Raw genomic sequence first — 139003 nt, 5'->3', positions numbered from 1 at the left:
TTACCTCCCTCAGCCGGAAAGCTTCCGGCTTCATCTTGGGCTGAGACGTGTGAAGCAAATTGGACCAGCCATTTCAGACTCGCGAGCCTCTGAAAAATTAATACGTTTCTGACTTTTGTGAAAAGTGCCTGAAGGTTTTCTGCTCATCACTCAAAACAGGGGCAGCCTTGGAGAGTTGCAGCCTTCACTAAACTTGGTATATGAAGGGGTTTGGTTTGGTTTGGGGATGGTTTGGCAGAGGTCAGTGGGCAAAGTTTTATGAGCCTCACAGGTAGACTTGGAAGGTCTGCTTTCCCATGTGGTGGTCAGAATAATGTCCCCAAGGATGCCGGGCTGGATGAAGCACAAGCTGGAATCAAGATTGCCGGGAGAAATATCAATAATGTCAGATGTACAGATGACACCACCCTTATGGCAGAAAGTGAAGAAGAACTAAAGAGCCTCTTGATGAAAGTGAAAGAGGAGAGTCAAAAAGTTGGGTTAAAGCTCAACATTCAGAAAACTAAGATCATGGCATCTGGTCCCATCACTTCATGACAGATAGATGGGGAAACAATGGAAACAGTGAGAGACTTTAGTTTCTTGAGCTCTAAAATCACTGCAGATGGTGACTGCAGCCATGAAATTAAAAGACACTTGCTCCTTGGAAGAAAAGTTATAACCAATCTAGACAGCATATTAAAAAGCAGAGACATCACTTTACCAACAAAAGCCCATATAGTCAAAGCTAGTTTTTCCAGTAGTCACGTATGGATGTGAGAGTTGGACTATAAAGAAAGCTGAGAGCCGAAGAATTGATGCTTTTGAACTGTGGTGTTGGAGAAGACTCCTGAGAGTCCCTTGGACTGCAAGGAGATCCAACCAGTCCATCCTAAAGGAAATCAGTCCTGAATATTCATTGGAAGGACAGATGCTGAAGCTGGAACTCCAATCCTTTAGCCACCTGATGTGAAGAACTGACTCATTGGAAAAGACCCTGATGCTTGGAAAGATTGAAGACAGGAGGAGAAGGGGACGACAGAGGGTGAGATGGTTGGATGGCATCACCGACTGGATGGACATGAGTTTGGGTGGACTCAGGGAGTTGGTGATGGACAAGGAGGCCTGGCGTGCTGCGGTTTGTGGGGTCTCAAAGAGTCAGACACAAGTGAACCACTGAACTGAACTAAACTGAAGGATGTCCGCATCCTGGTCCCCCGTGTGGTGGACAGAATAATGTCCCCAAGGATGTCCATGTCCTAACCTGAAACTTGTGGATATCTTAACTTACACGGTGAAAGGGACTGTTTTGTGATTAAGTGAAGGATCTTGTGTTTGGGAACTCTCCTGTGTTCTCTGGGTGAGCCCAGGGTCACTGCAAGGGTCCTTGTAAGAGGAAGGCAGGAGTTCAGAGAAAAGACGAAGCAGTGTCCCCTGGAGGCTGGAGAAGAGACCGATTCTGACAGCACATTTTAGACTTTTCTCATGCATGTAAGGCAGAACACGGTGTGTCGCTCCCGCCGCTTAAACTGAGAGACGAGAGAGTGAGAGGGTAAGACAGCAAATGAGGGGCCCTTAGAAAGTGTGAGCGGAAAGGCCAGCCCCAGAAGAAAGACACACCTTCCTAAATGCCGGAGGAAAAGAATTAACAACAGCGTTGTTTTGCTGTTGTTCGGGGGCTAAGTTGTGTCCGACTCTTTGCGACCCCATGCACTGCAGCACACCGGGCTCCCCTGTCCTTCTCCAGCTCCCGGAGCTCACTCAAACCCATGTCCATCGAGTCGGTGATGCCATCCAACCATCTCATCCTCAGTCACCTCATTTATGAACCAACTCTCACGTCCATACACGACTACTGGAAAAACCACAGCTTTGACTAGATGGACCTTTGTTGGTAAAGTTATGTCTCTGATTCTTAATATGCTATCTCAGCTGCTCATAGCTTTTCTTCCAAGGAGCAAGCGTCTTTTAATTTCATGGCTTCAGTCACCATCTGCAGTGATCTTGGAGCCCAAGAAAATAAAGTCTCTCATTTTAGTGAGAGAAACTTTCCTTTGTTTCCCCATCTATTTGCCATGAAGTGATGGGATCGGATGCCATGATCTTAGTTTTCTGAATGTTGAGTTTTAAGCCAGGTTTTTCACTCTCCTCTTTCACTTTCAAGAAGCTCTTTAGTTCCTCTTCACTTTCTGCCATAAGGGTGGCGTCATCTGCATATCTGAGATTATTGATATTTCTCCCGGCAATCTTGATTCCAGCTTGTGCTTCAACCAGTCCTGCATTTTGCATGATGTGCTCTGCATAGAACTGAAATAAGCAGGGTGACAATATACAGCCTTGTTGTACTCCTCTCCCAATTTTGAATCAGTCCGTTGCTCCATGTCTGGTTCTAACTGTTGCTTCTTGACCCGCATACCATGCGAATTCACTATATATGGAAAGAAACAGTGAATAACAGCATAATATGAGCAGTAGTTATAAAGCAAAATGAATTGAAAGCAAAAGTATCAGTTATCTCAGTAAACACGAACGGGCTTCATTTGCCTATTAAAACGGAAAGGCTTTTTTCACAGTGGGTTATCAAGCAATATCCAGCTGCAGGTTTTACATGGGAAACACACCTAAACAAAGAAATTTCAAAGTTTCGAAAAGAAAAGGCAAACGCCTGGCAAACAAAAACCATGTGACCACAGGGATTAAAGTGCTAATCAAAGACAGACTACAATGTAGACCAAAAAAACCCCTTAAATTAGACAAAGAAGGACATTAGCTAACCCTAAAGCAAAACACACAATCAAGATATAACAGCTGTGGATATTCTGTGCCACAGAACTCAGTGCCTACCTGGATATCTTCTGTTTATGGAATTATATCAGTAATAGAAAAAAAACTGGCTGACTTCCCCCATGATCTGTGTATAAGGAAAAGCTATCTAGATGCGATAAAAAGAAAGAGTGACAGATGTGACAACAAAAGAATATTTTTGGCCCAACTGATGCCGCCCTCAAAAGAAATAAACAACTGTCAGCAAAGTCAAAAGACAGACACACACTGAGAAAAACGTTTGCATCACAGATCACAAATGAATGGCTGGCATTCCTACTGCAATACCTTTTGTTAATAAGGGGAAAGACCAGACATCCTATGGAAAATGGGCATAATGTACAAACAGACACACTAGGAAAACAAAAGCAGAAATATAGTCCTTAACACAGGAAAAGATATAGATAGATATAGATGGTGATGGTTGTTTAGTCGCTAAGTCATGTCCGACTCTTGCGACCCCATGGACTGTAGCCCGCCAGGCTCCTCTGTCCATGGGATTCTCCAGGCAAGAATGCTGGAGTGGGTTGCCATTTCCTTCTCCAGTTATAGGTGATAGATGATAGATGGATAGGTAGATAGTGGATGGATGGATAGATAATAGATAGGTGACAGATAATACAATAGATAGATGACAGATAATAGATGAGTAGGTACATGAAAATAAAGGGAAAGTGTTAGTCTCTCAGTCATGTCCGACTCTTTGCGACCCCATGGACTGTAGCCTGCCAGGCTCCTCTGTCCATGGGATTCTCCAGGTAAGAATACTGGAGTGGGTGGCCATTCCCTTCTCCAGCGGGTCCTGACCCAGGGATCAAACCTGGTCTCCTTCATTGCAGACGGATTCTTTAGCGCTTAGTAAAGAATTAGAACCACCTTCCTAGTTAGGTAGATAGATACATAATAGACCTAGATAGGCGATGGACAGAGAGGCGGATAGATGATAGTACCTGTGACGGATGGATGCGTCAGTGGTGGATGATACAAGGTAGGGAGGACAGCAACGAACGCTGATGGATGGCTGGACGGATGGACACACGGACAGATGATGAAACAGCAGAACAGAAAAGAAGGAAACTCACTGGGCATGTATTTCCATTGCCCAGAAGTGTGCGCATGTGTGTACACTTGTGTGTGTGCTCTGTGTTGTCTGTCCAGAGCCATTTACACCAGCCAAGCTCACCCTCTTCGGGACCAATGAGGCTTGAGTCAGAACCCACTTGTGCAACGTTGAGAAACTTGTTCGCCCACGCTAGGTTGTCAGAAACAACCCTGCAGTTTTTTTTAAAAAGTGAAGACCATCAAAAAAATTCCAGCAAAATGCACAAAAGTATTTGTGTTATGATTTCCTCTCTTTTCAACTGTTTCCTTTATATATATTTTATTTTCCTCATGAAAAATTAATTAGAAGCTTTCGCCTCCAGGGCTGTGCTACCGTAAGCTATGGAAAGACAACAAGATGTTACAAAAACTCCACACTCGCCTCCAATATAAAGCATGGAAGTCTAACAGCATCAGAACCTTTTACACGCAGAAAAATGCCAAAATTAACACTCTGAGCTACAGAGGGGTAGACCAAAGGGAAAACGCCTCGGAGCATTTATCTCTTCATCCACAGGAATAATCGCTTGTTGTTCGAGGCGTATGTGTGGTTCGCACGCGTCACACAAGCGCCCACGGACACACACCAGTCACCTGCCTCTCCAAGCTTGTTTGAAGCTCGCGACTCTCGTTGCTCCACAAATAGGGCTGTGGAAACGGGGGACCCGCCGCAGACAGGGCCCCCTCGTGAGTGAGCAGGCTGCTCTGTGGTCACCGCCGGCCCGAGGTGAGGGCAGGTGGGGATTTAGTGACTCCAACTGCTGCAGACCCTCCTGGCCACAGGAGAGGGCAGCTGGTGACTCCTTTCTCTCCATCCACGGGAGCAGGGAGCGTTCTGGGGAGCAGGGGGCATTCCGGGGAGGAGGGGACGTTCCATGGAGAAGGGAGTGTCCTGGAGAGGAGGGGGCATTCCTGGGATCAAGTAGCGTCCCGGGGAGGAGGGGGTGTTCCGGGGAGCAGGGGGCGTCCCGGGGATGAGGGGTTGTTCCATGGAGGAGGGAGCGTCCCGGAGAGGAGGGGGCATTCCAGGGAGGAGGGGGCGTCCCGGGGATGAGGGGACGTTCCATGGAGAAGGGAGTGTCCTGGAGAGGAGGGGGCATTCCTGGGATCAAGTAGCGTCCCGGGGAGGAGGGGGTGTCCTGGGGATGAGGGGTTGTTCCATGGAGGAGGGAGCGTCCCGGAGAGGAGGGGGCGTCCCGGGGAGCAGGGGGTGTCCCGGGGAGGAGGGGGCGTCCTGGGGAGCAGGGGGCGTCCTGGGGAGGAGGGACGTCCCGGGGAGGAGGGGGCGTCCCGGGGAGCAGGGGGCGTCCTGGGGAGGAGGGATGTCCCGGGGAGGAGGGGGTGTCCTGGGGAGGAGGGGCGTCCCGGGGAGCAGGGGCCTCCCGGGGAGCAGGGGCCGTTACGGTGCGGCAGGGCGTCCCCTTCCTGGCCCCTGCTGTCAGCTCCATCTCGGGAACCGGCAGACAGGACAGGCACTGTGGAGGGTGTGCGGGATGGGGGCGTATGGGGGTGTGTGGGTGTGCAGGGTGCAGAAGTGTGTGTACCTGTGTGTAGCCTGTGTGCGGGTGTGTGGATGTTTGTATGTGTGTAGGTGTGGGCTGTGGCCATGTGTGCCTGTGTGTCTAGATATGGATTTGTGTGTGGGTGGGGGTGAGTGTAGGTGCAGGGCTGTCTATGTGTATGTAGAACTGTGGGTATGTGGGTGTGTATATGTGCAGAGGTGAGTGTGTAGGCACAGGTGTGTGTGTACGTGTGAGTGTGAGCAGGTGTGAGCTGTGTACAGTGTGTTTATGTGTGGGTGAGTTACATGTATGGACGTAGAGGTGGGTGTGCATGTGTGTATCCATGTGTCTGTACGCAGATGTGGGTTGGTATTGGTGAATGATGTGCACATGTGTATAGGTGTGTGTGCGTGTTTGTGTAGCTATGTGTGTTTGTGCAGATGTGGGTCAGTATGTCTGGGTGAATGTGCGTGTGTGTACAGATGTGTGAGTGTTTGTGTGACTGTGTGCTTGTGTATGTGTGCCTGGTTGGTAAATCTGGGTGAGTGTGCACATGTGTACAGGCATGTGTGTGTGTGTCTCTGTGTGCGTGGAGATGTGGGTAGGTATGTCTGGGTGAATGTGCACATGTGTATAGGTATTTGTATGAGTGTGTGTGTGCGTGTCTTCATGCAGGTGTGGGTCAGTATGTCTGGGTGAATATGCACGTGTGTACAGGTGTGTGTGTGTGTGTGTGTGTGTGAATGTGAGTGTGTGTGCACACATGTGTGTGCAGATGTGGGTTGGTCCGTCTGGGTGAGTGTGCACAGATATCACCCACCAGACACAAACATCACCTCCAGACACAGACGTCACCTCCAGACACAGATGTCACCCACCAGGTACAGAAATCACCCACCAGGTACAGACGTCCAGACACAGATGTCACCCACCAGGTACAGACATCCAGACACAGATGTCACCCACCAGGTACAGAAATCACCCACCAGATACAGACATCACCGCCAGATACAGATGTCACCACCAGATACAGACGTCACCACCAGATAGTCATCATTCACCAGATACAGGCGTCCAGATACAGACATCACCCACCAGGTATAGATGTCACCACCAGATACAGACGTCATCCACCAGGTACAGATGTCCAGATACAGATGTCACCCCCCAGGTACAGACATCCAGATACAGACATCACTCACCAGACACAGACGTCACCACCAGATAGTCATCATTCACCAGATACAGGCGTCCAGATACAGACATCACCTCCAGATACAGATGTCACCACCAGATACAGTCATCACTCACCAGATACAGACGTCCAGATACAGATACCACCCACCAGGTACAGAAATCACCCACCAGATACAGATGTCACTGCCAGAGACAGATGTCACCACCAGATACATACATCACCACCAGATACAGATGTCACTGCCAGATACAGTCATCACTCACCAGATACAGACATCACCCACCAGACACAGACATCACCACCAGATAGTCATCATTCACCAGATACAGACGTCCAGATACAGACATCACCCACCAGACACAGATGTCACCCACTAGGCACAGGCACCACCCACCTGATATAGGCATCATCAATCAGATACAGGCATCACCCACCAGGTACAGTTATCACCCACCAGGTACAGTCATTGCCCACCAGATACAGGCATCACCCACCAGACACAGATGTCACCCACCAGGCACAGGCACCACCCACCTGATATAGGCATCATCAATCAGATACAGGCATCACCCACCAGGTACAGTTATCACCCACCAGGTACAGTCATTGCCCACCAGATACAGGCATCACCCACCAGACACAGATGTCACCCATCAGGCACAGGCACCACCCACCTGATATAGGCATCATCAATCAGATACAGGCATCACCCACTGGGTACAGTCATCACCCACTGGGTACAGTAATTGCCCACCAGATACAGGCATCACCCACCGGATACAGGCATCTCTCACTGGATACAGGCATCACCCACCAGGTACAGTCATTGTCCACCAGATACAAGCACCACTCACCAGATACAGTCATCATCCACAGGATACAGACATCACCGACTGGGTACAGTCATCACCCACCAGATACAGGCACCACCAATTGGATGCAGGCATCACCCACCAGGCACAGGCAGCTGCCAACTGGTTCAGGCACCCCCTGTCCCCTTTCTTCCCATGGCCAATTCCTGGCTCCCCAAGTGTTTCCATGCTCTGCAGGACTCCCACTTCTCAGTGCAAACAAACAGGCACACCAGCACCCAGGCACTCCTCCAAACCCGTCGTATCTCTGGGATCCTGATGGTAATTGACAGCTGCCCTGCACCCCAGATCCAGGACCGACATTTTTATACCGACAACCCTCCGCCCCAGACCACGCATGCACACGAGCGGGCCAGGCGGGCATCCCCCTCTTTCCCCTGCTCACCTCCCCTCCCCACACTCTCCCCGGCTGGTTCTCTCTCTCTCCTCAACGCCCCCATCTCTGCCATCAGGAACAAATATGATTTCTGATTGAACATCACTTTATTTGCCAGTTCTGTGGTCTTTTCTTATCTTGTTCCACATTGCTCAGGCTTTGTGGTTAAATTATGTATTAAGGTCAATGTCAAAACAGAGACGCTCTGTAACCTACAGGGAGCTGCTTTTATTCGTGATTAGGGTGAAGTGTGGGCTGCCTGTCAGCGAGCGGGGAGGCGCGCCCAGCGTGGGGGCCTCCGCGCGGCGGGGGCTCTACAAAGGCTGCCCGCGTGGCTCCCGGGACGCACCGTCAGAGCTTCCCCCGATCGCCCGCCTCTCTTGAAAGCCCCGCTCGCCGCCGCAGCTTCCATCTGAGAGCTGTCAGCCGCACCTATGGAGCCGTGTCATAAATCAAACGCAAAGTCTGTTCGCTGGGGAGCGCCGCGGATGTCATGTACCCGCTTGTAGGTTGAGATCTTCTGAAGGGAAATGGTGTCAGAATAAGGAAGATGGGGAGGGATGTGGGTTTTCTGGGTTGTTTTTTTTTTTTTTCCCCTTGAAAAAAAAAAACAGACAACACTTGAAAAGACTGACTGTAAACTTTTTTGTAAAAAGTTGCATGGTTCTGAGAGCCGGGTTCAGCCTCGCCGTGAATGAATCAGGGACAGTTCAGTCAGGGGCCCCGGAGGAGGGCAGGAGAGTGTCCGTCGGTTTTCTTCTCTCCCCCCCACCCCCACTCCCCCGAATTTCTTCTTGACAAGCATTTGTCAACAAGCGTTCACATTCGTTCCCGGGCTTGTCTGCTGGAGACAAGTCCTCCTGCCTCCTGGAGACGCCTTCCAAGGCAGGTGGAGTCGGCGAGAGGCTGTGTCTTAGACACTCAGCTTGTGTGCCTGGAGGTAGGGCACCCCCATGGGCACCCTGGGACCCTCGGGCCAGCAGGCCAAGGACTCCCTTCTGCAACGTTCTTCAACGGCCGCCTCTGTTGCAACGATTCCTATGTGCTGCGGAAATCAAGGCATCCGTGAGCCTTGGTCCACCCCGCCGCACCTGCTCTTGAGACGTGAGCTTTCGGAAAAGTGAGAGCAAGGACGTCCCTGGTGGCCCAGTGGTTCACACTCCGCGTTCCCAGTGCAGGAGGCTCGGGTTTGATCCCGGCCATGGACCGAGATCCCACGTGCTGCAACTGAGAGTTCGCGTGCCACAGCTAAAGTCGCATGTGCCGCAGCCAAGACCCGGCGCCGTCAAGTAAATAAAATGAATATTAAGAAAGGAAAAGTGAGACCGTCACAGTGAGCTTCCCTGGTGGCACATCGGGAAAGAATCGGCCTGCAGTGCAGCAGACACAACAGATGCAGGTTCAATCCCTGGGTCGGGAAGATTCCCCTGGAGAAGGAAATGGCAATGCACTGCAGTACTCTTGCCTGGAGAGTCCCATGGACAGAGGAGCCTGGCGGGCTGCAGTCCAGGGGGTCGCGGAGAGTCGGACACGGCTGAGCGATGAACGCACGATGAGACTGGATGCTCCCGCATCCCAGGGCCCGCGGGGGGCGGTGCTGCCTGCGTAGACGTGATCTCATGGGTTTCACGTCCAGCTCTCAAGGTCTCCACTTTGGGACCCCGAGGGCCTCCTGTCATAAGGAAGACGGTCCCCTGTGGAGCAGTGGGCAGTGAGGTGCCTCCCGGGAAGCCTCGGTCTCTTGCCCCCCCCCACTAGGCAAGTCCACAAAAGAAGGTGCATTAACTCCAATCCGTGCAGAACATAGGATTTGAGAATGGACCTGAGCGCTTTAGTGACGCTTTAGACTGACCTCAGGACTTCCCCTGTAACTCAGCGGTAAAGGACCCGCCTATCAACGCAGAATACGGGGGATTTGATCCCTTGGTCGGGAAGATCCCCTGGAGAAGGGAATGGTTACCCACTCCAGTATGCTTTGTATTGGAGTCTAGCCAATTAACAATGTGGTGATGCTGTCAGGGGGACAGCACAGGGACTCAGCCATACACACACGTATCCATTCTGCCCCAGCTCCCCTCCCATCCAGGCTGCCATATGACCGCGAGCAGAGTTCCCTGTGCTGTCCAAGAGGTCCATGTTAAATGCAGCAGTGTGTCCATGTCCATCCCAAACTCCCTGACTATCCCTTCCCCCATCCTTCCCCCTGGGAACCATGAGGTTATTACAGAGTATTGAGCAGAGGTCCCTGTGCTGTCCAGCAGGTCCTTGCTGGTTCTCCATGTTAAATACAGCAGTGTGTCCATGTCCATCCCAGACTCCCTAACTATCCCTTCCCCCATCCTTCCCCTCTGGGAACCATCATTTTCTAAGTCCATGAGTCTGTTTCTGTTTTGTAAGTTGATTTGTATCATATCTTTTTAGATTCCACATATCAGGGATATCACATGATATTTCTCCTTCTCTGTCTGACTTTTACTCAGTATAACACTCTCTAGGTCCACCCATATTGCAGCAAATGGGATTGTTTCATTCTTTTTCATGGCTGAGTAATATTCCAATGTGTGTGCGTGTGTGTGCCACGTCTTCTTCACCCATTCCTCTGTCCATGGACATCTAGGTTGCTTCCACATCTTGGTTGTTGTCAACAGCCCTGCAGTGAACATTGGGGACCATGTGTCCTTTCAGATCACGTTTTTCTTCAGATATGTGCCCAGGATTATCTCTGTGGGAATCATGTGACAGCTCTATGTTTAGCTTCTGAAGGCATCTCTATACTGCTCTCCATAGTGGCCGTACAAGTTACAGTCCCACCAACACTATAGGAGGGGTTCCTTCTCTCCACACCCTCTCCAGCATTTATTGTTTACGGATTGTTTTTGATGATGGCCATTCTGACTGGTGTGAGGTGATATCTCATTGTAGTTTTGATTTGCCTTTCTCTAATAAGTGATGTTTAACATCTTTTCATGTGCCTCTTGGCCATCTGTATGTCTTCTTTGGAGAAATGTCTAGATAGGTCTTCTGCCCAACTTTTGCCCACTCCAGTATTCTTGCCTGGAAATCCCATGGAGAGAGGAGCCTGGCGGGTTACAGTCCATGGGGTCGAAAAGAGTCAGTCACAACTGAGTGACCAAATGTCAGCAGTAGACTGTCCTTGTCTGAATATTGGGGGAGGAGTGATCTTGTCCAATACCCACCACTCTATGCTTTCCAGCAAGAGCGTAATAGATGTAAGACCAGCTTGCACTATTACATAAGGTTCCTGGTTGCTCACTCAGCAAAGAATCTGCCTGCAATGCAGGAGACCCCGGGAAGATCCCCTGGAGGATGGCATGGCAACCCACTCCAGTATTTTTGCCCGGAGAATCCCATGGACAGGGGAGCCTAGCGGGTTACAGTCCATGGGGTCGCAAGAGTCAGACTTGACTTAGAGATTAAACCACCACCAGTAACAGAACACAGTGTATAATGTATTCCATCACATACGTGTGACGTGTGTGTGCACGTCTGTAGATACACATGCAATGGACATACACAGTGAAAAAGTGAAATGAGAAAGGTCTCACAGTTTCATAGAAACCAGAGCCCTGGCGAGATTAGTTCAGGAGACAGGGACCCAGAAGCGGCAGACGGGACCCTCCCGGCTGTTGGAACCAGTGTATGTCTCAACGTGAGCAACATAACGAGAGGTCGTCTGTGCAAACCGCCAGGTTATGCGTTGGGATTTCTGCACCTCTGTGCTCAGTCCTTCTGCAGTGTCTGACTCTTGGCGACCCCACGGACTGTGGCCCGCCAGGCTCCTCTGTCCCTGGGATTCCCCAGGCAGGAATACTGGAGTGGGTTGCCATGCCCTCCTCCAGGGGATCTTCCCAACCCAGAGATCAAACCCATAGCCATGGGATACCACTGGCCCTAAGCCATCTTCTGCACCTGGGCCAGGCTGCCTGGATGGAGGACAAGAAATGAGATTTCGAGCAGCTGAAAAACAAACGTGCCAAGAGTGCATTCCTGGACTCTACCCCATCTCTCTCTCCATTGCAGAACAGAGACAGGGACGCAGAGGAGAAGCCGCGTGGAGACGCAGGCAGAGATGGGAGGGAGGCGCCCACCAGCCCAGGGACGGATGCCCGGAGCCCCCAGAAGCTGGAAGAGGTGGGAAGGGTCCTCCCCTGGAGCCTCTGCAGGGAGCTCAGCCCTGAGTCACCTTGACTCAGACCTGTGGTCCCAGGACTCGGGGAGGATGGGTGCCTGTGGTTTCAAGCCTCAAGCTTTGTGGCCCTTTGTTACAGGAAGTGAAGTGTTAGTCACTCAGTCGTGTCCGACTCTTTGCGATCCCATGGGCTGTGGCCCACCAGGCTCCTCTGTCCATGGGATTCTCCAGGCTAGCATACTGGAGTGGGTGGCTGTTCCCTTCTCCAGGGGATCTTCCCAGCCTGAGGATTGAACCCCTGTCTCTTGCATTGGCAGGCGGATTCTTTATCCTCTGAGTCACCAGGGAATCTTGATTACAAACGACCCACCTTGTGCCCACATCCCATGGACCCCTCTCGGGGGCCTTCACTCTCCAGCTCTCATCAGCCCAGGGACAGGTGCAGACAACTCAGGCCCGCCTGTACCCCAAGGCCTGCAGAAGTAGCCCTTCCAGCCAGCCCCACCCCGCTCAGCTCCGTCACCTGCCTCCCGGACCCTCCCACGTCCCCGCTGCAATGCCTCCCCCAGGGCCCTGCACACAGGCCTCCCGTCTCCAGAGTCTGTGTGTTCTTCCCTGAACATCATCACTGCGTCCACCAGTGTGTGTCTCCAGGGGCGATGACAACCAAGCCCCGGATCCCAGGTCAAGGTCCCAACTGACATCCCTGCAGACTCCTGACCTGTCCTGGGGGGCGATGGGCGCTCAGCCGGTCCGCGCCCTGCGTGGTGGGGCCGGGACCTCAAGCTCCGCGGAGGTCGTGGGCAACCAGGGCGTGGCCACCCTCTGCTCAGGGGCGCTGGCCATGTGTGTATGAAGCCAGCCAGCCGGGCGCCCTTGATCGTGGCTGACGTCCAGCCCTAATTAGCGCTGCACCCTGCTCTCCACATCTCCCCTTGTCAAGCGGCCGCAGCCTGGCCGGCATGCCCGGAGCCCAGACCAGACAGCTCTCGCTGGGGAATACTAATCAGTGGTAATTAGCAGCAGCGAGCCGGGCCGGGTGCTAATGGGCCCCATGCTGGCAGCCACCTGGGACCCTCTGGAGCTGCCCAAGCTCTGAGGCACCGAGCCGGCCCCCGCCAACCAGACACCAGACTCCAGGCCACCACGGCCAACCCACACTGGTCCAGGTGAGAATCCCCAGCCTGGGGAACCCCGGTCCCAACCCTTATGAACACACAGGTGTGCACGCCCGGAGGGCCACTCTGCCCGGCTCCAGGAGGGGTCTGGGCCCAGGAGGCTCCCTCCCACGGGTAACCTGGCCCTCTCTCTCCCCAAGATGCCCTGACCACCTCCCTCTGGACATCACAGCTCAAGCAGGGCGGGAGGTACCATCTCCAGTCTCCCCGGCACCCACGGTCACCTAGGCCACATCCCTGCCAGCCAGTCGGATCCCGTGGCTCCTGCAGCCCGGTTGGACCAAGGGTGTGATCCCCTTGTACTGAAATGGGGCCTGTGCTCTCCCCCCGAGGGGCTGACACTTTCATTTTAACACTTGGGTCCTGAGATAGGGCATGAAGACTCTATGGCCCCACTACAGGCTGAAAGTGTTAAGTGTTCAAAGCTCAGTCACGTCTGACTCTTTGAGATCCTCGTGGACTATATCCCGCCAGACTCCTCTGTGCATGGGATTCTCCAGGCAAGAACACTGGAGTGGGTTGTCATTTCTTCCTCCAGGGGATCTTTCAGACCCAGGGATCGAACCTGCCTTTCTTATCTCTCCTGCTTTAACAGGGAGGTTCTTTACCACTAGCCTCTAACTTTGGCAAATCAAGGAAAATCGGAATTTGGATTCCCACTCAAGGTATGTTTGTGCCGACCTGAGCCCAAAGCAAGATGGCACACCCAGCAGGCATTGGGTTCATTCAGAGCCAATGCAAGTGCCGCAGAGGGCCCTACAAACTCTGAGAACATGCAGGCATGGAAGAAATGATGTTGTATTCATCACACGGGCATAGAATGAGGATCCTGGGGTCTACAAATGAGGTGGGGCAGGGGTGAGGCAGTGGAGCCCCCCCAAAAAATGCCAGCTGCCCAAGATGGCAGCCCAGGCCACAGTGGTGATGTTGTCTGTCATAAACTTTTCCCGAGCAACATTTTCAACAAAATCAACTGTTCCTTCTACTGACTGATGCAAAAACTCTTTTAAAGACAGGGCTTGTCATGACCCCTTGGAGCTAGTAATTTATTTTTCCTGTCACGTTGCTTAAGCACAAATGTAAAAATACTCACATGCGATGTTCTCTTTTTTCTCTAGTTGCGGAGAGCGGAGGCTGCTCTTCATTGCGCAGTACAGGCTTCTCATGACATGGCTTCTCTTACTGTGGAGCGTGGGCTCGAGAGCGTGTGGGCTGCAGTAGTCGTGGCACACAGGCTTAATGGCTCCACGGCATGTGGGATCCTCAAGGACCAGGGATTGAACCTGTGTCCCCTGCATTAGCAGGCGGATTCTTAATCGCCGGACAGCCAGGGAGCCTCGTGTGGAGCATTCTGATGCATCGGTAAATGACCACAGCAAACTGACAGATTGACTCCCGAAAGAGTAGTGAACCCTTGACCTTCAAACCTAATACAGCCGCTTACCGTGACCAGCGACGTTGACTCCACACCAGGTTTGGTGGAGAGAGATTCTTCCAGCTTCCGTATGGAGGCTGTTCTGCTACTCGTGCATCGGAGGTCCTCGCACCGAAAATGCCTCTTGAATCACCCACGTGTCAAGTGTGCACGGGTCAAGATGAGGTTTGCCGGCCCAGGAGAGGGGCGCATCGCATGAGTGAGGTCAAGACCCCCCCTCAATGCCGCGGGGAGTCAGAAGCCCCAGGAAGGCTCGGCTGAGGAGGGGGTGTGTCCTGTGTGGTGACCCGTCATGGGAAAGGCCGTTTACTCTGCCCCAAGTCTGTAGAGTGAGATGTCTGTGTGTGTCTCTGTGTGCGCATGTGTATACTCAGTCATGTCCGACTCTTTGCAACCTGCCCGCCAGGCTCCTCTGTCCATGGGACTCTCCAGGCAAGAATACTGGAGCGGGTTGACATTCCCTCCTCCAGGGGATCTTCCCAACCCAGGGATTGAACCCGCATGTCCTAAAAAAATGTTTAGTGAAAAGCAAAAGTTGGCCACTGGTGTTCTATTTTCTGCCAATGTTTTTATTTGTGAAAAGCCATGAGTGGTAGGCGAATGCATATACATGTGCTTCTAGGAACGTGTGTAGATGCATGGGAACACGTCTGCCCTGCCCTGTCTGAATGGTTTATTCGACAAGAACCGTGCTCAATGTATGGGTTTCCTCAGGACAGCCAGGACAAAATGACCCAGACCAGGAGGCTTAAAACCATAGGCACCCATCCTCCCCGAGTCCTGGAGATCAGACATCTGAGGTCAGGGGTCCCAGGGCTGAGCTCTGTCCAGAGGCTCCAGGGGAGGGTCCTCCCCACCTCTTCCGGCTTCTGGGGGCTCCGGGCGTCCATCCCTGGGCTGGTGGCCGCCTCCCTCCCGTCTCTGCCTCCTTCTCCACGTGGCTTATCCTGTGTCCGTGTCTCTCCTCTTCTGGGTCTTATAAGGACCCTGTCACTGGGTTTAGGGCCACCGCCATCCAGGAGGGCCTCATCTCAGACCCTTCACTCCATCACGTCTGCAGAGACTCTGTTTCCTCCTAAGGTGCCTTTCTGAGGGTCCAGGAGTTATAAGATGGACATAGCTCTTTTCCAAAGTCCCACTGCAGGTTCCAGGCGGGCGTATCTTTCTAGGGGACATGGTTGCACCCACTGCTCTTATCAGCAGCCTCGCTCTTGTAAGAGGGATGTGGGCTGCTACCGGGCGGGGTGAGCCCTTCCATCAGCCCCGGGACAGTCAGACACACATCCACCAGCTCTGCCTGGGGGCCACCACTTGCGTCTCCCTGGCCCCGGTCACCCCTCCCCCCGGCAGTTTTGACTCCACACTCCCCAGTGAAGTGTGCCCCTCTTCGGGCTTCCCAGCTGGCGCTAGCGGTAAAGAGCCCACTTGCCAACATGGGTCTGATCCCTGGGTCGGGAAGATCCCCTGGAGGAGGGCATGGCAGCCCACTCCAGTATCCTTGCCTGGAGAGTCCCATGGACAGAGGAGCCTGGCGGGCTGCGGTCCATGGGGTCGCAGAGAGTCGGACACGACTGAGTGACCTGGCACGCACACAGTCACCAAATCCACACCCCGCTCGCCCCACCCGTCCGCGCCCTCCCAGCGTCAGCTGTCTGGCTCCCTCGTTTGCGCCCCTGGCAGATGGGACAGAGCTGTGGGGACCCTCTGGCCCCCTGCCCGGGGGGCGGCTCCCTCCGAGCACCCCGGACTCCCACGTCATTGCAGACAGGACCCCAGCGCCCGGTCATGAGCAGACGGCTCCCGCGGTCCAGCAGGATGGAGGCGGGAGGGGGGATGTCAGGAAGCACCCCCCCCCCAGCCCCCAACAAAGGCCTCGAGGAAATGTTTCTCCCATCGGGTGTTCGATCACCAAACCCCATCCCCGCTCACAGCCGGAGAGAGTGCTTCTCCTCTTCTCCTCCTTCGGCCCTAATGTATCTATCCTAAGGCCGGGCAATGAGCCGCGATTCCATCACAAAGGGCTCCCAATCAAAGCCTACCTTATCCGGAGGTAATTAATACAAAGCGTGTTGAATTTAAGATGCGAGCCCTGACACTTGGGCAGGGGGTAAGGGACAGGGGTCTCCGGGGCCTGCATTGCACCCGAGACAGACCAATTAACACCCCGCGTCTCCTTTTATGTTAACTCCAATTAAGGCTTCTTAACATTTTTAAAGTTATTTTCCTCCTCACCGTCTCCGCGTGTCAGGCGCTACATCAAAGGCCTGTTGGTGCAACTCCGCAGGTAATGCTGACTGGCAGACGGGGCTGGGCAGGGGGGCCCACTCCCGGGGGCAGAGTGAGGCCGGGCTGAGTTAGTGTCTGGGCGCTCCAGAGGCTCCGTGAAGGGCCGGTCAGGACGCGGGGGCGGGTTACTTCCAACGTCCCTGATTCCCACCAGCAAGGGTCCTGCGGGTGGTGAGACGCCCCACTCCAGCTCGCCCTGCTGCTAAGGTCAGCGAGGAGAACTTTCATTTCATGCACAGTTCTCCCACCTGAGGACGAAGAGCATCTATCATCCAGGAGGACCTGGGGCTGTTGCAACCTGCGTGAGCGTCCAGCATCTGTAGTAACAGATGACGCAAGCTGGGACTTCAGACCACAGACATCCATCCTCCCCCCCCCCGAGTCCTGGGGACCAGACGTCTGAGGTCAGGGGTCCCAGGGCTGAGCTCCCTGCAGAGTCTCCAGGGGAGGGTGCTCCCCGCCTCTTCCGGCTTCTGGGGGCTCCAGGCGTCCGTCCCTGGGCTGGTGGTCGCCTCCCTCCCGTCTCCGCCTCTGTCTCCACATGGCTTCTCCTCTGTGTCCGTGTCTCTCCTCTTCCATGTCTTATGAGGACCCTGTCCCTGGGTTTAGGGCCACCCCCATCCAGGAGGGCCTCATCTCAGACCTTCACTCCATCACCTCTGCAGAGAGCACATTCCATGTAACTGTCAGTTGCTCAATTGTACCTGACTCTTTGTGACCCCACGGAACGTAGCCCAGCAGGCTGCTCTCTCCATGGGATTCTCCAGGCAAGAACACAAGTGGGTTTCCATTGCCTTCCCCAGGTGATCTTCCCAACCCAGGGATCGAACGCTCGTCTCTTACATCTCCTGCGTTGGTAGGTACATTCTTTACTACTAGCACCACCTGGGAGCCGCCCTAACCACGGGACCACCAGGGAATTCCTGCTACTGTGTTTCTCTGAAAGCTACATCAACTCCAGACATTTTAGTACAGCTCTAAAATTGCTTTCCAAACTGTAAAATGCTCTTCACTTTTGCTATCATTTGCACCCCCCACCCCAATAATGAAACATTTCTCTGATCCCAGCCAGGCTTCCCAGGTGCCCTAGTAAAGAATCCACTTGCAATGCAGAAGGTGCAAGAGATGCGGGTTCCATCCCTGGGTTGGAAAGATCCCCTAGAGAAGGGAATGGCAACCCACTCCAGTATTCTTGCCTGGAGAATCCCATGGACAGAGGAGCCTGCTGGGCTACAGTCCATGGAGTCGCAGAGTTGGACTTAGCAACCGATACAAAGATTCTAAAGCAGTGGAAGAAACACTTTCTGCCAACAAAGAAATCTCTATGCGTTTGAAAGCACTACACCCAGAGAAAGGTCTTCTCACATCTTGCCATTTCCCTCTCCACCCAAAACGAGATAACTCTAACATCAACCTGACCTTTTGCATCCACGTAGCGGACCCTCTACCTCCCCTTCACCCCAGGTCCTGAGAAAGTCTCCCCACGGCCCCCAGAGGAGTCCCGCTCAGAAACTTTAGCAAAGATTTCCAGGATCACCTCTGCTCCCTCAGCCTCACGCTTTGTTTTCCTTTAAAAAAAAATCTGAAATCCCACCCTTCATCACGGAGGCATCAGGCTTATTTCAGAAGACAGCATGATCAAAACTGACCTCTGATTTACAGCACGGCACTTTGACCTCAGACCATCAGCCTGGTGCTAGGAAGGTCAGAGGAGACGAGAGAGAGAGAGAGAGAGAGAGAGAGAGAGAGAGAGAGACCACAGAGGGGCCTGGGGGCCTGGGAGGTGGCTCAGTGGTAAAGAGCCCGCTTGCAATGCAGGAAACTGGGTTTGATCCCTGGGTCGGGAAGATCCCCTGCAGGAGCGAATGGCCACCACTCCAGTGTGGTTGCCTGGAGAATCCCAGGGACAGAGGAGCCTGGCGGGCTGCAGTCCACGGGGTCACAGACTCAGACAGGACTGAGCGACTGAGCAGGCGCCACGCAGAGGCTTCTGCCTCCTTCTGCTTTCAGAGTCACACCTGCTTCTGTCTGATGAAGCAAATGCCCCCAAACATGGTGGGCCAGCCAGTTCCCACAGAGCGTCTCCCCAGGACCTCAAGACGACCGCTGGACATGAGCGCAGTCTCTCTGTCCGCCTGTCTTCTCACGTCTGAGAAAATCCAGTCTCCACCCTCGGTTTGATTGGGCGTGAAGGTGGGACGCGGCCCCTGGAGAACATTCTGCATGTTTCCACGTGGGCGGTGGAAAGGGGGACCACGCCGGTATCCCCTGCAATGGCACCCACACTTTCTCCCTCGTGTTGCTTGGGGTCAGCTCGGCCATCGTCACAAAGATTCCCTCTACACTTCCAAGGCTGAAGAGACCCACGGGAACCCGCAGGAGCCGGAGGCTACGGCCCAGCTTACTGGGAGGTGGGGTGGTGGTCTGGGGATGCTGACTGCCCTCCCTTGTTGAGTCCGTTTGAGTTGGAACAGGGAGCAGGCCAGACCAGGTTCAGACCTGCCTTGGAAGCAAGTGACATGGTAGGTGTTCAAGCTCACCCACTGGGGGGTAGACCCTCCCAGCTGTGAGGCTATAGGGGGTCTGGGAAATGAAGCCCGTGTTGACACTCAGGTTCCGAACCACGGCCAGTACCACGGAGGGGAGGGAGCAGGGATTCACGTGGGCAGCTAAGCGCTCCCTGGCCCTGTACCAAGCTCCAACATGAGTTTCTGCTTCCGTTTGACCTCTGCCCTCATTTCCACTGCTCCGCGCCTCAAACTGACACAAAATGATGCTCATGTACAAGGATAATCTTCAAAGTTCTTTCAGAGGAATTGTTTTCAGTAGGAATAAATAAGACTGCAAGAGGATACACAGAATGGGAAAGTTGGGGGGCGGGTCCCTGCACACAGTGGAATATTACACAGCCATGAAAAGGAGTGAAGCTCTGACACAGGCTACGACATGGATGGACCTTGAACACACGATGGTCAGTGAGAGAGGCAGACACAGAAGGACACACAGTGTGTCTGTCCATTTATAGGAAATGTCCAGAACAGGCAAGTCCACAGAGACAGGAAGTGAGTCTGTAGAACCGAGAACGGGAGAAGGGGATGGAGGGTGACGTTTAACAGGGACAGGGCCTCCTCGGGGGAGTGAGAATGTTCTGGACGAGAGAAGCGGTGGTCTCACAGCACTGTGCGTGTACTAAATGCCGGCTGGGGTGGATGTGCGATATGACTGGGAGCTGTCTCCTAAATCAGATTTCCTCGGATCTGCGTGTTGACCCTTGAATCCACAGAGTCAGGCAGAAGTCAGAGAAGCGGCCGAGGGGGTGGGTTTGTTAGGAGAACCCTGCAAACTTGCCTGCATCCTCTCTGGCTTAATTGAGTTGTGATGTCTTACCTTAAAAATGATATATAAATGAACCTATTTAGAAAATTGAAATTGAATCACGGGCACAAAAAGCAAAGCTATGGTTACCAGGGGATATGGTGGGGGAAGGGATCAACTGGCAGTTTCTTGCTTAGTCACTCAGCTGTGTCTGACTATTTGCTACCCCATGGCAGATTCTTTACCAGTGAGCCACCAGGGAAGCCCTAAGCTTTAAAAATGACACATCTGCCAGCGTTCATGTCCTACAAGTGGAATCACACGCTGTGTGTCCTTCTGTGTCTGCTTCTCTCACTATGCATCGTGTGTTCAAGGTCCATCCACACTGCAGGCTGTGTCAGAGCTGCCCTCCTTTTCATGGCTGCATCATATTCTGCCGTGTGGGTGGGCCACATGCTGTTTATCCATCCATCCATCCATCCATCCATCCATCCAACCACCCATCCATCATCCTTCCACCTGCTCATCCATCCATCAACCCTACCATCCATTGATCATCCATCCATGGATCATCCATCTATCCATCCATCCATCCACTCACCCATGCATCCATTCATGATTCAGCCAGCCAGCCAGCCAGCCATCCATCATCCTTCCATCCATCATCCATCCACCCACTCCCCTCCCCCAGCCCCTGGGACCACAAATCCCCTTTTTCTGTCTCTGTGGATTTCCCTGTTCAGGACGTTTCCAGTCAATGGAGTCACATGCTGTGTGTCCTTCTGTGTCTGCTTCTCTCTGAGCATCGTCTGTTCAGCATCCATCCACGTTGCAGCCTGTGTCCGCGCTTCCCTCCGGTAACTGTTCACATGGATGTCAGGAGACCCCTACGCCCCTCAGAACATGAGTCTCCACAGAGGATGACATTAGGGCATTTCACTCACTTGTTGGCTCTTGAAAGATTTCTGCGGAAAAAAAAGTCTTCAAGGAAACCCTGAAAGGCTGACTGCGCAGTTCCCGGTGAACCTGCAGGGAAAGCGGTGTTTCCAGCCGACGCTGAGCTGGACCGTCTTTGTGTGGGGAGGCGCTGGGAGCCCCGCACACCTGCCCGACCCTGTCCAATACCTGCGTGTGGCTGAGTGGACGTGAGGACCACACTGGCCGCCCTGCACGCCCCTGAAAGCAGCTGAAACCTGACTAAATGCCTTCTGGACGGCTCCACACCCAGGTTTGTGATGTTTCCTCTGTTGGGATCACTGGCCGGCCGGGGTGGATGTGCGATATGACTGGGAGCTGTCTCCTGAATCGGATTTCGTCGGATCTGCATGTTGACCCTTGAATCCACAGAGTCAGGCAGAAGTCAGAGAAGGGGCCGAGGGGGTGGGTTTGTTAGGAGAACCCTGCAAACTTGCTTGCATCCTCTCTGGCTTAGTTGAGTTCTGATGTCCCCTGGACCAGGTTAGGATCCAGGGTCAGGTTGGAAGAGGATTCGTGCTAGTTTGTAAGTGCTCATCGCTAAGTCCCCTTCCAACGGTTTGCAACCCTTTGGACGGTACCCGCCAGGCTCCTCTGTCCATGGGATTTTCCAGGCAAGAATACTGGAGTGAGTTGCCATTTCCTTCTCTGGGGGATCTTCCCCACCCAGGGATCGAACCCACATCTCTTGCATTGGCAGGCGGATTCTTTAGCATTGAGCCAGCAGGGAAGCCTAGTTTACAATGAACTTCAAACAAAAAGGAAAGAAAGAAATGCAAGCCACGTTAAACATAGAAAGGTGGGGAAGGCTCCATTTGGCCAGCAGAGAAAAATTTTCAATACTTTGGTAAAGAAGTATGCATTCTAAAACTAGGGAGACGCTTAGGGACGTTTCTGCTTTTCTGTGGGTGACAGCGCCATCGTGTGGCTACACGGGGAATGGGCGCCCAGATCCCGGATTTTCTTATCCAGCCGCTCAGTCTGATTCTCTGCGACCGCATGGACTGCAGCACGCCAGGCTCCCCGTCCATCACCAACTCCCGGGGTTTACTCACACTTGCAGGAGATCCGGGGTCGATCCCTGGGTTGGGAAGATCCCCTGGAGAAGGGAAAGGCTTACCCACTCCAGTATTCTGGCCTCAAGAATTCCATGGCCTGTATAGTCCACGGGGTCGCAGAGTCAGACATGACTGACGACTTTCACTTTCATGTCCAAAGAATCGGTGATGCCATCCAACCATCTCATCCTCTGTCGTGCCCTTCTCCAGCCTTCAATCTTTCCCAGCATCACGGTCTTTTCCAATGAGTCGGTTCTTTGCATCAGATGGTCAAAGTATTTGAGTTTCAGCTTCAGCATCAGTCCTTCCAATGAATCTTCAGGACTGATTTCCTTTAAGATGGACTGGTTGGCTCCCCTTGCAGTCCAAGGGACTCTCAAGAGTTTTCCCGGGTTTAGGCTCTAAACATCTTCTACCCCTCAGGAATACACCGCCTGGACTTTGGCCCACCCTGACTGCCTTCAGCTCTGAGAACTTGCTGAGCTCTTTCCCAGCTTAGACCCCTGGATTGCTGTTCCTCGTGGGTGGCTGGCTCCTCCTGGGTGCTCTCGCTGTCTGTCTACATGTCCTCCCCTCTTCATGGACAGCTCCACGACCAGCCCAAGGACACAGCCCCCACTGTGCCCTTCTCCGCACGCTACAAGGTCACTTCCTCCCAGGAACACCCCACAAGCAGCAGTTATATATGATTTTGTTTGTCTATGCACTTTCAGGGCTTCCCTGGTGGCTCAGACAGTAAAGAACCCACCTGCCAATACAGGAGACCCAGTTTGGATCCCTGGGTCGGGAAGATCCCCTGGAGGAGGAAATGGCAACCCACTCCAGTGTTCTGGCCTGGAGAATCCCACGGACAGACAAGCCTGGCAGGCTACAGTCCAGGGGTCGCAAACAGTCAGACACGAATGAAACGATTTAGCACGCACGCACGCACTTTCAGTCTCCACAGTGGATGGTCAACCGGCATCTCCTAAGCTAAACTCTGCAGGGCGGGGCTGAGAGGTGTAGTGTGGAGGAGAAAAGAATTCTCTGGGCCCGTTCCGAGCGCCAGAGCCGCTTGCAGCCTCTTTGCTTCTGTATCTCCGAGGCCACACATACGATAAATCTCCCGTCGTCACCGTGGCCTGCGGAGCCTGCAGCCGCCTACATCCTGTGGCCCCAGCACTGTCTCAGGTGCCCCCAAACCCTGAGCGTTTTCTGTGGAAAATGAAAGCATTAGTTCTCCAGTTGCGTCCGACCCTTTGTGATCCCCTGGACTGTAGCCCTCCAGGCTCGTCCATGGGATTCTCCAGACAGAAATACTGGAGTGGGTTGCCATGCCCTCCTCCAGGGGATCTTCCCCACCCGGGGGTCAAACCTGCATCTCTTCTGTCTCCTGCATTGCAAACAGGTTCTTGATCACTGAGCCCCCAGGGAAGCCCTTATAGGCTGAATCGTGTCCTTAATAAAGACACTTCCGCATCATGACCCCAAGAGCTACAAACGGGGCTGTTTAGAAACAGGGTCTCTGCAGGTGTGATGGAGTGAAGGGTCTGAGATGAGGTCCCTCCTGGATGGGGTGGCCCTAAACCCAGTGACAGGGTCCTTACAAGACACAAAAGAGGAGCGACACGGACACAGAGGAGAAGCCACGTGGAGACGGAGGCGGAGACGGGAGGGAGGCAGCCACCAGCCCAGGGACGATGCCCGGAGCCCCCAGAAGCCGGAAGAGGTGGGGAGGAGCCTCTCCTGGAGACTCTGCAGGGAGCTCAGCCCTGGGACACCGTGACCTCGGACGTCTGGTCCCCAGGGCTGGAGGAGGACGGATGTCTGTGGTTTGAAGCCCCCAGTCTAGTCCTTCGTGACAGCAGCCGCTGGAAACCCCTGCAAAGCCGTTTTCCTTGGTGAGGCTGGTGGGCGTCGGGGGGATGATAACCCGGCGGAGGCTGGCGCTGTAATGAGGCCGATGGTGCAGCCTTCAGCGTTTTGGTGTCGAAGGCTGGAGAGAGTTCCTTCCGTCCCTGCCTTCCGGGCTCCGCTCCAGAGCCATAAATCAGAGCCGCGCGCAAGGGCCCGTGCGTGGGCACCGTCCTCACCAAGCAGCTCCTCCTGTGGGATCTGGAAACAAGCGGAGCGCCTGCACGGCCAGGAAACGGCTGGATCGGCCGCGGAGGAGCCACACCGAGAAACAGCCTCATCACTTGGGAGAGGAAAAGACCGTTCTCTGAGGTTTTCTTTGTGGCACGGAGACTGCTCATCACACAATTTAACTGGAAAAAATTCTGGCTGTAAAAGCATCTGCTGTTACCCTGGTGAGATCCCAGCTTATAAGACGAGCTGTTGTTGTCGTTCAGTTGCTCAGTCATGTCAGACTCTTTTGCTACCCATGGACTGTAGCCCTCCAGGCTCCTCTGTCCATGGGATTCTCCAGGCAAGAATCCTGGAGTGGGTAGCCGTTCCCTTCTCCAGGGGATCTTCCCGACCCACGGATCGAACCCAGGTCTCTCACATTAGAGGTGGATTCTCTACCAGCTGAGCCACCGGGGAAGCCCTATATATACATATGTATGTTCATATACTGGAGTGAGTTGCTATTCCCTTCTCCAGGGGATCTTCCTGACCCCGGGATCGAGCCCAGGTCTCCTGTATTGCAGGCAGACTCTTTACCGTTTGAGCCACCAGGGAAGCCCTTTCTTTTTTTTTTACTATCTCAATTCCCTTCTTCTTTAGTGTTCTCTGGAATTTTCTGCCGGCAGCCTGTGCGGATTGCTCTTGCCGTCAGGGACAAGCATCTCATGGCATGTAAAAGCCAAGAGAAACTTTCCTTCCGTCTTGGTCTGGAGGATGGTAGGGCTCGCCCCCCACCCAGAGCCTCTGAAGGAAGAAGGGACCCCCTCCGCTTGTCTTCCACAGGCACCAAGCACCGCCCGCCCCCCGGGTAGGGGAGACGATGGGCCCAGCCTGCGGGCCCTCAGCGGACACAAGGACCTGTGTTCTGGTGCCCACACAGCAGACCCAGGAGGGGCGGGGGCCGAGGGCGGAACCCCAGGCCGCCCACCTGCCCGGCCCTGGTGCCCGCGCGCGAGTCCGGGGCAGGGCTCCCGGCCCCCCCCCTGCAGTTTTCTCCCCCGGGCAGGGCCCCCAGCCCAGCCCAGTGGCCGCAGACGCCTTTCCCAGTTCTGGGAAGCCCTGGGCGTCCATCCTGGGTGTGGAGGCCGCCGGGAGGCGGCCGTGGGATTAGCACCGGCAGACGCGGGCGGATGTGCGCCCAGGGTGCTGGACCCTGCGGGGCAGACGACTGTGTCTGTAAACACGGCCTCTGTGCCGGGCCGGCGGCGATGTTTGTCCACCAGCGAGAGCGCTCCGTCCGCCCGGCGCTCCGAGGCCACTAAAGAGAGACCACGGAATCCGGCCGTCGGGACCGCGGCCACCAGCAGCACTGCCCGTGTTTGCTCAGCTCTGCTCCGGGCGCGGGCGTCACGGGGACCAGTTGCGGGCCCCACCTCTGCCTGGTCCTAGGCTGCGGGGCGTCCCTGGTCTCAGAGCGGGGGGCATCCCTGGGGGCCCGTCAGCCACGGGGACCACCAGGAGCCCTAGACCCCCTGCCGGGTGGGCCTGCGGGGGCCTCCTGCGTCTTCATCCTGTGCGTCCCCTCCCTGCCGGCTGTAGGGTGCTCAGATGTGGCAGGAAGTGGTTTTGAAGTTGGCCTTGGAACCCACCCATGGACATAAATCTGAGCAAGCCCCAGGAGATGGTGAAGGACAGGGAGGCCTGGCGTGCTGCAGCCCACGGGGTCGCAGAGAGTCAGACACGACTGATGGACTCAACCACCACAACGCCTTACGGCTTTCCCGATTAAAGCAGCCACTGCACTCTGGGGTCGGATTCACGAAGGTTCCCCTGGAAACGGAGTCTATTCAAGCCTCACTGAACCCACTCTGGGTTGGGAGGCGGCTTCTTCTCCAGGTCTGACCAAGCGCTTTTTGCAGCGGGTGTGGTTGCTCACTCGTGTCCGACTCTTCGCGACCCCATGGCTGTAGCCCGCCAGGCTCCTCTGTCCATGGGACTCACTAAGTGTAAAAAAGACCCAAAACGATCGACATGGAGATCCCGCTTGTGGAGGTCCCTGGAGTTGTCAGGCTCACAAAGGGTAGATGGTGAGTCCAGGGGCTGGGAGTCCGCGTTTCGGGGGCTGGGAGTCCGCGTTTCGGGGGCTCGGAGTCTGGGTCTGGGACCGTGAGGAAGTCCCGGAGACGATGGTGGGGAGGGTCGTACGTCAGTGTGAACGTAATCGATGCTGCTGAGATGTGCGCTTAAAGCAGTGAAAATAGAAAGTGGTACATTCCGTATATTTTACCAACACAGGATAAACAGCGGTGTTAACCAGCCACATGTCAAGACCTGGCCTGCGTCACGAACCTCAGTTCCTTTGTGTAATTACTTTCCGTCAGATGCTTCCGATGCCGCAAAATCTAAGTGCTAGGCGTTCAATTTGCATGAATTAGTGCTACCTGGGGGCTTCCCTGGGGGCTCAGATGGTAAAGAATCCACCAGCAGTGAGGGAGACCTGGGTTCGATCCCTGGGTTGGGAAGATCCCCTGGAGGAGGGCATGGCGACCCACTCCAGTGTTCTTGCCTGGAGAATCCCACAGACGGAGGAGCCTGGTGGGCCACAGTCCAGGGGGTCGCAAAGAGTCAGACACGCCTGAGTGACTCAGCAGTGCTACCTGGGGTGCCCAGATCCTGAACTGCAAAATAGTTAGGGATAATTGCTGTCTTCTTTTCATCTCTATCTCATCTTCCTCTCCCTACGTTTTTTTTCTTCATGTTTTTAACACCGAAAACATTGCGTATTGGGGTAGAGCCGATTAACAATGTTGTGATAGTTTCTGGTGCACAGCAAAGGGACTCAGCCAGACATATACACGTATCCATTCTCCCCCAAACTCCCCTCCCATCCATCTCATCTTAATGAAAGGCCTGTCGTTCTCAGGCTCAAAGTTCACATCCACAGACTCTGGGTCAAATTCAAAGATGTTCGGATGTTTGCTAAGGCTGCCGAGGCTCCGTTAATAAAGCAGGCGGAATGCTTTGCAACATTGGGTTTTTTTTGTTTTTTTTTTTACTTTAATAAGGGAAGTTTAATTTCTTTCAGTTAAATGCTTTTAAAAAGTTCATCTTTTTCACTAATGGGCAAGGTTATAGGAAAATAAGTACCAATGTTATTTCTTGTTGTTGCTTAGTCGCTCAGTCATGTCCGACTCTTTGCGACCCCCTGGACTGTAGCCCCGCCAGGCTCCTCTATCCATGGGATTTCCCAGAGCAAGAATACTGGAGTGGGTTGCCGTTCCCTCCTCCAGGGGATCTTCCTGACCCAGGGATTGAACCTGGGTCTCCTGCATCAAAAGAGTAAACAAAACCTCAAAACTGGCAGGCTTGTACAAAATTAGGCACGCATGTTAAAAAAGAATCACATCCGATCACATCTCGCAACACAGATGGGGAAAACAGAACATGAGACCAGCAAAAATAATTTTCTGTTTGAATGATGTGTCAGTTGATACCCGCGTGCAGCTGCGGTTAATTACCTAACATCTGCTAATGGAAGCTTTAAGAAGCTGTGGGAAACCCCTGAGCAGTTACAATCAGCGCCCAGACAGTTCACCCTTCTCGGGAAGCCGTCTGCGTTTTCTCACTTGGCCCCTCCTCCTCTGGGGTCTTCAGGGCTGCTGGCACTGCGTGTGGGCACACCGCAAAGCCCCCGGAAGGCTATTTTGAGGTGCCGTGTCCCCCATAAGCGCCCGTGCCCGCCGAGATGCCAGCCCCAGCTGTCAGTGTTTACAAGCACCAGCGCTGGCCGCTCTACGCCCAGCTGCAGCCCCTGCTGACCTCCTATTTCTAGCCCGTGTCTCCCGGCAACTGCACAAACACAGCTCCCGCGACAGCTGCGGGCCCGGGGCGTGGCCCCGAGGTCTCAGATGCAGAGATCCTGTTTCCTTACACGCACTCAGAGGGAGAGCTGGGCCCCGAGCGCCCGGGGTGCCCACTCTGGGGTCAGCCCTGCCCCCTGCCCCGTGCCCAGCCCAGGGGCGCCTGGATGTCCCGAGTGAGCCAGGCTCGGAGGACGAGGGAGGCTGTGTTACCCCCTGCCCGGGTGTGGATCTATTTCCTCCATCCCACGGAGGTCTCCGCGGTCCCCGGGGGTGAGGTCAGCGCTGGCCGGCCGCCCCCGGGCTCGGGGCCACAGGATGTGCTGTGTGCGGGGTCGCAGCGGAGGGTTAGGAGCCCGCGCGCCCAGCCGCTCGGCGTCCCTTTAAAAGGCGCGTGACCACATGGATGGGCCGTGACGCCGAGTGAAATAAGTCAGATAGAGGCTGTACATCACCGCTTAGGTGTGGAGTTAAAAAAAATCACAGAAACGAACACACACAGCAAAACAGAAGGAGAGAAAACGAAGCAACTCGACAAACAGGAGACAAACGGGCGGGTCCCAGTGGGGAGAGGAGGCTGCAGAGGGGTCCGCTTAGGGCACAGGGACCGACGGACACACAGGACTGTGTATGAGCCAAACGGGCAGCAGAGGTCGGCTGAACAGCACAGAGAACGGAGGCGATGCTTTACACGTGGGGTGAAAACAGTGAAAGTCGCTCCGCCGTGTCTGACTCTTTGCCACACCATGGACTATACAATCCTTGGAACTCTCCAGGCCAGAACACTGGAGCGAGGAGCCTTTCTCGTCTCCAGGGGACCTTCCCAACCCAGGGATCGAACCCAGGTCTCCCACATGGCAGGTGGATTCTTCACCAGCCTAGCCACCAGGGAAGCCCAAGAACACTGGACTGGGCTGCCACGCCCTCCTCCAGGGGACCTTCCCGACCCAGGGATGGAACAAGAGTCTCTTATGTCTCCTGCACTGGCAGGCAGGTTCTTGACCACTAGGGCCACCTGGGAAGCCCCAATCAACCATACTTCAATTAAAAAGAATCAAAATACACACAAATTAATCAATTTTTTTTTTTTAATGCAGTGTGTCCCGCCATCCACAGAGGCATGAAAACCAGGGATTTTCAGTCCTGCTGGGAGTCCAGGCCCAGTCGCTCTGGCCCCATCCTCCTGGCCACTGTCTTGGCTCTTGGCAACGCCGGGCGGGAGGTTTTCACCAGGTGGGCATCTCGGCTCACAGCTCAGCCCCTATTAATAGCCACCGGCTTTCAGCATGTGCCCTGGCCTCGTGAAAGCAAGAGCTTTGGAATTCCGGGCGGGGCCCTGGGGCTGGCCTCAGAGGCAAGCAGGCCGCCACAGCTGTTCCTGGCCGCTGCGTTTTCCATTTTTACTTCAAATGCACTGGCTGGACGCCTAGAGACCCTGAACCTGTGTGTTCTTTGTAAGCCTTTCTGCTTCTTTCCACACAAACAAAGCCTCTCCACATCTTAGGGAAAACGGCAGCTCATGCTGAACTTGGGGGCTTCCCTGAAGGCTCCGTGGTAAAGAATCCACCTGCAATGCAAGAGATGCAGGTTCGATCCCTGGATTGGGAAGATTCCATAGAGAAGGAAATAGCAACCCACTCCAGTGTTCTTGCCTGAAGAATCCCATGGACGGAGGAGCCGGGAGGGCTGCAGTCCATGGGGTCGCAGAGAGTCGGCCAGGACTGAGTCACTAAACAACAGTACTCAACACAAATGAGTGAGCTCCTGGCTCCTTCTCAGATGGTAAAAGGCAAAACCCCTGGTGCCCCGCTGGCTGGGCCAGACCTGGGCTCGTCCTCCTCTGCACCCCCACCTCCCGGCAGCTGGCAAGTTCCCGGGGCTCCATCTCCAGCTGGACCTTGCCTCCCATACCCCACGGTGTGAGCCTCCGTAGTCTCTGGTCTGGGCCCAGGCTTTGGGTTCTGTGGCCCAACACTCTCCATGATGGTCAGTTCTCAGCTGGGGCCAGAGGCGGGTCCAGACAGCTCAGCTTCAGAATCCTCCCTGAGGGTGAGAGCCAAGTGGGGAAAACCATCCAAGTTGTCCATGGATGGACGATGGGTGGGTGGGTGGATGATGGATGGATGGATGGAGGATGGATGATGGATGGATGGTGGGTGGATGGAGGATGGGTGGATGGATGGTGGATGGATGGATGGATGATGGATGGATGGATGGATAGATGGAGGATGGGTGGATGGATGGTGGGTGGATGATGGATGGATGGTGGGTGGATGATGGATGGATGGATGGATGGTGGATGGATGGATGATGGATGGTGGATGGATGGTGGATAGATGATGGATGCATGGATGATGGATGGATGGTGGATGGATGGATGGATGGATGGATGGATGGATGGTGGATGGATGGATGGATGATGGATGGATAGATAGAGGATGGGTGGATGGATGGTGGATGGATGGATGGTGGATGGATGATGGATGATGGATGGTGGATGGATGGATGGATGATGGATGGATGGATGGATGGTGGATGGATGGATGGTGGATGCATACATGGATGGAGAGATAAAAGACAGAACTATTGAGAGATTACTGACAGGTGGCTAGAAGTCTGGACCCAACAGCCCACAGCCTGGGAGGGTTAGGTTGGTGTCTCCCCTGCCCCCTTTAAAAGTGGTCAACCGCTACATTGTATACCTGGAAAAAGTCACTTCAGTCGCTCAGTTGTGTCCAACTCTTTGCACCCCATGGACTGCAGCACCCCAGGCCTCCCTGTCCATCACCATCTCCCTAAGTTTGCTCAAACTCATGTCCATTGAGTCGGTGATGCCATCCAACCATCTCATCCTCTGGCATCCCCTTCGCCTCCCACCTGCAATCTTTCCCAGCATCAGGGTCTTTTCCAGTGAGTCAGCTCTTCCCATCAGGGGGCCAAACTACTAGAGTTTCAGCTTCAGCATCAGTCCTTCCAATGAATATTCAGGACTGATTTCCTCTAGGAGTGACTGGTTTGATTTCCTTGCAGTCCAAGGGACTGTCAAGAGTCTTGTCCAACACGACAACTCAAAAGCATCAGTTCTTTGGCGCTCAGCTATCTTTATGATCCAACTCTCACATCCATATATGACTACTGGAAAAGCCATGGCCTTGACTAGATGTACCTTTGTCCGTAAAGTGATGTCTCTGCTTTTTAATGTGCTGTCTAGGTTGGTCGTAGCTTTTCTTCCAAGAAACTAGTATACTCCTGTAAATTAACCATACATCAATTTCAAAATGAGAATCAAAATAAACTACACATTAAGTTACACATTTTTTTAAATGCTGCGCCAGGCACATGGGCATGTATATCCAGGCCCGTGGGATCTTGCTGGGGCTCCTGACCCAGCCGGTCAGTCCCCCTCCTCCTGGATTATATACTGACCTGGCTTTCACCCTGGGGCCCCTCACCAAGCCTCTGAAGCCGCCTCGGAGCCCCTGGAATGTTTTTCTTCTAGCAGGTCCAGAGTGAGCAGGTCTGCTGGGAGAGAGGGGGTGGGTGTCAGGATGGAAGGGTCACCCTCCTGGGGACAAGACAGGAAATGTCACGCTGGGCGGTGGTAGTGACGCCCACGGAGACCAGTAAACAGACCCAGCCTGCCCGGAAGGAAGCCACCTCCCAGGCCGAAAGGTCAAGGCCAGCTGTTCCCCCTGACCTCGGCCACGGTGGCAGCTGCTACCTCCACCCCGCCTTCGGGAAGAAGGTCTGGGTGACGGGTGAGACAGACACACCTCCGCCGTGTGGCCACGTCCCGGGCTGTAAGCTGGGTAATCTGCCAGGCTCACAGGGTTTGCAGAGCTGTCCGGACATGGAGACCAGCAGGTCTGTGCTCTCAGGTGAAGTCTGGGCGCCTGTGCTCAGGCAGAGCACAGTTTCTGGGTTCCAGCTAAGAACCCTTGAAGATGCTGGGAGAGCGGGCCAGTTGGAAGGGTTCGCCTGCGATGGTCGTTTCCGTCTGGCCCACCAGGTGGCGCCCACCGCCACCAGCCGCAGCCCGCTGTGAGCCCCTAAGGGCGTTAATTCCCTGCACGAGGGAGGTTTCCCCAATGGCTCAGTGGTAGAGAGTCCGCCTGCAATGCACGAGACACGGGTTCGATGCCTGGCTCGGGAAGATCCCTTGGAGGAGAAAATGGCAACCCACTCCAGTGTTCTGACCTGGAGAATCCCATGGACAGAGGAGGCTGGTGGGCTACAGTCCATGGGGCCGCAGAGGCAGACACGCCTTAGCAGCTGAGCCCGGGTACAGGTTGGGGCCATATATTCATCCCTGGCATATCCCACGTCCCTAAAGCACTAGGACCACAGCTGTTAACAGGACCTTTCACAGGGATGGTTTCTCCGTGGCGGTGGGAATGCAAAATGGTGCAGCTGCTATGGGGGGGAAAAATTACATAGATCTATCACGTGAAAGAGGAGAGTGAAAGAGTTGGCTTAAAGCTCAACATTTAGAAAACTATGATCATGGCACCTGGTCCCACCACTTCATGGCAGATAGATGGGGAAACAGTGGAAACAGTGGCTGACTTTATTTTTCCGGGCTCCAAAATCACTGCAGATGGTGACTGCAGCCATGAAATTAAAAGACGCTTACTCCTTGGAAGGAAAGTTATGACCAACCTAGACAGCATATTAAAAAGCAGAGACATTACTTTGTCAACAAAGGTCCATCTAGTCAAGGCTATGGTTTTTCCAGTGGTCATGTATGGATGTGAGAGTTGGATGGTGAAGAAAGCTGAGCGCCGAAGAATTGATGCTTTTGAACTGTGGTGTTGGAGAAGACTCTTAAGAGTCTCTTGGACTGCAAGGAGATCCATCCAGTCTATCCTAAAGGAGACCAGTCCTGGGTGTTCATTGGAAGGACTGATGTTGAAGCTGAAACTCCAATCCTTTGGCCACCTGATGAGAAGAGCTGACTCATTGGAAAAGACCCTGATGATGGGATGAGATGGCCGGATGGCATCATTGACTCGATGGACATGGGTTTGGGTGGACTCAGGGAGTTGGTGATGGACAGGGAGGCCTGGCGTGCTGTGGTTCATGAGGTTGCAAAGAGTTGGACGCGACTGAGCGACTGAACTGAACTGATTATGTGACCCAGCAGTCTCAATTCTGGATGTTTACCCTGAAGAATGGAAAGGAAGGTCTGAAAGACATGCTTGCACAACCATGCCCACAGTGGCATTATTCAGAGTAGCATCTGAGAAGTAATACAAGTGTCCATGGATGGATGAGTGAGTGGAGGATGGATTGATGGATGGGTGGATGGATGGATGGGTGGATGGGTGGATGGATAGATGATGGGTGGATGGATGGGTGGAGGATGGATGGATGGTTGATAGATGGATGGGTAGCTGGATGGATGGATAAGTGCATGGATGGATGGGTGGGTGGATGGATGGATGGATAAACAGCATGTGGTCTATCGCCACAGTGGAATATTATGCAGCCATGAAAAGGAGTGAAGCTCTGACACAGGCTACAGCATGGATGGACCTTGAACACGGGATTCTCAGTGAGTGAAGCAGACACAGAACGACACACGTCTATGGAAAAGGAAACACCCCAAACACGCAAATCCATGGATACAGAAAGTGAATCCTTGGTGCCAGGGGCTGCTTGGAGGGCCTCAGGGCCATGGCAAAGGGATGTGGACTTTCTTTCTAAGCTGATGAACGTGATCTGAAAGTGACTGAGCTGATGGCTGTTCAATGGTGAACACACTAAAACATCCCTGAAATGAACACTGTATTATTTTGATATTTTTTGTATTGGGGTATAGTGTATTAACAACGCTGTGGTAGTTCCAGGTGGAGAGTGAAGGGACTCAACTGTTCATACACATGTACTCATTCTCTCCCCAAACCCCTCTCCCATCCAGGCTGCCACGTGACATTCAGCAGAGCTCGCTGGTGAATCAGACTCTTTCTGTGGCTAAACTGTCTCATGTGAACCATATCTCAGCGTGCCGTGTGCTCAGTGGCTTTAGTCGTGTCCGCTTCTCTGCGACCCCATGTACTGTAACCCACCATGGTATTTCCCAGGCAAGAACACTGGAGTGGGTAGCCATTCCCTTGTTTATGGGATCTTCCCAACCCAGGGATCAAACCCATGTCTCCCACATTGTAGGCGGATTCTTTACTGCTTGAATCATCAGGGAAGCCTTCGTATCTCAGTAAAGCCCTTTTTTAAACACAATCAATCTGTTTCACCCACCTTACAAATAGCATAAAAGACAAAAAAAAAACATGATTATTGTGATTGACACAGAAAAAGCATTTTTAAAAAAGGCCAACACCTTTCATGATAAAAACTCAATACACAAAGAACAGAAAGATCTCCATCAGCCTGACTGAAGACATCTACAATAAACCCACAGTCAATATCATACTGAATGCTTATGTGAATTTGAGGGGAAACAACTCAATTAGAAAAGAAAATAGAAGCGAGGTGGTCACCCTCCTGCCTGCCTGACATGGCTAAAGGGAGCAAAGACTGTGGACGTCTGAGTTCAAACAAACGCGACGGGAAGGGGAGGGCGTGAGCAGTGGCCGCTGCAGGGCGAGCGGGCCGCTGGCCGGTCAGCGACCTGAACCGGCCCCCTCCCCAGCCCGGCACAGCCCAGAGAAATGAGGAAAGCTGGATGGGTCCTTGAGGGTCCCGGGGCGCCCAGCCTCGGGAGCGTCCTTCCCCCCTGGGAAGAGCAGACACACCGCACCGAGGAGCCCGACGGGCAGGGACACAGATTTGTTGCTGTTGTCGTTCAGTCGCTCAGTCGCGTCCAACTCTACAACCCCACGGACCGCAGCACGCCAGGCCTCCCTGTCCATCACCAACTCCCGGAGCTCACCCAAACCCATGGCCATTGAGTCGGCGATGCCATCCACCCATCTCATCCTCTGTCGTCCCCTTCTCCTCCTGCCTTCAATCTTTCCCAGCATCAGGGTCTGTTCCAATGAGTCGATTCTTCTCATCAGGTAGACAAAGGATTGGAGTTTCAGCTTCAGCATCAGTCCTTCCAGTGAATATTCAGGGTTGATTTCCTTTAGGATGGACTGGTTGGAACTCCAACACGAAGTTAGGTTTTATTTAAAATAGGTATCAAAGCAGATGTACCAGCAGACAGCCAAGCGCTCTTTTGTTCCTTTGCAAAACAGATCACAGTAACACAGCCTCATCGTTGGAGATCAAAGGTACACAAGGATGCGTGAACGTCAGTGAACGGTTTGGGTTTTTTCTTCTTTTTTTTTTTTGGCTGTTCCACACAACATGTGGGATCTTAGTTCCCCAACCAGGGATCAAAACCTGTGCCCCCTGCAGTGAAGTTCAGAGTGCTAACCACTGAATCCCCAGGGACATCCCTCTTCTTATTCTTTGGTAGGATTTTTCACTTTGGAACGGCGATATGTATGATTTTAGTATTTATTTTTAGTTGATTGATGAGTGCAATATTGGTTTGATCTGTCACATGTCAGCAAGAATTTACGGTAGGTGCACATATGTGCCCTCCATCTCGACGCTCACTCCCAGCTCCCGCCCATTCCCACCCCTCTAGGTTGTTACAGAGCCCAGGGTGAGCTCCCCGAGTCACACAGCAAATTCCCACACTGTCTATTTACAAACGTTGGTGCACATGCGTCCGTGCTGCCCTCCATTCATCTCCCCTCTCCCTCTGGCTCCCACCCTAGTCTGAGTCTGTTCTCTGTGTCTGCATCTCCATGGCCGCTCTGCACACAGATACAGCAGTACCGTCCTTGTAGATTCCATACCCATGGGACTGCTCTCAGTCAAGCTGGACTCTTTGCGAGTCCATGGACTGTAGCCCGCCAGGCTCCTCTGTCCATGGGCTTCTCCAGGCAAGAATGCCGAAGTGGGTTGTCATTTCCTCCTCCAGGAGATCTTTCTGGCCCAGGGACGGAACCCAAGTCTCCTGTGTCTCCTGCATTGGCAGGTAGATTCTTTACCACTGAGCCACCCGGGAAGCCCTAGATTACATATATAAGCCTTTAAAGAAAAAACAAAAACAGTTATATTTTGTATAGACTTATTACTTGCTTGAGCAAAAAGCCCTTTTTTTTGGTCTCTAGAAGACAAAACAATTACGCTCCGCAATTTTTGGCTCTGACCATGTGCCGTGCTGTGAAGCACTAAAAGAAAAAAACACAGAACCAGGTGAGAGTTTACACTCCATTTCCCCATAGAAATCTGAGGGAAGGACGCCGGGCTGGCCCCACAAGCCCGTCATCAACAGCAGAGTTGAAGCGCCCCATCTTAGTAGCTGATTAAAAAATTCTTCGTGTATTAAATAAGCCCACATCCTTTTAGGAAGCGATGAAGCAACTGCCGAGGATCTAGGACCCGTTTCCCTCCGGGGAGCGGTCGGCGCCCTGCACCGCGGTCCGGCCTTCCTCTTTCAACTCTGCCGACCCCAGGTTATCGCAGGCTTGACTTAAGCCCATCAGCATTTGCTCTGCATGACGGGCGAGGGGAGGGGAATGGGGTTCTGACGCCGGCAGTGCAGGTGACAGACGTCAGAATTGCGCGTCAGTGCAGGTGACAGACGTCAGAATTGTGCGTTGTCCAAAAAATGGCCTTGCTGGGATGAGCCGCCACGGTTCTGATATAGGGCAGTTTCTCTGTTTCTGACCCAGAAGGAAATAAAAATGAACTTTAATAACAGGGATTCCATAACTGAGCCGGAGCCTCAGGGCCAAGCAGTCTGAGTGCAGGATGCTCACCTTGCTTTTTTATAAAATTAATCACTTTATTTTTTATTTTCTTGGGCTCCACCATCACCCCAGATAGTGACCGCAGCCACGAAGTTCAAAGATGCTTGCTCCTCGGAAGAAAAGCTATAACCAACCTAGACAGCATATTAAAAAGCAGAGACACCACTTTGCTGACAAAAATCTGTCTAGTCAAGGCTATGGTTTTTCCAGTGGTCACGTATGGGTGTGAGAGTTGAACCATAAAGAAAACTGAGTGCCAGAGAACTGATGCTTTTGAACTGTGGTGTTGGAGAAGACTCTTGAGAGTCCCTTGGACTGCAAGGAGACCCAACCAGTCCACCCTAAGGGTATCAGCCCTGAATGTTCACTGGAAGGACTGATGCTGAAGCTCCAATCCTGATGTGAACAGCCAGCTCATTGGAAAAGACCCTGATGCTGGGAAAGATTGTGGGCAGGAGGAGAAGGGGAGGACAGAGGATGAGATGGTTGGATGGCATCACCTACTCAATGGACATGGGTTTGAGCAAGCTCTGGGAGTTGGTGACGGACAGGGAGGCCTGGCGTGCTGCAGTCCACGGGGTCACAAGGACACGACTGAGCGACTGGACGACAGCAACAATTTCATTTTTGACTGTGCGGGGTCTTTGCCGCCCCGAGCAAGCTTTCTCCAGTGGAGAGAGCGGTGGCTTCTCCCGTTGTGGACTGCGGGCTCCAGGCGCGCAAGCTCAGTAGCCGTGGCCCTCGGGCTTGGTTGTCCCACGGCCTGTTGGATCTTCCCAGACCAGAGAGGGAACTGGACCCACCCTGCTTTGCCAGGCGTGTTCTTATCACCGCGTCACCAGGGAAGTCCCGGGGGGACCCTTCTAAGGTTATCGTTCCCTCCGGGCTCCCAAGCCCTGGATGTGGACATGTCGGCCCGTCTTTCATCAGCTCAGCGCAGGAAGCCTGGAGCGTGAGCATGTCAGCCGGGCTAGGGATCCCTCGGCCATCCACCGCTCGACACCACAGAGCCGCCCGGCTCCAGGCTTCCTCCAGCTGCCGTCCCGAAATAGCCCTGCCCAGGCCGCCCGCTATCAGGTGTCAGGCGGGGAGGCGTGTGGACACATGTCCCCTGCACGCTCCCGGGGGATGTTTTTAGACCGTCGGAATCTGGTCCACTTGCGCTGCAGCCAGAAATAAACTCTCCCACTCAGATGGGCGAGGCGTCCGGGAGACGTGGGCCAGGCGACATGCGGTCCCCCCCGCCCTCCGTGCTGTAGAGACGCTGGACACAGTCCGGAGACGGCACCCCGTCCACGCCTGGATCTTCACTGTCCAACCCTCCGCGGGGCCTCACTGGCGTTGTGTGTCTGCGTGTCTGTTATTGCTGTTGTCCGGTCGTCAAGTCGTGTCCAACTTGGTTCAACTTAACATCATCATCATGAAATAAATGGCATTCAGCCTAAGGGAAATGACAAAAATACACAACGGTTCCTTAAAATGAACTTAAGTAATTGTAGCTGTGCTGACGTTCAGTCACTCTGTCGTGTCTGGCTCTCTGCAGCCCCGTGGACTGTAGCCCACCAGGCTCCTCTGTCCGTGGGATTCTCCAGCCAGGAACACTGGAGTGGGCTGCCCTGCCCTCCTCCAGGCTAGCTGTGGTGAGCAGGGGCTCCTCTTGTTGCGGAGAACAGCCTTGAGCAGTTCTGATCACCTGGCCTCAGGAGCCGTGGCCCACAGACAGTTACTGCGTGACTCGGGGGACTGCTCACTGAAGCAGGCTTTCTCATCTCTCCTTGCTGTTCTCCAGAACTCTGCTTTCAGTTGGGTGTATCTTTCCCTTTCTCCCCTGCCTCTCGCTTCTCTTCTTTTCTCAGCTATTCGTAAGACCTCCTCTGACAACCGCTTTGCCCTCTTGCATTTCTTTCTCTTTGGGATGGTTCTCATCACTGCTGCGGCGTGTGGGATCTTCCTGGACCAGGGATCGAACCCATGTCTCCCGCGTCGGCAGGCGGATTCTCACCCCCTGGACCATGAGGGAAGTCCTCCCTGGCTGCCTTCAACGTCCTTTCAGTCGTGTCCGACTCTTTGTGACCCCATGGACTGTAGCCCACCATGTTCCTCTGTCCATGGGATTCTCCCGGCAAGAATACTGGAGCGGGTTGTTATTCCCTCCTCCAGGGGATCTTCCCGAACCAGGAATTCAACTCATGTCTCTTACATCTCCTGCACTAGCAGGTGGGTTCTTTACCACTACGGCCACCTGGGAGGCCCCGGGAAGTCCTCCACCACACTCTTGTTCACGAGCTGAAGGGCCAGCCCAGCCGTTCTCCTGGCTCTCAGCCTCCACATGGGGCTCCATCCTCTGAAGTCTAACAACACAGCCCGCCTTGATCGCACCCTCACTGGCACCATAACCATACGCTATTGACCCGCAGCCCCGGCCAGACAGCAGCTCGGAGCTGCAGAAGGCACTTGGCTGATGCCTCCCTGGGGGCGGTTATCACGTCCAAGGGGCCAGGGCGATGCCTTCCCCTGTGAGAGCTTGGGTGTCTTCCCTGTGCATTCAGACCCTACAGGTGGGGATCTTCAAGGGCTGGTGGGTGCAGCCTGCTGAACACATGAAGCGATGAAGACCCCTGCCTGCATTGGGTGGACCCTAGTTTTTAATGAGAAAACCTAATTGCTAATCAGGGCTTCCCAGATGGCTCAGCAGTAAAGAACCCAGCTGCCAGTGCAGGAGACACAAAAGACTCGAGTTCCATCCCTGGGTCTGGAAGATCCCCTGGAGGACGAAAGGGCAGCCCACTCCACGATTCTTGCCTGGAGGATCCCATGGACAGAGGAGTCCGGTGGACTACGGTCCATGGGGTCACATAACATTGGACACAACTGAGTGACTGAGCACACAGCATCTACGTATTTATCATAAATCTGTCATCTATTTATCATCCATATTTCCATCCAATCTAATCTATCATTTATCTATGTATCTCTAATCTATATATCCACCTACTGTATGTATGTATCTATCATCTACCTATCGGCTCATCTGCCTTATCATCCATCTGTCTGTCTTATCTATCTACTACCTATTTCCCTTTCATCTGGTGTCCGGAAGGAAAGTCAAGCTCAATACGTGAGTGAGTTTTCAAGGAGTCCAGCATCCACCACTCCAGTGCATTTACATAGAAAGAATTTGATTGATTTGGGCAACGTGGTCTGGCTTGGGTTTACAGAGAGTCAAAAACAAAGCCCCAGTGAGTAACCCAATTCCTTTCTGAAACCCGGGCTTCCCTGGTGGCTCAGACGGTAAAGAATCCACCTGCAATGCAGGAAATGTGGGTTCAATCCCTGGGTCGGGATAATCCCTTGGAGAAGGGAATGGCAACCCACTCCAGCACTCTTGCCTGGAGAATCCCATGGACGGAGGAGCCTGGTGGGCTGTAATCCACGGGGTCTCAGAGAGTTGGACACCACCGAGTGACGAACACTTTTTCTGACGCACAGATCTAACTCGGCCCTAGCCCCGGTGGCAGGGCAATTCAGCAGAGAAGTTGAGACACCCAAAAACAACACCCATGTTGACCCCTGGTGTCCCTGACGATGGTGATGGGACGGGGTGGGTGGAGGGGCCCGTCTTCGCCTCCCACTGACAGCGTCCGCTCCGTGTGACCATCAGCAGTGCCACTGGCTCTCCGAGTTCCTGCAAGAAAAAGTTTGTGTCCCACACCAGGACAGCCCTTGGGGAGATGGAGGAAGACACCGCGAAACCATCTAGTCTCCTCCCGAGCCCGGCCCCGCACACCCAACACCAGACTCCACGTGTCAGCGGAACCCGCGTGGGCTCCGCGTCCCCCTGCTCCGGCGAAAGCTCCCCCAGTGCCCGGGGCGCCTCTGTCCTCGGAGAGCCTGACCGCGGCAGCTGCTCGGCACGGCAGCTGCAGTTCCACGCGTGGTTGTCATTTCCTGAAATGTGCTGGGATGTAACCTCTGGGGCACGCACGCGAGTCCTTAAAATAGCCCGACTTATGTGCTGCCAAACGCCAGCCTGTTGCCAGGTGTCCCCTCCCCAAGGCTCCTGGAGGGTGGGGGACACGGCAGCCCAGACGGCGGCCTCCTCAGCCTTGGGGGTGGCGGCCAGAGAAGGACCACGGTGTTCGGGACGCCACGCGTGCTGTTTAGGACAGTCGTCGTGATGTCTGCTCGCAGCCAGGCTCCAGGCTGATGGGCTGTGTGCAGTCCCTGCGGTCCCCCACTGTGTGGGCTCCCCGGGGCAGCAGATGCCTGCTAAGTGGGCACCTTAAAAGCACAGGCATCCGTCCTCCCCCAGCCCTGGAGACCAGACGTCTGAGGTCAAGGGGTCCCAGGGCTGAGCTCCCTGCAGAGGCTCCAGGGGAGGGTCCTGCCCACCTCTTCCGGCTTCTGGGGGCTCCGGGCGGCCGTCCCTGGGCGGGTGGCCTCCCTCCCGTCTCTGCCTGCGTCTCCACGTGGCTTCTCCTCTGTGTCCGTGTCTCTCTTCCTTTGGCCTGTCACGGGGTTTAGGGCCACCCCCATCCAGGAGGACCTCATCTCAGACCTTCACTCCATCACCTCTGCAGAGACCCTGTTCCTTACTAAGGTCCCGTTCTGAGGTTCTGAGAGGACGTGAATGTGGAAGGAAGGGGAGGCAAGGAGGCCACTGAGCGCCATCTGGGCCCCTGGGCCCTGTCGGTCCAGCCCTGTGTCTGGGCTTCCCTGGTGGTCTTGCTCCCCATCGGTCCGCACAAGGACGGCGCCGACCCACTTTTGTGTTAGGGACCCCATGGGCATCACACACGTCTCAGCGAGACTTTGGTGAAAAGCTAGGTCTTACTGCTCTAGACACCTCCCAGGAAGCACGTCCCCTCCCCAAGCCCCCGCCCCCACCCCCCTGCTGTACACCCCAAACCTCTCCCAGTAATGTCTCTGGCATGGCGACCCAGGAAGAAACACACTAAACAGCCGGCTTTCATAGCATAAATAAAAGACACTCCCAACGTGTGTGCTTACCCAGGATAGGTAAACCATAGGGCACAGCCCAGGTCCCTTCCAGGCTGCGAGTCTCATGTTCAAGCACAAATTCTCCACCCCAACACTCTCTTGTGCCCAAGAATCCCTGTCCTGCCTCCCACGTTGGGATGGGCTGGTGTCTTGACCATCCAGGCTCTCCATCCTGTGAAATTCCACCCTTGTCTCTATAAAGTGGGGTTTACCTGGTGGCTCAGATGAAGAATCCGCCCGCACTGCAGAAGACACTGGTTCGAACCCTGGGCTGGGAAGATCCCCTGCAGGAGGAAATGGCAACCCACTCCAGTATTCTGGCCTGGGAAATCCCACGGAAAGAGGAGCCAGGCGGGTGGCAGTCCATGGGGTCGCCAAGAGTGGGACACGCGACTGAGCGACTACACACACACTCTGACGTGTCTGCGGTTCTCCGTTACCTCCAGGGCTCCATCTCTCCCTCGGAGTCCTTAGGAGACACGTCAACATCTTGCATGATCCACAGTGAATTCCGCTCAGTCGTGTCCAACTCTCTGGGACCCCATGGACTGTACCCGGCGGGCTCCTGTGTCCACGGGATTCTCCAGGCGAGAATCCTGGAGTGGGTTGTCATGCCCTCCTCCAGGAGACCGTCCCCACCCAAGGATGGAAGCTGGACCTCCTGCACTGCAGGTGGATTCTTCACCGTCTGAGCTTGCGTAACCCACAGCTCACACTCATCTCCCACAGGGACATCCGTCTCGCCCACGGATGCTGCGGCAGGCGGCCCCTGCATTTCCATACCCTCTTGTACATCGAGTCCTAATCTGTGGGCAAGCGCTTCCACCACCCCGAGACGGAGCTCTCACGGGTCCCATAATAGGAGGGCGCGGGGTCTCGTGCTTTAATGTGCAACTCTGCACTTTCTGGGGATGTTCAATCGACTTCATTATCTCCTGCGCTCGGGCCGTGCGGCCGGCGGTTTCATTACCTGCCCCAGACACATTTCCAGACTCCATCCATCACCCCGACCCGTTCACAGTGCTGAATATTCAGATGAAACCGCAGCTGTTTCCCCATGAATAAGGAATTTGATTCGATTCTATCTCTCTCTCACACACACACACACACACACACACACACACACACACACACACACACACACCGTCTCTTGGGACAGGAAATTGAGTTGAAGGTGGTGGAAGGCAACTCAGAAAATTTTATTATCCAAATACGAAAATCTTTTCCATATCATCAAAAAACCTTGAAATGGCGCCGGGGGCGGGGAGGGAGGGTGAACCGGCAGGGCCTGGCAGGGAGAGAATTCAGTGTACACATGAAAACGGAACAGAAGCATTTGCTGACAGGCTTTTTTGTTGCCAAACAGGTGGCAGTGAGGGTGGTGGAATCCAGAACAAAGGGGCATTTGTCTGGGGCCTCCTTCGATTTGTGAACACACATGGGGAGTGACGGAAGGAGCCGTGTGCCGTCTGAGACCCGCGGCCAGCAGGCCTGTCTTCTTCCTGTCCTCTGGCGGGCCTGCTCAGTCACTCAGTCGTGTCCGACTCTCTGCGACCCCACGGACGGTAGCCCACCAGCCTCCTCCGTCCGTGGGATTCTCCAGGCAAGAATGCTGGAGTGGGTTGCATGCCCTCCTCCAGGGGATCTTCCTGACCCAGGGATCGAACCTGGGTCTCCTACGTCTCCTGCACTGGCAGGCGGGTTCTTTACCACCAGCACCGTGCGGGAAACCCCTTAAGGCTATCAGTCATCCTTAAAGACTCCGCTTAAACAGCACTGCCCCCACGCCCAAGCCTGTCCTCTCTCCCTACGTTTTTTTTATTGTCTTTCCGCCTCATACCATGTAATTGAATGCTGAATTATCTAATTAAATGATTCCCCTCTCCCATGCCATTACACTACCAGATCTCCGAGCTCATGAACTGTCCATGTTCCTGGGCGTGTAGCACACACTCAGATGACTCAATGCTAACCCATTTAGATATGCCATGTCCCAGCATAACAAATAAACTGTCAGTAAATTAAAAGACAAGGGACCAATAGAGGCAGCAAGCTGAGGGCGAGAAGTTACTGCTGATCACAACCGTGGCAGCCCACGGACGGACAACAACACGGGATGGGGCAGAGTCCAAGTTCCTTAACAGGTCAGGGTCCCGAGTCCACGTTTACAGCTGGTATACTGAATGGAGACCACCAGTGGCTGTCGGGAAAGTTTCATTAGAAATAGTACAAAACCAGGAACACACACAACTTCTGCAAAACTTTTTCATGTGATAAAAGGGCAGACTATTTGCACACTCCCCAATCGTTTTTAGAATTTTTTATCTTATATGAAAATTTTACAATTTTCAAATTTTATTTTAGAAATCGTTTTTTATTTTTCTTTAATTTTATGCTAAAATTTGGCTGGAACTGGGGTGAGTTCATGTTATTTTTTTCTATTTCATTCAACATTCTTATTCTTTGAAAGCTTATCAAAATGCACACTAACCAAAAAAGATTTGTTTTCTTTATTTTGGGTTACACCATACTGCTTGTGGAATTTTAGTCCCCCAGCTGGGGATTGAAACCACAGCCTCAGTAGTGAAAGCACCAAGTCCTTACCACTGATTGTTGTCCAGTCACTCAAGTTGTGTCCGAATCTTTTTGACCCCATGGACTGCAGCACACCGGGCTTCCCTGTCCTTCACCATCTCCCAGGGATTGTTCAAACTTATATCCATTCAGTCGGGGATGCCATCCAACCATCTCATCCTCTGCCATCCTCTTCTCCTGCCTTCAATCTTTCCCAGCATCAGGGTGTTTTCCAATGAGTCGGTTCTTCCCAATAGGTGGCCAAGGTACCGGAGTTTCAGCTTCAGCATCAGTCCTTCCAATGAATATTCAGGACTGATTTCCTTTAGGATTGACTGGTTTGATCTCCTTGCAGTCCAAGGGATTCTCAAGAGTCTTCTCCAACACCACAGTTAAAAGCATCAGTTCTTCAGCGTTCAGCCTTCCTTGTGGTCCAAGTTTAGCTTTGACTAGATGGACCTTTGTCGGGAAAGCGATGTCTCTTTTTCAGATGAGATGGCAAGTGCCAATTTGTCATTGGCTTCTAGAATCTTCCTCTTCACCCCTACCCTCTGTCCTGAGACCTCTGGCCACCCCTGGGAGGCAGATGCAGCCAGCAGACCTTACATTCCTATTATCAGCAGAGTCCTGCCCCTGTTTAGGTGTGGCTGTGCCCATCCCAGGCCTCTCCAGCCTCTGCCCCACTGGCCTCGGGCTCACAGCACCTCTCTGTCCCCTGGGGCAGGCTCCTGCCCCACCGCACAGACTGAAGGAGGTTCTGTTTCCCTCCCGGGGTTTGTTGATGTTCTGCTGGCAGACGCACAGGCCTTGCCGACCCTGGGGTATAAAGCCGTCTTGTGGAGGGAATGAAAAATGCCATCCCCCCCAACCCCCCCCCCAACACACAAAAAAAACCACACAGATGAGTGGCAGCTCATTTACAGACCCAGAGTGAAAAGCCCGTTTGTGCTCTGAGAAGATGTCAGTGTGTGATAAATGCAAACAGAAACACGTATTAATATTTGCCTCCCTCCTGAACTGACATGGGCTTCCCTGGTGGCTCAGATGGTAAAGAATCTGCCAGCAAGGCAGGAGACCCGGGTCCAATCCCTGGGTCAGGAAGATCCCCTGGAGAAGGAATGGCAACCCACTCCAGTATTCTTGCCTGGAGAATCCCATGGACAGAGGAGCCTGGGGGGCTAAAGTTCATGGAATTGCAAAGAGTCAGACAGGACTGAGTGACTAACAGTTTCACAGAACTGACAACCTGCACACACAAGCATCAGCTTCCCAAGGCACAGAAATAACCGCACAGAATTCCTGTGTCGTGGCCCTTTAGTGACCCAGAATACTTGCGTTTTTATCTTTAGCCACGAAACGTGGACAAAAGATCGTCTGCCCTATCAGTAAGCAAAGGATGTTGAGGCCGCCAAGCCCTCAGCCACTGCAGCTGCCCCAAGGGTGCACTCTGAGGGGGTTTAGGATGAAGAAAAACAGGATTCTGGTATACCAGATAGTGTGCCCTGTTGTGTCCGACGATTTCTCAACAGCGTCCCCAGAAAATGTGTGGGGTTCAGCCACAGGGAGCACGCTGAGAGCCCAAGGTGGGCTTCGGGCAAGGATGAGGGCTGTGGGTTGGCAACAGCACCAACTTGGATATAAATATTTTCCCTTTCTCAGGACACACAGGCTCACCCTGTCATTAATTCCTATAGAATGGAGTGGAACGGTATTTCCTCAGTTGTGTCCGACACTTTATGACCCCATGGACTGTAGCCGGCCAGGCTCCTCTGTCCATGGAATTCTCCAGGCAAGAATTCTGGAGTGGGTTGCCATTTCCTCCTCCAGGCAATCTTCCTGATCCAGGGATCGAACCCAGACTCTTAGATCTTCCCATACATAGAAAAGCGCTAAATTCATTAACTTGGAATGTCTGGTTTTCTCTACATTACTGTCATTTTTTGATGTTCCAACCTTCTTTTTTGTTGCAAAAAGTCCTATATATCATGGTCTCTCCCTTATGTCTTCTGAAAAGTCCCTCAGAAAGATCTGAGAGGATACTTTCTGAGCTTAGCTCTTGAGCAGGTCCTCAGATTAAAACACAATTCTCAGCTTTAAGATGGTGTATTTTTTCAGTAGACAAACACAAAGTTTGCAGTCATTACAAACACAAATAAAATCACAGTTTAACAAGAGTTATTTAGCTGATGGCTCAGAAGTAAAGAAACCACCTGCAATGCAGGACATGCAGGTTCAATCTCTGGGTTGGGGAAGCTCCCCTGGAGAAGGAAATGACAACCCACTCCAATATTCTTGCCTGGAGAATCCCAGAGACAGAGGAGCCTGGAAGGCTATAGTCCATGGGGTTGCAAACAGTGGGACATGATTGAGCAACTGAAGTACAACAAAGCTATATTTACACTGCTGCTGCTAAGCCGCTTCAGTTGTGTCCGACTCTGTGCGACCCCATAGACGGCAGCCTACCAGGCTCCCCTGTCCCTGGGATTCTCCAGGCAAGAACACTGGAGTGGGTTGCCATTTCCTTCTCCAATGCATGAAAGTGAAAAGTGAAAGTGAAGTCGCTCAGTCGTGTCTGACTCTTAGCAACCCCATGGACTGCAGCCTACCAGGCTCCTCCATCCATGGGATTTTCCAGGCAAGAGGACTGGAGTGGAGTGCCACTGCCTTCTCCTGAGAAGCAAAAAGTGAAAGTGAAGTCCATCAGTGGTGACCAACTCTTTAGGACCCCATGGACTGTAGCCTACCAGGCTCCTCCGTCCAGGGAATTTTTCAGGTAAGAATACTGGAGTGCGTTGCCATTTCCTTCTCCAGGGGATCTTCCTTACCCAAGGATCAAACCCAGATCTCTCGCATTTCAAGCAGATGCTTTACCGTCTGAGCCACCAGGGAAGCCTAACTGAGAAGCAGGAGATTTTAACTCCCAAGAACTTGAAATTACCTCCTAAAAGAGAGCAAAGTCAAGTGAAAACTTTTAAAGAGGGGGAAAAAAAAATCTTCCTCCCTCCCCAAAATACCTATAAAAAAGGCGGTGCTTGTGAGCCGTGTGGATGATTTATCAACACTGTTAAAACTGCTGAAACAAGGTAGTCATGCGGCCAAAGGTCAGGTAAGTATTAATTTCGCTTCCATTAAAACAGATTATTTTTGCAATTACTAAAGTAGTTCATGCTCATCCTGAAAGGCCAGCTTGAAAGCAGTTACACGCCTCCAATGCATCATTAACACTTAACACACTTAACGTAACCTTCCGGTCTGATGAGGTCAGTTCTATCTAAAAAAAATTGCACTGGTCTCCAACCCCGCCTCACACTCCCTCCCGCGGGGCGCATGCCCGCTCCGGCGCTCGGCGGGCACGCACTGCGCATGCTCCCCCGTACCCTTTCTCCTGCAGGCACACGGTCCGGCCTCCGGCTCGCTCCCGGTGGGCACGCACTGCGCATGCTCGACCGACAGCCTCCCCGAACGCCGCCGCTACAGACACGCACTGCGCATGCTCGACCCCCAAGCCAACTACCCGCGCGCGCCCCTCCAGACGAACTCGCACCGCGCACGCGCGCAGCTCCGCGGAGGGCGGGGGTGCGTCTCGCTGGCGCGGGGCCACACCCACAGAAAGCCTAAAAGCTAAAAGGCCTCGAGTCGGGTGCCCGCCACCCCTCGCTCGCGTCCAAACTCCAGCTCCTGAGCGCCCTCCGGAGCGCCCACACGCCCCGCACGGCGTCCGGCCCACCGCGCCCCGCACTGCCTCGGGGCGCTGACGGGCGGCGCCGTGTGATGACGCCACGCGTCGCGCTGACTCACGGCTGAGGCGACCTTCTTTGGGCGCTCGTCTCGGCGCGCCCGTTTTGAAGCTGCCCTGAGTTGGGCGGATCCCGCCGCGGTCGGACTGCCCGCCTCAGCCGGGACCCCGAGTCCGCGCAGCCCCCCGGGGCTGGGCGTCGCCTCACCCCTGACCTCCTGAACCCCGGACCCGCGACCCCCTCCCGGGTCCCTGCCTCCTCACCAGACCCCAGGCCCGCGACCCCCACCGGGCCGGGCGCCGCCTCAGCCTTGACCTGAACCCAGGGCCCGCGACCCCCACCGGGCCGGACCACTTCTTCCCCGAACCCCGGGGCCCGCGACCCCCACCGGGCCGGACCACTTCTTCCCCGAACCCCGGGGCCCGCGAACCCCACCGGGCCGGACCACTTCTTCCCCGAACCCCGGGGCCCGCGGTCCCCGCCGGATCCCTGCCTCCTCACCAGATCCCAGGACCCCCACCGGGCCGAGCGCCGCCTCAGGCCGGACCCCAGGACCCCAGGCCCGCGACCCCCACCGGGCCGGGCCTCCTCTTCCCCGAACCCCGGGCCCGCGTCCCCCGCCGGGCCAGGCTGCCTCCTCACCAGACCCCGGGAGACCCCCGGCCAAGTTCCCGCCTTTTGCCCCGGGGCCCTTGAGCCCCCCTGGCTCGTGCCCTCGGGCTGGTCGTCGGCTCCGTGTGTGGTCCATTCAGGCCAGACGTGGGTCCCGGCTCCAGGCACCTGTGCGGGAGGAAGGAGAGGTGGGGGCGCCCCTCGGGAAGGAGGGCCCGAGTCCCGGAGATGCCGCCTGGCAAGGTCCTGCAGCCGGTCCTGAAGATGAAGGTGGACGAGCTCTTCCTGTGCTGGCTCAGCGAGTCCAGCACGCAGGCGATGCTCCGGGACTGCTTGCTGAGGATCCAGATGCCCACGAGGCCCGAGACGGGCGCGGGAGACGCGGAGCAGCCGGGGCCCTGGCTCGCAGCCGCCGCCACCGACCCCGCCTGGAGGCCGCACGAGTGCGAAGGTCCCGGGGCGCCCGGCCCGACCCCCGCGTCCACCGCGCTTCCAGTGGGAGCCGCCTCCAGTGCCCGGAGTGGGCCGCCGGTTCGAGGGCCTCGACGATCCGGAGGGACGAGAGTAGTAAGTTCCTCTTGCTTCTGCTAACGCCTGCTAAGGTAACTGGGGAGTTCCCACCGACATGGGGCTGGGGGTGGCCCAGGCACGTGGAGGAATGTCTAGTGTGCAAGCGCTTGAGTGTCTAGTCTGCCTCCTGCAGTGACCAGTGATCAGTTCAGTCTTCCAGTCGTGACCGACTCTTTGCTACCCCATGGACTTATGCAGCCAGGCTTCCCTGTCCATCACCAACTCCCCCAGCTTGCTCAAACTCACGTCCATCCAGTCGGTGATGCCATCCAACCATCTCATCTCCTCCCCCCGCCCCCAAAAAAGTCCTGCCCACTGAAAAGTACTGTCTTTAACATCTTTCCAAATTGATCATGTTTTTGGAGTTTGTTTACAGTTGGTTTTAGTTATGCATGCATGGCTGTTTTTTTCCTGCTCTGCTTAGTTTGTGAACCTTGACATTTTACCCCAAATTTGCCCGCTTTTGTCCCTGAGTTTTCTACAATAGGGCTTCCCTGGTGTCTCAGATGGTAAAGAATCTGCCCACAGTGCAGGAGACCTAGGTTCAGTCCCTGGGTGGGGAGGATCCCTGGAGAAGGAAATGGCTACTCACTCCAGTATTCTTGCCTTGAGAATTGTGTGGACAGAGGAGCCTGGCAGGCTACAGTCCATGGGGTTGCAGAGAGTCTGACATAACTGAGGGACTAACAGTTCTTCTACAATAAGGACAGTTGGATAGCAGTGCATTTAAAAGTAAAAAAGTGCTTCTGTGTTGGTTAAATGTAATAAAGCGTCTCCAGGGTTTATGGAAGAAGCATGGTGGGGGAAAACAAAGAAAAAGTGTGGTGGGTGCATATTGTTCCCCTTGTTGTTGTTTTGTTGTTTAGTCATGTCGAACTCTTCGTGACCCAGTGGACTGTAGCCCGCCAGGCTCCTCTGTCCGTGGGATTTTCCAGGTAAGAATACTGGGGTGGGTTACTATGCCCTTCTCCAGGGGATCTTCCTGACCCAGGGATTGAACCCTAGTCTCGTACACCTCCTGCATTAGCAGGCGGGTTCTTTACTGATAGTGCCACCTGGGAAGCCCAGATGCACTGAGGGTGGCTGTAAATAGACAGGAAGCTTGTGTTGCTCACCTCCTGCTGTGCAGCTCAGTTCCTAACAGGCTGCAGACTGGTACCAGTCCATGGCTCGGGTGCTGGGGACCCCTGCTCTTGACGTCCTGCCTGAGCCCCCCCTAAAATGAGGAGGTGGCTGTGTGAGGAGAGCCAGGGCTTGGAGAGCTGACTGCAGTAGTGACAGTCCCCCATCCTCCCACCAACCCCTTGGTGCTCTTACTGGGATCCCCGGAATCTCACGTGGTGAGCCGTCCACGTTGTCACTAAGTGTGTTTCGTGACACAGCCCAACAGACACCACTGGAAGATGAATTCCTGTGTTTTGTGACCCCATAAATTGTGTGAGTCCCCGTGGGACTGGAACTGTTTACAGAAAATTCGAGGAGGGTGGCTTTGATGTATGAGAAAGACCTCATTTATGCATGGCAGGCAGAAAGCCACGGAGTGTGGGTGTGAAGTTCCTCAGGCCAGAGTGCTGTTTCCCCAAGACCAGGTTCGTGCATCGTGCTGCCTGGGGCCGTGGAGAGACCAGCTTCTGCCTGGAAGGATGTGATGTGGCCTCGGTGGTGGGGCTGGAATAGTCGGGGGGCGGAAGGGGGGTCGTCTGTTGGATGAAAGAAGGGCTGATGGGTGTGGGTAAGACTAAAGACCCCTCTTCCTGTCTGCAGTTTCCAGGACCAGACAGAGTAAGTTACCATGAGGACCTGGTTTTTGTTTTTTTTGTTTTGAGTATTTGCTTATTTTTATTTATTTATTTGACTGCACCAGGGTCTTACTTGTGGCCTGTGGGATCTAGTTCCCTGACCGGTGATCGAACCCAGGCCCTCTGCTTTGGGAGCCCAGAGTCTTAGCCACTGGGCTACCAAGGAAGTCCCTTGAGGACTCGGTTTTGAGGAAAAGCAGAATGACTCAACCGTCCCAAGAGGTCTCAGGAAGGAGTGACGGGGACCTGCCTGGTGGTCCAGTGGTTGAGTCCACGCTGCCAATGCGGAGGGCACAGGTTCCATCCGTGGTTAGGGAGCCAACATCCAACATTCTACTGTGGCCAAAAAAACCGGGGCCTGAAGGTGGCTTTAAACGTGTCTTGATGAACGTGGATTTTGTGGCTTCAGTTGAATTTTGAGAGGCCAGTAACACAAAAAGGACTGTTGTCATTGGGATAAAATAAGACTTTTTTGGCCCCAAGAAATGGATAATTAATGTTAGGAAAAAGTTCCTACATAAAATGCCATAAGGAAAGTTCTGAGTTTGTGTTCTCTAAGAACTAATAGGAAGTTAAGAAACCTCATGTGTAGCTTTCCTGGGGGCTCAGCGGTAAAGAATCCACCTGCCAATGCAGGAGACTCAGGTTCGATCCCCGAGTCGGGAATATCCCCTGGAGGAAGGCATGGCAACCCACTCCAGTATTCCTGCCTGGAGAATCCCATGGACAGAGGAATTGGGTGAGCTACAGTCCACGGGGTCACAAAGAGTCGCACACGACTGAGCAAGTCAACAACATAAGGGTTCTTTGTGTAGTATCTGCATGCAGCTCCTTTGTGAGACTTATATTTTCACATATTTCTCTTCAGTCTTTGTCCCATTTTGTTGTTGGTTTAACATGTCTTTTGAACACAAAAAGCTGTTATTTTTTTTTTTTTAATTCTTTCAATTTCATTCTTTCATGGTTCTTATTTATTGCATCCAATCTACGAAGTGTGTGACTCTCCCAGGCTGTCAGGGTCGTCTTCTGTTTTCCTCCTAAAAGATGCCTGGTTTTCTCTTTTGCATTTAGAGTTCTGATCCATTTCTCTTAAGTTTCTGTGTGTGGTATATGATATCCAGGTAACCAGTGGTCTTTGAAATTGCTCTTTTCCTGCAGAGCTGCACTGTGAGTTACATTGTTGAAAATCAGTCAGCTTTGTGCATGTGGGTCTGTTTCCTGATCTCTGATCCTGGGAACTGTGTTTGAAATCTCACTCTGCAGCTCTTTGGGGATGAACCTGTGGAAAGCAGGTGGCGTACGGCCAACCCTGTTCTTTTAAAACGGTCTGAGATTCTCAGATGTCCTCTGACCTCAGGCTACCCTAACATTCTCATCTCCATGGAACCCTGAGAACCAGCTTGTCAGCCTCCACAGGAAAGCTTGGTGGAGTTTTGATGGGGGCTGCGTTGAGTCTGTAGATCAATCTTGCACCGCTAATGCCTTAAAAATGTCGAGTTTCCCAGCCCACGAGCTCCGGATGTCTTTCTGTCTCCTTGCATCTCATCATTTTCCGTCAGTGGGTTGCATGCATTCCAGTGCTTCGCCTCCTTGGTGAAATTTATTATCTATCTGTTTAGACATTTAGTGCTTTGCCTCTGTTCGTAGATATGGGGTGCCCAGTTACCTGGTGATCTGACTTTACCTGACTCAGTACTGGTTCAGCCCTGGTTTAGGGCTCTGGTTCAGTCCGGGTCCAGTCCATGTTCAGTCTGGGTTCAGTCCACGTTCAGTTTGGTCCACATTCAGTTCACTTTCAGTCCACGTTCAGCACGGGTTCAGTCCATACTCAGTTCTGGTTCAGTCCATCTTCAGTGCACATTCAGTCCATGTTCAGTCCACGTTCAGTCCGGGTTCAGTCCAGATTTACCTTCCTCACCTCCTGGGACTGCCTTCTTCCTGTCTGTCTCCAAGGCGGGTGCAGCCCTGGGGGAAGGTGCGGGGTCCCCATGAGGAGGAGGAGGGGCATGGGGTCCCCATAGGAGGGTAATGCAGGGTCTCATAAAGAGAAGAGGGGACGCGGGGTCCCCATGAGGAGAAAGAGGGGGGCGGAGTCCCATGAGGAGGAGGGGCACAGGGTCCCCATAGGAGCTTGGTGTGGGGTGTCTGTGAAGAAGGCTTTCAGGGTCTACCCGAGGACATGGCAGCGGCTGGTCTCCATCAGGAGGTGGTGGCCGCTGCTGCTCCCCAGATTTGGGGGTGCCTGTGGCTGAGGGGTTCTGAGCTTTGAAGCAGCGCCCTGGTCAACAGCATGAGGTGGCACGTGTCCTCCGAGTCCCTGGCACGGGCAAGAGAGTGCCCGGGCTGAGAGTGCCCGGGCTGTGCAGGGCGCTTTTGCGGCGTCACCGCTGGTGGAGCAGAGCTGGCTCGGTTTTGGGAGAAGGGGCGCTTTCCCGTCAGCTTTCACAGGCCTTGGAAAGCTGTGCACACAGCTCCTCTCGTCTTGCCGTCGCCCCGAGGCATCCAGGGCTCTGGGCCAGGGCAGAGCCGTGTGAGGTCTCTTCTACAGCCGCCCGTGCACCAGCCGGTTCCGCCCAGGACGCTCCCCACGGTCCAGTGCCGGGTCCTCCCGTGTCCTTGCTGAGCGCTGCTCCCCGACTGCGGTGCCTTGTGCTGTGCCAGGTGGACCCTTCCTCTGTCCCTGGCTCCCAGCTCTCGGATCCTCGCGCCGAGGACGTCGATGCTCAGTCCTCGTGAGGACCTCGCCTTCTCTCGTCTCAGCAAAGGGTCAGTCTCTTACTCGTGTCCGACACTGTGCGACCTCATGGACTGTAGCCCACCAGGCTCCTCTGTCCATGGAATTCCAGGCAAGAATCCTGGAGTGGTTTCCTGTTTCCTCCTCCAGGGGATCTTCCCGACCCAGGGTTCGAGCTCAGGTCTCCTGCCTTGGCAGGGGGGTTCTTTACCCCTGAGCCACCTGGGAAGCGACTGACGTCTCAGGGAGACGCCTACAGAGTAACCGCTGTGTTTTAAGGCTCAGAAGCATTTCTGACTCCTTTTAAAATTTATTTATTGTTAATTGGAGGACAATTGCTTTACAATATTGTGTTGGTTTCTGCCGTAATCAACACGGATCAGCCATAGGTGTACACGTCCCCTCCCTCTTGAACCTCCCTTCCACCTCCCTCCCCATCCCACCCTCTAGGTTGTCACAGACTCATTTCTTTTTTCAAGACCCCATCAAGCGGTGTTCCAGAGGGGCTGCACCGTGGGTGTTCCCTACCCGAAAGCAGCCCAGAGTTCCACGACCCCCCCCCCCCGTCCCCGGCGGGCACCGGACCAGCCGCTGTCCGTAACATGGCTCTCTGGTGGCACCTCTGTGGCTTTGTCACCGTTTCCCTGGTGACCGTGATCTCAAGCCTTCTTGTCCTCATACGTCTTCTCTACTGGGGCGTCTTTTCAGATGCTCTTCTTTTCAGATGCTCAAACCAACAGACTGGTTTGTTGGTTTTTCTCATTCAGTTAGCAAGTTCTATGTCTGTTCTGGGTGCAACTGCTCTATTTATCACTACGGGATTTGCAAGATGTCTTTGTAGCAAGTGACTTGTCATACGTTTCATCTCTTCCACCAGTTTTGCACGTGTGTTAAGTTGTTTCAGTCGTGTCTGACTCTTTGCAACTCCATGGACTGAAGAACGCCAGGCTTCCCTGGCCATTGCCATCTCCCAGAGCTTGCTGAAACTTATGTCCATTGAGTAGGGGATGCCAGCCAACTGTCTCATCCTCTGTCACCCCCTTCTCCTCCTGCCTTCAATCTTTCCCAGCATCAGGGTCTTTTCTAAGGAGTCAGTTCTTCACATCAGGTGGCCAAATTATTGGAGCTTCAGCTTCAGCGTCAGTCCTTCCAGTGAATATTCAGGGCTGATTTCCTTTAGGATGGACTGGTTGAATCTCCTTGCAGTCCAAGGGACTCTTGAGTCTTCTCCAGTACCATAGTTTGAAAGCCTCAGTTCTTTGGCACTTAGCCTTCTTTATGGTCCAGTTCTCACATCTGTACATGGCTACAGGAAAAACCACTTATATTGGAAGATTGTACGTCTTAACCACTGCCTTCATGCTCACAACTACCCCCTTCCCCTGGAAGCTACAAGTCTGACCTCTTTTCCTCTGAGTTTGTTTCTGAAGCATAATTGACGTACAACGCTATGTTAGTTCCTGGTGGAGAACATTTTTGTTGCGGTGTTTAGTCCCTCAGTCGTGTCTGACCCTTTGCGACCCCATGGACTGTAGCCCGCCAGGCTCCTCTGTCCATGGGATTCTTCAGACAAGAATACTGGAGAGGGTTGCCATTTCCTCCTCCAGGGAATCTTCCCAACCCAGGGTTCGAACCTGAGTTTCTTGCATTGGCAGGTGGGTTCTTTGCCATTGAGCCACCTGGGAAGCCCAGTGCAGAACACAGTGATTTGATATTTCTGTACATTTGAACAAGTCTGTGCTTTCTCACTGTACAAAGACATGGCGGAATAAGTTACCATGCTCCCCAGACTGTATCTTTAAGCTTTTTAAAAAAATCTTGATGTGGACCACGTTTTAAAGTTTTTAATGAGTTTATCACAATATTCCTTCTGGTTTATGTTTTGGTTTTTGGCCCCAGGGCATGTGGGATCTTAGGTCCCTGACCAGGAATGGAGCCCTCACCCCCTGCGCTGGAAGGGGGAGTTGTAACCACTGGACCCCCAGGGAAGTCAGTTCCCCTAACCTCTCGGCCGTGATGGTGAGAGGGCGTGGCCACCCAGGGATAGAACCCAGGCCTCCTTCATTGGCAGGTGTGTTCTTTACCGTCTGAACCACCAGTTGAGATGTACACTCAACCTGCAGAGGACACACTGCTCTCCTGTGAAAACTCGGGGTGCGGGTGGAATATTGTAACAAATTCATTAAAAACTTTAAAAAGTGGGCCACATTTTAAAAAATGTTCTAAAAAGCTTCAAAAATGTACAGTCCCCAGGGCAGCAACCCTGCTGTGATACCACAGCGGTGGCCACAGGGCGCTGTGCCTCTGTCCAAACCCTCAGGGTGCGCGGGACCAGACGCGCCCCGGGGAGACTGTGTGCTTCTTCAGGGCAGCCGGATCCGCGTGGGCTCCTCACCGCAGTGACGTGGGCTCCTGTCTCGAACAGACGCAGCGCCCTGCTCAGGGAGTTCCTGACAGGGGAACCTGGGCCCTGTGGGCGCTTCTGGACTTTCTGCCCCACGTTTTAGTAAGACAAACACGGCTGGAAGAAAACGAACCCCAAACCCGAACTCCATTAGAGAGACAGGACGAGGGTGGGTGGGTGAAAGGCTCCTGACCCCCAAGGCCATTTCCCCAGACATCTCTGTCTGGGGGCAGGGAAGGGCGAAGGAGCAGGTGTCCCTGGGGTCCTGCGGTGTCAGTGTGGGACCCGCAGGCCAGAGGGGGACAATGTGTGTGTGTGGGGGGGGGGTGAGGGCAGGGAGACCTTCCCAAAGCGAGCCTGGCTCTGCGGAGAGTCCATCCGCACATCAGGGCCCGGTTCCGTTTTCACGGTTCCCAGGACATGACAGTCCATCCACGTGGTCTGCTTTTCATTACGTGCTGCACCCGTGTGCACCCCGAAATGCAGTAAAACCCTCGCTTCCACCCGCACCCCGAGTTCTCACAGGAGAGCAGAGTGTGTCCTCTGCAGGTTGAGTGTACATCTTCTCAACTGGTGGTTCAGACAGTAAAGAACACACCTGCCAATGTAGGAGGCCTGGGTTCTATCCCTGGGTGGGGAAGATTCCCCCAGAGAAGGAGTTGGCCGCTCACCTCGGTATTCTTGCCTGGAGAATCCCACGGACCAAGCAGCCTGGTGGGCTACAGTCCATGGGGTCGCACAGAGGCAGAGACGACTGAGCGACGAACACTTGTCACTGTTTGCTCCTGCACTCCTAAGGGCGCGTGGATGCTGACCTCCAAAGCCCTTTTGCGGCCAGTTTCCCGAGGGCACAGCTCTTGGGCCGCAGGCGGGCTGTGGGACCGCGCGCCCGGGCCGCTTGCTCTGTCCCAGCTTCCAGCTTAGTCCTGGGCTGGCTGCCGGTGTCCGGAGAGAAGGCTGGGTCTCTCCCGGGGGAGCCGCGGGCGGCGGCCCCACAGCGGCGGGCCTCGGCGGTCTGTCTGCAGGCTGAGCCGAGCGCGGGTCGGGGGACGGCCGCCTCCCTCCGCGCGCAGCGGGCCGCCCTGGGGGCGGGCGCCCTGCCTCGGGCCTGCCCCGCGGACCGCAGAGGGGCCCTGGGAGGGGCCGCCCGCCGCCCGCTGGCCGCGCCTCCCCTGCCCGCGCGCCGTGCGCGCCCGCCCCGCCGGAGGAATGCGCGCGCCCGGGGCCCGGCCCCCAGAGCGCCGGCCGGCGACGCATGGAGCGCGCTGAGCCCGGCCGCCCGGACCGCCCCGACCCCGCCGGCCCCGGCCAGCCGCAGCCTCGCGACCGCACTCGGCCCGGGCCGCGACGGCCCATGCGAGCCGACATGCGGCTCCGCGACCTTTCCCTGCGCCAGGACCCCGACCTGCGGCAGGAGTTGGCCTCCCTGGCCCGCGGCTGCGACTTCGTGCTGCCCTCGCGCTTCAAGAAGAGGCTCAAGGCCTTCCAGCAGGTGCGGCCCCGGGGCTGCTGCGTCCGCTCAGCCCCGGAGAGGTCGGGGCGGGGGGCTGCCCGTGCTAGGGGGCGGGGGCTTCACCTCCGCCCGGGAACAGCGCCTCAGCGCGTGGAGAGCAGGTGTGCGGCCCGTGAAGTTTGTTGGGAAAGCCGCTCTGAAGCAAGGCGCCCACAGCGCCTTTCTGGGAGTTCAGCCGCAAGGAAAACACCTGCGGAGCGGATTGAGCGGGCTGGGGAGGCTTTAGCCCCGGCCTGCAGGACGCAGTGGGGCTGCCGCTCCGCGTGCTCGGAGCGCGGCGCCCGCAGCATTACCGCCGCGCTCTCAGCACCGAGCGCGGTTCGCCGCCAGCGCGTGTGGAGTTGGGGCGCTTTAGAGGAAGCGCCGCGCTGCGCGGTTTCAGCAGGCGCTCGGCTCTTAAACCGCTCGGTGCTTCTTCCCCGCGGGCACAGAAGCAAAGCCGGTCTCTGCCCGTGCTTCCTGTGCGGTTTATAAATTCCAGTAAGGGAGCCGGGGCATTTAGAACCCGCCGCCACCCTGGGGTCTTCTGGTAACGGCAGGTCCTGCTGTTCTACGGATGTTTGGCACTGTGTGAATCGCTTGTATTTTCTCTCAAGCGAGGAGTTAAGGTCATCTAGTGGCCTTAAGAAAACAAAAAGTCGCCGAATTACATACCAGCCTGTCTGGGGTGGGAAGAACTTGCTTCCTGTTGGTAGATTAAATCGAGTTTTTCCCCACCCTAGGACCATGTCTGAGCTTTTAGAGAGCTTCTGGGTTTTCTTTTTTTCTGTCTGACAGCTGTCTTTCTAATGTCTGAGCTTTGGTCTGCAAGTGGGTGACGCTTCTAAGTCGGTGCCTCGTTGGGGCAGGAAAGTCTGTTTGGACTCTGTGTGGGATCAGATGAGGCTGGTCTTGTTTTACAGATGGAGGCGGGACGTCAGCCTGTTGCTGTTTATGTGGTAAACAGTAGTGCTGCTGGGGTGTCCCCGGATCGGGGAGCCCTCCCCCAGGGTGAGGAGGGGGAGCCCCGACTCCAGGCAGGAGCGTTCACAAAGGCCTGCTTTTCCCAGGACAGCTGTGCATCTTATCGAGTCACTCATGCCTGTCAGAGGAAGCAGTTTCACGTTACAGAAAACACGTCCCGGTGATCCTTCCTGGGAATGAGGGCGCCTGCCCTGAGCACTGAGTGCTCCTCAGGTGCGGCCGGAATTCGGCTTTTGAGTGGGGGGTGTCCTGGGGGGAGTGTTGGGGAGGGGAGCTCCCCTGCTGGCTTCATGGCTTCAACGCTTGGTGTTTGAGTGCGGACTCCAGACATAGCCTTGAGGGATCTGCAGACCTCAGGGTGTGTGGAGATGGGGGTCTGGAGGGGGTTGCTGGGGGCTGTGCATGGGGAGATGGAGTCTGGAGGGGAATGGTGGGATGTGTGTGGACATGGATGAGGAGGGACATAGGAGGTGTGTGTGGAGATGGTGGTGGGGGCTGTGCATGGGGAGATGGAGTCTGGAGGGGATGGTGGGGTGTGTGTGGAGATGGAAGAGGAGGGGATGGGGTGACAAGGGGCACGATGGTGGTGGGGGGATGAGGGCTGTGGCGGGGTGGTGAGGTGTGTGTGAGCTTGGAGGGCATGTGGAGATGGACTCAGGGCTTCGCACGCGTGCACCACCATACTTGCAGCTTGGTACGTCTGTGCTGGGCTCAGGGCCACGGGAAAGTGTGCAGTGTGGCTGTCGTGTGTGTAGGAGGGGCTCTCCTCTTCCTGCAGCCCGTGTCCACCCCCTGCATGTGGACGCCCGGGCCAAGCGCACGCTGAGCCCTGAGCCCTCAGGCCCCCAGCTTGTCCTCCGCGGCGGCCCTCACCGTGTGTCCCGAGCCCACGAGGACCCCACCTGGCTGTGCCGCTGCCCCGTCCAAGCTGGGTGCTGGCCCTCCGTCCCCGGGACTGAATCTCGGGTGCTGCACACCCCGGCGACGGGCTCCTCCACTCCCTCCGCCGTCCCTGGTCCTGGTCCCGCTCTCACCCGTCCACCTTCCCTGTGGGCCCTTCAGGTGGACGCCCGGGCCCCACGGAGGGGAAAGCCCAGTGCCGTGACAGTCCAGGCTCCCCTCCCCTCCCCCTGCTGACAGCCTAAGTTGCAGACTCTGCCCGCGTCAGACCCGGGGGCAGGGGCAGTCACATCACTGTGCGGGGTGCCCCTGAGTGTACCCCCTTGATCCATGCTCCCAGGACCCAGGGGTCAGACGTGGTCCCCTGATTCCCAGAGCCTGTGGACTTGGGCCGTCAGGCTGCTCCCCAGGTCCATGCCCCCAGCCCTGCCTCCCGACTCTGTGGACCTGACGGTCCTCTGTCCAGGGGCGCGCACGTTCTCATGTTCATTTTGGCGTCTCTGCTGACTCTTGGACCATTTGGCTCTGGGTATCCATCCATGGGCCATTTGAGGTCCTAGTTGGCCCGCCCTGGCCTCGCCAGCCCGTGGGGAGGGTTCCCAGGCTCGGAAGAGGAGAAGCTTGGGCCTGCAGGGCCTCCCAGCCAGGCACTGGCCTCCGCGGGGTGCCTGGGCCGCCTGTGTCCCCGCACCCGGGCCTCCGCTCCGATGGGGGCCCCGTGCTGGCTGCGCCCCGGCGTGCTGCCCCGCCCCCGGGCTCCTCCGATCGCACCGCGCCCCTCCGGGGGTGCTCAGACCCACGGTCGTCCCGCCGGCCCAGCTCGCGCCCTCTGTCCCTGGAGACGCCGACCGGCTGAGGGCGCGCTCAGAGAAGCCGTGCCGGGAGGGGGCGCCGGGCTGCCCCCGAAGGCGGGCATCTGTCCCGGTGCAGCCGCTCCCGCTGCACACGGACGCCCCGCTTCTCCGTGAGGCCATGTCCTCCGTCCTGTTGTCGGCCGCGCAGCTGCGTGTGTCCCGAGGGCCGCGGGCGTCTCTGATCTCCGCAGTCGCGATGAGTCAGGGAGCGCTGGTGTCCGCGCCGCGACCGAAATAGCCGCCGGGAGCAGGTGTGCTGACGCCGGTGCCCAGAGGCAGGGAGGCCTGGGGCGGGGCCGGGCCGGGCGCCCCTGCCCTGCGGGGTGCTTAGGGGGCTCGGCCCCACTTGGGAACCCTCTGTGTGTGCGTGTGTGTCTCTCAGACACAGACACACGGTTGTGCCACTTCCACCTTCGTCGCGGACGTCCAGCCGGCCGCACCGCGCTCAGGGCGCCGGCCTCCGCCGGTTCTCTCCGGCCCTGGGGAGCCCCGCTCGGCCGGAGGCGGCCGGCCCGCGCGGCGCCTGTGTGCTGGGGAAGGGCGCCGGTCCCGCAGCTGTGCCGGCCGCGCTATTTATGGCCCAGAGATGACCGTGAATCTCCCGTGTCCGCACCCGCTCTTGTGTTTTCCCGTCGCCCGGCCCTGCCCGCCCGCGCCGCACTCCCCGGCTCCGGTGCTTGGTGGGTGCTGAGGCCCCGCCGGGGCAGCGGTCCGCTCGGGGTCGGCGGCGCGGCCCGTGAGGGACCCCCAGCGCGTGTCCCGACCCTCTCCGGAAGTCCAGGCCCCCAGCCCACTCTCTGGGCGTGAACACAGCGCTGCCCGCCTTCTTTCCATCGCTGTTGGCCGCTGTATGTTTTTCCACTTGTTAAGTTTCAGCTGCCGTGTCCTGAGACATGCGTGTGTCTTATAAATAAACCTTATTTTTTTTTCTGTGTGATCTTTGTGTCTTTCAAAGTGAACTTTGTTGGAGTTTGCTTTCGGCTGTGCCGGGTCTCCGTTGCTGCGTGGACTTTCTCTGCTCTTGGTGACCAGGGGCTGCTCCCTAGTTGAGATGTGCAGCCTTCTCATGGCGGTGGATTCTCCTGTTGCAGGGCAGGGCTCTCGGGGGAGTCGGGATGTTGGGCTCAGTCCTCGCGGCTCCTGGGTTCTAGAGCACAGGCTCAGTAGTGGTGGGGCATGGGCTTAGTTCTCCACCATGTGAGATCTTCCTGGACCCACATCCAGGAAGGCATTGAACCCACATCTCCTGCGTTGGCGTGCGGATTCTTCACCACTGAGCACCAGGGAAGGCCCTTGACCTTTGTATTTTAACTGGAACATTTAGGCCACTTATATCTGTGGTGACTTTGAACCCAGCCTGGTTTATTTTGTATTTCTCTATGTGCTCTCCTTTGTCGCCTTTTTTAAAAAAAAATCTGTATCCCTTTGGAGTACTTCCTACCAAGCCACCGCTCACCTGACAGTACTGTCATTTTTGTAGGTACTGAGTTAATCCGGATCTTTCCATCCAACTCAAAATCCTCAAAACACATCTGTTCTATTTTCCTTGCATTGCATGCTGTCCTCTTCTTGGGAGTTTTCAGAAAGAAGTAAAATGACGTTCTTACGATTGATTTCTGTGGTGGATGTGTGTGGAGCTGGCCAGGTAGGCACTGCTCTCCGCCCCCCCCCCCCCCCCCGTAGTTCAGAGTTTCCGTCTGGGGGCACTTTGCTCTCCCCTCACGTGCACGCCTCAGCATCGCCTGGGCCGGGTGTCTGTCACACGCTCACCTTGGCTTTCTGTTCTGTTTGGGTCGTTGAAACGTCTCGGTGTGCATCTCGTGTGACAGCCTCCTTCTCCCAGGTAGAAGGGGACGAGGTGGGCACTGTCTTCCTCTGGCTTATAGGATCTGCTGCTCCTGTGAAGTGTTGGGTGGAGGTCCGATTATTTCTTTGATGATTTCACCCTCACCTGTCTCATTTTCCGTGCCTGGGCTGTGTTTGAGCACCTGCTGGCTGAGTTTGGTTCTTCTGGCTTTGTCCTCCTCTGGCCAGGTGTCGGTTTCTTTCTGGGATCCTGCCTGGGGCTTATGGGCTCCTGAGGTCTCTGACGGGAGGGTGTGTCATGGGTCCTGATGACCCCATGACCTGGGGTGACAGGGCCTCTGAAGGGGGTGGGGTGGGGTCTGATGGAGGCTGTCATGGATCCTGATGACCCTGTGACCTGGGGTGACAGGGCCTCTGAAGGGGGTGGGGTGGGGTCTGATGGGAGGCTGTCATGGATCCTGATGACCCCGTGACCTGGGGTGACAGGGCCTCTGAAGGGGGTGCGGTGGGGGTGGACAGGTGGGGTGGGATCTGACAGGAGGCTGTCATGGGTCCTGATGACCCCGTGACCTGGGGTGACAGGGCCTGTGAAGGGGGTGCGGTGGGGTCTGACGGAGGCTGTCATGGGTCCTGATGACCCCGTGACCTGGGGTGACAGAGGCTCTGTTGCTGTGTCCCTCCCCAGATGTGACCCCTCCCAGCCCCCCGGCCCTGCACGCGCCCACAGGCCACCCGGCGAGGCCCTGGGTGGACAGCCCACACCACCGAGTGGTAGCTGCGTCGGGAGATGCCTGGCTGACTTTAGCTGCGGCTGAGGGTATGGTGTTGGCCCCTGTGTGGTGCCCGCCGCTGCCCGTCCTGGGAGGCAGAGCCCTGGGGCCGTGTGTTTCCTGAGGGCTGTGCTGGCTGAGGCTGAAACCTCCATGGGGCAGGGTGGGTGTGGGCACAAGCCCACAAGCCTCCGTGGACCTCCCACAGGACATGGGGCAGGTTCTCTCAGCAGCCTGGGCGGTCAGCCGTCCTGTCTAGAGGATCACAGCAGAAGGAGGATCAGGGAGGCGGGGCAGCGTGGACCAGGCCAGGGGTCATGTGTGGCGCTCGCCTGCAGGCTGCATGGTCTCCTGTCTCTGCAGTCAGCCCGCAGTGATGGTCTGGGTGCCCCGTCCACAGTGGGTCAACTGGGCTCGGGGCAGGCACCGTAGATCAGACCCACCTCTGATCATGAAAATAGAGGGAGGAGGTGGCCACATGTCCAGGTCCTCACTGAGTGTGGGTCCTGAGGGGATGCCCACGTGCCCAGGTTACCAAGTGTGGGTCCTGAGGGGATGGCCACGTGCCCAGGCCCTCACTGAGTGCCCAGGTCCTCACTGAGTGTGGGTCCTGAGGGGATGCCCACATGCTGAGGCCCTCACTAAGTGTGGGTCCTGAGGAGATGCCCATGTGCCCAGGTCCTCACTGAGTGTGGGTCCTGAGGAGATGCCCACATGCCTGGGTCCTCACTGAGTATGAGTCCCGAGGAGATGCCCACGTGCCCAGGTTACTGAGTGTGGGTCCTGAGGGGATGCCCATGTGCCCAGGTCCTCACTGAGTGTGGATCCTGAGGGGATGCCCACATGCCTGGGTCACTGAGTATAGATCCTGAGGGGATGCCCACATGCCTGGGTCACTGAGTGTGGATCCTGAGGAGATGCCCACATGCCTGGGTCCTCACTGAGTATGAGTCCCGAGGAGATGCCCACGTGCCCAGGTTACTGAGTGTGGGTCCTGAGGGGGTGCCCACGTGCCCAGGTCCTCACTGATTGTGGATCCTGAGGAGATGCCCATGTGCCCAGGTCCTCACTGAGTGTGAGTCCCGAGGAGATGCCCACATGCCCAGGTTACTGAGTGTGGGTCCTGAGGGGATGCCCACGTGCCCAGGCCCTCAGTGTGGATCCTGAGGGGATGCCCACGTGCCCAGGTCACCGAGTGTGGATCCTGAGGCGATGCCCACGTGCCCAGATCCTCACTGAGTGTGAGTCCCGAGGAGATGCCCACGTGCCCAGGTTACTGAGTGTGGGTCCTGAGGGGATGCCCACGTGCCCAGGTCCTCACCGAGTGTGGATCCTGAGGGGATGCCCACGTGCTCAGGTCACCAAATGTGGGTCCTGAGGAGATGCCCACATGCCCAGGTCCTCACTGAGTGTGGATCCCGAGGAGGTGCCCAGGCCCTCACTGTCGTCTCTCTCAGGTGCAGACGAGGAAGGAGGAGCCCCTACCACCCGCTGCGAGCCGGAGCATCCCCACCTTCTACTTCCCTCGTGGCCGCCCGCAGGACACCGTGAACGTGGACGCCGTCATCGCCAAGATCGAGAGGACCTTTGCCCAGTTCCCACACGAGAGGGCCACCATGGAGGACATGGGCCGCGTGGCCAAGGTGGGTGTCTCTGCAGGCAGGTGGGGTGGTCCTTCTTTGGTCGTGGCACGCCCAGAGCTCGGCTTCTGAGTCTGCTCTCTGCGGTCCTTGGAGCTTGTGGCACAGAGGGCTCTCGTGCCGAGCTCCGTCCTTGCTGTTGGAGGACACAGGCGGCCTGCGTGCCGGCCCCCGGGGCGTCCTGATCTTGGAGGGACCCTCCCCACGGGCTCAGCTCAGGCCCTCCCGTGTCTCTCCTGTCCAAGGGATGTGTGTCCACAGTCCACACACCGCGTGTGTGATTCGGGGCTTACCCTGAGTGTGACTGCAGTGCTCATCGCGGAGAGCGTGGCGCTGGACCCTCCGTGTGGACGCCCAGTCGTTTAGGTGTCTGCGCCATCTCTTAGAGGAACGTGACACGGTGTCCTCTGCCGCCCCAGTGGCTGGCTGGCTGTTGTAAGGGGCCAGGGGCCCCTGGGGTCCCTCCTGTCTCACCCTGTGTGTGTGTGTGCCCATCACTCAGTCCTGTCCGACTGTTTGCGACCCCACGGACTGGAGCCCGCCAGGCGCCTCTGTCCTTGGGATTCTCCAGGCAAGAATCCTGGAGTGGGCTGCCGTTTCCTCCTCCAGGGGCTCTTCCCGTGTCAGGGATCGAACCCGCGTCTCCTGCGCTGGCAGGCTTGCTGGACAGAGGACAGGTCTCCGCTTCACATCTGTCAGAGGCCCCAGGTTGCCCGCTGGTGTCATGCCCACCTGTGGGGTCCCTGTGCTCCCAGCACCCCTACTCTCGCTGTCGTGGACTAGGTGCCCGCCTGTTTGATCCCCCAGGGGTCACGCTGCCGCCCAGACTACTTGTGAAATCAGCGTTGGTTCTTCAGGGCAGTGCGGGGCCTCTCTCCGTTGTGTCCAGTGCTGCGGGCGACTTCTCTTTTCTCTGTGCCCCCTCCTCTCCCCCGCTTCGCCTGCCCTTCCCCCCTCCTCCCCCTCCCCCATCCTCTCCTCCGCTCCCCATCCTCCCCTAACTCTGACCCTCCCCCCTCGCCCCTCCCCTCCGCTCCCCATCCTCCCCTAACTCTGACCCTCCCCCCTCGCCCCTCCCCTCCGCTCCCCGCCCCTCCCCTCCGCTCCCCATCCTCCTCTGACTCTGACCCTCCCCCCTCGCCCCTCCCCTCTGCTCCCCATCCTCCCCTAACTCTGACCCTCCCCCCTCGCCCCTCCCCTCCGCTCCCCATCCTCCCCTAACTCTGACCCTCCCCCCTCGCCCCTCCCCTCCACTCCCCATCCTCCCCTAACTCTGACCCTCCACTCCCCATCCTCCCCTAACTCTGATCCTTTGCTCCCCATCCTCCCCTAACTCTGACCCTCCCCCCTCGCCCCTCCCCTCCACTCCCCATCCTCCCCTAACTCTGACCCTCCACTCCCCATCCTCCCCTAACTCTGATCCTTTGCTCCCCATCCTCCCCTAACTCTGACCCTCCCCCCTCGCCCCTCCCCTCCACTCCCCATCCTCCCCTAACTCTGACCCTCCACTCCCCATCCTCCCCTAACTCTGATCCTTTGCTCCCCATCCTCCCCTAACTCTGACCCTCCCCCCTCGCCCCTCCCCTCCACTCCCCATCCTCCCCTAACTCTGACCCTCCGCTCCCCATCCTCCCCTAACTCTGACCCTCCCCCCTCGCCCCTCCCCTCCGCTCCCCATCCTCCCCTAACTCTCACTCTCCCCTCCTCACCCCTCCCCCTTCCTCTCCTCCCCCATCACCCCTGCCCCTCCTGTAAGATCTCTTTATCTTGGTCCCAGCTGCTAACTTTCTGTCTATTGTGCGTGTCCTGAAAAGTTCTGCTGGACTGTGTGCTGAGTGACTCCACGTGCTCCCTTCTGCCTTCAGTTTTTAGGGGTTGCCTTTTTCTCTTTTTCTAAAACCTTTCTTGAGATGGACTCCACGTGCCACACAATTCACCATTTAAAGTGTACAGCTCAGCCATTCTTAGTGTATTCACACAGTCATGCAGCCGTCTCTACAGGGAGCTCTTATCACCCGAGAAAGAAACCTTGTAGCCTGTGGTTGTCATCGCCCCTCCCCTTCCCCCGCGTCTCTAGGAGAGCACTAGTCTGCCTTCAGTGTCTGTGCATTTGCCTCTTTCTGACCCTTTGTATAAATGGAACCACTCACTGTGTGTCCTTCTGTGCTTGCTTCTCTCACCGAGCACCCTGTGTTCAGGGTCCATCCATGTTGTACCCTGTGTCAGAGCTTCCCACCTCTTCATTCACTGAGTTGTTTTCCAGTGTGTGCATGGACCACATGCTGTTTATCCATCCATCCATCATCCATCCATCCACCCGTCCATCCATCCACCCCTCCATGCATCTACACATCTACCCCTCCATCCATCCACCCATCTATCCACCCATCCACCCATCTATCCATCCATCTACACATCTACCCACCGTCCATCCATCTATCCATCATCCATCCATCCACCCGTCCATCCATCCACCCATCCATGCATCTACACATCTACCCCTCCATCCATCCACCCATCTATCCATCCATCTACACATCTACCCATCCATCCAACCACCCATCCATCCATCCACCCATCCATCCACTCAACCATCCATCATCCATCCACCTGTCTATCCATCCATCATCCATCCATCCACCTATCTGTCAGTCCATCGACCTATCCATCCCCCCATCCACCCACACATCCATCCACCCACCCACCCATCCATCCATCTGTCCATCCAACCGTCTCTCCGTCATCCATCCATTCATCACCCAACGACCCATCTATCCAGTCATCCATCCATCCACCCACCCACTCCCCTCCCCCAGTCCCTGGCAACTGTGAATCTACTTCCTATCTCCATGGATTTGCCTGTTCTGGACATTTCCTATCAGTGAAATCACACGCCGTGTGTCCTTCTGTGTCTGCGTCTCTCACTGAACGTGGTGTGTTCACGGTCCATCCACATTGTAGCCTGTGTCAGAGCTGCCCTCCTTTTAATATTCCTGTACGTACTTGCCCTTCATGAACACTTGGGTGGTTCTACTCTCTGACTCTTGTGCGTGGTGTTGCTATGAACACTCGTGTGCTACAGGTTTGTGCAGATGGACGTGTTTGCGTTTCTCTTGGGTCGAGACCTAGGGAGTGGAATGGCTGGTTCAGACAGTGACGCTGCTCACCTTTCTGAGGAACCTCAAGACTCTTTTCCAAAGCAGCTGCCCCCGTTCACATCCCCCCCCACCACCGCACTGCGTGAGGGTCCCAGCGCGTTCGCACGTCTCCTGCACTCGCCGCCTTTCTGATGTTCGCACCGTCTCCAGCACTCGCCATCCCGGTATGAGGGCGGTGCTGCCTCCTGGTGGCTTTGAACTGCGTTTCCTTCCTGACTACGGGCGTCCCTGGTAGCTCAGACGGTAGGATGTCCGCCTGCAATGCAGAAGCCCTAGGTCAGGAAGATCCCCTGGAGGAGGGCATGGCCGCCCACTCCAGTGTTCTCGCCTGGAGAATCCCATGGACAGAGGAGCCTGGCGGGCTACCGTCCCTGCGATCACAAAGAGTCAGATACAGCTGAAGCGACTTCACGCTTTCCTTGCTGACTAACGTTGAGACTCTTCATGTGCTGTTAGCCGTTTCTATATATTCTTTCCGGCAGTGTCTCTTCAGATCCTCGGGGTGTTTTCAGTTGAGGTCATTTTACTGTTGACTCATAAGCATTCTTTGTCGTTTAGATACAGTCCCTTATTGGATATATATACTGTGTAAATATTTTGTCCCATTCTCTGGGTGGTTTTTTTCAGCTTTTTAAAAATTGAATTAGAGTTGATTTACAACGTTGTGATAATTTCTGCTGTACAGCAGCATGCATTATACATACATGTACATTCTTTTTCATTATGGTGTATCACAGGGTATTGGATGTAGTTCCCTGTGCTGTGTAGCAGGACGTTGTTGTGTGCCCGTCATGTATGTGTAATAGTTTGTTGTGTGCCCGTCATGTATGTGTAATAGTTTGCATCTGCTGCTCTCAGACTCCCTGTCCCTCCCTCTCCAGCCGCACCCCCTCCCTGTCCCGGCAGCCCCAGGTCTGATCTGTGTGTCTGTGAGTCTTCCTGTTTCTCAGGTAGGTTGACCGGTGCCGTGTTCTAGATCCTGGTATAAATGGTATCATTAGGTGCTTCTCTTTCCCTGCCTAACTGACCTCACGTAGTGTAACCGTCTCTCGGTCCATCCATGTTGCTGCAGACGGCACCGCTTTGTTCCTTTTGTGGCCTGGTAGTGCTCCGTGATGTCTGTACCACTTTACCCGTTCCTCTGTGGATGGACACTCAGGTTGCTTCCCTGTCTTGGCTGTTGTAAATAATGCTGCCCTGAACACTGGGTCTGTGTATCTTTTTGAATTAGAATTTTCCCTGGGTATATGCCCAAGAGTGGGATTGCTGGATCATATATGGCAGTTCTGTTTTTAGTTTTTTTAGGAACTTCATTGATTTATATGCGTCTCTCCGGCTTTCCCAGCACCACTTGCTGAAGACTGGGTCTTCTTTCCTCCACTGTCTGTTCTTGCCTCCTCGGTCAGAGCGTCACTGACCGTAGTTGTGGGTTTATCTCTGGATTCTCTGTTGCAGTCCCTGATCTAGGTGTCTGTGTCTCCGTCAGTACCACAGTGTCTTGAAGGCAGAAGGAGGAGAGGGTGGCAGAGGATGAGATGGTTGGATGGCATCACCGACTGACTGCACATGAATTTGAGCAGACTCTGGGAGACGGTGATGGACAGGGAGGCCGGGCGCGCTGCGGTCAGTGGGGTCGCAGAGAGTCGGACACACTGAGCTACTGAGCAGCAATAACAACAGCACACATTGTTTTGATTCCTCTCGCCCTGCAGTGCTGTCTGGCGCCTGGGGCCATTCTGCCTCCTGCTTTATTCTTCCTCTTCAGGATCGTTTGGCAGTTCTGGGTCTTTTGTGATTCCATATCAATTTTACGATTGCTTGTTCCAGTTCTGTGAAAAATGCCATGGGTAATTTGATAGGGATCACGTTAAATATGTAGACTGGTTTGGATAGTATGGTTGTTTTAACCATATTAATTTTTCCAATCCAGGAGCATGGAATATTTCTCCATTTCTTTGCATCATCTTTAATTTTCTTGATTAATGATTTTTTTAGTTTCTCAGCATGTAAATCTCTCACCTCCTTGGTCGGCTTTATTTTTTTTATACAATTTTAAAAGGAATTTTTTTTTTTAACTTTCCCTTTCTGCTATTTCACTATTAGTGTGAAGAAACGCAACTGATTTCTGTATGTTAGTCTTGTATCTTGCTACCTTGCTGAATTCATTTATCAGTTCCAGCAGTTGTTGTGTCTGGAGTCTTTAGGGTTTCCTATGTATGGTATCATATCATCTGCCTGTAGTGACAGTTTTACCGCTTGCCTTCCAATTTGGATACCATTTTCTTAATTTATGTATTTTTAATTGGAGGATAATTGCGGTAGTGTGTTGGTTTTTGCCATCCATCAACGTGGATCAGCCATAGGTATACATATGTCCCCTCCTTCTTGAGCCTCCGTCTCACCTCCACCCCGTCCCACTGCTCCGGGTCCAGTTTGAACACCTTTTATATCTTTTCCTTGTCTGATTGCCCTGGCTAGGACTTGCAGTCCTATGCTGCATAGAAATGGTGAGATTGGACATCCTTGTCTTGTTCACGAAAGGGAAGGCTTTCCACTTTTCACTGTTGAGGATTGTATTGGCTGTGGATTGGTCATAAATAGCTTTTGTGATGTTGAGATATGTTTACTCTAAACTCACTTTGGTAAGAGTTTTTGTCATGAATGGATGTGGAATTATGTCAGTGCTTTTTCTGCATCCATTGAGCCGATCATGCACTTTTTTACTTTTGTTGACATGGTATATCTCATTGATTGATTTGCGTATGTTGAACCATCCTTGTGAACTTGGGGTGAATCCTGCTTGGTCACGGTGTATGATCTTTTTTATGTGTTATTGGATTCGGTTTGCTGGTATTTTGTTGAAATTTTTGCATCTGTATTTATCAAAGATGTTGGCCTTTAATTTTCTTTTTCGGTAGTGTCAGTTTTGGTATTTGGGTGATGGTGGCTTGTCTTTGAGAGTATTCCCTCCTCTTCAATCTTCAAAGCAGTTTGAGAAGGATCACTAAGAGTTCTTCTTTGTAAATTTCTAGATTTAGCTGGTGAAACCATCTGGTAGTGGATTTTTGTTTGTACAGAGCTTTTTGATGGCAGATTCTATTTCACTGCCAGTGATCTCTTTGTTCGAATTACCTGTTCACGATTCGGTTTTGGTGGGCTGTGTGTTCTTAGAAAGCTGTCCTTTTCTTCTCGGTTGTTGGATTGCTCGGCATATAATTCTTCACAGTGTTCTCTTACGGATTTTTTGTATTTCTGTGATACTGGTTGATATGTTTCCTTTTTCATTTCTTATTTTGTTTGTTTGGATTTGCTCTCTTCTTGGTGAGACTGGCCGGCGGTCAGTCAGTCTGCGCCCTTTCCGGCCGGTGGTCGGTCAGTCTGCGCCCTTTCAGAGAATCAGCTCTTGGTTTATGTTTTTTTTCTTAATCTGTATCTTATTTATTTATTTTCTGTCAATGGAAACAGTAACAATTTATTTTCTCGGACTCCAAAATCACTGTGGACAGTGAGTGCAGCCATGAAATTAAAAGACGCCTGCTCCTTGAAAGAAAAGCTAAGACAAACCTCGACAGCGTATTAAAACACAGACACATCACTTTGTCGACAAAAGTCTGTCTAGTCAAAGGTATGGTTTTCCCAGTGATCATGTACGGATGTGAGAGTCGGACCATAAAGAAGGCTGAACATCCAAGAATTGGTGCTTTTGAACTGTGGTGTTGGAGAAGACTCTTGAGAGTCCCTTGGACAGCAAGGGTATCAAAGCAGTCAATACTAAAAGAAATCAGTCCTGAATATTCATTGGAAGGACTGATGCTGAAGCTGAAGCTCCAATCCTTTGCCCACCTGATGCGAAGAGCCGACTGATTAGAAAAGACCCTGATGCTGGGAAAGATTGAGGGCAGGAGGAGAAGGGGACGACAGAGGATGAGATGGCTGGATGGCATCTCTGACTCAGTGGACATGAACTTGGGCAAACTCTGGGAGATAGTGAAGGATAGGAAAGCCTGCAGTTCATGGGATCGCAGAGTTGGACATGACTGGGCAACTGAACAACAAAGAGTTGACGTACAGTGTTGAGTTAGTTTTACATGTATAGCAAAGTAAATCAGCTATACTTAGACAGGCATCCATCCTTTCTCAGACTCTTTTCCCGCTGAGATGATGAGAGAATACTGAGTAAAGCCCCGTGCTACATACAGTGGGCCTTGCGGATCATCTGTTCTATGTATTCGTGGTCTGTATATGTTAATCCCGAGCTCCTGTTTTATCCCTTCCCCTTTGGGAACCATAAAGCTTGTTCTCTGTCTGTGAATCTGTTTCTGTTTTATCAGTAAGTCCATTTGTACCCTTTTTTTTGACTCTACATGTCAGTCATATCATGTGATAGCTGTCTTCATCTCTCTGGCTTACTTCACTGAGGATGATAATCTCTAGGTCCATCTGTGTTGTTACAAATGGCATTTTTTCATTCTTCTTTATGCCTCAGTAATATCCCCTTGTGTATATGTGCACAACGTCTTCTTTTTCCATCCATCTGTCCATGGACATTTAGTTGCTTCCGTTTCTTGGCTATTACAAATAGTGGTGCAGTGAACGCTGGGGTGCATGGATCTTTTTGAATTAGAATTTTCATCTTTTCCAGATACATGGTCAGGAGTGGAACTGCTGGGTCATATTCTAGTTCTGTTTCTAGTTTTTTGAGAAACCCACATACTGTTCTCCATAGTGACTGCGCCAACTTACATTCCCACCAACAGTGTAGGAGGGCTCCCTTCTTTCCACCTCTCCAGCATTTATTGTTTGTAGACCTTTTAATGACCGGTGTGAAGTGCCATCCTGACCAGTGTGAAGTAGTACCTCACTGCAGCTTGGATTTGCATTTCTTTAGCAATCAGTGATGTTGAGTGTCTTTTCATGTGCCTTTTGGTCATCTTTACTGTTTTCTTTGGAGAAATGTCTGTTTAGCTCTTCTGACCATTTTTTAAATGTTTATTATTTATCTGATTGTGCCAGGTCTTAGTTGTGGCATGTGGGGTGAACTTCTCTGGTAGTAGTAAAGTTAGTCTCTCAGTCGTCTCCACGTCTTTGCAATCCCATGGACTGTAGCCCGCCAGGCTCCTCTGTCCATGGAATTTTCCAGGCAAGAATATTGCAGTGGGTTGCCATTTCATTCTCCAGAGCTCTTCTGACCATTTTTTGATTGAATCTTTTAAAGATATGTATTTATTTATTTGGGGCTTCCGGGGTGGCACTAGTGATAAAGAATCCTCCTGCAATGCAGGAGACTCAGGTTCGATCCGTGAGTCGGGAAGATCCCCTGGAGGAGGGTATGGCAGCCCACTCCAGTATTCTTCCTGGAAAACCCCATGGACAGAGGAGCCTGGTGGGCTACAGTTCATGGGGTCGCACAGAGTCGGACACGACTGAGCGACTGAGCACATGTTCATTATTTCTTTGCCATGTTGGGTCTTGGTTGAAGCATACGGGATCTTTGTCTTCATGGAATGAGGGCTCTCTAGTTGCAGCATGCGGCATCCAGTTCCCTGATCGGGGACTAAACCCGGGCCCCCATTGGGAACGTGGAGTCTTAGCCACTGGCCCAGCAGGGAAGTCCCTCGGGTTGTTTTTTCATATTGAACTGTTTGTACGTACAAGCACGAGGTATTTGTACAAGCTCGAGCTATTTGTATATTTTGGAGATCGATCCCTTGTTGGTCGCATCGTTTGCAAATCTTTTCTCCCATTCTGTCTTTTCATTTTGTTATGGTTTCCTTTGCTGTGCAAATGCTTGTACGTCTAATTAGATCCCATTTGTTTATTGTTTGTTTTTATTTCTATTACTCTGAGAGTTAGATCCAAAAAGCTATTTTGTGATTGATGTCAGAGAGTGTTCTGCCTTTGTTTTCCTCTGGGAGTTTTATAGTGTCCGGGCTCACATTTAGGTCTTTCACCCATCTGGAGTTTACTTTTGTGTGTGGTGTCAGAGTGTGTTCTGATTTCATCCTTTCACCTGGAACTGTCCAGTTTTCCCAGCACCACTCACTGAAACGGCTCTTCTGCATTCTGTGTTCTTGCTCCCCTTTGTCACAGATTAATTGATCATAGATGCGTGGGTTTGTCTCTAGGCTTTCTATCTTGTTCCATCATCTCTTTGTCTGTTTTTATGCCAGTCCCACACTGTTTTGACATCATAGTACCACACAGTTTTGGCATCACTGACTCAGCAGACATGAGTTTGAGGAGGCTCCAAGAGATGGTGAAGGACAAGGAGGCCTGGCGTGCTGCGGTCCATGGGGTTGCAAAGAATCGAATACGATTTGGTGACTGAACCACAACAGGAAATACAATTTTGATTACTGTTGCTTTGAGGTATAGTCTAAAGCCAGGCACCAGGACTCCTCCAGCTGAGTTTTTTTATTTTCAAGATGGCTTTGGCTATTTGGGGTCTTTTATGTCTCCATGCAGATTTAACAAGTTTTTGTTTTAGTTCTGTGAAAAATGCCACTGGTTAATTTGATAGCAGTTGCGCCGAATCTATAGATGACCTTGGGCAGTATAGTCATTTTGACAATATTGATTCTTCTAATCCAAGAACGTCAAATCTGTACATGTGACCCTTTTTCTTTGTAGGGTTATTTATTTCTGATTCATTTTGACTAGTCAGGGTAGAGAGTAACTTCTCTTTTTTCAGATAAGCATCTGTCAGCTTCATGGAGTACTTCAGTTTTTGCTTACCTGTTTCTGCAGTCTGCTCACATCTTTATCACTTTCTTACACATTTGTCTATTGTCATTTTTTCTTAGGTTCTTGAATCAAATAATTAATTTTGTTTTTCAGTCAACTTTATTAAGGTATAATGGACACAGAATAAGATCTCCCTGTTGAAGGTGTACAGTTTTCCACAGTATAAATGTTTGCCCCCGTGGACCCATTTCTTCACATAAATAGGGCTGCTGTGAACGTTGGGGTGAATGTATCTTTTTGAATTTCAGTTTTCATCTTTTCCAGATAACATGGTCAGGAATGGGGCTGTTGGATGACATGGTAATTCTATTTTTAGAGTTATATAGGGAACGCTAAAGGCTTCCCAGGTGGCTCGGTGGTAAAGAACCCACCTGCCAGTGCAGGGGACGTGGGTTAGATCCCTGGGTTGGCAAGATGCACTGAAGGAGGAAATGGCAGTCCTCTGCAGTATTCTTGCCTGGAGAACCCCATGGACAGAGGAGTCCAGCGGGCTGCGGTCCATGGGGTCGTGGAGAGTCGGGCAGGAGTTAGTGACCGAATACCTAACAGAGGGAACCCCGGTCAGCCAGGATGTCTCATGTGCCCCCTCTTGCTCCGGGTCCCCTCCCCGTGTTACTGAGCAGGCTTCCTGGACTCCTCCATCGGTGGTCGGGCCCGAGGGCCTGGCTGGGGCATCGGCCCCCGACCTTGGCGGTGCTGTGTGCGGGGGTCAGTGGGACAGGACGGGCTTCTGCTCCCAGCTCCTCAGGAGGGGCGGCTGGGTGGGCCTGTGGTGTCGTGGCGTCAGCACTCGGCCCTCTGCTGCAGGCGGTGTCTGTAGCCTCGTATAGTTTGTCTGTGTGTCTGCTCTTCCAGACGGCGTCTGTCCCGGGCGCGCTGGAGGAGACGGTCCGGGGCCCCAGCACGCTCACCCCGGGCCTTCTGCTGCTGCTGTTTTACTTGGTGAAGAATGTCACAGGGGCCCCGTGGGGGCTGCCTCTGGTTTCTGGGCACAACTGGGGTATCTGTCCCCGTGTCTGCTGCCGAGTGGCATCCTGTGCATGCGCGTCCCTGGCTTTACCGGTGCAGGAGTGTTTGGTCGTTCTCAGTGCCGTCTCGTGAACATGGCTGCTGTGGACATTTGCATTCCCAGGATTCCGGCGATAGCTTTGCTTGTGTCTGAGGTAAGGAATGCCTCTGTTGAATCGCTGGCTCATCCGCTGCCACTATGTTTAATTTTATATGAAGTACGAAACCGTCTTCTGGCGTGCCTGTGTCTGGGACACGTCTAGCGAGCAGTGTGAGACGCCAGTTCTTGCTGTCTGCAGTTTTCATCCTTAGCCTCACAGAGGGGGGTGTGTGTGTGTGTGCTGAGGTCACAATGGGATGTGTGTGTGTGTGTGTGCTGAGGTCACACTGGGATGTGTGTGTGTGTGTATGTGTGTGCGCTGAGGTCACACTGGGAGCTGTGTATGTGTGTCTCTGTGTGCTGAGGTCACACTGGGATGTGTGTGTGTGTCTGTGTGCTGAGGTCACACTGGGATGTATGTGTGTGTCTGTGTGCTGAGGTCACACTAGGATGTGTGTGTGTGTGCGCTGAGGTCACACTGGGAGCTGTGTATGTGTGTCTCTGTGTGCTGAGGTCACACTGGGATGTGTGTGTGTGTGTGTGTGTGTCTGTGTGCTGAGGTCACACTGGGATGTGTGTGTGTGTCCCTGTGTGCTGAGGTCACACTGGGAGGTGTGTGTGTCTGTGTGCTGAGGTCACACTGGGATGTGTGTGTGTGTCCCTGTGTGCTGAGGTCACACTGGGAGGTGTGTGTGTCTGTGTGCTGAGGTCACACTGGGGTGTTTGTGTGTGTGTGTCTCTGTGTGCTGAGGTCACACTGGGAGGTGTGTGTGTGTGTCTCTGTGTGCTGAGGTCACACTGGGATGTGTGTGTGTCTCTGTGTGCTGACGTCACACTGGGATGTGTGTGTGTGTCCCTGTGTGCTGAGGTCACACTGGGAGGTGTGTGTGTGTGTCTCTGTGTGCTGAGGTCACATTGGGATGTGTGTGTGTGTCTGTGTGCTGAGGTCACACTGGGATATGTGTGTGTGTGCACGCGTTGAGGTCACACTCCTGTGTGTGTGTGCGCGCGCGCGCGCTGCAGTCACTTACTCGAGCTTCCAGTCTCATTTCTGTCATGGTTGGGTTCAGTGTGTGCTGATGTGTTTGTTTTCCATCGGCATCTTTTCCTTTCGGCGCTGTCTTGGGGTGTAATGACTGAGGTGAACAGTAGGTGTTTCCTGCGGACAATGTCATCCGCTTTGGGGTGCGCGCGTCTCTGTGGAACTGTCCACACCGTCAGATGAGAAGCGTTTCCGGACACCCTCCCCCCCCCCCGCTCACTGTCCGGTCCAGCCCCGGTGCAGCCAGGCCCCCGCTGTGTACTCTCTGTCACTGTGGGTTGGTTAGAGTTCACTCGAACTTTCCCTGTAGAGGATCACACAGTGGGTACTTGCTTTAGCGGGCGCATTTCTAGTGACTCACAGTACTGAGCACCTTTGTGCGTAGCATTTGTGTCACTGTATACTATGCTGACGACATCCGCGTTCAGACCGTTGCCCACTAAGCGTGCAGTGTTTTCTCAGTGTTGACTTAGACGTGCCTTGTGTGTGCCCTAGATGGGAGCACTTGTCAGAGGTCCTCGCCCCAGCGGGTTTTTTTCCCAGTCTTCCCTTGCCTTTCCACTCTTCCGTCAGCCTCTGGAATTACAGATGGTTTTAATTTACACCCTGTCTGGTCCTGTGGTTCTTTATTTGGGGTTTACGCGTTTCTGTCCTTGGTAGGAAGTGTCCGCGATCCCAGTGTCACTAGCATTTTGTCCTGTGTTTTCCTCTGGAGGTTGGTTCGGTAAACTCTTCTGTTCAGGTACGAGCTCCGCTCTGAGCAGGGTGATTGCCTGCATGGGGCAGGAAGAAAGTGCACTTCTGTACACGGTGCCCAGCGGCTCCTTCCCCACCCAGCAGACCCCTCACCCCCTGCCAACTTGCCTTGGCACCTTCTTCAGCCGTGGAGGAGTCGGGCCGTGGGGGCTCTTGGATGTGGGTAACAGGGCGTCTCTACATGTGGGCAGGGCTGTCCCCCTCCAAGGATCCGGACAGTCCTGGCCCCAGCCACCGCCCCCCCCCTTCCCCGACCTCACTGTGGGGTTCTGTCCTCCTGGCAGAATTGAAAGGGAAGCATTTGTGATTGTTCGTTTCCTGCCCAGCAAGGTTGTGGACTTTGAGCTTGCTAAGTTAGTTCCCATCTTTCAGATGCCTGCTCAGCTCACCTCACTTAGCGAATTTATTTATTTTTTTAAAACGTTTTATTTTACATTGAAGTTCAGTCAATTAACAGTGTCGTGATTGTCCCAGGTGGACAGCACAGGGACTCAGCCACACATACACATCTATCCATTCTCCCCCAAACTCCCCTCCCCATCCAGGCTGCCACAGACATGGAGCAGAGCTCCCTGTGCTGTCCAGCAGGTCCTTGCTGATTCTCCATGTTACACACAGCAGTGTGTCCATGTCCATCCCAAACTCCCTGACTATCCCTTCCCCACCCTTCCTCCTGGGAACCATAAGGTTATTACAGAGTATTGAGCAGAGTTCCCTGTGCTGTCCAGCAGGTCCCTGTGGGTTCTCCATGTTAAATACAGCAGTGTGTCCACGTCCATCCCAGACTCCCTGGCTGTCCCTTCCGCTGCGTAACTATAAGTTCATTCTGTAAGTCTACGAGTCTCTTTCTGCTTTGTCAGTAAGTGCATTGATATCGTTTCTTTTAGACTCCCCGTATAAGGGAAGTCATAGGGTATTTCTTTCTGTCTCACTTACTTCACACAGTATGGCAGTTTCTAGGCCCATCCATGTTGCTGCAGACGGCATTATTGCGTTCCTTTTCATGGCTGACTAATATTCCACGGTATACGTGTGCCACACCTTCTTTACCCACTGCTCTGTCAGTGGGCATCGAGGTGGCTTCCTCGTCCTGGCTGTGGTGAGCAGTGCTGCAGTGAGCATTGGGGTGCATGTAGCCTTTCTGGCTGAGTTTTCTCCAGACACAGGGCCAGCTGTGGGGCTGTGGGATCATGTGGTAGCTCTGTTTCTAGTTTTTCAGGAGCCTCCTTGCCGTCCACCACAGTGGCTGTAACAGTTTACGGGCCCACCCGCAGGGGAGGAGGGCTCCTCTCCTCCACACCCTCTGCAGCATTTCCTGTTTGCAGATTGCTGGTGATGGCCCTTCTGCATGGTGTGAGGTGGTCCTCTTTGTGGCTTTGGTTTACATTTCTCCAGTTAGCAGTGTTGAACATCTTTCCGTGTGCTCTCGGCCATCTGTGTGTCTTTGTGGAGAAGCGTCTTTCTAGGTCGTCCGCCCGTCTTTTTTAACTGGACAGGGGGGTCCCGTCAGACCGCCTGCTGGCCGCTGCACCGCCTCCCCCCGCAGCATAGGGTCTGTCAGCTGCTGTCTGGGTCCTGCTCTCGAGACCATCGTGTGGTCCCCTCTGCTGGGATCTGGTTACTGCTTCCTCTGCGTCTCCCCCCGCAGTCCTGACCCCGTTCACGCTCTTTGCTCGCAGAGCCCACCAGCGCACAGCTCACAGGCCTCACGGCGGTCACCCTGAGCCGTTCCCGAGCCGTCTGCCTTCTTCCTATTGCTGTTCATTCACTAAGTCCTGTCTGCCTCCGTGCGACCCTTTGGAACGTAGCCCGCCAGGTTCCTCTGTCCTTCGGATTCTCCAGGCAGGAATAGTAGAGTGGATTCCCGTTTCTCTCTGCAGGGGATCTTCCCGACCCAGAGGTCGAACCTGGGTATCCTGGGATTGTTGGAGCGTTCCTACATATTTTGGACTCTCTGTCTTGCCCGTATGAGTTGGGTGTTTGCAGAACTGTTGGTAAAGGTGGTCACGTCTGCTGCTGTCTGTCCCAGGATTTGACCAAAGCGTTCAGGGCGAAACGTAAGCCCCTCTGCAGTCCTGTCACCAGGAAATAAAGCAGTCAGAGAGTCTGCGCTGTTTCCATACCTCTTCAACGCCTTCTGTTGTTGTCCAGTCGCTCAGTCGTGTCCGACTCTCTGCGACCCCATGGACTGCAGCGCGCCAGGCCTCCCTGTCCATCACCAGCTCCCAGAGCTTGCCCAAACTCGTGTCCATCGAGTCGGCGATGCCATGCAACCATCTCCTCCTCTGCCGTCCCCTTCTCCTCCCGCCCTCAATCTTTCCCAGCGTCAGGGCCCTGAAAGCTGTGACTGTGAGCGATGTGGTCACCTTGACCCCTGCGGCGTGCAGTGTCGCAGGAGCGTCCTCTCGTGTCCCGAGTAGCTCACGGTCTCCTCTCGTTTACGCTCTCCTCACGGGTCATGAGGCGCTGAGACTCCGGGGTTGGGGGTGTGCTCACCTGCTCTGTCCTGGTTGCCGACAGTCAGGCTCCGGTCGGGGGACGCGGTGCACACTGCGTCCTCAGGACCACTGTTTGCGCCTTCACCCATGTGACCGAGCGAGGGACTGCCGTGTCCTCAGACACGCGGGGCTGTGCGGGGCGCGCCGTCTGCACACAGCGGCTCTCCCTGCCTTGCTGGGGCCGGCCCTGGGGGCCAGAACGAGCTCGACTGTGTCCTCACCCCTCCCGCAGGCCTGTGGCTGCCCGCTCTACTGGAAGGGGCCGCTCTTCTGCAGCGCCGGCGGGGAGCGCACCGGCTCCGTGTCCGTCCACAAGTTCGTCGCCATGTGGAGAAAGTGAGTCCGGGAGGGGGCGGTGTCCCTGGGCCGTCCCCCGCTCCTGGCTGGCCCTCCTGCGGCCGGGACATTCCCGTCCAGGGGAGACTATGCCTCGGGGTTCCTGGCGGCCGGGACAGTCAGGTCTGGGGGAGACCGTGCCTGGGGGTCCCAGCGGCCGGGACAGGTCTGGGGGAGACCGTGCCTGGGGGGGTCCCGGCGGCTGGGACAGTCACGTTTGCGGGAGATCGTGTGGGGGGTCCCAGCACAGCTGCCGTGTACCTCCTGGGGCCCGAGTCTGGGCGGGGGCCTGTGGACGCACGGGGCGTCAGCAGGGGTGTGCTCTGCGCCCAGGGTCCTGCAGAACTGTCACGACGATGCCGCCAAGTTCGTGCACCTGCTCGTGAGCCCCGGCTGCAGCTACCTGGTGCAGGAGGACTTCGTGCCCTTCCTGCAGGTACGTGCCCGCCGCCCGCTGCATGCCCCTCTCCCGCGCGTCCCTGCTGTGCACCGCACACGCCCCCCGTCCGTGTGTCCCGCCTTTGCGCAATGCACACCCCCATCTGCACGTGCCCAGCACACGCATGTCCCCTCTCTGCTGCACGCACCCCCACCCCTCTCACAGGCGCATCCCTGTGTCTACACCTCCATGTGGGAGCCTGGCTCTCTGCCTGTGGGGCCGCCTCCCTGGGCTGGTCCCGTGCAGCCCCTCGGGAGCCTTGTGAGCCATGGGACGGGGTGGACAGCTGCAGCCCTGAGCCTGGGCACCTGGACTCGGATGGGCACCACGCACGCTGGTGTGTGCCTGGCTGTCACGGGCCGGGTCGGGGTGTGCGAGACATTCATTCCCAGTGCCTTTCTGCTTCCTTTAAACACAGTTAGTTCAGGACTTCATGGTCGGTTGTCTGGAGGAGAGTTTAAAGTGATGGCTGCCTACCTGCATGTTCCACTTAAAACACGGAACAAAGTTACGCAAAGAGTGTGAATGAGAGCGATTTGAAGGGCACCCGGGATTGTAGTCCTTTATCACATGAGGACATGTCACGTACTCCTCAGAACCTGGGATGCTCTTACCTGCTGGGGTTTGCATGTTTATACGTGTCAGGTCACCCTTGGTCATGAGAGGCAGTGGCATTTGCTTCCATTCAGAGCCCCGTCCTTTCTCAGACGTGGCCGCGATGGCTCAGTACAGTCTCGATCTGACGTGATTTCACGTAACCGTGTGTTCGATGGGACTCCCCGGGGCGCCTCTGGGCCTGCCTGTGCGACCCTGGGGTTTCTGGTGGACACGTGGGTTCTCATTCCCGGGGGCTGCGTGTGGTCCCGCGGCGCGTCCCAGGACTGGGTCCTCTCCCCCCGCAGGACGTGGTGAACACGCACCCCGGCCTGGCGTTCCTGAAGGAGGCGGCCGAGTTCCACTCTCGCTACATCACCACGGTGAGTGCCGAGTGTCCGCGCCCCCGCGGTCCGCAGCCCTTACGCCCCGCTTTGTCAGCACGACCAGGTGTCTGTGGTCCTCTTCTCCGGGGCTCGGGAGGGGTGAGCGGTGTGGCCCACGCAGGCCCCGCGCAGGGTACGTCGCCGAGCCCCAGGGTCGGACGGGGCGCAGGTCCCAGCGGGCGAGGGCGCGTCCAGAAACCCTGCCGTCTGCCTCCCGGGCAGCAGGCTTTCAGGTTCAGAGCATCAGGCGAGGGCGCTCTGCGTGGGGCATGGGCCCCACCTGGGGACACGGAACCGCAGCCCAGGCCCCGCACCTGCCCTGGGCCGGGGTCACCTGGGGGGAAGGGCTCTCGCCCACACACGTGGCCCGGCTCTGGGTGCGGGTGGTTGGTGGGCAGCCCCCGGGCACGCGGGCTGGGAGCACACTTGTCCTGCAGCACGGAGTGCACACGTGTGGGCGGGGCAGGCGCACGCGGGGGTGGGGGAGCAGAGCCGCGGGGCGGGGCGGGGTGTGGATGCGTGTGCAGCTGCACGTGCCCACGGTTCCCAGGCCCCCCTCACACACACCCTGCCCCACTCTGCTCCCCGACTCACAGTGACGATCCACACTGAGGTTTCTCCCAGCCACACTGAGTGCTGGCTGAGACACTGCTGATGCCAGGGGCTCCTAAACACTCGGGGGACGGGGCGGGGGCTGTCCTGGAGGAGGGGATGGGGGAGGGGGCGCCCCGGGCATTGACGTCTGGACCTGCCGGCCTCCGTGTGCAGGGGCGGGCGCGCTCTCGGCTTTAAGCTCACGCTCCCCTCCAGCCGGCCAGTCAGGTGTTCCTGGAGGGATCGGAGCGGGGTTTCCAGCCGCGCTGTGAGGGCTGCCCGCCCCTCAGAGCTGCTGTGTCCGCCCCCTCCAGCCCGAGGACGGCCGGCTCTCGGCTGGGCTGCGCACTGCACCGGGCGCAGCTTCCGCCGCGCCGGGTCCCCCCCTGGGCTCCAACGGGCCTCCTTCCCGACCCTCCGCCAAGTGCGGGGCGGCCGCCCTCTGCTGGCGGCTCGCGGTCCTGCAGCGCACGGTCACAGGGCGGGTCACAGGGGGTCATAGGGCGGCCCGCGGGCTCACACGTGGGCATCACGTGGACCCTGCAGTGCCCACATCGCTGTGCGGGGCTGACGTGCCTCCTGCGTCCCCCGCAGGTCATCCAGAGGATCTTCTACACCGTCAACAGGTCCTGGTCGGGCAGGATCACGTGCGCCGAGCTGCGGAGGAGCACCTTCCTGCAGGTGCGCGGGGAGAGGGACCCCGCCTCCACCCGCCCGGGCGCGCCCCCCCACCCCCGTCCATCCGGCCACCCGCCCGCCCACCCAGACATCCCCATCCGGCCACCCGCCCGCCCACCCAGACATCCCCATCCGGCCACTCGCCCGCCCACCCACACATCCCCATCCGGCCACCCGCGCGCCCACACATCCATCCCGCCTCCCACACCCGGCACCCAGCCGTCCGGCCCTCCTGTCTGCCGTCATCCTGGGGTCTCTGCGCACAGAACCGTCCGCCCATGCTCCCCCCTCCCCCGTCCCCTACCTCCTCCCCTCCGTGTCTCTGACCTGTGCTGCCCCGGTGCACCCCTGACCCGGTTGCCCCTCCCGGCCCTCACACGGCCTTGCCCTGCTCTGACCCTGCCTCCCCACGACACGGGATCTGGGCCCGTCCCCACTGGACGGCCTGTTTGCACTCTACGTCCTGGCGTCCCTGTTGGCAGTTCTCTGGTGTGTCCTGCAGAACGTGGCTCTCCTGGAGGAGGAGGCAGACATCAACCAGCTGACGGAGTTCTTCTCCTACGAGCACTTCTATGTCATCTACTGCAAGTTCTGGGAGCTGGACACGGACCATGACCTGCTCATCGACGCTCAGGACCTGGCCCGGCACAACGACCACGGTGAGCACTCAGCCAGCTCGGAGGTGGGAGCGGGGGCCGTAGCGGGCGCTAAGCCGGGGGAGGGGGGGGCTCCTGGTCTCCCGGTCTCCCGAGAGTGGCGTTGGCTGCCCCCATGCCACCCGCCCCCCACACTCGGAGCCTGCACCCAGACTCCCTCTGGACCTGCTGCGGGAGGCGGAAAACAGGCGCACACGGGGGACATGGCCGCGTGGCGTCGGCGGCGCCCTCACGGCCGGCGTGGACCCGGAGACCTGAGCACTTGGCGGCTCCCCCTCCGAGCCCTTTTACCCCAGCTCTTCCCACCCCCGGGCTCCCGCGTGTGTCTCTGCGGAGGGGGGCCACCCCCGCCGCCACCTCAGGCCAGGGCGCCCAATGGGCCAGTATAAATGGTATTTTTCAAATTTATTGATTTTTTAATTGAAGGATAATTGCTTTACAAAATTGTGTTGGTTTCTCCCAAACCTCAACGTGAGTCAGCCACAGGTAGACATATGTCCCTCCCTCTTGAACCTCCCTCCCCATCCCACCCCTCTAGGTTGTCACAGAACCCCGGTTTGAGTTCCCTACACCTGCCTTTACAAGAAATCAAATTTTCAGGGTATACAAAATGGGCTAAATTTTTCCTGTGTGGTGGATTTCTAGTTTTGTCAACAATTTCTTTAAAACTGTAGGTTTCGATGTAATGGATTTTGAGGTAGTTGCAGCCACGAGAGGGTTTCTGAATTCCCTGAGCATTCCTTTGTGGTCAGTGTGGCCTGGATGGGTCCCCGAGGTCAGCCCCCCAGGTCAGCTGTCTGTTCCCCGAACCCCTCAGGCTGGTCCCCCGAGGGCCCCACAATCCTGGTGCGTGGGTCCCTCTCAGTTGCAGCCCTGAGTGCCACTGTTGGTCTCGACTCTGACCCTGTCGTGAGGTTGGCACAGGCCTTGGTGGCCGGGACATGCTCATCAGGCCCTGAGGCGCCCGAGCTCGTGGCCAGGGCTGCTGCCCACATCCCCGGGGCCTCCTGTCCACCGTGTGGTTCTCATGTCCGGCGGCTCTCGTCAGCTGCTGTTGGGGGTCTGTCAGCAAACAGCGCCACTTGCTGGTGGCTCCGTGGCCTCGTCTGCCCTGGGCACAGTGGTGACCCTGCAGACGGTGGTCTTGCCGGCCGGGACAGGTCACGGGGCGGTTTCGAGTGCAGTCCCCGGTGTGCCCGTGAGCTGTGTCAGCTGCGGGTTTCTGCACGGGCTCATCCTCCCGTTGTGGAGAGGAACGGGCCGCAGCGGAGCTGACCCGTGCCGAGTGGTTTTTCTGCTGTCACGTCGCCAGCTGTGGGAGCGAGTCTGAGTCCTAGTTCTGTCGTGAGTCCTGAGTCCTCAGCTGTCCTAGCTGCCTGGGGCTGCTCTCATGGCGTGGGGGGAACCTCAAAGAACAGGAAGTTATCCTCCCAGTTGTGATGCCGGAGATCCGAAATGAGCTTGTTTATGAGCCCGACACCCACGAGGGCCGCGAGGGTTACCGGAGGCAACGGTAACAGATGACCACAGCGGGGCTCAACACCCACCCTCCCCTGCCCTGGGGACCGGACGCCTGAGGTCAGGGGTCCCAGGGCTGAGCTCCCTGCAGAGGCTCCAGGGGAGGCTCCTCCCCGCCTCTTCCGGCTTCTGGGGGCTCCGGGCATCGTCCCTGGGCTGGTGGCCGCCTCCCTCCCGTCTCCCCCTCTGTGTCCACGTGGCTTCTCCTCTGTGTCCGTGTCTCTCCTCTTCTGTGTCTTATAAGGACCGTGTCACCGGGTTTAGGGCACCGCCATCCAGGAGGGACCTCATCTCAGACCCTTCACTCCATCACCTCTGCAGAGACCCTGTTTTTATGTAGGATCCAGTTCCCATGCCAGGAGGCAGGATGTGGATGTATCTTTTTGGAAAACCCCGTTCAACCTGACACCATCCAGTCATTTCCTCTCAGAGAAGACTTTTATTGAGCCAGGATGAATGGGGCTGAAAGGACGTTTTGTCTTTATTTCCCCATTTTTGTGGTTACCTGTCTAAGTAGTGGCTGAAAAGTGTCCCCAAGATTAATACACTTAAGTTGTGACCCCTGAGATTTCAGGAGGTGGCTGTGTTTGGACATGGTCTTTAAAGAGGGGATGAAGGTGGAATGAAGTCACTAGGCTGGTCCTGATCCCGCAGGACTGGGGTCCTGATGAGAAGGGGAGGTCGGGACACAGACACACACAGGGTTAGGGTTAGGGCAAGGGGAGGAGACGGCCGTCCACACGCCCTGCCCAACCTGGGGCTCCAACTCCAGCCTACAGGACTCGGGGAGGATGACCACGTGCTGTTTAAGCCACCCCGTGTGGTGATCCATCTGACAGCCCCGGCCTTCCACTGTCTCTTCCTCGAACGTGGTTGACATGCATCTGGGTTCTGATCACAAGCGCGTTGTGTGTTCGGGTCAGAGCCCATGCAGCTGTGAACGTGCGTCCTGCTGGCCACACTCCACTCGGTCCTGGAGCCCCGGGGCCAGCGCCTCCCTCTGCAGCTTGGACTCAGGCTCAGTTCTCGGGACTGGGTGGGCTACCCCAGCGGCTCAGCTGGTTTGAGAACCCATCTGCCAATGCAGGAGACGCAGGAGACTCGGGTTCAATTCCTGGGTTGGGAAGATCCCCTGGAGAAGGGAACAGTGACCCACTCCAGTGTTCTTGCCTGGAGAATCCCATGGACATAGGAACCTGGAGGGCTACAGTCCACGGGGTCGCAAAGAGTCGGACATGACTGAAACAACTTAGAACACACATTTGTTCAGCTCAGTCATGTCCGACTCTTTGCGACCCCGTGGACTGCAGCACGCCAGGCCTCCCTGTCCATCACCAAGTTCCCAGAGTTGACTCAAACTCATGTCCATTGAGTCGGTGATGCCATCCAACCATCTCATCCTCTGTCATCCCCTTCTCTTGCCTTCAATCTTTCCCAGCATCAGGGTCTTTTCCAATGAATCAGTTCTTCGAATCACGTAGCCAAAGTATTGGAGTTTCACCTTCAGCATCAGTCCCTCCAATGAATATTCAGGGTTGATTTCCTTGAGGATGGACTGGTTGGATCTCCTTGCAGCCCTTGCAGCATACACGTACACACACGCCCAGGACTGGGAAGCACTGGGCAGTGTCCGAGGAGGCGTGTGCAGGAAATTCAGGCCCCCAGGGTCCCTCCCAGCCAGACCTGGGTCTCCAGGTTCAGCCCGGAGCCCACCCGGACAGGTCTACAGCTGCCGCGTGGGGCTCCAGGACCCCCGTGCAAGGCTCACGGCCCGACTCCTCTTTTGCAGCTATTTCCACCAAGATGATCGACCGGATCTTCTCTGGAGCCGTGACGCGGTGCGTGCCAGTGGGTTCGCAGCAGGGCTGGGGCTGGTTTTCCCCGGGAGCATCCGGCCCTGCCTGTCACTCCTGACGGGGGGGGCGTGTTCTGAGCCGTGACCTAGGAGCACGTGTGTAGGGTTTTGCCATACGAGGTCATAGGTAACGGGGACACACGCCATTGTCACAGGAAGTCATGAGTAAGAGGGACACGTGTGCCGTTCATGTAAGGTCATACATAAAGGACACACGCCTGTGCCGTGTGAGGGCATGTGAAAAGGATCCCGTGACCGTCACAGATGTGACGTCATAAGTTACGGGCACGCAAACCATGCTCTTGCCACATGATGCCATGCGTGAGGGGGGCACAGGCCCTGGGCATGGAAGGCTGTGAGGTGGCTGTGAGCCGAGCAGGTTCTTCTGCCCTGATCCCTGCCCCCGCCCCTCTAGGCCTACACAGCCTCTCTCAGGCCCCTCCGGGTTGGGACCAGGCCAGGACTGGATCCCTGCAGGGCTCCCGTCACCCCTGGGCGTGGGCAGGGACCCGAGCCTCAGGCTGCTTCTCCCTGACGCCGGCTTTGTCTCTCGATTCCGGCCCGGAATCCAGAGGGAAAAAGGTGCAGAAGGAAGGAAAAATTAGCTACGCGGACTTTGTCTGGTTTCTGATCTCCGAGGAGGACAAGAAGACCCCCACCAGGTGGGCGTCCGGGCCTGTGCTCTGTTTGGGCTGTAAGGACACTCACAAGCGGGGCCCAGTGGTCACCCATCAATGAGGGCGCTCTCCGTGGCCCATCCCTGTGAGGTCGTCTCGGAGAGGGTCACATGGGTGGAGTGGTCCCCGGGGGTGGGGTCTGTCCACGTGCGGGTCACCCCGGTTGGAGCGTGTTTGGGTGGACGGCCATCGGGGTGGACATCTGACCCTCCCAGTCGCAGCCTCGAGTACTGGTCCCGGGGGTAAGGTCACCCTGGTCACAGCGGGTCTGGGTGGATGGTTGTCTGGGCGGACGTCTGACCCTCCCGGCCGCAGCATCGAGTACTGGTTCCGCTGCATGGACTTGGATGGGGACGGGGCGCTGTCCATGTTCGAGCTGGAGTACTTCTATGAGGAGCAGTGCCGGCGGCTGGACAGCATGGCCATTGAAGCCCTGCCCTTCGAGGACTGCCTGTGCCAGATGCTGGACCTGGTGAAGCCCCAGAGGGAAGGTGCTGCGCAGGGGTGGGGCCCTGGGAGGGGGGACACCTGGGGGAGGGGGTGCCCAGGGAAGTGGGGCCCCATGGGGGAGGGTGGGGGCCTCTGGGGGAGGGGGACACTTGGGGGAGGTGGAGATGCCCTGGGGAATCGGGTTGCCCCTGGGGGTGGGGAGTTCCAGGGGGGATGGGGCACAGCCTTGGGGGGTGCCCCAGGGAAGTGGGTCCCCCTGCGGTGGGGGGTGCCCCAAGGAGGAGGGACAGCCCTGGGGGATGCTCTGGGGAACTGGGGTGCTCCTGGGGAGGGGGACACCCCAGGGGTTAGGGAGCCCCCGGGGGGTGGGCAGCCCCAGGGGAGGTGTGTGCCGGGCCTCGGAGACGGTAGCCGCGTCCAGGGCAGGTCAAGTGTGGTCTCGTGTAACCGAGCACCGGCCAGTTCTGATCACTAGGGGTGGACGTGACCCTCGGGTCCCTGCTTCCGCGCCTTCAGCCCTCACGTGTGATCCCCAGGGGTGGACGCGACCCTCGCACCCCCACCCTCAGCCCTCATGTGTGATCCCCGGGGGTGGACGTGACTCTCGCGGCCCCACCCTCAGCCCTCACGTGTGATCCCTGGGGGGTGGACGTGACTCTCGCGGCCCCACCCTCAGCCCTCATGTGTGATCCCCGGGGGTGGACGTGACTCTCGCGGCCCCACCCTCAGCCCTCACGTGTGATCCCCGGGGGTGGACGTGACCCTCGGGTCCCTGCTTCCACGCTTTCAGCCCTCACGTGTGATCCCCAGGGGTGGACGCGACCCTCGCGGCCCCACCCTCAGCCGTCACGTGTGATCCCCGGGGGTGGACACGACCCTCGCGGCCCCACCCTCAGGCCTCACGTGTGGCTGTGCACAGGCGAGGGGACTGGGTTCCTCGGGGTGCCTGGGAGCCGCGTGTCCTCAGAGCCGCTCGCGTGTGCTCACGACATGCCCTCAGAGCTGCTCGCCCTCAGAGCCGCTCGCGTGTGCTCACGACATGCCCTCACGCCCACGACCCACCCTGCGCCCAGGAGACCCCTCCATGCTTCCCTTGCAGCTGCCCGGGGAGCTCGCGCCCCCCCCCCCCCCCCCCCCCGCTCACAGCTGTGCCCCTCCCGCAGGGAGGATCACGCTGCAAGACCTGAAGCGCTGCAAGCTGGCCAACGTGTTCTTCGACACCTTCTTCAACATCGAGAAGTACCTGGACCACGAGCAGAAGGAGCAGGTGTCCCTGCTCAGGGTGAGTGGGGGTCACAGGGAGGCCCTCGGGGGGACGTGCGGGGAGGGTGTGCCGGGCCGCTCCCCGGAGACACCACACCGCGCTCGGTCCATCGTCTGCAGGAGAGCGAGAGCGAGGGCCCCGAGCTGTCTGACTGGGAGCGCTTTGCCGCCGAGGAGTACGACATCCTGGTGGCCGAGGAGGCCGCGGGGGACCCCTGGGAGGACGGGTGAGTGCGCGGGCGGTGGGACGGGGGAGAACCGGGTCTTGGACGAGGGAAGGCCGGCGACGGGGGCAGGGAAATGGGCTGCCAGCTGGGCCAGTGATGGCACCACCTCTGGCTGCCACTTCTGGGGAGGGTTTCCAAGGGGCTGCGATCCCACCCCACCCCCGAGGGCAGGCACCCTCAAACTCAGAACCGCGCCTGGTCCTGCCCCCAGGCACCCTGACTCTGGGAGCTTTTCCTGCTGCGTCAGGCCCTCCCCAAGCCCCGCGGAGTGTCCCTCCAGGGCCCCTGGGTGGCACCTCCCAGGGCTCCATCTACCCTCCGGGGTTGGCACCCATAGGCCGCCAAGGGGTGCAGACCCCACACGGGGGGACGGGGTGGGGAGCCGACTGGGCAGCTGAGCTGCTGAGCGCAGCCCGCCTGTCCTGCCCGCACGTGTCGGGGTGTCGGGGGGCGCACAGCTGCTCAGCGGGCGCTGTCCTCACGGCCCCTCCCCGCAGGTACGAGGCCGAGCTCAGCCCCGTGGAGCAGAAGCTGAGCGCCTTGAGGTCCCCGCTGGCCCAGAGGCCCTTCCTGGAGGCGCCGGGCAGCCTGGGCGCCGTCGAGCTGTACGAGTTCGAGTGTGGGGACGACGACCTGCCGCCCTCATGACCCGAGGCCCGCTTGGGGTCCCACGGCCTGGGGGTGGGAGACGCGGCCGTCAGCCTCACAAAGTGTCGTGTGTTTGTCTGCGGTGCGTGCGTCTTTACTGAACACAGAAGCGGCTGCAGAGCTCCACGGTGCCTCCCCGCCCCGCCTCCCCAGCGCGCAGGTGGCCTTGGCCCGCTGCCCCGTCCAGGCACTTGGAGGCCCCCGTCCGTGGATGGTTCACCCCGGTGGGAACCCGGCGGCGCTGTGGCGGGTCTGCCCGGGTCATGCCCATGCTGACCCTGGGCCGGCTGTGTCGGCAGGAACATTCCAGGAGGCCTGGCGCCCGCTGTCTCGTGGGGCCCCTGCGGGGAGGCCGCCCCGGCCCTGGTTGGGGCCGAGGGAGCACCCCAGTCTGTGCGGCCCAACGTTCCTGTGTACGTGTACAGAATGTGTAAAGTTACCTTCTATTTGCTGTGCAGAGCGGTTTAAATAATTTTATGAGATCACGTTTGTATTTTGAAATAAAGAATTTAAGGATTTTCAGCCCGAGGCTCACCTCGAGACAAAACGAGACACGGTAGCGGGGGATCCTGAACGCGGGTCACGGACGGACGCGGCACAGACGTGGGGTCCCCGCAGGGAGACTGCGGGGCATGCAGGTCCCCCGGACGCAGAGCTGCTGGGCGCGGGTCACAGGCCGGGGCCCCAGGGTCCCCCCACGGGGGCGCGGGTCACCCCCAGAGCCGTGCAGCCCGCTTTCTGGCCATGGCGGTCCCCACATGGCCCCGGGCGGCCGCCTCTCCTCCGGTCACGTCTGATCTGTGCACGGCGGGGTGCGAGCCTCCCCTGCAGACACCGCACCATGGGAGACCGGATGTCTGGCCTCCACGCCGCTCCGCCCACGCCCGGGTCCGACACCGCTCCGCGCTTCGGCACCAGCCCGAGAGTCCAGGGGAGGGTGGGCTCCCACGTGTCCAGTGGAGGTGGCTGAGGAGCGTCACCCCACCAGGCCTTGGGCAGGTCGTCTCAAGTCAGTCCGTGCGTCCGTCCATGCATCTGCAGTCAACCATCCGTATGTATCCATCCGCCCGCCCACACCTCCCCTTCTACCTCTGTCCATCCACCCATCCTTCCTTCTGTCTGCCCGCCTGCGCACCCATTCCTGTGTGTACCTTTCTGTCCATTTCCCTGTACAGTGGCCCGTGCCTCCATGCAGCTGTCCATCCCACCCAGCCCACAGTCCATCCGTGTCTCCGTCCGCTGCGGCCATCAGAACCTCCGGGGCCCTGTTGGGAAGGCCCATGCTGAATCTGGGACCTCCGAGGGTGGGTTGGGGCGGTTCAGTACTGGACACCTACGACAAAGTTCGGGGCCGGTGGAGATGAGCATCGAGCTCTCAGGCCGGATTTGGGAACCCGCAGGGCTGCACTCAGAGACCCCCCCCCCACCAAGGCAGGCTCTGGGGTCCCCAAGAAGAGAATGGAGCCCCAGTTGCAGGGTTTGAGGCACTCCAGGGGTAGAACGGGACCCCAAAGCAGGGTTCAGGACCTCTGGGGACCCCAGCAACACCTCCCGCACAAGGCAGAGTCTTGGGCCCCGGGGTGCAGTCCCAGACTCGGGAGGTACGAGAGGGGGAGGACGTATGAGACGTCATACTCCCCCAAGTCAGGACACTTCAAGGCCGAATTTGGGGCCTCTGAGCCACACATGGACACCACCAGATGATCGACACGGAAATCAGATTGATAATATTCTTTGCAGCCAAAGACGGAGAAGCTCTATACAGTCAGCAAAAACAAGACCGGGAGCTGACTGTGGCTCAGATCATGAACTCCTTATTGCCAAATTCAGACTTAAATTGAAGAAAGTAGGGAAAACCACTAGACCATTCAGGTATGACCTAGATCAAATCCCTTATGACTATACAGTGGAAGTGAGAAATAGATTTAAGGGACTAGACCTGATAGACAGAGTGCCTGATGAACTATGGACAGAGGTTCGTGACATTGTACAGGAGACAGGGATCAAGAAAATCCTCAAGAAAAAGAAATGAAAAAAAGCAAAATGGCTGTCTGAGGAGTCCTTACAGATAGCTGTGAAAAGGAAGCAAAAAGCAAAGGAGAAAAGGAAAGATAGACTCATTTGAATGCCGAGTTACAAAGAATAGCAAGGAGAGAGAAGAAAGGCTTCCTCAGCGAACAATGCAAAGAAATAGAGGAAAACAATAGAATGGGAAAGACTAGAGATCTCTTTAAGAAAATTAGAGCTACCAAGGGAACATTTCACGCAAAGATGAGCTCAATAAAGGACAGAAACGGTAGGGACCTAACATAAGGAGAAGATATTAATAAGTGGCAAGAATACACAGAAGAACTGTACAAAAAAGATCTTCATGACCCAGATAATCACGATGGTGTGATCACTCACCTAGAGCCAGACATCCTGGAATGTGAAGTCAAGTGGGCCTTAGGAAGCATCACTACGAACAAAGCTAGTGGAGGTGATGGAATTGCAGTTGAGCTATTTCAATTCCTGAAAGATGATGCTGTGAAAGTGCTGCACTCAATATGCCAGCAAATCTGGAAAACTCAGCAGTGGTCACAGGACTGGAAAAGGTCAGTTTTCATTCCAATCCCAAAGAAAGGCAATGCCAAAGAATGCTCAAACTACCGCACAATTGCACTCATCTCACATCCTAGTAAAGTAATGCTTAAAATTCTCCAAGCCAAGCTTCAGCAATACGTGAACCATGAACTTCCAGATGTTCAAGCTGGTTTTAGAAAAGGCAGAGGAACCAGAGATCAAATTGCCAACATCTGCTGGATCATTGAGAAAGCAAGAGAGTTCCAAAAAAACCTCTATTTCTGCTTTACTGACTATGCCAAAGCCTTTGACTGTGTGGATCACCATAAACTGGAAAATTCTTCAAGAGATGGGAATACCAGCCCACCTGACCTGCCTCTTGAGAAACCTGTATGCAGGTCAGGAAGCAACAGTTAGAACTGGACATGGAACAACAGACTGGTTCCAAATAGGAGAAGGAGTACATCAAGGCTGTATATTGTCACGCTGCTTATTTAACTTATATGCAGAGTATATCATTAGAAACGCTGGGCTGGAGGAAGCACAGGCTGGAATTAAGATTGCTGGGAGAAATACCAATGGATGGACATGAGTCGGGAGACAAGGTGGGTCCCTCGGGGGACTTGCCAGTGGAGGAGGACCAGCCTGTCTGTGCTCTGAGGAGATGGTGGCCACACCCGTCTCCCAGGGACGCCCAGAGCCTTTCCCAGGAAGATATGGCTGTGGAGGCGGGGATATGGCATCCATTGGATTGACACCCAGGACAACCTCCGGTATGTAAATGCTGCTGCTGCTGCTGCTAAGTCACTTCAGTCGTGTCCGACTCTGTGCGACCCCATGACGGCAGCCCACCAGGCTCCCCCGTCCCTGGGATTCTCCAGGCAAGAACACTGGAGTGGGTTGCCATTTCCTTCTCCAAAGCATGAAAGTGGAAAGTGAAAGGGAAGTCGCTCAGTCGTGTCCAACTCTTCGCGACCCCATGGACTGTAGCCTACCAGGCTCCTCTGTCCATGGGGTTTTCCAGGCAAGTGTACTGGAGTGGGTTGCCATTGCCTTCTGCAGATATGTAGATGACACCACCTTTATGGAAGAAAGTGAAGAAGAACTGAAGAGCCTCTTGATGAAGGTGAAAGAGGAGAGTGAAACAGTTGGCTTAAAGCTCAACGTTCAGAAAACTAAGATCATGGCATCTGGTCCCATCACTTCATGGCACATAGATGGGGAAACAGTGGCTGACTTTATTTTTCTGGGCTCCAAAATCACTGCAGATGCTGATTGCAGCCATGAAATTAAAAGACGCTTACTCCTTGGAAGGAAAGTTATGACCAACCTAGACAGCATATTGAAAAGCAGAGACATTACTTTGTGAACAAAGGTCCATCTAGTCAAGGCTATGGTTTTTCCAGTAGTCATGTATGGATGTGAGAGTTGGACTATAAAGAAAGCCGAGCCGCCGAAGAATTGATGCTTTTGAATTGTGGTGCTGGAGAAGACTCTTGAGAGTCTCTTGGACTGCAAGGAGATCCAACCAGTCCATCCTAAAGGAAATGAGTCCTGAATATTCATTGGAAGGACTGATGCTGAAGCTGAAACTCCAATACTTGGGCCACCTGATGGGAAGAGCTAACTCATTTAAAAAGACCCTGATGCTGGGAAAGATTGAGGGCAGGAGGAGAAGGGGACGACAGAGGATGAGATGGTTGGATGGCATCACCGACTCAATGGACATGGGTTTGGATGAACTCCGGGAGTTGGTGATGGACAGAGAGGCCTGGCGTGCTGCGGTTCATGGGGTCGCAGAGTCGGACACGACTGAGCGACTGAACTGAACTGAGCTGCACACATCCCCAAGGCAGAGTTCAGGATCCCAGGGGACCTTTGTGGAACCCCACCCCCAGGGCCACAGTCAAGCCACCAGCGTACACTTCAGAGCCGTGGAGCGGGTGCGGAGCCCGAAGCAGGGTTCAGGGTACCCCTCGGGTCAAGACTCCAGGCCCCAAGGCAGGAGCTGGGACCTCCGAGTTAGGGGGCGCACTCGGACGTTCAAGGCAGAGCTCCGGACTCCCGAGGGTGGAACTGGACCCACAAGCCCAGACCGTCGGCCCCGCGCGGGGGCTGGAGTGGGGCCCGGCTTGGGTGGGCGGCGCGGCTCGGTTCCGGCGCCAGACGCCGGGGGAAGTCGCCGCGAGCATCCCCAACAGAGAGAGGCGCGTGCCCGGCGGCATCGCCCGAACCCGCCTCCCAGCCGGGACTCGCGCACAGCAATGCGGCGGCGGCGGCGAGGGATCGGGCGACCAATGGGCAGCCTGTAAGGGAGCTGAGTCCCCCCGAGGCCCCGCCCTGTTGACCCCGGCGACCAATGGGCAGCCTGTAAGGGAGCTAAGTCCCCCGAGGCCCCGCCCTGTTGACCCCGGCGACCAATGGGCAGCCGGCAAGGGAGGAGGCTCCGCCGTATTGACCCGGGAGACCAATGGGCAGCCGGTACAGGAGCTGGGTCCCCCGCCCTGTTGGCCCGGGTGACGGACGGGCAGCCGGCTAGGGAGCTGGCTCCGCCCCGGAGGCCCCGCCCTGTTGCGCAGAGGCGCGCGGGATGTGGGCCTTGCGGGCCGCCGTCCGCGGGGGCGCCTGGCTCTCTCGCGCGGTTCGTGGTTGCCGGCCCCCGAGGGCTGCGCTGCCGTCGCCGCCGCCCCACCCCGAGCGCGCCCTCGCCGCTCTCCGCGGGGGCCTGGGGTGCTCGGAGGGGCGAGAGGGCGGAGGGCGGGGCCCACGTGCGGATGGCCGGAGAAGCCGGGCTGATGGGGAGGAGGAGCCCGAAGATGCGGAGGAGGAGGAAGACGAGGAGGAGCTGCTGAGGAGGGACCCGCTGCTGCCCGCGGGGACACAGCGCGTGTGCCTGGTTCACCCTGAGGTCAAGTGGGGGCCCAGGAAGCCGCAGGGGACCCGAGGTGACCGAGAGCGCGGGGGGACGGGGGCGGGCGCGGGCGGAGCGAGGAGGCTTGAGCTTAAGGGGCGGGGAAGCCGGCGCCCCGGAGGCGGGGCTCCTGGGGGCGGGCCTCGCGGGCTGGAGCTCATAGTTCCGGCGCGCCAGGGGCGGGGCCTCTGGGGGCGGCCCTCGAAGGCCGGAGCTCATAGGTCGGGGCTTCTGGGGGCGGGGCTCCGGAGGCGGGGTTTCTGGGGCCTGCCTCCGACGCTGCATCCCGATAAGTGGGGCTTCTGGGGCGGACTCGGAGGCCGGAGCTCATAGGTCGGGGCTTCTGTGGGCGGGGCGGCGAAGGCGGGCTTTCTGGGGGCGGATTCTGAAGGCCGGAACTCATTGGTCGGGACTTCGGGGGGCGGGGCGCCAGAGGCGGGGTTTCTGGGGGCGGATTCCGAAGGCCGGAGCTCATAGGTCGGGGCTTCGGAGGCGGGGTTTCTGGGGCCCGCCTCCGAGGCTGCAGCCCGTTAGGTGGGGCTTCTGGGGCGGACTCGGAGGCTGAACTGCCCACTCCCTCTCTTGCTCCGGGAGCTCCCCCCACCCATAGGCCTGGAAACCCTCATTCTGGGCACAGGCGCCCTCCTACTTTGCACGCAGCGAGCCCCTTCCCCTATGAGCCGCTCCTGGGTGTCTCTCTGCCTTGCTCCCCCGGGGCCTCCCCATCCATAATGCACACGATCCCAGCAACTCACGCGGGGTGCACGCGGGGTGCCCCTCGGCTTTAAGCCTTTTATGGACCCACTTTCTCTCTGCGCCGCTGAGTACTAAGCCCGGAGATTGTGCACAAGCTTCTGTAGCAGAAACGGGAACCGGCTGAGAGCTGAGCGGCGGGGTGGGGGCACTTGTGGTCGCAGGGTGGAGGGGACGAGCTCCGGAGGGAGGCTGCCCTCCCGTGAGGCTCTGGCCACTGAGCTTCACACCTCACCGGAGAACAAGCCAGGGCCCTGCACAGCTGTGCTCCGGGCCATCGCCCCCAGGCTCCCAGCCTCTCCAGACCTGCGCCAACCGTGTCCACCCCGTCAGGGCTCAGATCCACGCGGTGGCACCACTGCCCACGTGTCTGTTGTCCATCAGCTTACCTGAGAGGGACCAGCAGGAGGAGACACGAGGACAGGACGGGTCCTGACAGCCTTTGATCCACGGCCTGTGCCCCCACTGCTCTGGACTCCTGTCCTGGGTGGGCCCTGCCTCCCGCTGGCCCCATTATTCTGACTGCTCAGGACCACGAACTCTGGGTGGGCGCCTCCTTGCTCATCCTGGGTTCCGCAAGGGCAGCCACTGAGGGAGGCTGGAACTAGGCTCTGGTCACCCAGGACATGACACCCGCCCAGGACGGGACTCAGCCCACCCCACATACAGGACGGCAGGCTCTGCGGGTCCTGGGAACTTCACGGGAGTGGGTCACAAGGGACCCCGAGTCCCCACGGGGCACATGTGCCCAATTCCAATATGGGGGCGGGGGGCTGTCCCTGCATCCCCTGCTCACCTCTGGCTCCCCTCCCCTCCCCTCTCCTCCGTCCGCCTTCCTGACCATCCACCCAGAAGAACAGATCTGCCTTTAAGCAAATGCTCATTCGGGTGCTTTCTGGGAGCCTTCCCTCCCCTCCCCTCCCCTCTAACCCTCCCCTCTAACCCAGCCCTCCCCTCCCCTCCCCTCCCCTCCCGTCCATCCTCCGTCCCCCCTCCTGACCATCTACTTAGAAGAGCAGATCTCCGTTTCAAGCAAAGGCCCATTCGGGTGCTTTCTGGGAACCTTCCTGTGACCAGGAAGCAGGAAGCCTCCCCTTCCCTCCCTCCCCTCCCCTCCCCCCTCCCCTCCCCTCCCCTCCCCCTCCCTCCCCTCCCCTCCCCTCCCCTCCCCTCCCCCTCCTTCCCTCCCCTCTAACCCTCCCCTCAATCCTCCGTCCCCCCTCCTGACCATCCACCCAGAAGAGCAGAAGAGCAGATCTCCGTTTCAAGCAAAGGCCCATTCGGGTGCTTTCTGAGAACCTTCGTGTGGCCAGGAAGCAGGAAGCCCTCCCAGCCTGGGGGCATGTGGGCCAGGACTCGGGGCAGGGCTGACCCGGCCGGAAGTGGCCCTCACACCAGCCTGTCTCTCCCCCAAGCTGAGTGGCAGGTGGCAGAGGCCCGAGCGCTGGTGTGCACGCTGGACAGCTGGTCAGTGGTGGACACGATGGTGGTGCCCACCAAGACGCCAGACAAGAAGCTCATCTTCGGCAGAGGGACCTTGGACCAGCTGACGGGTGAGTCCATCATCGCATGTGTCACAGCCCCCTTCTAGAATGGCGCAAGCTCGACCGTCCCTCTGGGCCTCATGGAACTTGGATCAGGTGGCAGAAACCAGCGTGCCTGCATCAGTATTCCAGTGAGACCCCAGCACCCAGGCCAGACTGCCACCCCCTGTCAGTGCCCTGGGGTGTGTTCCTGCACGAGACCCTTGCCCCTCTGTGGACCCCAACGTCCCCGCCCCACACCGTCTGGTTCACAGCTCAGGGCAAGCGACCCGCAGAGCGGGTGCCTCGCCCCCTGTCTGTGTCCCTCCGAGTCTAGCATGCACCCTGTCCCCGCGGGCTCACCAGGCCCCTGTGTGTGTGAGACCTCGTTGTTGTTCAGTCGCTCAGTCGTGTCCGACTCTTTGCGACCCTGTGGACTGCAGCGCGCCAGGCTTCCTGTCCGTCACCAACTGCCGGAGCTTACTCAAAGTCATGTCCATTGAGTTGGTGATGCCATCCAACCATCTCATCATCTGTCGTCCCCTTCTCCTGCCCTCAGTATTTCTCAGCATCAGGGTTTTTTTCCAATAAGTTGGTTCTTGGCATCAGGTGGCCAGAGTATTGGAGCTTCAGCTTCAGCAGGTGTGAGACCTGCTTTCCGGGTCCTCCCCGACCCATGCTCCATGCTCCCTGAATACGGTGCTCGGAGACCCAGGGGATGTCCGGGAGACACAGCCGATCAAAGCGCAGGGTCACTCCCCAGAGGTATGTTGCGGGCTTACTGAGCCTCTGACCAGCGGTTCTCTTTTCCTAGAGAGGATCAGAGGGTCGCCGGAAATCACCGCCGTCTTCCTGAACGTGGAGAGGCTGGCCACGCCCGCCAAGGTACAGCGGAAGCAGCGGGTCAGCAGGTCTCAACGGGCCTGGGCTCACGGCTCATCCCCTCTCCCCCGCTGTTTTTTCCAGAAAGAACTGGAAGCCACCTGGCGCGCGCCTGTGTTTGACCGGTTCACCGTGGTTCTTCACATATTCCGCTGCAACGCCCGCACCAAGGAGGCGCGACTGCAGGTGGCGCTGGCGGAGCTCCCCCTACTCAGGTGAGAGCAGGACCCGGGCCGGGGCAGACGGGCCCCGCCACCGCCACACCGGGACCCTCTAGGGACCCCCCACCCGCCGAGACCCTCTCTAGGGACACAGCCCCACCGGGACCCTCTAGGGACACACCCCCACCGGGACCCTCTCTAGGGACCCCCTCCACCGGGACCCTCTCTAGGGACCCCCTCCACCGGGATCCTCTCTAGGGACCACCCTCCACCGGGACCCTCTCTAGGGACCACCCCCTGAAGCCTCTTTATGGACCCCTCCACCGGGACCCTCTCTAGGGGCCCTCTCCTCCAGAACCCTCTCTAGGTACCACCCCCTGGAACCCTCTCTAAGGATCCCCTCCACCGGGATCCTCTCTAGGGACCACCCTCCACCGGGACCCTCTCTAGGGACACAGTCACCCACCCTGGACCCTCTGTAGGGACCACCCCCTGAAGCCTCTTTATGGACCCCCCTCACCGGGACCCTCTCCAGGGACCCTCTCCTCCAGAACCCTCTCTAGGGACCACCCCCTGGAACCCTAAGGATCCCCTCTACCAGGATCCTCTCTAGGGACCCCCTCCACTGGGATCCTCTCTAGGGACCACCCCCCACCGGGACCCTCTCTAGGGACACAATCACCCCCCACCCCGGACCCTCTCTAGGAACCACCCCTCGGAACGGTCTCTAGGGAACCTCTCCACCGGGATCCTCTCTAGGGACCACTCCCTGGAACTCTATGGACCACCCCCCCACCGGGACACACTCTAGGGACCCCCCCGAAGCCTCTTTATGGACCCCCCACCAGGACCCTCTCTAGTGACCGCCCCCCGACCCTTTCTAGGGATATCCCTCCGCGCGCCCCCTGAGACTGTCTATAGGGACCCCCCCCCCAGACCCTCTCTAGGGACACCGCCCCCCCCACGGACCCTCTCTAGGGACATCCCCCGACCCTCTCTAGGAAGCCCTCCTGGGACTTTCTCTAGTTTTCATGTATCTAGACATGTTGCCAGGCGTGCTGACGGTGGGATGTGGTGGGTAGGGCTGCAAGCTTGTGGCCGCGGTTGCGACCTATACGCAACCAGGGACACGTCACCCGGGGGGGCCCTCTGTCCTCACCTGTGATGCCCACGTGGGAGGGGGGCCCCCAGCTATCCCTCCTCCAGAAACCCCAGCCCCACCCCGGCCCCCTGGTCTGTTTTTGCCTCACGTCCTGTGGTGGATGGACATGTACGCCCATCTACTGAGCCAACCCATTTCTGCGCTAGGTCCCACCTGAAAACCGACGTTGCCCATCTGGACGGACGTGGGCGGGGCTCTCGCTACATCATGGGGTCAGGTACGTGTCTGAGGTCTCCTCACTAGGTGTGCAGAAGGGGCTTATCGTGGCCACCACCCCTACAAAGGGAACAGTGTCCTTCACAAGTCCTGAGAGGGCCTCTCTATGGTCACATTCAAACAAGGGTGGGTATCAAGGAGTCCCAGGGCTGAGCTCTGTCCAGAGGCTCCAGGGGAGGGTCCTTCCCGCCTCTTCCAGCTCCTGGGGGCTCCGGGCGTCCGTCCCTGGGCTGGTGGCCGCCTCCCTCCCGTCTCTGCCTCCGTCTCCACGTGGCTTCTCCTCTGTGTCTGTGTGTCTGTGTCTCACAAGGACCCTGTCCTTGGGTTTATGGCCGCCCCTACTTCAGGCCCTTGACTTCATCTCTTCTGCAGAGACCCCATTTCCAAATAAGGCCCCATTTGTAGGTCCTGGGGTTGAGGACATGGATGCATCTCTGGGCACCGCTCAGCCCACTGTGGCCATCATGCGGACTCCCCTCGGCCTTTCCTCCTCACGGATAAGGGGGAGCCCAGGTGACCCCAAAGGGCAGTAGGGCCAGGGCAAGGCTGCCTTCCTCTGGGCAGAGCCATCTCCCAACAGGAGGTGTCAAGGCTGTTTGTGCCGGGGGCACAGGCTAGGGGGTTTGTTCCGGGGTCCTGACACCTGTCCAGGCCCCCCAGGCCGCCTCTCCGTGGCTCTTGGCCCCTTTCTACCCAGGGTCTGCTCGCTGACTCGCCGTCTCGGGTGTTTTTAGGGGAGTCCTTCCTGCAGGTGCAGCAGCGTCTCCTGAGAGACAGGGAAGCCAAGATCCAGAAGGCCCTGGAAAGACTCCGCCGCAAGAGGCACCTTCTGGGGCAGCAGCGGAGGCGGAGGGAGTTCCCCGTGGTCTCTGTGGTCGGATACACGAACTGCGGTGAGGGGTGGGGCGGGGGCGGGGCTAGGGGCCGGGGCCCTCCCCGGGAGGAGCTGGTGTTCAGGCCTCACTGGGGCGGGGCTGTGCTTGTGGGCGGGGCCTCACTTGCAAGGGGCTGGTGGGCGGGCCCTAACTGGGGCGGGGATGGTGGGTGGGGTCATCTTGGGGCCAGGATGGTGGGCGGGGCGGGCCCTCCCCCCTCCCCCCCTCCCCCCCTCCCCCCTCGCCCTCCCCGGGGCTGTGCAGGGCTCTATGGGGCTGGTGGGCGGGGCCTCCCAGGGCGGGGCTGTGCTGGCGGGCGGGGCCTCCTGGGGAGGAGCTGGTGGGTGGACCCGCCCTGGGGCCAGGTGGTGGGTGGGATCTCCCTCAGGCTGCACTGGTGGGTGGGCCCTCTCTGGGACTGTGCAGGGCTGTATGGGGCTGGTGGGCGGGGCCTCCCTGGGGCGGGACTGTGCTGTGGGTGGGGCCTCACTGGGCAGGGCTGTGCTGGTGGGCAGCCTCTTCCTGGGGCTGCAGGGCTGTATGGGGGCTGGTGGGCGGGTCCTTCCAGGGGCAGAGCTGTGCTGTGGGCGGGGCCTCACTGGGCAGGGCTGTGCTGGTGGGCGGGCTCTTCCTGAGACTGCAGGGCTGTATGGGGCTGGTGGGCGGGGCCTTCCAGGGGCGGGGCCGCGCTGGGCGGGGCTGTGTTGGTGGGCAGTCCCTCCCTGGGGCTGTGCTTGTGGATGGTGATGGTGGGTGGATCCGCCCTGGGGCCAGGGTGGTGGGTGGGATCTCCCAGGGACTGCACCGGTGGGCAGGGCCTCCCTGGGGCGGGGCTGTGTGGGCCTGCAACTGAACAGACTCCCACCCCATGGCAGGCACATAGCATCCGCCCAACTGCACCATCACGCTTCTGTATGAGGACACCCACATCACAACTGATGGTCCAGGACACCTCCCTCTGTCTCCAGGGACGCCTCCGCATCTCACACATACGTGACCGCTGTGCACACCATCACTTGTGTACAGGCACACCCACATCACAGCTCACATGGCCCAGGACACCTCCCTCTGTCTCCAGGGACGCCTCCCCATCTCACACACACACACACACACACACACACACACGTGACCACTCTACACCATGCCCCTCGTCTGTCTACACTAACCTTCCCACCCAGGCCTGATCTGTCTAACCCCGAATCCTGGACAACAGCAGCTGTGTTCTTCAATGATCCATGCCTGGCATCAGGGCCCTGCAGAGAACTCTGGGCTCAGACACCCTCCCCGCCCCCATCCCACCGTCCAGCAGCCCGTGCTCAGACGTGGACGCTAGGGGGCCCAAGAGGGCCTGAGATGCATGTCCCCTTGTGCCTGACTTGCAGGGAAAACCACGCTGATCAAGGCCCTGACCGGGGACGCCGCCATACAGCCCCGGGACCAGCTGTTCGCGACGCTTGATGTCACGGCCCATGCGGGGCGGCTGCCCTCTGCGCTGACGGTCCTCTACATGGACACCATCGGCTTCCTCTCCCAGCTGCCCCACAGCCTGGTCGAGTCCTTCTCAGCCACCCTGCAGGACGTGGCCCATTCGGTGAGTGGGGAGGGCCAGACCGGTTCCCCCTCAGATACCAGCAAACGGGGAGGGGAGGTGGTTCCCTCCTTACGACAGCACAGGGCTGTGTCCTCTTACACTGGACGTCACAGGGACCAGACTCCCCTCAAACCCCTCCACTCAGGGAGCTAGGTCTGACTGTACATTTTGTTTTGTTTTTATTTATTTACTTAACATTTAGTTTTGGCTGTGCTGGGTCTTAATTGCTATGTTTGGGCTTTTTCCAGTTGTGGTGAGTGGGGGGGCCGTGTCTCTGGTTGTGGTGAGTGGGGGGCGCCTCTCCGGTTGTGTTGAGTGGGGGTGCCTCTCTGGTTGTGTTGAGTGGGGGCCTTCTCTCTGGTTGTGTTGAGTAGGGGGACCTCTCTCTGGTTGTGGTGAGTGGGGGCGTCTCTCTGGTTGTGGTGAGTGGGGGCGTCTCTCTGGTTGTGTTGAGTGGGGGGGCCTCTCTCTGGCTGTGGAGCCCGGTTTTCTCATTGTGGTGGCTTCTCTTGTTGCGGAGCAGGGGCTCTACGGTGCGTGGCGGTCAGTCGTTGCAGCATGCCAGCTCATTAGTTGTGGCGCACGGGCTTAGCTGCTCCGCGGTATGTGGGATCTTCCCGGCCCAGGCATTGAACCCACATCTCTTGCATTGGCAGGCGGATTTCTTATCACCTGCCCGGGAGGTGACCAGGGAAGCCCTACAATTGTAATTTTTCTGCAGGAAATGCTAATGAAGAGGGGTTTCCCTTTCTGTTTGGCCTTATCTGGGGCCCGGAGACAGTGAACCCCAATAGAGCCTGGGGTTTACTTGGCAGGGAGACGGCAGGGCCCAGGGACAGGCACCCCGGGACCTCAAGTCACAGCAGCTGAGGCTGAGGGCACCGTGCAGCTGTCTGCATCATCCCCCACGGCTCCTGAAAATCTCAAGTTGCTAAAATGAAACTTGAATTAAAAGAAAATTTCATCAGAAAGAGAACCTAGAAGTGAATCCCGTAAATGGCACAGAGCACTTCCTTTCCATGACAGAATTACCCTTACCCTCCGTTGTTACTTTTCTTTTGTATCTATTTTCCCAATTCTGCATGAGGAACCTACATGTAAAACATGAAACAGGGAAAGAACTTCTTTAAAAGGTGAGCTTGAAGGTTTCACAGAAAAGTGGACCAGCCCAGAGCTTTGAACATGGCACTATTGGCTGGGCTGGTTGGTGGTGGGGGGTCAGTGGCTGCACCCAGGTGTAGGGACCTGTGGGGTGGGAGACTGGGGAGACAGGTTTGGGGGTGCTGAGCAGTCTCTCGGTTCCAGCTGCACAGGGAGTGGCAGACGGAAACCCTAATGAGGGGGCAGGGGGGCTCTGTCCACCACAGAGCCGCTCTGCGGTCTCAGGTCGCACCCACCCCTTGAGGTATAGGCCCCCACGGTAGGGAGCTCTACCCTCAGCTGGAAGAGCAGTGTCCTGGGGCTGGCGGGTCCTCCTGGGCTGGGGGTAGGAGCCCCTGGCCCCAAGATCTGACCACCCGGCCGGCCCGTCTGGTTCTCAGGATCTGATCGTCCATGTCAGAGATGTGAGCCACCCCGAGACGGAGCTGCAGAAGGCCAGTGTCCTGTCAGCCCTGCGGGGCCTGGGCCTGCCAAACGCCCTCCTGGAGAGCATGGTGGAAGTCCACAACAAGGTGGATCTGGTGCCCGGGTGAGCCCCTGGGTGAGCCCCCTCCCCCGACCCCTGGAGTGTATGGTGGAGTCCATAACGAGGCTACCTGGTACCTGAGTAAGCCCGGCCCACCCCTGGACTGTATGATGGAGTCCATAAGGAGGCGACCTGGTGCCTGGGTGAGCCCCTCCATCCCTGGAGTGTATGGTGGAGTCCATAACGAGGCTACCTGGTACCTGAGTAAGCCTGGCCCACCCCTGGACTGTATGATGGAGTCCATAAGGAGGCGACCTGGTGCCTGGGTGAGCCCCTCCATCCCTGGAGTATATGGTGGAGTCCATAACGAGGTGACCTGGTGCCCAGGTGAGCTCATCATTGCTGAGCACGCTGTGCCGGCCGCCCGGACAGGTACACACCCGCGGAGCCTGGCGCCCTGGCTGTGTCTGCCCTCCTGGGGCTCGGGCTGGATGAGCTGATGGCCAGGGTGGAGGACGCCATCCTGCGGGCCACGGGGCGACGGACCCTCACCCTCCGCGTGCGGCTGGCTGGACCGCAACTGAGGTGCGTGGGGCAGGCCTGGTTTGGAGGGGTGGTAGCGCTGATGATCGCTGTGCTGGGTAGGGTGTCATTCATGTGAGCAGGCAAGGCCACGGTGCTAGGGAGCCTTTGTCATCCCTGGGTCCTCGGCTCACCACGTAGGAGCAGGGGTCCGGCCACGTGTCCATGCCTCCGAACGCGGACGGTACTGCCCCCCCCACACACCCCAACCCGACCCTGGGAAGGCTGGGTGGGGGTTCGGGCTCCGTCAGGGTCTCCATTTCCACCAATCGTGTCTCCTTCCCGGCACGAGCAGGTGTATAGCCCTGTGTCCACTTGCTGGGACTGTGGGAGATACTGGCCTCCCAGTCCCGGGAAGGCTGGGTAGGGGTTCAGACACCGTCCGGGTCTTGGTTCCTAGCCGTCGTGTGTCCCTCCCACCAATCGCGTGTCCTGTCTACCTATCACGTATCCCTCCCACCAATAGCGTGTCCCTCCAATATCACTTGTCCCACCCACCAATCACGTGTCCTGCCCACCCCAATCACGTGTCCCTCCCATCTCACTTGTCCCGCCCACCGATCACGTGTTCCTCCCACCAATCGCGTGTCCCCCAACCAATGGCGTCTCCCTCGCAGCTGGCTTCACCAGGAGGCCACGGTGCAGGCGGTGGAGGTGATCCCCGAGGCCGGGACTGCTGATGTGAAAGTCATCATCAGTGACTCTGCTTATGGAAGGTTCCGGAAGCTGTTTCCGGGGTGAAATGATTCCCCCCCTCCCCAAAGATGAGGGCGCTGCACATTTCAGTCTCAGAGACAAGCACGTGCGGTGGGTCTTCGCCCCCCCCCCACCGTCCCCACCCCCGCCAGCCTGGTGGGGCCGGGACCCAGTGGGTTCTGGGCGACCGTTGGGGTGTCTGGGGAGCAGATATCTGTCCAGGGTGGTTGATCACACACCAGACAATAAAAGCTTTGTGCGGTGTGTGTGTGTAAACTAGCCTCTGTGGCGTTTGTGCACCGGCCGCCTAGCAGACACCCCATGAACGCTGCCCTCTAGGCAAGAAGGTCCAGTTTGTGCGTCCGCTGTGTATCCCACAGGGGTCCCATCCGACCGGCCTGCCCTTGGCCACAGCAGTGTCCAGGGAGTGATAAAAACAAGAACCCAGCAAGCGGGAAGGATCTGCTCATTAATAGGGCCCAGAACACAGAACCCACTGCACAGGCGTTAGGTGTTTTCACCTAAAGGAAAGTACAAGTTTGGGCTTCTTGTCGACAGCCAGGTCCTGCACCAGGTGGACAAGCGGGGCTATGGAGGGGCCGGGAGCAGAGCCCCCTCTCGGAGGGATGAGCAGACTGGGGAGCCAGCCACTCAGGGCCTCAGGACACCTGTGCCTCCGGCCGCTTCCCCTTCATTCAGCTCAGCTCCTGCTGGTCTCCATCCTCTTGTGTCGGCTAGGTGGGGTGGACGGGCGTTAACTCTTACCCCGGTGGGTGGCGAGCATGTGACTTGGGACGAACCCCCAGGCTCCCGGGGTCCAGCCCCCCTCAGCAGGCCCAGGCTACCCTGGGGGTGCCCACGTGGTCCCAGGGCCCCCCTCAGTCATGGTCTCTTCCAGGATCCCGAGGGCTTGGCCACCCAGTTCCTCCCAGCTCCATTCCCAACTCCTCCCAGTCTGCAGAGCACAGGAAGGACAGTGCGGGTCACTTCTGGCCTCTGGTCCCCTCTCCTCCCAGTATCCCTCCACCTGCTTCCCGAGATCCCCCCCCCAGTCCTAGAAGCTGTACCCCAAGAACTCAGGGGAACAGAGCTCACCTCAGAACTGCCGCAGACAGGCAGGCGACTGCAGGGCCTGACATCCTGGAGGGAGCTGAGAGGGGATCCCAAGGAGGAGAAGGAGGTTGGGTCTCATGGGGCAGAGGGCAGGGGTTTCATGGGACAAGGAGGGGGTAGGGGGGTCTCAGGGCCCCAGGATCGCAGGGGGTCCCAGAGAGAGGCTTGGGGCTGGCATACGGTGAGAACAGGTATAAGACCACCGAAGTACCCAGCCTGTCCTGAGACCCTCCATACTGGAGTCTTCCAGAACAGGCCTGGCTAGGTGAGTGGGTGGGTGGGAGGCCATGGTCACAGGAAGGGGGAGTGGGGCGGGCAGCCCCCAGGGGCGCCCCCAACACCTATCTGACAGGGGTGGGTACCCAGATGAGTTTTAGGGCCTAGATCCTCCATTGTGTGGGCTAGTGGTTTCTGTTTTAAAAGGTTAGTTTTGGATGTGTTGGGGGTTTGCTGCTGTGTGGGCAGACAGCAGGGGCTGCTCTCTAGCTGGGGGCTGTGAGGTTCTCATTGCGGTGGCTTCTATTGCTGCAGAGTGCGGACTCCAGGCACACAGGCTACAACAGTTGAGGCTTCCTGCTTCTACGGTACAGGGCTCAGTAGTTGGGGCGCACGGGCTTCGTTGCTGCACAGCATGTGGGAATCTTCCTGGATCAGGGATGGAACCTGTCTCCCCTGCATTGGTAGACGGATTCACTGAGCTGCCAGGGAAGCCCTGGTTTATTTTCTGACCCAGCAGCCCGTGCACTGTGCTCCATCAACCTTGGACTTTCAAGGATACTTCAAGGATTATCATGAAAGCCGCTAGCAACCTCTCCGTTGTCTGGTCACAAAAATACACAAACTGGGACTTCCCTGGCAGTCCAGTGGTTAACATTCTGTGCTTTCAATGCACGGGGTTGTGATGCCATCAAACCATCTCATCCTCTGCTGCCCCCTTCTCCTCCTGCCCTCAGTCTTCCCCAGCGTCGGGGTCTTTTCCAATGAGTTGGCTCTTTCCATCAGGAGGCCAAAATATTGGAGCTTCAGCATCAGTCTTTCCAATGAATATTAAGGGTTGGTGTCCTTTTGGATTGACTGGTTTGATCTCCTTGCTGTTCAAGGGATTATCAAGAGTGTTTTCCAGAATCATAGTCTATAGACTGTTAGCGGCAAAGTGATGTCTCTGCTTTTTATTACTCTGTCTAGGTTTGTCATAGCTTTTCTTCCAAGGAGCAAACATCTTTTAATTCGTGGCTGCAATCACCATCCATGATGATTTTGGAGCCCAAGAAAATAGTCCCTGTTTCCATTGTTTCTCCATCTTTTTGCCATGAAGTGATGGGACCTGATGCCTTTATCTTAGTTTTTTGAATGCTGAGTTTCAAGCCAGCTTTTTCACTTTCATCCTCTTTTTTCACCCTTTTTCACCCTCTTTTTTCACCCTTTTTCACCCTCATCAAGAGGCTCTTTAGTTCCTCTTCACTTTCTGGCATTAGGGTGGTGTCACCTACATATGTTACTGCTATTTCTCCCAGCATTCTTGATTCCAGCTTGTGCTTCATCCAGCCTGGCATTTCGCATGATGTACTCTGCATATAAGTTACATAAGCAGAGTGACAGCGTACAGCCTTGATGTACTCCTTTCCCAATTTTGAACCAGTCTGTTGTTCCATGTCCAGTTCTAACTGTTGCTTCTTGACTTGCATACAGGTTTCTCAGGAGGCAGGTAAGGTTGTCCGGTATTCCCATCTCTTTAAGACTTCTCCAGTTTGTTGTGATTCACACAGTCAAATGCTTTTGCATAGTCAATGAAGCAGATGTTTTTCTGGATTTCCCTTTTTCTGTGATCCAACAGATGTTGGCAATTTGATCTCTGGTTTCTCTGCCTTTTCTAAATCAGGCTTGTACATCTGGAAGTTCTCGGTTCACATACTGTTGAAGCCTAGCTTGAAGGGTTTTGAGCATTACCTTGCTAGCATGTGAAATGAGTGCAGTTGTGCGGTAGTTTGATTCTTTGGCATTGCCCTTCTTTGGGATTCGGATGAAAACTGACCTTTTCCACTCCTATGGCCACTGTCGAATTTTCCAAAGTTGCTGGCATATTGAGTGCAGCACTTTAACAGCACCATCTTTTAGGATTTCAAATAGCTTAGCTGGAATTCCACCACCTCCACTAGCTTTGTTGTAGTGAGGCTTCTTAAGGCCCACCTAACTTTGCACTCCAGGATGTCTGGCTCTAGGTGAGTGATCACACCATCATGGTTATCCAGGTCATTAAAACCTTTTTTTTACAGTTCTTCTGTGTATTGTTGCTACCTCTTTTTAATCTCTTCTGTTTTAATTGGGCCTATACCATTTCTGTCCTTTACTGAGCCCATCTTTGCATGAAATGTTCCCTTGGTATCTCTAATTTTCTTGAAGAGATCTCTAGTCTTTCCCATTCTATTGTTTTCCTCCATTTCTTTGCTTTGTTCAAATCCCTTATGATTATACAGTGGAAGTGACAAATAGATTCAAAGGTTAGATCTGGCACACAGAGTACTGGAAGAACTATGGAAGGAGGTTCCTAACGTTGTACAGGAGGTGGTGATCAAAACCATCCACAAGGAAAAGAAATACAAAAAGGCAAAGTGGTTGTCTGAGGAGGCCTTACAAATAGCTGAGAAGAGAAAGGCAAAGGAGACAGAAAGATATAGCCATCTGAATGCAGAGTTCCAAATAATAGCAAGGAGAGATAAGAAAGCTGCCTTAGGTGAGCCACCAGGGAAGCCCCTCATCTAATAAAAGGGATTTCTCAGTGGGATCATAATGTGCTCAATCCCCTCCTATGGGCACTATGTCGTAGTGGCTCCCCACCCCGGGCCCCAGCTGGGGGTTGTGTCTGCTGCTCTCAGCGAGCAGGGGGAGGGGGCACCCCAGCCTCTTCCACGGGGAAGCCACAGACCTGAGAACCAGGTATGTCTCCCTGGAGGATGTGATTGTACAAATCACCCACTCGCCTTTAATCATCGCCTCACACCCTACATCCGCCGAGAGACACACGGAGGACCGAGGAGCCCATGGACCCTGCCACCTGGCCCCACTTCTGCCTCCACCCGCATTCCGCGGACGGGCGGATGGATGACGGGCACCGCAGGACGGGACTAACAGCCTCCGCGATGCCCAGCTCCGCAGCGCGCCGCCGGTCAGCCCGGAGGCGGCTTCCGGTTCAGCCCGGTGATGTCACAGGACGCATCCAAGCAGCAGCCACCACGATGCCCAGCTCCACCCTGGCGCGGTTCCTCAGCCCCGAAGCAGCTTCTGGTTCAAGCGGATGACATCACCAACAAACCCACTGGCCCCGATGAAGTCGCCTGCGATGATGTTGGTGCAGCCAGCGGCCGACCCCGGGCACTGGGCCCGCACCCACGCGCACAGGTAGGGGAGCCCCCGCAGGGTCAGCTTCTCCAGGGACCAGGCCGGGTGGACAAGGATGAACTCCAGGTTCTCCGTGAGGTTGATGCCGGCCACGAACAGCCCGCCTGGAGCAGGAGAGGGGCTTCTGTTCATGGTGCCTGCTCTGGGGTTGGCTGCCCACGTGTGCGGTCACTAACCCACGGGGTCACGCAGCCAACCAACCCATATGGTCACCGACTCACATGGTCACCCGCCCACGGGGGTCACTAACCCATGCGGTGACCCCTCCACGTGGCCCCCAACCCACAGGGTCACTAAGCCACCTGGCCACCAAGCCACGTGTTCACCCACCCACGGGGTCACTAACCTGCGAGGTCATGCAGCTACCTGTCCACATGATGACCCACTCACACTGTCACCCGCCCACGCGCTCACGCCTTCAGGGGGTCAGCAACTGACACAGTCACCCACCCATGTGGTCAGCCACTCAAACCAGTCACCCACCCACACAATCACCCACCGACTTGGTCACCCACCCATGTGGTCACCAGCCCACGTGATCACCAACCCATGCGGTCACCTGCCCATGTGATCAGTAACCCATGGGGTCACTCGCCCACATAGTCACCTGCCCATGCGACCGCTAGCCCATGGGGCCACCCACCCATGGGGTCACTAAGCCACCTGGCCACCGAGCCACGTGGTCACCCACCCATGGGGTCACTAACCTGTGAGGTCATGTGGTCACCTGTCCACGTGATTATCCACTCGCACTGTCATCTGCCTACACGGTCACCTACTCAGGGGGTCAGCAACTGACACAGTCACCCACCCATGTGATCAGCAACTCAAACCGGTCACCCAGCCACACAGTCACCCACCCACGTGGTCACCAGCCCACGCAATCACCAACCCATGCGGTCACCCGCCCATGTGATCAGTAACCCATGGGGTCACCCATCCACGTAGTCACCTGCCCATGCGACCACTAACCCATGGGGTCACCCACCCACACGGTCACCAAGCTGTGCCGTCACCCGCCGACGACGTCACCCACCCAGACTCTGGCCTCCGCAGCGGTCAGAGCTTCAGATGTCCGACAGAGACCCAAGTTCAGACAGCAGGGGCTCACAGGGGTGTTGACTCATGAATTTCTCCTGTTACAGAGGGCAGGCGGGCTGGACAGTGACCCCAAAGATGTCCACGTCCTGACCCCGTGTGGTGGACACAGTAATGTCTGCACAGATGTCCACATCCTGTCTGCATCCTGACCCCCTGTGGTGGACAGAGGAACGTCCCCACGGACGTCCACGCCCTGGTCCCCGTGTGGTGGACAGAGGAACGTCTCCTAACATGTCCTGTTCCATTTCTCCACCTGAACCCAAAGCCAGCCCCGTGCCCCAGCACACGCGTGTGACCAGGTGTCCCGGTGCGAGGGCCGCACTCACCTGGGCGGCCGCAGCTCTTCTTGTGCTCCAGGTAGCAGACGAGGTCCTGGGGCTTCACCTTGTTCCCCCACCAGTAGGGGATCCCGGGCCACAGTTCCACGTGCCGGCTCATGGACGCCTCGTCCTCGTACGACAGGATGACCTGCTGGCCCCGGGACCACAGCTGGCGCAGAGTTGGCACCTCCTGGGGGGGATCATCCGGGTGCCCGTGAGACGTGTGCACAGAGGTCATTGGGGTGCCTTGTGACACGATGTGTCAGTTATAGGGGGTGTGCGAGAAGCTACGGTGATGTGTGAATTATTGGGGTGTCTATGAGCAGTGGTGGGCTGGTTATCGGGGTCTCTGTGAGAAGAGACAGTCATGGGTGGATTATTGTCGTGTCTGAGTAGAGACACTGGTGGGTAGATTACTGGGGTGTCTGAGTGGAGATGGTGATGGGTGGGTTATTGGGGTGTCTTGAGCAGTGATTGGTAGATTGTTGGGGTGTTTGAGTGGAAACAGTGGCGGGTAGATTACTTGGGTGTCTTGAGCAGTGATGGGTCGATTATTGGGGTGCCTGAGTGGAAACAGAGGTGGGTGGATTCTTGGGGTTTCTGATAGGAAATGGCGGGTGGATCACTGGGGCATCTTGAGGTGTCATTGATGGATTTTGGGGGTGTCTGAGTGGAGACAGGGCAGGGTGGATTATTGGGGGTGCCTGTGACCAGTGATGGGCTGGTTATTGGGGTGTTTGAGTGGAGACAGTGGTGGGTGGATTACTGGGGTTCCCTGAGTGGCGTCACCTGGTGCCTGAATCAGCCTCACGCAGTGAGTGGACGGTCCGTGATTACAGAGAAGCCTGGCGCTCCCACTGCCCCCACCGTGGAGGGCGTGGGGAGCCCGTAGCCCCTGCTCACCCCGCGGGGACACAGCATGTCCCCAAAGATGTTCTTGATGCAGCCCACCAGGTACTCGTGCAGGTCCTCCGGCATGCCCTCGAAGTTCCTACACGCCAGGATCACCACCTCCCGGGGATGCTTCTCCAGCCACTCGGAGATATCCGTGAGCGTGTCCTGGGCGGGGGTGGGGAGAAGGGCCTTGTGTGAGAGACGGAGGGGCATGGGTGGGGCTTCCCCCAGCAGGACCACTCCACAGACGGGTCGGGGGGTCCTGACACACAAAGACAGAAAGCATGGCGCCCGCTCCCAAGGGACCTGGCCCCTCCTGAGTGGCAGTGGGGAGCCATGGGTGGGTGTGGGTGTGTGTGCACGCGCCGGTAGGTACAGGTGCCAGGGACTCGGTTTAGCCAAACTCCGGGAGACGCCCCAGAGGCCAGGGGTACAGCTGTGAGTTCAGAAACGCACGCTGGTCGGGAATTCTGAGTGACTGATGCCAGAGGTCAGCCCTCTCCTGCCTGGAGTGGACGTGTGTCTGTCTGAGTGGACGTGTGTCCGTCCCGTTAGGGGTCAGCGTTTTCTAACTGCAGTGGACATGTGTCCACCCTGTCAGGGGTCCGCCTCTTGACTGGAGGGGACGTGAGTCCATCAGAGTGGACGTGTGTCCCCCCTTAGGGGCTAGCGTCTTCTCACTGGGGTGGACCTGTGTTGCCCCTCGCAGGCCAGCCTCTCCTGCCCGGACTGCACGTGGCTGTCCCCGGCTGGCGGCCCCGCCCCGTCGGCCCCGGCCCCGCCCCCATCCGCCCCCCGCCCGCCCCGTTCGCTTTCCCTTTGGCCCCGTCCGCCCCCACCCGCCCTCCCACCCCGTCGGCCCCGCCCACCTCCACGAGGGCCGTCGTGTACAGCATGTGGACGAAGAGCAGGTTCCTCTCGGAGCCCCCCTCCACGTGCGCGATCCGCAGGTCCAGGTACCTCACGCCCGCGTCCAGCTGCTCCGTGACGCTCAGCACCTGCACACAGGGGTCGGTCACGTGTGCTGGGGACACAGGGCGGCCCCGTCGGGGGCCGGGCACGCGCTGGGGACGCCCAGCTGAGGGCCGCGTCGTCCACCGTGAAGTCAGCAGTGTGGGTGCCGCCGGGGCTCAGGCCCTGCCTCTGGGGACTCCAGGGTCTCCAGGGTCACTGGTCACGTGCGGCCACAGAGCTCGGGCCCAGACCGTGGTCTTGGGGGGGCTTCCTGCAGGGTCCAGTCTCACCCTCCTCCCAGGCAGTCCCTGGGCGGAAGCCTCCAGTGGGTTTAACAGCGCAGGCCCCACGACACCCCAGCTGAAGCCTCGGACACGAGGACACAGAGGACCCACCGAGGTCCGTGCCCACCCGCACAAGAGCACTACGAAAGGCAGGGAGGAGCCACGGGAGCAGAATGAAAGGGAGAAAAACCTCTGCCCGCCACACAAGTAAGAGGAAAAAGCAAAAAATAACCGTAACATAAAGGGAAAGGGAAAGTTGCTCAGTCATGTCCAACTCTTGGCAATCCCATGGACTGCAGCCCGCAGACCCCTCTGTCCGTGGAATTCTCCAGGCAAGATCACTGGAGTGGGTAGCCTTTCCCTTCTCCAGGGGATCTTCTGAACCCAGGTCTCCCGCGTTGCAGGCAAATTCTTTACCATCTGAGCTACCAGGGAAGCCCCTAAATCATAGCAGAAAATATTGTGTCCTTTACAAGGAGTCATAATGGAAAAAGAAAAAAATAATAAGGATAAAAAAATTGAAAGAAAATAACAGACTCCCTCTACCCAAAATAAAAGAAGAGGCAAAAACTAATATTAACATAAAATAGTAGGAGAAAGTGGTACTATGTTCTCTGCACAGAGTCATAATGGAAAAAGAAAAACATCTAAGGATTTAAAAAATGGGAAAGTGATAGCCTCCCTCTAGCCAAAATAAAAGAAAATGTAACAACTAATATTAACATACACTAGTAGCAGAAAATGGCACTGTGTTCTCTACACGGAGTCATAATGGAAAAAGAAAAATATATAAAAAAATGGGAGAGAAAGTCACAGTCCCGCCCCCCCATCTAATCCAAAACAACAGAAAAAACAAAGACTAATATGAATATTGTCAGCTACACGTGGCACTTGCCATCCGCCTCTAAAAGGATTAAGTCAAGGGCTGATGCAGCCGCTGACCTTCAACAGCCCCCGAAAGACACCCCCCCCTTCTGCACACACCCTAGGCCTCCCTGGCAGCCGTACCACTTGAGACCGAGGCCCCCCAGGACGGAGGGACCCCGGCCCCAATGGACCCCAGCCCTGCAGGCCTCCCGGGCTCTGGTGGACCTGCCCCCTGGGTGTGAGCTCTGCAGACCGGGCTGCAGGCGCCTGACCCGAGCAGGAATGAGGTTTGCCCACATTCCAGCCCAGGCTCTCTGCCCATCAGATCCCCCCACCCCCACCCCCAGCAGGATTCCAGCAACCGGGGAACTCCCAGGAGGAAGCAATTACACAAGGCAAGAGGTGTGTTTGACAGCCTCTGGTCCTCTGGGGAGGACCAGCCTGTGAGCTGAAAAACCCGGAATGTGAGTGCCCCCCAGGTGGGGTACAGGAAGGCGGGGGCCATCTGCCCCCCAGGTGGGCCCGTTCCTGCGGACACCTGGGCCCAGGTGGGTTCTCCACCCCGTCCCACATCCACCCCCTGGCCGACGTGTGTGCCAGCTACAGGACCACTGTCAGTTGGTGCTCCCTCCCCACAAGCAGGCCCCTGCCATCTACCCCTCCTGCGTAATGACTGCCGCCCACCCGGCGTCTCTCCACCCGCTCCACCCCGATCCACCTGGGAGGCGCATTGCAGGGGAAGGGAGTGAGGGCCTGCCTGTGTTCTCCGTCGTCTGATTCTCTGTGACCCCGCGGACTGCAGCCCGCCAGGCGCTCTGCCCATGGGATTTCCCAGGCCAGAATACTGAAGTGGGTGGCCATTTCCTTCTTCAGGGGATCTTCCCCACCCAGGGATCGAACCTGAGTTTCCTGCATTGCAGGTGGATTCTTTACCGTCTGAGCCACCAAGGAAGCCTCCCTGGAGGGCGTGCCGGGCTGCAAACACAAACCCACCTCAGAGGACGTGGAAACTCAGCTATTGCTTATCTGGGAGCAGGAAGGAGCTCTCCTGTCAGCTCAGCTGCACAGAGGGCGGGACCCAGCCTCCCCCTTCCCCTTCCCCAGCCTCTCTGACTTCAGCCTGTGATGCTCTTAGTCCATGGGTCCCCCTGTGGCTTCAGGCTGGTCCACAGTAAAACTGTGTCCTTTGCTACCTTTCTGGGAGGCTCTCTGAGTCAGGAAGATCCCCTGCAGGAGGGCATGGCAACACACTCCAGTGTTCTTGCCTGGAGAATCCCATGGATGGAGGAGCCTGGCAGGCTTCAGTCCATGGGGTTGCAAAGAAGCAGACACGACTGAGCGGCTAAACAACAATTGTGCTTTACAGTGGGTTTGTTCTCAATCCCGTTTCCCCAACAGGGATAAGAACACTGCCCCGTGGGTGACATCAGCGGCTGGAGCTGGGCCGGGGCCCAGGCGTGCCCGCAGACCCTCACCTGGGTGGTGGACCACTTGAGCACCATGGGCAGGGTGACGCATGGCAGCACTTTGCCCAGAAGCTGCAGCAGCCTCGGCTCCTTGCTGGAGATGGGTGACTTCTTGTTCAGGCAGTAGGTCATCGTGTCGTGGCTCCCTGCGGGCAAACCAGGCGGGGGACACATCACCCCCTGAGCCTGTCCTCTGTGCCCCCAAGCCGCCCTCAGGACGCACAGCTATAGCGGCACGGGGCACGGGGAATCCCGGAAGTCATATCCACCGAGACTGGGGAACTGAATCCTATTTTGAAACGGGATCTCTGCAGGTGTGAGAAAGTGAAGAGCAGTTTCTTTAAGGAGTCCCATGTTTGGACAGGAAGGGGTTAAGATGGCTTTTGATTTTGTGGTTTGTTTCCCAGGTGGTGCTCGAGGCAAAGAACCTGCCTGCCAATGCAGGACACATTAAAGACGCAGGTGCGATTCCTGGGTCCAGAAGATTCCCCCGGAGGAGGGCATGGCAACCCACGCCAGGATTCTTGCCTGGAGAATCCCATGGACAGAGGGGCAGAGAGTGTGGAGAGATTCACACCTTAGCGGTCACCTGGCGACAATCCAGAAATTCTTCCCTTCCGTCTCTGAACATAGGTTTGGACGAGCTTTATTTCTTTCTCCCCCCTTTTTTTAAAAAAATTTATTCTCAGGGTCAAGGGACGGGAAGGAGGATTTACAAGTTCACAATATAATTTGATTTGATGATGTTATGTAAGAGTAGATGGGTGGGTGGATAGATAAGTGGATGGATGGATGGGGGGTGGTTAGATGGATGGATAGAAGGATGGATGGGGGTGGTTAGATGGATGGATGAGTCGATGGACAGTGAGTGGGTGGATGGATGGATAGATGTGTGGATGGGTGGGTGTGTGGGTGGGTGGCGGATGGGTGGGTTCTCAGCATGCGGTCCGTGCACACGGTGGTGTGTGACTCACCATGAAAAGGAGTGAAGCTCTGACACAGGCTACATCGTGGATGGACCTTGAGCATACGATGGTCAGTGAGAGAAGCAGACACAGAAGGACACATTTTCCGTGTCCATTTCTGAGAGATGGCAAGAACAGGCACATTTGCAAAGACAGGAGCAGGTGAGTGGTGCCTGGCCTGGGGGAGGGCCTCAGGAGTTCTGTGTAAGGAGAGCGGCCGGGCCCTCGTGGGCGGAGGCGGCCTGAAGACCCGGACGCCGCCTCCTTGGGGGCCCCCACGGCCTGGCCCGCGGGGAAGCACCGGAAGGGCTGAGAGGAGGGGTCCGCGGTTCGCTGCCTGCTCCACACCCGCAGGGAAGGGCCGTGTGGGGCCCCCTCCCGGGGAGGGTGGGGTGGCCGGCATCGAACCCCAGAGCCGTGGAGAGGGCGAGGAGGAGTCTGAAGCTGCCTTCCGTAGCAAACGGCACTTCCTGTTTGGCCCCCTGTCCGTGTGCGCTGCCAGCGGGCAGTGCCCAGGGTCGCGGCCAGAGGAGGGCTGGTGGAGCACGGGGCGCGTCTGCACCTTGAGGCGGGGGGCAGGCTGGTGCTGGCCGGCAGGGACCCTCCCCGCCCAGGCCGCGGTGGCCGCTGGGCGCCCCTCCGATGGCGTGAGCACAGCAGTGTCGCCCTGGAAGTGCCCACCTGCCTGGGCACCGCCGGGCATCCCCAAGTCGAGATGCCTGCCCACGGCTGAGCTTTGCAGCACTTTTTGCGACCAAACTGGCTGGAGTCAGAAGTTCCTCATTTTAATTAGATAGTTTCGGTACCACTTACCGAGTCGTCTCGGGGCGGGTGGACACCGTAAACTTGGGGCCCTCCGGGCTCAAGTGCAGAAGGTGCTGCACGAGCTCTGATGGAAAACGTGGGTGCGAAGGTGTGGAACCTGAAGTGGCTGAGAAAGCACACCTCCCCCCCAAGGAGGCTGGCCTGTGTCCTGAAGGCAGGCTCTCGGGGGTTCACGAACCTTCCGGGTTGAATGGGGATGAAGTGGACTCGGAAGGGAAGGTGCTGGTGTGTGTATGTACGTGCGCACTATGTGTGCACGCCTATGTATGTGCATGTGTGTTTGGTGTGTATGTGTGCATGCGCGTGTGTGTGGTGTGCATCTACGTTTGTGTGTGTGTGTGTTCGGTGTGCCTGTGTGTGCATGCACGTGTGTGTGTGTGCCTGTGCCTGCATGTTTGACACTGAGGCTTCGCACACCCGGGAGGCCTCACCTGGGATGGAGAGCTGGTGCAGGGGCACGTCCCAGAGCCGAGGGCTCAGCGCCGACATCCAGTCCGCGTTCGCCTCCGAGGCGCAGGGCAGGCCGCGGAAGGAGCCGGGCGAGCTCACCTGCCCGCCCATCGGAGGCCGAGCCTGGGAGATCTGGGGGAGGAACCGGGGCTCTCAGGAGTTAAAACAGGACGTGCAGAAGGCGCGGTGGCGGCGCGGAGGCGAGGCTCTGAGAAACGGGAACCTGCGGGCTTCCCTCCAAGAGAAAGGAGGGTGGGGTGCTGGAGAGGGGAGACGAGCTCTAGAGACAGACGGACACAGAGAGAGGGACAGACGTGAAGAGAGACCGAAGCAGGGCGGGGGGAGAGACGCGGGAGGTGAAGTGAGGGTTTGAGGGGGAGCAGGGGAGGGGGAGACAGGGACCAGCAGACAGACCCCAGCAGCCCACGTCTGTTCTCCCTGTTGCTGGCGTCCCCCTCCAGGGGGCCCCCCACCCGCGCGCTCTGCACCAGCCCCTCCTCTTGGGGCTCTAGGGGGCCCGGTTGAGCCTGCGGGTCTCCAGGTATGGGGGCTTCCACCTTAGGGGGATGGGGCACAGGCAGTAGGTCACACCCCCTTAAGGCCCCAGAGGCGCGCGCTCCGACTGGTGGGTGTTGCTGCAGTAAAAGTGATCGGACAGTCTCCCAGGATGAAGCACCCACCTGAGCAGCTAAGGAGCTGGGAGCGCCTCCGGTCGGGGTCTGAGTGTCCCCTCGCTCCTGTTACGGTTAGGTGTCCTGATGGGGCGGGGACAGGGGAGTGAAAACACTAGGGCGTCTTTACCCGCGCGGGGCCAAGCGCGGCCATCCCACGAGACGCTTTAAAGCAATCACCTGGAGACAGGGACCCTGAGTGGCGGCTGCAGACTCGGCCACCTGCCTGGACCCTGAACTCGCTCCCCAGCCTCTGGGCTTCGTGTTCCCACCTGGGAGAGGGGACAGAGCCTTGTTCATGGTGTTGAAGGTGACCCGAGGGTCCAGGAAGCCCCTCCCTCACCCACCATGTCCTGGAAACAGTTTCCGCAAAACCCGTCCCTATAGAGACTCAGATCCTCACTTCCCTGACCCGGCCACGCAGACCAGTCCCTCCCCGGGATCGTCAGTCAGGGCTGACCCGGTCATTCCCAGGACCAGTCAGAACATGGGCCGGCGACCCGCTGGTTCTGCCTGCCCAGCCCCAACTGCAGCCACTGTCCCTGCATGGGCAGAAGCCTTCCCTCACAGCTCCTCCTGAGTCAGGGCCTGTGTTCCACGTGCCACGATGACTCCTTTCGTGGCAAACACATGCCTGGGCCTTTATTGTGTTTACTGCTCTCCACGGACAGGGGTTGTCTCTATTCTTACGGTCCCCTTTCTACAGTAATAGTCCCCTTCTGTTGTCATAGGCTTTCCTAGTGGCTCAGTTGGTAAAGAATCTGCCTGCAATGCAGGAGACCTGGGCTCGATCCCGGGGTCAGGAAGATCCCCTGGAGAAGGAAATGGCAACCCACTCCAGTACTCTTGCCTGGAGAATTCCGTGGACAGAGAAGCGAGACAGGCGCAGTCCATGGAATTGCAAAGAGTCAGACACGACTGTGCGACTAACTTTCTGTTGTCATGGTCCCCCCTCTACAGTAATAGTCCCCTCCTGTTGTCATAGTCCCCCCTCTATAGTAATAATCCCCTCCTGTTGTCATAGTCCCCTCTCTACAGTAATAGTTACCCTTCTATAGTAATAGCCCCCTTTAATGTCATGGTATTTAGAGTAATATCCCTCTTGTCAAAATTCTGTTTCTACAGTAACTGGGCTCCTCTACTGTCATAGTCCCCCCTTTGCAATAATAGTCCTCCTTAATTGTTATACTCCCCTTCTGTTGTCATAGTATCCCCTCTACAGTACTAGTCCCCTTCTGTTGTCATGGCCCCCCCTCTACAGTAATAGTCCTCTTCTGTTGTCATAGTTCCCCCTCTACAGTAATAGTTCCTCTTCTATAGTAATAATTCCCTCTAATTTCATAGTTGGAGAAAGGCATGGCAACCCAGTCCAGTATTCTTGCCTGGAGAATCCCATGGACAGAGGAGCCTGGTGGGCTATAGTCCATGTGGTCGCAAAGAGTCGGACCCAACTGAGCGACTAACACTAATGTCATAGTGTTTAGAGTAATAGCCCTCTATTGTCAAAATTCCCCTTAGACAGTAACTGTGCTCCTCTACTGTCATAGCCCCTCCTCGGTGATGATAGTCCTCCTCAATTGTAATACTCTCCTTCCATTGTCATAGTCCCCCCACAGTAATAGTTCCTCTTCTATAGTATTAGCTCCCCTCCATTGTCATAGTCCCCCCACAGTAATAGTTCCTCTTCTACAGTATTAGCTCCCCTCCATCGTCATAGTCTCCCTCTAGAGTAACGGTCTCCCCTCTAGAGTAACAGTTCTTTAGTGTCATAGTCCTCCACCCCATACACTAATAGTCCTGTCTCGGTTGTCATACTTGTCTATTGTAATAGTCCCCCCTCTGTGGTAAAAGTCTCTCCTCTACTAAAATAACCCCCCTCTAATGTCATAGTCCTACGATATAGTGATAGTTCCCCCTCTGTTGTCAAAGTTCCTGCTCTACAGTAGTAGTCTCCCCTAGAGTAATAATCCTATAGTGTCATCGTCTCCTCTCTGCAATACTAGTCCTCCTTGATTGTAGTAGTCCCCATAAATTATAATCGTCTGCCTCTGATATCCCCCCTCTAGAGTAAAAGTCCTCTGTTGCTATAATCTCCCTCTATGATTAACGTCCCCCTCGACTGTCATAGTCCACCCCCTGTTGTAATAAATCTATGGTAAAAGTCTCTCCTCTAATAATCTCCCTCTATTGTCAGTATTCCCCCTGCACACTCAAAGTCCCCCTTCTACTATAACAGTCCTGCTTCTATTGTCATAGTTTCCCCTCTACACTAACTCTCCCTTTCTGTTGTCCCTACTCTATATTAATAGTCCTTTCTCTATCATAATAGTCCCCCCTCTATAGTAATGCTGCTGCTGCTGCTAAGTCGCTTCAGTCGTGTCCGACTCTGTGCGACCCCATAGACGGCAGCCCACCAGGCTCCTCCGTCCCTGGGATTCTCCAGGCAAGAACACTGGAGTGGGTTGCCATTTCCTTCTCCAGTGCCTGAAAGTGAAAGTGAAGTCGCTCAGTCGTGTCTGACTCTTCGCGACCCCATGGGCTGCAGCCCACCAGGCTCCTCCGTCCATGGGGTTTCCCAGGCAAGAGTACTGGAGTGGGGTGCCATTGCCTTCTCCGTCTATAGTAATAGTCTGCCTCAGTTTTAGTAGTCCCTTTTCTATTGTAATAGTCCCTGTCTGCGGTAATAGACCCCCATTCATTATAACAGTCCCCGCTAAGGTAATAGCCCTCTTCTGTTATAATAGTCCCTCTCCCTTTGTTGTAGGCTCTTCTGTACAGTAATAGTCCTCCCTCCTCAAGGGTAGACCACTTTCTACTATCATAGTCTCACCTATACTGTAAGAGCTCCCTCTCAACAGTGAGAGGCCTCCTCTGTTGTAATAGTCCCCCTCTATGGTAAGAATCCTCTCTCCACAGAAATAGTTCTGCCTCTTCTGTAATAGTCTCCCTCTACAGAATGGCCCCCCTTTATTACAATAGTCCCCCCATTGTTGTACTGTACTGTACTCTACAGCCCCTCTATGGTAATAGCCCCCACAGTATCAGAGTGCCCCTATTATAACTTTTCCCCCTCCACAGTAATAGTCCCCCACTACAGTAAAAGTCCTCTTTTATTATGAGTCCCCTTTCAACAGTAGGGCTTCCCTGGTGGCTCAGCTGGTAAAGAATCCGCCTGCAATGTGGGAGACCTGGGTTCAATCCCTGGGTTGGGAAGACCCCCTGGAGAAGGGAAAGGCTACCCACCCCAGTATTGTGGCCTGGAGAATCCCATGGCCTGTACAGAGTCAGACACGACTGAGCGACTTTTGCTTTCTCCACGGTAATATCCCCCAAATGGCCATAGCCCCATTTATTGTATCTCCCCTCTATTATATTAGTCCCCTCTCTATAGTAATACTGCCCCTTGCACAAATAAAGTCTTACCTCTATGTAATCATCCCCTCTCTAGAGTAATAGTCCTTCTCCCTGGAGGACTCATCCTCCCGTAATGGTCCCCTTTCCTCTTCACAATAACCCTTCAGAATAAAAGTCTCGTTTCTAATCCAAATATGATCATCAGCTTCAAGCAGATGCAAGTAGATCACAGCAAAACAGTGTGTCAGCACCCCAAGCAGGGCACTGTGGGGAGCACCTGTGGCTGTGTGTGCCCCGTCTCGTAGGGCTCCTTTGGTGAGTCTGTGTCACCATCCTGGGGGCACCTGTGTGTCTGTCTGTCTCTTCCCCTCACAGAGGAGACCTCCCCATAACATAGGTCTCCTGCCCAGTCCTGAGCCCTCCTGTCTCCACCTCCCTGGACCTCTGTTCCACAAGCATCCGGGTCACTGTCACAAGCCCTTCACCCTCCTGTTCGCACTGGCCTGAGACGGTGGTGGCCTCACTGTGAAGGGAGGGAAGATGTTCCGTCCCCCGTGGACGCCAATCCTGTACTTGCAGGACGCTCTCCCGTCTCCCAGGTACACACGTGTGGGTCACCTACCCTCTCTCCCTTGGCTGTGAACTCCACCCGTCTGGTTTCCAAGTGCAGATTGCGGAGTGCTCAGCAGTAGGGCCGCCCAGCCTCGGACGGCACCCCGGGGAGCAGGCGGGGTGCCCCTGCACGCCCCCATGGCTTCCGCTCTGCGGGGCACTTCCTCGTGTGCGTCTGCCGCGCCCTCTGCCTCTCGGGCCACTCAGGTGAGCGCGCCGGTGAGGGCGGGTTCCGCCCCCGCGGGCCCCGGGGAGACACGGAAGCGGCCCCGTGTGCCCGCACGCATATCTGCGGGTGGGACGGGCACAGAGGCGGGTGGGGACGGGCACACAGGGGCCCAGGACATAGTTCTCAGGTGAATGAATGGATGGAGCAACGCAGGGCCGGCCAACCCAGCACAGAGCCGTTCCTGTCGTCCTGCTCACCCGGCCCCCTGAGTGCTCAGCCGGCTTCACGAGCACCAGGCTCCTAGACCTTTGCTCAGGCTCCCAAACTCACCCGCCCCCTGAAAGGCTTACCGGGTCCCCCAAACTCACCAGCTCCCTGAAAGGCTCACCGGGTCCCCCAAACTCACCAGCTCCCTGAAAGGCTCACCGGGTCCCCCAAACTCACCAGCTCCCTGAAAGGCTCACTGGGTCCCCCAAACTCACCCGCTCCCTGAAAGGCTCACCGGGTCCCCCAAACTCACTAGCCCCCTGAAAGGCTCACTGGGTCCCCCAGATACTCGCCGGCCCCCTGAAAGGCTCACCGGGTCCCCCAAACTCACCAGCCCCCTGATACGCTCACTGGATCCCCCAGGTAATTGCCGGCCCCCCTGAAACGCTCGCTGGGTCCCCCAGATACTCGCCGGCCCCCTGAAAGGCCCACTGGGTCCCCTAAAATCACCAGCCCCCTGAAAGGCTCACTGTGTCCCCCAGCTCTCCAGCTCCTTGAAACACTCAATGGGTCCCCCAAGCACTTCCCCGGCTCCCAAAGTGCCCATCCACTCCGACCAGCCCGTGGCCCTACCCCCTCAACGTCAGGACAGGATGGAGACCTGGGTCATCAGCTGTCCTCCGCCAGTGCACCGGCCAGCACAGGGTCAGCACCGGCTCAGGACTCGTGATGGGCTTGTCACCGCGCCCCGCGAGCCGCAGTCCAGGGGCGCCGTCGGGCTCTGCGCTCCCACCCGGAGGGACTCTCCTTCCAAGCGGAGACGCCGGGTGGACGCCTCCCTTCCCCCCCCCGGGAGGTCCCGGCCCTCCAGCCCCTCCCGCTGCCCAGTCCAGCCGCCCAGGGCCCGGGACTCCCGCCTTACCTCGGGAGTCTGCCCGTGTGTCTCCCCGGGGGACGCCCCGTGCGCAGCGCACTCTCTGACCGCGGAGTCCAGCGGGGACTCCTGGGCTGCTCGCTGAGCTCGTTCCGCCCACGGGAGCCTCAGGCGTTTCCTCAAAGGCCCGACTGGATGCCGGGAACACCCACTCCCCGAGGTGGGGGGGACCGCCTCCCAGACCTGCCCCGCCCCGACCCCTGCATCGCCCCGCTCCAGGCCGGGAACCCCGTGTGCGGACAGCTCTGCCTGGCCGGTCGGGGTTGGGGGGGCCCGGGTCCTCCCGACAGACAGTCTGCAGGGCCCAACCCTGCCTAGGGGCCGTCGTGGGGACATCCCGACTGACCGTGGGTCCAGCGCCCAGACGGTGGGATGCCAGCGCGTCCCGGGTGCGACCACGGGGGCCCCGAGGGCCGTGAGCTGGACTAGGGCGACCTGACCACCTGGCTGAGCGCTGGCCGCTGTCCAGCATGTGGTCGCTGGCGCCCAGGACCGGAGCAAACAGGACTGTCAGCCCAGGGCTCCGTTGCATCATCCAGGCCTCCAAGCCTTTGATCCCTCCGGGTCACGCTGGCCGGCAGGTGGCCAAGTCCTCCAGGGAAGCGTCCGGCCCTTGTGCCCCGAGTGGCCCTTGACCCAGCCCTGACTGCGGTGTGTGGTCTCCGGGTTAAGGTGGATCCCCAGGGCGTGGGGACCGGCAGACCCGCTGGCCCGAGGTGACCAGAGCCCAGGAGGGTTAGTCCCTCGCCCTCCGCGAGCCCCGTCTGCTCCTCCTAGTGAAGCGCCTTGTCCCCTCGCCTCCCTTCCCCCCATCGTGGCTGGAGGTCAAAGGATCAGAGCTGGACCGTGAATTCCAGCTCATTGCCGGGGAACCCTCCTGGTGGCCAGGCTTCCCAGATGACCTAGAGGGTAAAGAATCTGCCTGCCATGCCAGAGAGCGGGTTCGAGCCCTAGGTGGGGAAGGCACCCTGGAAGAGCAAACATCAGCCCACTCTAGTGTTCCTGTCTGGAGAGTCCCATGGACAGAGGAGCCTGGCGGGCTACAGCCCGTGGGGTCACAGAGAGACCGCACTGGGTGGCTACGAGAAGCAGCTGCAGGTGGCCCGTCACCCCTCGAGTCCCTGTTGCAGGCGCTCCTTGATCCCTCTGGGGGCTCGCCTTCCCGCGTTCTTCTGAGCTGGGGCCCCACCAGCTCCCTCCCGTCCCTGCCCCTCCCTCCGGGCCGGGCTTCCTGCCCCTCCCCCACCCCTCCCCCCAAGCCAGGTGCCCCGCCCCGCTGTCACCCTCCTCAGTCACGGCACCCGGATTGCCCCAAGTCTCCAGAAGCCCTGCTTTCTGCTGGAAAAGAATCTCCAAACACGGAGCATTTCAGAAGGGAGCGAGGTGATTAAGAACCAAGAGCAGAGATCCTGTGAGCACCGTGAGCGAAGCAGGCTGCCTCCCTGACAGAGCAGTTTGCTCGGGTTTGCACGGGTCGGTCGCCAGTTTTTATACCCTCTGTGTGCTTAGTCGTTCAGGCGTGTCCGACTGTTTGCGATCCCAGGGACCGTAGCCCGCCAGGCTCCTCTGTCCATGGGATTCTTCAGGCAAGATCACTGGAGTGGGTTGCCATGTCCTTCTCCATGGGATCTTCCCGTCCCAGGGATCAAACCCAGGCAGATTCTTTATCGTCTGAGCCACCAGGGAAGCCCTCAGGACAGAAAATTCCTGCTGGAAGGTTGGCTTTAGGTGATTGGTCGGGGCACTATAGGGTTTACTGGAGTGGGCATCTTTGTGTAATTTGGGGTCTGGAATTTTGTTAGCGAAGATCAGGAGGCTTTAAGCAACCGGTAGGAAGGGGCTGGGGCTTTCCAGGTGGCGCTGGTGGTAAAAACCCGCCTGCCAATGCGGGAGGTTTAAGAGACCCAGGTTCCATCCCCGGGTCGGGAAGATCCCCTGGAGAAGGGAATGGCAACCCACTCCGGTATTCTTGCCTAGAGAATCCCATGGACAGAGGAGCCTGGCGGGCTGCAGCCCATGGGGTCACAAAGAGTCGGACTTGACAGGACAAAGGGGCTCAGTCAGCCTCGGAGGTGGCCTTGGCTCTGGGCTCTGCTTCTGTGGCCTTGGGGCAGGACTGCACACTTCCCTCAGGTTCCAGACGGAGGGACATTGCCCTCTGGACGGCTGAACATGAAGCAGGGGGATGTCCCTCCTCACCCTGGTGGGCGGTGGGGGTTCAGAGACAGGAGAAGGGACCAGAAACCCTAAAGGAAGGCGTCCCCCTGGCATCGCTGGCTCTGGACACGGACAGAGGGCCCCCCGAGGATGCCGGGGCTTCAGGGGCTGGACAGGCAGGGCACTGACCTCTACCGGAGACCCCGTGGGGGACCGTCCTGGTCACAGCCACACGTGCAGCCAGTGACCTCTGGATGTAACAATAAGCTTGTGCCTTTTTACAGCCAGGACTTTTCGGGACACTGTCGCAGCAGCTGCTGCTCCCCTGCCTGACCCCAGCCCCCACCTTCTTCCTCCAGGCCCAGAGGCCGCCGCCTCCTCGCAGCCCTCCGGCTGCCTCTCACAGCCACGCAGCGAGAGCCGTGTGTTCAGTCGCTCAGTCGTGTCTGACTCTGCGACCCCATGGACCGCAGCACGTCAGGCCTCCCTGTCCTCTGCTATCTCCCGGAGTTTACCCAAACTCATGTCCTTTGAGTCGGTGATGCCATCCAACCATCTCATCCTCTGTCATCCCCTTCTCCCGCCTTCAATCTTTCCCAGCATCAGCGTCTTTTCCAATGAGTCAGCTCTTCCCATCAGGTGGCGAGATACTGGAGCTTCAGCTTCAGCATCGGTCCTTCCAGTGAATATTCAGGGTTGATTTCCTTTAGGATTGACTGGTTGGATCTCCTTGCAGCCCAAGGGACCAGTCCTCCGGGCTCTGTGAGATTTCCCAGGCACGGATATTGGAGCGGGTTGCCATTTCCTCCTAAGGGAAATCTTCCCAACAGAGGGACCGAACCGTCATCTCCTGCACTGCAGGCAGACTCGTTACCACTGAGCCACCAGGGAAGTTCAGTCACCGGTGGCCCCCACGCTTCCTCTGAGAACTGCGGGTTGCTTCTGTCTCCATAGCTTTGCTGCTCTGATGATTCATACGAATGAAATCAAGGACATGTGACCCTGGTGTCTGCTCCTGTGTCCTCAGGGTCCATGCACGTGGGACCAGGTGCCAGGGCTTCATCTTTCTGCCTGATGTTCCTTCAGGGAATGGGAGAGCCATTTATAGGTTCAAATAAAAGTGATGGCCTGTGAATTCTGTTTTGACGGAGCAGCCCCAGGGAGGATGAGCAAACAGTGGACGCTCTCACCCAGGCCCAGCCCCCGGCGCAGGTCCCTCCCAGGGGCCCCAGCCGGCCCCCCTCCTCCTTCACCAGCCTGTGGGGGGAGGGTTTGTGGTCCCCAGACAGCGGTGCCAAACCCTGTAACATCTCACCTGAGTCAAATGATCGGAGCTTCAGCTTCAGCATCAGTCCTTCCAATGGATATTTAGGGTTGATTTCCTTTAGGATGGATGAGTTTGATCTCCTTGCAGCCCAAGGGACTCTCAAGAGTCTTCTCCAACACCACAGTTCAAAAGCTGCCGGGAGCCAGCACACGAGATCCCACCCATGACAAGGTCATGAGGAGAAGACCTGATGAGCAAGGCAACTCAGGCCTCAGGGATTTCGATAAGCTGCCTCGGCGCTCACCTGAAAGATGGTATCTATCTTTCTGATGCTTGCTATAATAGACCACTCCCGGATTTCTGTGACTTAGGCAGAAGGCCTTCCCTGATCTTTTCCCAAACAGATCAATTTAAAACTTTAATCGACATGCCCCCCGAACGGTGGCACCCTATAAGATTATCCATGATAAAAAAGAGTATTTTAATCTAAACTCCCCTTGCTAGCATCTTAGTTTGCTTGACAAATGTGCCTGTGCCTTTGGAGCTAATGTGCATGACTGCTCCTCAACAATAAACAGCATTGAGAGCCTGAACGCATAAAAAGCCCCAATGGGCACAGAACCCTTCGAGGGGGAGAAAGCCTATTGGAAAACATAAGAAATATTACTCTATAAAATGTTATTCGGTCTATATTTGCTTGCTGTGTTTTTGCTCTTAACGTGCTGAGCCTGTATAATAAAAGTATAACAGTTAGAGACTTATAAAAATAAAGGGTTAGCCTTAATATAAAAATAATAAGACAATTGTTAATCTAGCTGGTGATTTTTGTTAAAGAGCTGACCTTTGTGCTACATTGTTTCAGTTTGCTGTACCATGACTTTATGGGACCACATTCTTTTCCGCTAAGCTCAAGGCAAAAGATAGATCACAAAAAACAGGTTTTACTTTAAACCTTTGAGTTAATGAATGCTTTCTTTGTCATAATCCACTGTGCCTGTAGTCTTTAAAAAACAAGTATTTTGGCTGATCAACCCTTATCAATAAAGAGTCATAAGATGTTAGCAGGCCTCTGGCCAGAAGATAATGTAAACATGAGACCTTTGTAAATAAGATATACAAAAAAATATCCTGGTTTCGATAAGGGTCAAAAACTGCTGACCCGTTGAGCTGATTTGGCATGACTCTACATTTTACATTTTCCTCTATGTACAACTCAAGATATAAAAGCTCCTTTTGAAAAATAAAGCTCAGACGCTGCCTCACACCTGCCGAGTCTTGCTGTGTCTTCTCTTCTCCGCGCCGACCCCGTCCATCCTGAGGGAACCCCTGGACCAGCTGGAGCAGGACTCCGGCAAAAAGCATCAGTTCTTTGGCGCTCAGTTTTCTTTATGGTGCAACTCTCACATCCATACATGACTACTGGGCAAAGCATAGCTTTAACAATAGAGACCTTTGCCAGCAAAGTGATGTCTCTGCTTTTTAATACGTTGTCTAGGTTTTTCATAGTTTTTCTTCCAAGGAGCAGTGCCTTTTAATTTCTAGATATGAGGAAATGCAAAGATTGGGATCATGAAATCAGCTCCTGAAAATATCTTAACTATCCACAGACCTGTTCCAGCAGTTTCCCTGGAGCCCAGAGCGCCTCACTCTAAACCCTGAGTTCCCACGGGGGTGTGGAGAGTCAGCAGCCGCAGCAGCAGAGGGCTCAGTCTCCATGGAGGCACATGGCAAACGCCCTTGTTGTTCATGTGCTTACTCCCTCAGTCATGTCCGACTGTTTGCGACCCCGTGGATTGTATCCCACGCATGGGTGGACGGATGGTGGATGGATGGTGGGATGGTGGATGGTTGGATAAGTGGATAAACAGAATGGGGTCCATGCACACAGTGGAATATGACACAGCCATGAAAAGGAGTGAAGCTCTGACACAGGTTACAACGTGGATGGACCTTGAACACACGATGCTCAGAGAGAGAAGCAGACGCAGAAGGACTCACTGTCTTAGTCTGTTTGGGCTGCCAGAGCAAAATAGAAGGCTGGGCGCGTCAGCAACACAAATGCATTTCCTACAGTTGTGGAGGCCAGGAGGCTGAGATGAGGGTGTCAGGATGGGCAGGTTCTGGTGAAAATCCGTTCCTGGTGGGGGGCGGGGTCTCCACGGTGTCCTCAGGTGGAGGAGGGGCTGAGGGGGCTCCTTGGGGGTCTGTCATAGGAACCGGGATCCTGTTCATGGGGTCTCCACTCATGACCTCATCACTTACCACCCCCCCACCCCCGCCGGTCGCACCATCACCTAGGCGTTATGATTTCAACATGTGAATTTCAGGGGACACAAACATCCAGCCCAGAATGACCACAGACTGGATGATTCCATTCACAGGAAACGTGCAGGCAAACCCAGAGACAGAAAGGGGTGCCAGGCACTGGGGAGGGACGGGCAATGGGAAGCCACTGTTTACAGGCGGGACCCCATAAACCCTCACCTTCCAACGTTGCAGAATAAGACAGTTCTGACTCCGTGTTGGAACTGTTTCTTCGCCTTGCTGTCTGACGTGCTTTTGTTATTATAATCACACCTAATGGCCCCCCTCTGAGAATCCCACCCCTCTGCCAGGCTGATTAGCTACAGCGCCTTTGTTCAGAACCCTGTTCGCCTGTGGACTGCAGGAAGAAAGGAATTAACACATCGGCCTGCCCGAGGCTCGCTGTTCCAAGATATTTGCAAGATTAATGAGGGTCTTTTTAGTTGGTTTCCTCACGTCCCTCACATCTGATTCCTGAAAGAACCTGGCATCCAGACCCCGACGATATGTTTATTTGGAGACATTCGTGGCCATCTTGCTGGTCATCTGCCGGGAGCCGCGTGAGGCATTACTGACCAAATGGAGGCACGGCCCCAACCCCCTCTCCGCACCCCGCAGGCACGGTCCCGGGATGAAGGAGTTAGGTCTTGTCATTCTGACCTGTCCTTTTCTTCCTCCGGTTGAGTTGGCTGGAAAGAATGTTAAGGTGCTTATTGTTCTTGCATGAGAAAGCACAAAGCCTTCTGCAGTTATGCCCAGGAAATAATCCATAAAGTTACATTTGTTCAAGGACCTTTACAAAGAATGTTCCAGGATGAGCACATAGGCCGCAGCTTAAGGCCATGGGAAAGATGGTTATTGAGACCTGCTTGTGAGGGATATGTTTACGGCAAAAGAAGTTCGCTGAGTTTAGGGTTTAGGAATAATTAAGAATAGTTAGAAGCTAAAAGTTTAAGGTATGTTGTAGTGTTGGCATATTTTACTATAGCTTATAGAGACTAGGAATTTTAGAGATACTAATAGCTAGAAGCCTTTTTAGGAGATAATGAGCTTAAGATACTAGGGGCTAGCAGGATTTAGAAAGATAAGAAACTGAGGAATGTGGTATGCAGCCCAGATATAAGCATGAGTTACAGTGTAATCACAAGGACACTTAAGAGGGAACTCTGAAGGACAACAATGATTTATGGAGACAGTAAATCTGGGTGAGGGGAACTGAAGATGTCAAACCTCTGACCTAATGCTTTTGTAAAAGTATAAAAGAAAACCTGACAAAAAATAATAAAAAAAGAAAAAAAAGAAAACCTGATGCTTAAAATAAACATGCAGTCCCGCATGCAGGCCGACTCCCTGGCTGCTGGAGCTGGACTCTGGCTGTCATCTGCTCTGAAGAGATGAGCGATGTCGGCTGAGAATGATGTAGCCTCTGACTCAAGGTGAAGGACTGCATGTTTATTTTAAGCATCAGGTTTTCTTTTATACTTTTACAAAAGCATTAGGTCAGAGGTTTGACATCTTCAGTTCCCCTCACCCAGATTTACTGTCTCCATAAATCATTGTTGTCCTTCAGAGTTCACTCCTAAGTGTCCTTGTGATTACACTGTAACTCATGTTTGCCTCTGGGCTGCATACCACATTCCTCAGTTTATTTCTTATCTTTCTAAATCCTGCTAGCCCCTAGTATCTACGCCCATTATCTCCTAAAAAGGCTTCTAGCTATTAGTATCTCTAAAATTCCTAGTCTCTATAAGCTACAGTAAAATATGCCAACACAATATACCTTAAACTTTTAGCTTCTAACTATTCTTAATTATTCCTAAACCCTAAACTCAGCAAACTTCTTTTGCCATAAACATATCCCTCACAAGCAGATCTCAATAACCGTCTTTCCCATGGCCTCAAGCTGCGGCCTATGTGCTCATCCTGGAACATTCTTTGTAAAGGTCCTTGAACAAATGTAACTTTATGGATTATTTCCTGGGCATAACTGCAGAAGGCTTTGTGCTTTCTCATGCAAGAACAATAAGCACCTTAACATTCTTTCCAGCCAACTCAACCGGAGGAAGGAAGGGACAAGTCAGAAGCACAAGACCTAACTCCTTCATCCCGGGGCCGTGCCTGCGGCATGCGGAGAGGGGGTTGGGGCCGTGCCTCCATTTGGTCAGTAATGCCTCACGCGGCTCCGGACAACAGCCGTGTTCCTGGTCTCAACACCTTTCCTGCGGTGAGCACAGCGGGTTGGATTCCTGCCAGGCCACAACCGAAAGGGCCCTGACCGTCTGCCCTCAGCTGATCTTAATCTGCACCCTAATAGACTGTGCGCCAGCTGCAGAGAGAGGGAGCTTGTGGACACGCCCCTCCCAGGGCACGGGCTCACGTGGGCTGACCCCGCCCAGGGGAGGGGCCCGTCTGGGCAGAGCTCAGCACACAGCGGTCATCGCAGAGCACCCCCAGCCCGTTTCCTGACCAGAGCTGACCCTGAGCCCCTCAGAGCAGGACCTGGACTGACCGACAGCCGCTCCTGGAAGGTCAGTGACCCTGGGCCTTGCTCTGTGTGTCCTCCCAACACCAGGACTTGCACAGGCTTCCGCTGCGCCGGGCACTGTCTCCACCCCCACCCCCCCTTCCCGGACTCCTGGGCTCCTCTCACCAGGAGAAGGTCTGCTCGAAACTGCCTCCCACTTGAGTGCCAGATAAAATGATTAGAAAACCAGCCAGAGCTGTAGCCCCACGTCCATCCTGACCCTCAGGACTGCACTCCTGTTCTTTGCACTTGGCCGGTACAACAAGGCCCATTTTCTGCCACGATGAGCCCCTGATAGGTGAGGATTGGCTGATCCGGCCGGCCAGCCCTTCCCAGGTGTGCCGGGATTGAGGTCTTTATAAACAGCCCCTTCCAGGCAGTGGGGCTTCTCTTGCGGCTCAGTGGGTAAGGATGCCCTGCCTGCAATGTAGGTAGACGCGGGTTCCATCCCTGGGTCGGGAAGATCCCCTGGAGGAGGGCATGACAACCCACTCCAGTACTCGTGCCTGGAGAATCCCATGGACAGAGGAGCCTGGCGGGCTACGGTCCATGCAGTCGCAGAGTCTTGGCGGGACGCAGGCAACAGAGCTTTTGGAGTTGCTGTTACAAAAAGCGGCCACTAGGCAGCAGCATTTCTTCAGGGCTCAGATTTTTTTTCCCCCTCTTTCTGTGCATTCATTGTTATTTTCTATTGGAGTAGAGTTGATTTCTGAAACTGTGTTTGTTTCAGATGTACAGGAACTTGATTCAGTGATACTCAGACGTTTATCTCTTCTTTCTTTGGGTTCTTGTTCTATATAGGTGACAACAGTGTGTATTTCCCATGCTCTTCAATAAGTCCCTTTTGATCGTCTCTTCGATACATAGTAATGTGTATATTCCTAACATGTATGTGGGCTTCCTGGGTGGTGCTAGCAGTAAAGAGCCTGCCTGCCAATGCAGAAGGTGCGAGAGACGCGGCTTTGATCCCTGGGTCAGGAAGATCCCCTGGAGGAGGGAATGACAACCCACTCCAGTTTTCTTGCCTGGAAAACCCCCATGGACAGAGGAGCCTGGTGGGCTACAGTCCATGCTGTCTCAGAGTTGGACACGACTGAGCGACTAAGCACGCCCCAATATGTATATATTATTAGCAAACTCTTAATTTATCCCTTATCCTTAACATCTTTTTGATAATCGTAAGTTGGTTTTCTAAGTTTGTGAGTGTTTCTAACTGGCTGAGATACTTCATTTGCATTAGGTGGCTCAGATGGTAAAGCGTCTGCCTGCAATGTGGAAGACCCGGCTTCAACCCCTGGGTTGGGAAGATCCCCTGGAGAAGGACATGGCAACCCTCTCCAGTATTCCTGCCTGGAAAATCCCATGGAGCCTGGTAGGCTACAGTCCATGGGGTCGCAAAGTCGGACACGACTGAGCGACTTCACTTCACTCACTGGAGTATAATTCTCAATGATATCTCATGACGTTTGTCTTTCTCGCTCTGATCTGCGGTTAGTATGAAGATCAGTCTGTCCATTCATGATGCCGTTGGTGGCATTATAACAAACTGGGCTTCTGATTGCTAACTGTGTGTTAAGCTGCTTCGCCCTGTCTGACTCTTTGTGACCGCATGGACTGTGGCCCACCAGGCTCCTCTGTCCATGGGATTCTCCAGGCAAGAACACTGGAGCGGGTTGCTGTTTCCTCCTCCAGGGGATCATTCCGCCCCAAGGGACTTCTGATGGTCCTGTCTCTGATAGAGATGATGAGCATCTTGTCGTGTGCCTTATGGGAATCTCTAAGCCTTCTTGGAAGACATATCTGTTTCTATCTTGGGCCCTTTTATTTCTTGGGTTGCTTGTTTTGTTTTTTTGACATTGAGCTGCAAAACTCTTTCTATGTTTTGGACACAAATTCCTTGTGGGTATGTGCCGGAGTCCAGCTCCAGCAGCCAGGGAATCGGCCTGAAGGGATGAGCGGTGTTGGTGGAGAATGATGCAGCCTCTGACTCAAGGTACGGGACTGCATGTTTATTTCAAGCATCAGGTTTTCTTTTATACTTTGACAAAGGCATTAGGTCAGAGGTTTAACATCTTCAGTTCCCCCTCACCCAGATTTATTGTCTCCAGAAATCACTGTTGCCCTTCAAGCAGAGTTCCTGCTTTAGTGATTCTCTCCGAATCAGCTTTACTATCTATTATCTACTTTCTCTTAAGTATCCTATATTTAACTTGTGATTACATTGTAACTCATGCTTATATCTGGGCTGCATACCACATTCCTCAGTTTATTTCTTATCTTTCTAAATCCTGCTAGCCCCTAGTATCCTAAGCGCACTACCTCCTAAAAAGGCTCCTAGCTATTAGTATCTCTAAAATTCCTAATCTCTATACGCTGAAGTAAAATATGCTAACACTACAACATTTCTTAAACTTTTAGCTTCTAACTATTCTTAATTATTCCTAAACCCTAAACTCAGCAAACTTCTTTTGCCATAAACGTTTCCCTCACAAGCAGGTCTCAGATAACAATCCTTCCCATGGCCTCAAGCTGCGGCCTACGTGCTCATCCTGGAACATTCTTTGTAAAGACCCTTGAACAAATGTCAATGGTTAACTTTATGGATTATTTTCTGGGCACAGCTGCAGAAGGCTTTGTGCTTTCTCATGCTCCTCTCAAGGACAATAAGCACCTTAACATTCTTTCCAGCCAACTCAACCAAAGAAAGGAAAGAACAAGTCAGAATCACAAGACTTAACTTCTTCATCCTGGGACCATGCCTGTGGGATGAGGAGAGGGGGTTGGGGCCATGCCTCCATTTTGTCAGTAATGCCTGACGTGGCTCCGGACAAGAACCACTGCCCTGGGGCAGCACGGGCTTCATACCAGACAGGGGCTGGTGCTCTGAGGAAAACAGCGCAGGAAAAGTGCCTCGGATCAGCCTGAGCAGAGGGTGGGCTGTGGCACAGGATGGTGGGGCAGGGTCTCTGCAGAGATAACACCCCTGGGAAAGGATTCAGGCAGGGGAGCATCCAGTGCCGCAGCCCCAGGGCCGGGACGAGAGGCCATGCCGGTGGTCGCAGGAGGAAGCACAGAGGGCGAGGAAGGAAGCTGGACCGGACATGGAAGCCTCAGGGCCCGTGTCCACGTGCAGGCCCCAGGGCTCTTCCTGGGTGACACAGAACAACCGTGAGGCTTTCAGCTGCAAGCGGCACGTTCTCTGTTCTGTGACGATGCTTTGGTTCATTTTGGGGAAAAGACAGCAGCGGGGAGTCCCCTCAGAGGTCAGTTCATTGCCAGACATGAGGGGAGAGTGGGCTGGCTGAAGGTGCACGGGAGTGCGGGTGTGAGGAGTCTGGCTGGAGGTGTATTTTTAAACAGGAATTCCTAGTGCATGTTAAATGAGCTAAGACTGAATGAAATAAATGAGGTATGAATACTGCTGAGGCTTGAGAAAGGACATGCCTTTATTTTCTGATTTATGGAAAACTCAGAGAGGAGCAATTTGTGAACCAGTTGGGGCAGCAGGAGCCAGAGACCTGTAGTCAGTGGGACCTGGGCCACTCGGTCTCGTCCAGTCTGAAACCCACTTCCTGCAGAGATCGGCGCAAAGGCCGCTCTTTGAACCAGGAGCCATAAATTCAGCTTTACTCACACCTGCTCTAACCACCCCTTGCACTCCCTCCCATATGCAGAGAGCTCCAGGCCAGGCGCCCCTAACTTAATAGACCCTTTCCCCTCACAGGGAGCCACTAAGGAAGATTCTACCTAAGTCATCAGGAGTCTTATCTCTCAGTAGGGTAAAATACCTGTGGCCACGGTGACATGACTTTTCAGATACACGCAGGGAAAGGTCTCTGCAGTTCCACCTCTATCAGGAGAGACGCTGCCTCTGATGCTGCGGGAAGGTCCCTACTCTGGGTGATATATAGAAAAGGCCTTTGACACAAGCTTCCTAGATTTCTCTAGATGTAGAGAATAAGAATGGAATGGAAAAGTGGACTGTAAAGACACACTTGGTGGGACACAAATCGTGTGCTCTCAACACTAAGATGATTAGTGGCCAGGCCTTACCATGGCAAACCAGCTACCTGACCAAAAGCTTCCTCTTTCAGCAGAACCGAAGCCCAAGATCCACCCATGTGCCTCCTGCTCTCTGGCCTTCTCCAGTGAGAAATTCCTCAGCCAACACGTCCAATGCAATCACCCGTCTCAGACCCTCCTGAGACCATCTGAAAGAGACCACCTCCAAGCAGAGGATCCCTGCCCAGGCAATCAAAATCAGCAGCAGCGATTTTATTCTGATACACACAGCCCGAGTGACAAACCTGAGGGTCACGAGGCCAAGGACAGGCCCCAACCTTTGCTGAAAAGCATAAGGCTGAAGAGGATTTCAAGGGCCTCTTCCTACTCACCCAGAGGACAAATGGGGGGTTCTGGGGTGCATGAGAGAATGACAGAAGAGACCAGCACAAGCAAGGAACTGAATCCAGAGGACACAGGCAAATTATTCATGGAGGCAGGGGTCTCAAGGATTATAAGAGTCAGGTACGGAGAGTGTGGGCAAGGCTCCAAGGATAGGTCAAGTCTCATCACAAACCAGAGGACACACACAGGGGAGAAGCCCTATGTTTGCGAGGAATGTGGACGAAGCTTCAATCAGAAGTCCCATCTCATCACACACCAGAGGACACACACAGGGGAGAAGCCCTATGTTTGCAGGGAGTGTGGGCGAAGCTTCAGTGATAACTCAGTCCTCATCAGACACCAGAGGACACACACAGGGGAGAAGCCCTATGTTTGCAGGGAGTGTGGGCAAAGCTTCAGTCAGAAGTCCAATCTCCTCTCACACCAGAGGACACACACAGGGGAGAAGCCCTATGTGTGCGGGGAGTGTGGGCAAAGCTTCAGTGATAAGTCAAATCTCATCTCACACAAGAGGACACACACAGGGGAGAAGCCCTATGTTTGCGGGGAGTGTGGGCGAAGCTTCAGTCAGAAGTCAGCCCTCATCACACACCAGAGGACACACACAGGGGAGAAACCCTATGTTTGCGTGGAGTGTGGGCGAAGCTTCAGTCAGAAGGCCCATCTCATCAGACACCAGAGGACACACACACGGGAGAAGCCCTATGTTTGCAGGGAGTGTGACTGAGTCATGACCAGCAAACCACATCTTAGCCACAGGAGGATTACTGCAGCCACCCCATGCCTCAGCCCTAAGGGGGCCTCAGAGGACATCTATGACACGTTACTGTCCCCAAGAGTATGAGGAGAGACTTCCCAGGTGGTCTAGTGGCCAAGACTCCAATGCAGAGACCCATGTTCAATACCTGATTGGGGAACTAGCTCCCACATGCTGCAACTAAGACACAGCTCAGCCAAGTAAATAAATACATAAATAAATATTTTAAAGAAAGAGTGTGATAAGCACAGAATTAGTTGATTAAATAGCCCTTCCACTTTTATGACAGGAAAGGAGGTAGATAAACAGCAGAGGGTTTCTTAAGTGTTCCGGAGATGTTCATGCCAATTGCCTTTGTGGTTTTTTGTACTCCTCTTCTAATACATTTTGTCTCCAAACAAATCTGAAGCCCAGACTACACACTGACTCTCCCCTTATTACTGACAGCAGTGGGGTCCAGTGGGAGCTGAACCCCTGGGAAGGCATAATTCTGGAACCAACTCAGTTAGGTCATGGGACAGTCAGTTCCTGGGTCCAGGGAGAGGAATCTAGGGTTTCAGACAGATTCACCAGAGAAGAGAATTTCCTGGCCTCCTGGGAAGTGTGGCCTCTCCTCCTTATAGACCTTGACCCTCCTTTGGCCTCTCCTGGTTGCCCTCTGGTTTCCTCTGTCTTCTGTGGCCCCAAAGGTGAAGGCCTCGTGCACGTGTGTGTGTGTGCGCCTCGCTCAGCCTGGGCCATCTGGTCTTTGCCACTCCCTCAGGGTCATCACAGCATCTGGACTCCAGATTCAACCACAGGGGTCCAGTTCTCAGCCCTGCCCTCAGCATCTGTGCGACCTGGGGCAAGATGCTCAGCCTCTCTGTGTCTCTGTTCTCATCTGTGATACAGGGTGGAGGCACCAGCATTTTAGTCTGATGCATGAGCACAGGCAGAATCTGGCAGAGGCTGGCTGAGGGTGCAAGCCCCACCTTTGCTGTTCTTTGTGGACTTTTTAATCTTTTTTTATTTTTTAATAGAAAGGTACTTGCTTTACAG

The 139003-nt window shown here is 56.1% G+C and overlaps 4 protein-coding genes and 1 long non-coding RNA gene across 30 annotated transcripts; 3 read left to right on the top strand and 2 right to left on the bottom strand.

Moving 5' to 3' along the window:
• The first annotated feature begins 48304 nt into the window (after window positions 1-48304).
• Window positions 48305-90948, top strand: LOC145537818 (serine/threonine-protein phosphatase 2A regulatory subunit B'' subunit beta). 6 transcript variants are annotated; one of them, XM_081568706.1, is made up of 14 exons: window positions 48305-49413; window positions 50283-50351; window positions 64617-64802; window positions 80338-80441; window positions 80775-80877; window positions 81783-81857; window positions 83049-83135; window positions 83635-83791; window positions 87096-87144; window positions 87734-87823; window positions 88154-88329; window positions 89452-89570; window positions 89672-89778; window positions 90276-90948. In XM_081568706.1, exons 1-14 carry the CDS (start codon window positions 49075-49077, stop codon window positions 90424-90426), a joined length of 1812 nt encoding a protein of 603 aa, XP_081424832.1. In that variant the 5' UTR covers window positions 48305-49074; the 3' UTR covers window positions 90427-90948. The 6 variants fall into 6 exon arrangements, with proteins under 6 accessions (XP_081424832.1, XP_081424833.1, XP_081424834.1 ...); XM_081568707.1 differs by lacking the exon at window positions 50283-50351; XM_081568708.1 differs by lacking the exon at window positions 90276-90948 and having other exon boundaries at window positions 89672-89782.
• LOC145537819 (uncharacterized) lies at window positions 54248-57468 on the bottom strand. The gene is made up of 2 exons (XR_014076439.1): window positions 57025-57468; window positions 54248-55255 (listed from the first exon to the last, which is right to left on the bottom strand). It is a non-coding gene; the product is annotated as an uncharacterized LOC145537819 (long non-coding RNA).
• Window positions 90949-95563: 4615 nt separating the features above from the next.
• On the top strand, window positions 95564-106243 carry LOC145537817 (putative GTP-binding protein 6). 4 transcript variants are annotated; one of them, XR_014076438.1, is made up of 11 exons: window positions 95564-95933; window positions 98068-98205; window positions 98990-99060; window positions 99142-99272; window positions 100527-100597; window positions 101331-101489; window positions 102854-103062; window positions 103878-104195; window positions 104604-104752; window positions 105122-105274; window positions 105889-106243. XR_014076438.1 is itself a non-coding variant. In XM_081568705.1 (10 exons), the coding sequence occupies exons 1-10, from the start codon at window positions 95579-95581 to the stop codon at window positions 106010-106012; spliced, it is 1560 nt and encodes a 519-aa protein (XP_081424831.1). In that variant the 5' UTR covers window positions 95564-95578; the 3' UTR covers window positions 106013-106243. The 4 variants fall into 4 exon arrangements, 1 of the variants encoding a protein (XP_081424831.1); XR_014076436.1 differs by lacking the exon at window positions 103878-104195 and having other exon boundaries at window positions 104604-104735; XR_014076437.1 differs by lacking the exon at window positions 103878-104195 and having other exon boundaries at window positions 104604-104764.
• A 3772-nt stretch (window positions 106244-110015) lies between these two features.
• LOC145537815 (PI-PLC X domain-containing protein 1-like) lies at window positions 110016-124808 on the bottom strand. 17 transcript variants are annotated; one of them, XM_081568700.1, is made up of 11 exons: window positions 123250-123377; window positions 119454-119545; window positions 119283-119357; window positions 117337-118734; window positions 116940-117025; window positions 116372-116508; window positions 115797-115871; window positions 113661-113789; window positions 112801-112956; window positions 111904-112087; window positions 110016-110580 (listed from the first exon to the last, which is right to left on the bottom strand). In XM_081568700.1, the coding sequence occupies exons 6-11, from the start codon at window positions 116492-116494 to the stop codon at window positions 110342-110344; spliced, it is 906 nt and encodes a 301-aa protein (XP_081424826.1). In that variant the 5' UTR covers window positions 116495-116508; window positions 116940-117025; window positions 117337-118734; window positions 119283-119357; window positions 119454-119545; window positions 123250-123377; the 3' UTR covers window positions 110016-110341. The 17 variants fall into 17 exon arrangements, with proteins under 17 accessions (XP_081424826.1, XP_081424829.1, XP_081424828.1 ...); XM_081568703.1 differs by lacking the exon at window positions 115797-115871 and having other exon boundaries at window positions 117337-118216; window positions 118584-118734; XM_081568702.1 differs by lacking the exon at window positions 115797-115871 and having other exon boundaries at window positions 117337-118882.
• A 7869-nt stretch (window positions 124809-132677) lies between these two features.
• On the top strand, window positions 132678-138367 carry LOC145537552 (uncharacterized). Of its 2 annotated transcripts, XM_081568252.1 has the most exons (3): window positions 132678-132805; window positions 134723-134794; window positions 136896-138367. In XM_081568252.1, the coding sequence occupies exons 2-3, from the start codon at window positions 134773-134775 to the stop codon at window positions 137933-137935; spliced, it is 1062 nt and encodes a 353-aa protein (XP_081424378.1). In that variant the 5' UTR covers window positions 132678-132805; window positions 134723-134772; the 3' UTR covers window positions 137936-138367. The 2 variants fall into 2 exon arrangements, with proteins under 2 accessions (XP_081424378.1, XP_081424379.1); XM_081568253.1 differs by lacking the exon at window positions 132678-132805 and having other exon boundaries at window positions 134687-134794; window positions 136899-138367.
• Window positions 138368-139003: the final 636 nt, after the last annotated feature.

This window comes from Giraffa tippelskirchi, chromosome Y (assembly GCF_054371585.1).
Source record: "Giraffa tippelskirchi isolate mGirTip1 chromosome Y, T2T-mGirTip1v1.2.pri, whole genome shotgun sequence".
Lineage (NCBI taxonomy): Eukaryota > Metazoa > Chordata > Mammalia > Artiodactyla > Giraffidae > Giraffa > Giraffa tippelskirchi.
This window is presented reverse-complemented; position numbering and strand designations above follow the sequence as displayed.

What these genes read in the sequence shown, in the direction of transcription:
- LOC145537552 (XM_081568252.1), top strand. Translation starts at nt 134,773, where the DNA reads ATGATGCAGCCTCTGACTCAAG. An exon ending in GATGCAGCCTCTGACTCAAG is followed by an intron (nt 134,795 to 136,895) that starts GTACGGGACTGC and finishes TTCCTCTTTCAG; the next exon opens with CAGAACCGAAGCCCAAGATC.
- LOC145537817 (XM_081568705.1), top strand. Translation starts at nt 95,579, where the DNA reads ATGTGGGCCTTGCGGGCCGCCGTCCGCGGGGGCGCCTGGCTCTCTCGC. An exon ending in GAAGCCGCAGGGGACCCGAG is followed by an intron (nt 95,934 to 98,067) that starts GTGACCGAGAGC and finishes CTCTCCCCCAAG; the next exon opens with CTGAGTGGCAGGTGGCAGAG. An exon ending in GGTCGGATACACGAACTGCG is followed by an intron (nt 101,490 to 102,853) that starts GTGAGGGGTGGG and finishes CCTGACTTGCAG; the next exon opens with GGAAAACCACGCTGATCAAG.
- LOC145537818 (XM_081568706.1), top strand. Translation starts at nt 49,075, where the DNA reads ATGCCGCCTGGCAAGGTCCTGCAGCCGGTCCTGAAGATGAAGGTGGAC. An exon ending in ACTCTCGCTACATCACCACG is followed by an intron (nt 81,858 to 83,048) that starts GTGAGTGCCGAG and finishes CGTCCCCCGCAG; the next exon opens with GTCATCCAGAGGATCTTCTA. An exon ending in GGCCCGGCACAACGACCACG is followed by an intron (nt 83,792 to 87,095) that starts GTGAGCACTCAG and finishes CCTCTTTTGCAG; the next exon opens with CTATTTCCACCAAGATGATC.
- LOC145537815 (XM_081568686.1), bottom strand. Translation starts at nt 118,030, where the DNA reads ATGCCCGGCGGTGCCCAGGCAGGTGGGCACTTCCAGGGCGACACTGCT. An exon ending in GAGCTTCACTCCTTTTCATG is followed by an intron (nt 116,509 to 117,336) that starts GTGAGTCACACA and finishes GTTTGCCCGCAG; the next exon opens with GGAGCCACGACACGATGACC. An exon ending in ACATGCTGTGTCCCCGCGGG is followed by an intron (nt 112,088 to 112,800) that starts GTGAGCAGGGGC and finishes GATCCCCCCCAG; the next exon opens with GAGGTGCCAACTCTGCGCCA.